The sequence below is a fragment of the Silurus meridionalis genome, chromosome 15 (assembly GCF_014805685.1).
Source record: "Silurus meridionalis isolate SWU-2019-XX chromosome 15, ASM1480568v1, whole genome shotgun sequence".
Lineage (NCBI taxonomy): Eukaryota > Metazoa > Chordata > Actinopteri > Siluriformes > Siluridae > Silurus > Silurus meridionalis.
The window spans coordinates 18,029,783-18,156,606 of NC_060898.1; the positions used below are offsets into that span (position 1 = coordinate 18,029,783).

General features: G+C 37.3%; 7 protein-coding genes and 2 non-coding genes across 13 annotated transcripts; 1 reads left to right on the forward strand and 8 right to left on the reverse strand.

Moving 5' to 3' along the window:
• Positions 1-2,135: 2,135 nt before the first annotated feature.
• prob1 (proline-rich basic protein 1) lies at positions 2,136-7,643 on the forward strand. 2 transcript variants are annotated; one of them, XM_046867706.1, is made up of 3 exons: positions 2,136-2,251; positions 2,412-2,448; positions 2,734-7,643. In XM_046867706.1, the coding sequence occupies exon 3, from the start codon at positions 2,886-2,888 to the stop codon at positions 6,813-6,815; it is 3,930 nt and encodes a 1,309-aa protein (XP_046723662.1). In that variant the 5' UTR covers positions 2,136-2,251; positions 2,412-2,448; positions 2,734-2,885; the 3' UTR covers positions 6,816-7,643. The 2 variants fall into 2 exon arrangements, with proteins under 2 accessions (XP_046723662.1, XP_046723661.1); XM_046867705.1 differs by having other exon boundaries at positions 2,136-2,448.
• Positions 7,644-7,654: 11 nt separating this feature from the next.
• On the reverse strand, positions 7,655-20,000 carry slc23a1 (solute carrier family 23 member 1). Of its 2 annotated transcripts, none has more exons than XM_046867709.1 (14): positions 17,149-20,000; positions 16,152-16,283; positions 13,719-13,876; positions 13,549-13,637; positions 13,369-13,436; positions 12,487-12,668; positions 12,063-12,183; positions 11,640-11,796; positions 10,866-11,013; positions 10,640-10,745; positions 10,357-10,486; positions 9,467-9,610; positions 9,120-9,215; positions 7,655-8,309 (listed from the first exon to the last, which is right to left on the reverse strand). In XM_046867709.1, exons 1-14 carry the CDS (start codon positions 17,224-17,226, stop codon positions 8,044-8,046), a joined length of 1,875 nt encoding a protein of 624 aa, XP_046723665.1. In that variant the 5' UTR covers positions 17,227-20,000; the 3' UTR covers positions 7,655-8,043. The 2 variants fall into 2 exon arrangements, with proteins under 2 accessions (XP_046723665.1, XP_046723664.1); XM_046867708.1 differs by having other exon boundaries at positions 16,152-16,310.
• A 154-nt stretch (positions 20,001-20,154) lies between these two features.
• pfdn1 (prefoldin subunit 1) lies at positions 20,155-33,370 on the reverse strand. The gene is given in 5 exon segments (XM_046867710.1): positions 20,155-20,486; positions 32,473-32,557; positions 32,674-32,730; positions 32,732-32,838; positions 33,323-33,370. Coding segments are annotated over 5 exon segments (366 nt in total). The 5' UTR covers positions 33,356-33,370; the 3' UTR covers positions 20,155-20,402.
• A 2,392-nt stretch (positions 33,371-35,762) lies between these two features.
• On the reverse strand, positions 35,763-39,805 carry hbegfb (heparin-binding EGF-like growth factor b). 2 transcript variants are annotated; one of them, XM_046867971.1, is made up of 7 exons: positions 39,598-39,805; positions 39,320-39,428; positions 38,778-38,960; positions 37,618-37,777; positions 37,378-37,533; positions 37,216-37,293; positions 35,763-37,086 (listed from the first exon to the last, which is right to left on the reverse strand). In XM_046867971.1, exons 2-7 carry the CDS (start codon positions 39,354-39,356, stop codon positions 37,023-37,025), a joined length of 678 nt encoding a protein of 225 aa, XP_046723927.1. In that variant the 5' UTR covers positions 39,357-39,428; positions 39,598-39,805; the 3' UTR covers positions 35,763-37,022. The 2 variants fall into 2 exon arrangements, with proteins under 2 accessions (XP_046723927.1, XP_046723926.1); XM_046867970.1 differs by having other exon boundaries at positions 39,320-39,805.
• A 4,412-nt stretch (positions 39,806-44,217) lies between these two features.
• hnrnph1l (heterogeneous nuclear ribonucleoprotein H1, like) lies at positions 44,218-49,107 on the reverse strand. Its single transcript, XM_046868513.1, has 11 exons — positions 48,948-49,107; positions 48,558-48,655; positions 48,320-48,475; positions 47,264-47,407; positions 46,774-46,912; positions 45,743-45,924; positions 45,495-45,607; positions 45,274-45,409; positions 45,110-45,190; positions 44,900-44,998; positions 44,218-44,803 (listed from the first exon to the last, which is right to left on the reverse strand). Exons 2-11 carry the CDS (start codon positions 48,640-48,642, stop codon positions 44,715-44,717), a joined length of 1,224 nt encoding a protein of 407 aa, XP_046724469.1. The 5' UTR covers positions 48,643-48,655; positions 48,948-49,107; the 3' UTR covers positions 44,218-44,714.
• A 3,267-nt stretch (positions 49,108-52,374) lies between these two features.
• On the reverse strand, positions 52,375-52,447 carry trnaa-agc. The gene has a single exon. It is a non-coding gene; the product is annotated as a tRNA-Ala (tRNA).
• A 943-nt stretch (positions 52,448-53,390) lies between these two features.
• On the reverse strand, positions 53,391-53,463 carry trnaa-agc. Its single transcript has one exon. It is a non-coding gene; the product is annotated as a tRNA-Ala (tRNA).
• A 1,633-nt stretch (positions 53,464-55,096) lies between these two features.
• On the reverse strand, positions 55,097-66,563 carry dnajc18 (DnaJ (Hsp40) homolog, subfamily C, member 18). The gene is given in 15 exon segments (XM_046868079.1): positions 55,097-56,827; positions 57,709-57,875; positions 58,160-58,269; positions 58,428-58,540; positions 58,808-59,020; positions 59,251-59,289; positions 59,292-59,395; positions 59,497-59,695; positions 62,003-63,096; positions 64,002-64,072; positions 64,164-64,197; positions 64,322-64,417; positions 64,522-64,581; positions 65,444-65,482; positions 66,294-66,563. Coding segments are annotated over 9 exon segments (1,212 nt in total). The 5' UTR covers positions 62,145-63,096; positions 64,002-64,072; positions 64,164-64,197; positions 64,322-64,417; positions 64,522-64,581; positions 65,444-65,482; positions 66,294-66,563; the 3' UTR covers positions 55,097-56,702.
• A 2,207-nt stretch (positions 66,564-68,770) lies between these two features.
• ppp3ca (protein phosphatase 3, catalytic subunit, alpha isozyme) lies at positions 68,771-118,418 on the reverse strand. Of its 2 annotated transcripts, XM_046868664.1 has the most exons (14): positions 118,098-118,417; positions 102,517-102,717; positions 89,849-89,973; positions 88,928-89,039; positions 85,150-85,295; positions 84,914-85,053; positions 75,995-76,072; positions 75,763-75,857; positions 74,754-74,879; positions 73,058-73,135; positions 72,752-72,836; positions 72,526-72,623; positions 72,041-72,091; positions 68,772-70,189 (listed from the first exon to the last, which is right to left on the reverse strand). In XM_046868664.1, the coding sequence occupies exons 1-14, from the start codon at positions 118,144-118,146 to the stop codon at positions 70,011-70,013; spliced, it is 1,563 nt and encodes a 520-aa protein (XP_046724620.1). In that variant the 5' UTR covers positions 118,147-118,417; the 3' UTR covers positions 68,772-70,010. The 2 variants fall into 2 exon arrangements, with proteins under 2 accessions (XP_046724621.1, XP_046724620.1); XM_046868665.1 differs by lacking the exon at positions 72,041-72,091 and having other exon boundaries at positions 68,771-70,189; positions 118,098-118,418.
• Between the last annotated feature and the right edge of the window lie 8,406 nt (positions 118,419-126,824).

Below are 126,824 nucleotides of genomic sequence, written 5' to 3' on the forward strand. Positions count from 1 at the left end.
CTAAGAGAATAGAAAATGTCTATATATATATACAATATTCTTGCAATGAAATGTAATTTATTAAAATGAAATAAAAATTGTTCTATGTTGGAATGACTCGTGTCATTCTGCATTTGCACACAGCACCTTATATTGTTACTGTTTTTGGTTTCGTTATTGTCATATGTCATGTTGTACTTCCCTTTTGCACATTTTAATATATTTGTACTTTTTTTAACTACCACTTTATCTAACATATTTATCTTTTTTATTTTATCCAATTTTATATTTATAGTTCCTTTTATTTAATGCACAATTTTCTGAACAGCCAATCAGGTTTACATTTAACTGCATGTCGTATTCTGTATATTTAACTGTTTGTGACAAATAAAAATCTTGAATGACTGAATTATATATTATATATATTATCTTCACACGCTACAATCCGTCACACTCCCTGAGATCTCAAAACTCCGGACTTCTAGTAGTTCCTAGAAAAGCAAAGTCCACTAAAGGCGGTAGAGCATTCTCACATTTAGCTCCTAAACTCTGGAATAGCCTTCCTGACAGTGTTCGGGGTTCAGACACACTCTCCCAGTTTAAGTGCAGATTAAAAACTTATCTTTTTAGCAAAGCCTACACATAACAAACATCACATATCATAACCTTGTGCTCCAGAACATCTGATCACATGCACATTATCAACTTGTGCTGTTAATATGATGAACAGCAGCTACGCTAATTCCCCTCCACTGCTTCTCTTTCTCTCCCCATCCCGAGGCATCCTGAAGTTGCTCCAGCCCGTCATGTCCCACCTTATGAAGATTGCGGACCTTTAAAGAAGAAGATGCTGACCCCACAAACATCCCGAACCATCTAGAGACGCACCAGTGCCAAGTGGAGTTTTGACACTGGACCTCTTTGAGTGTGTAAAGGCTCTGGCATGGAGAAGCTGGTGTTGAATCTATAATGATCGCATGCTATTTCATGACTTGCTCAGTAGCTCCTAGTTTTATAACCACAAATGACTGTAAAAAAACGTAGAAAGATGATTACTCATAATCTTACATTCCAGTGCTCATGTTAGTTCTCACTTTCCAGTGTTGTGTATTGTTTAAATACTATAATCACACTCTTGATATCACCCAAATGAGGATGGGTTCCCCTTTTGAGTCTGGTTCCTCTCAAGGTTTCTTCCTCATAACATCTAAGGGAGTTTTTCCTTGCCACAGTCGCCACGGCTGCTCATCAGGGACAAATGCACACCATTCACCTTAACTGTTAAATTCTGTGAAGCTGCTTTGAGACAATGTCTGTTGTGAAAATCGCTATAGAAATAAACTTGACTTGACTTATTAAACACTTCATTTTGTTCCTAATTGTAACCCCAAAATATACTTTTTTAACACTGACAAAATATTTCACCACAAACATTTTTCTATTTTTCGAAAGTATTTAGTGTCACAATTCAGAGGCTAGCATGAAGCCTGCGCTATGTCATTACCCTTCAGGTCATGTAATATAGCGTTCAGTCACGTTAGCACCACAGTGTTACTATTTCCCACTAATCTGCTTAAAGGGTGTTAGCTGCATCTGAGATATCCAGATCTGCATGGCTGCACTAATACCACAAGCTCAAGTTCAAACAGCCTATAATACTATGCTGGTAAAACATTTGCAAAAGACCAACTGGTTTGCATACTTTGCCTCTCATAGCATGCATGGTCTCAATTCCTTCAGTGGAGGTCCCAAAAAAAAAATTGGCACAGCACGCAAAAAAAATTAAAAAATACAAAATCGCAAGGTACACAAGCACATTCACTTTTTAATGACCTTAATGCTTTCTACAGCAAGAGTAACACTAGACATTTTTAACACATGTTGTCTAAAATAATTAAATATTGAATATTTTGTAGGTTTTTAGAAACCATACAAAGTTTTTGCTCTAAAATCATTGCCAAATTAGATTGCCTGAATATCCCCCATTTAGCTACTCTGTTTGAAGCTGCTATTTCGAAGGTTGTATTTTCTTTCCAAGCCTTTTCCAAAAGTCCCTAGCTCTATCTCTTTGATGATAATGTTATGAGGCTGAGGGAGTTATATATATCCTGCCCTGTGACTGGACTGGCTATGCAAACTGGATTCCAGAGGCAAGCTCTCCACATAGCCAGAACAGCACCTGCTGTAAAAGCTAACTGCCACGCGGTTACCTCAAATCCTATGGGGCCAGGATCCTGTAAACTGGGCCAATTTTCAGCAGCTAAAAATGAAGGTCTGACTCATTTCCTCCACAGAACTTACTTCAACACAGGTTTTAAGATTGGCCTAGTTTCTTATTTTAGCTTGGTGTGTAAATAAGTATAAAATATACTAAAGATAAATGCTACTTTTTTTTTTTTTTTTTGCTTTAAACTATGCGTTGAAAATGACAGGAGTCTCTGCACAAGCTGGCTTGAAGATTTGCAACAGGTGAGTATTTGGGAGTTTATGAGAGTTTTAAATGGTCTTGGGAGTAAGAGAGCTTCTTTTACATAACCAGCAATTGTCCCAATGAAATATTAGTATTTTACCTAACAAGTAGAATGTAAACACTGGTAGAGCACTCTGTGCTTTAAGGTAAATAGTGTAAAAAAAAAAAAACCATGCACTTTTTGCAATATGTAAACTGAAATATTGAATAATTTGCATGTTTTTCTTTTACAGTAATTGTGATGTTGAATAGTAATTTGCACTCCTTTTTTTTCTCGAATGCAGGAATCAGTAAAAGTGTCTTAGAGTTTCAGTGAAGAGCTTGTTTTCTGATCCCAACACTTCAGAGCACTGGTCATCCAACTAGAAGTTTAACAACATATACATTGCAAAGAAAGATTTTTCTTTTTGCACATACTTTTCAGACCTATGCAGCTATGTCAGATGGCAAATTTCGAAGAGACACTTTGAAATATGAAACTAACTCAACAATTTATTTGAAAGAAAAAGAGTTTGAGTTTCAAACAACAACAACAGATGAGGAGGATAGTAACCCAGCACTGGTTGATGATGCTTTGGATGACTCCTCAAGTTCATATTGCACTGCCATTTGTTCACTCAGTGAGTATAGTGAGGCTCTGGAAGATGAAACAACGTGTGCTGATCAACCATGTGAGAATGCATCATCTGAGTCCACACAATCTCTATTTGTGTCAGGACAAACTGTGACAAACTCTTCACCTGAGATCACTAGGCTTCTGCGAGACCACAAAACAAAACAGAATGATGATGGTAAATCAACTTCAGAGGATAAATTAAGTAATGAACTGCAATATGACCAAAATGAATATTCTGAAAAAAATCCTGTTTGGATCGAATCAAAACAATTTTCAGCAAGCCCCAAAATCACTATTTTAAACATGAATCTAATAAATATAAATTCTGTAAATGCTGACCAAGACAGTACTCTCGCTAATACACCTTACCCCACACCAGGGGATTATTTCAAAAGAAAGAAGAGAGCTACTCAAACTGATACCAAACCTGTTGAGAATGTTGACGCCCTGGAGCACAAAATTAACCCAAATACAATTTTGACGAGAAGTAAAGCAAATAGGCACAACCAGGAAAAACATCTAGATCACAGCGATATTAAGCCAGAAGAACACTCCACGCCACTTCAACAAAGCTCCAAAAATGCTCAGTATAAACTCAGCACTGACTTTAAACTGGGCACTGACGATTCTATCATCAGTAAAATAAAATGGGAGGGGAAGGAGCAGGGTATAGGGGTTGGAAAAGAGCAGGCAAAGCTGTCAGTCAGTACTGGAAATTTAAAACCGCCTGCAAGCTGCACCTCAACACTCACAGCCAAAAAGCCGAAGTCAGGAATCCTGCCACATTGTTATTCTAAACGTCTCCTCACAACCGGGAACCAACACCAATCGCAGAGCCCTCCTGTTTCCCAGAGGTTGCAAAAGCAGAACGGACAAGGCGTCGGGCTGTCCACATCACTTACACCAACACCCTGCAGCAGCTCCAGGCAGCACTGCAGCTCTGCAGACAACACCCAAGAAAAATTCAGCATGGCTACTAAGGTAGCTGGGGCAACCATGGAAGTAAGAGGCCTCGCTGCACTGGAATATACAGAATCCTCGTGTGCTGAAACTAACTACCTGGATGTTTTCAACTCCTCTTGTTGGTCTTCAACTCAGCTGTCTTCTGATAAGGACTTTTATGATTGGTCCAAGGATCTTTTGTCCTTCAAGATGCCAAAATCTTTAACGAACAACAATAACATTTCAGCATGTTCAGATGCTAGTAGTTTTGAATGTATCGATGTGGCTTTAGAAGACCATGAAGACGTGGACAGAAATGCAAAGACAGTACCAAAGAGACAGATCCAGCTGAAAAGACGAGACAACACAGAGTCTCATGCTAGTGAAAAAGACATTATTCCATCTACACCTAATCGTCCTCGGGACATTCTCCAGCGTCAGCATAGTACTCCTGCTGCCCTTCATCAGGACTCGCATGGATCTGAAACTAAGTCTGGGCAAACTGCTCAAAAGCAAAAGCTCAAGAAATCAGTATCATTGGATGAATCATCAAGTAAAACTAAACTGGCTTCCTGCATTATTAAAAATGTCCTATCAAAGAGGATGCAACATGAACAGATCCTTCACAGTGAGGATGTTACTGAACAAACCTTCTGTCCTATTAAAGCAGATGGCACAGTCAATAATATTGATAACCTGTCATCTTGTGCTAAGGAAGAGTGCACTGAAAGTAATAATGTGAACTTGGCTACAGTTACTCTTTTAAATTCTCATATTGCATCTCAGAGTCCAACATTGAAGACTGACTTCCAGACAGTAAGGTCTGTCAAAGAACATATCAGTGTCAACTCCAAAATACTTCCTAAAATGATAACCAAACACAGTTTCAACCCTCTGCTTAGAGGCCTAGGAAGGACACATTTTCACGGAGGTGGTACTGAAATAGCTGCCTATTCTGAAACGGAAAAAGAGAAGCTGAGCCTCAGTAAGAAGGCAACCCGGGGCGTTGGACAGAAGCTATCCTGTGACTCAGCAAAGGGTAAAGCATGGAACTTGAGTACAGTCACAAGTGGAGCTGTTGGCAAACAAGCTGCAGTGGAAACAACACCTGAGGAATGTGAAAGTCTGCAGGCAGCCCAGAAACAACATTATGCCAAGGATCAGCCCATTGAGAAGCAAGAGAAACCAGGTGAGAGAGAAGAAAGTGCACAAAGTTCAACAGTGTCTACCTGGTTAACTTGTAGTCTGGATGAAAATGCAGTGGATAATGTCCTGTCCAAATCTGCTCAGTGCAATGTGGAAAAAGATCAGGAGAGTGACAAGGGAGAACTCAGGCCCCCTGGGCAGTCAGCAAATATGGGTATTCAGAGCCAAGGAAAATTTAGAGCAATAGCCCCTGTGCATGTGGTGAGGGATATGCGGAGCTTAGTGAAAAACAAATACAGTCTGTCATTCAGGGGGCCCTGTGAAGAAATACAAGGGCTAGATGATACAAGCACTAGTTTTGCAACAGCAGCACCCCATCCAGTTATCAGCAGACAAAAAGTGAAGGAAAAAAATCATGATAAAACTCTACATGCACCAAAGGCAACACTACCTCATGCACCGAACACTGTCATAGATTTGAAATCTCTTGATACCGCTTCCAGAGAATGTGTAACAAAGTCTGCCTCTGTCCTGAAATCAAATAACAAAATTTCCCATGCTAGATTTACAAAGGTCAGCCCAATTAGTGCAACCAAAACGAGCAGTGGATTGTCAAAATCTCCAGAGGTACAAGATAGCCTAACAGCTGCCAGCCAAACTAATGTCAAATTTAAAAATGCACACATGAAACAAACAACTTGCGCAAGCACGCCAACACAAGTTCATAAGGGGAGCTTAACTAAAACATCTAACAATGAGCAGAATGTAGATATCAAAAACACAGAATGTGAGAACCATAAAACCTTTGCTGTGCATCCAGTGCAGCCACTGACAACTGCACCACAGTATTGTCTAGCTACAGAAAGGTCTGACAAGCAGGGTAGTTTGGAGCTCTACAATCAAGTATGTTTTGCAGAGCAAGAGGCTCAACAGACGACTCCAGGTCTACCTGACAACTCACAAAGTTCAGCTGGGCCTTCCTCTGCCTGTGTCTTAACTGTTGCACCAGCACCAGTGTTCCCATCCTATTTCTACAAACCTAATTTACTAGCATATCACACAATCCCTCCAAACATGGGGACAGTTAGTTATGTTCAAGGCCCTGTCTTGCTGCAAACGCCACCTCACAACCAGCCTACTACAGCGAGTGCTCCTGTCCCCTTGATAAAATCGTTATCTGTGAAAGAAAGACCGCTATCTCAGCCATGCACAGCAGATGGCTACCCAGTAGCGCAAGAGTCATCTAAGCAGATGGAGAATGAAGATACTAGCCAGAAAATGCCTTCTCCAGATACCCAGTCATGCACAGCTTTCATCACAACCATGGCTGATGAGGGCAAATATGGGGGTGCTAGTTTGCTGTGTCCGGAAATGGGTGGAAGTCAGCATGTGTCAAATTCTCGACACATGCTGCTTGACCCTGAAACTGGCCAGTGTTTCTATGTAGACATGCCACAACTGCCACAACGGAAAATGCTCTTTGACCCAGAGACCTGCCAATATGTTGAGGTCGTAGTCCCACAGCAAACTTTGTCCGGTGCTGTAATGACAGCCCCCTGTGCCATACCTTTTCCCTCCCTTCACTTCCCAGCCATGTACACTCCACATTGCCTATCTTATGTCCAGACACACCATCGGGTGCTGCCTCCACCAGAACCTTGAGAGCTGACACAAAGACCTGAAGCAGTTGATCTATAGAGTCCTAGTTCTAGACACAGAATTAATGAAATTTGCATAATGTTTAATAATGTTGAATTAGCATATCTGATCACAAGTGATATATCTACCTCTGGAATTGCCCAATTAAAATATAAAGGCATAGTAAATACTAAATCAAAATTTTTGATGAAAACCCAATTTTTTTGCCTTAAAACCTAAATTAGTTTTGTAATATTCCTGCAAAAGGATTAATACCATGTCCTCATTTGCTGGAATTGTACACTAATGCACTTGTGAGAACATCTGGTCCTTCGAGTAAAATGAGAGTCACTCACCAATTTAACACTGAATTTTATAGATGCAGGAGCTTCCATCAAGAACTTTTCCAGTTATGTTTGAATTTATAACACGTCCAACATGGACATGTTGGGGTGTAATCAGTGGGGCTTAGATTAACTATTGTACATGACTGAATACACACACTGAAAGACACATTTGTTGTGAACCACTTGAATCACTTTTTAAAACCTGCACATTGTGCTAGAACTAAAATAATGCTAGAAATCCTTTATATTGTTTGTACACTTTATATTAGAAATGTTTCCTTGAAAATTTTGTATATGAAATTTATGTTTGGTTATTTTCTATGGAACCTTGCAGATGGGTATATTCCTTTTAAGAGGCCAATAGTCTTTCTAATGGCCACTCAGGAAAAAAAAAGGAAAAACCTGACCAGACTTTTGCTATCAATGCTTTGAGTGAGAAAATGTAGATATGTTGATAGTTCCATTACATCAATATAATCAATTAAAGCAATGACAAGAATATATCCACATGAAGGCACTTTGCATTAAGGAATGGACTAAATGGAATAAAATATACTTTATATTGTACTTTGTCAGTGATGTATGCCATTGTATTGGCACCTCAGCCATTTTACAGTTTTCCTGAATATTAAAACTCTGTATATACAATTTAAATAAAACAATCAAATAAGTAATAAATGCTTGCTAATTATTTGGTGTAGATATGTTTTTATTGTGTTATCTTGCATTGATTCCAGTGTGAGGAAAAGTCTTTCAATCTGCCTTATAAGCAATTTTCTATTCCTAATCATCAGTGTTCATAACATAGCAATAAATATATTAATTGCCAAAGAAAAAAAGTTTTCTAATATGAAAATCTGGCAGTGTATAAAAAGTATGATACAATGACACCAGAGAATAAGGATCTACACTTTGGTGCAGTTTGTGATCTCTGGAGTGCTCCTCACTGCACGTTCATCATTCTTATTGTTCATTTCCTCACACAAGCTTCTTTTCCGGCGACACAACTTGAAGCCCTGAAAAGTAGGGCAGATGGGCAGGTAGCGAAGACAACCGAGCCGCCTTACCGTTCCCATGCCCACTGGGAAATTATATGTGTCTGAACTGACACCACCAATTTCAGTAGAGCTCGCAGCTTTCCAGTTAGTGAGTCCACGCTCCTTTTTTGTGCCTGGATAAAAGTACAGATCATCAATAGGATAATGAGTCATGGTAGACAAAGTAAAAAAAAAAAAATGAACTTGAGTGAAGGTTTCTTTGGTAGCATGGAACTCGGGTAAAATTAATGATTAATTATTATCCATACTGAGTTATATTATGTTTCATTTCTAGTTTATGTAAAGACCAAAAGAATAGTTTTTAAAGTTAAGAAAAATCTTATTCCTGTGCTTATTTCGATATTAGGTTGTGTATTTCTGTATTCAGAAATGATCTGCACACTAGAGAGACACATGGTGTATTAGAAAATAAAAGACTTATCTATATAATTATCATGCTCCAACATTTTACACATATCTTTTATAAAGGGCAAGCATTTGCACCAGGGTATTTTATCTGGCAGACTTTTTTATTTTCAAACTATCACTGTATGGTACATGCATTTGGCTAGCTCAGCTTTAATTTGAAACTATAGCATATTCAGACAGACCATCCTACTTTCTCCTACTTCAGAGCTATAAGTAACAATTCACATGCTGCAAAGAAAAGAAATGGCATTTTGCATTGAAATGTAATAAAGCAAAACTATAAGTCTGCCAAAAATGTACAGTAAGGTATTACATTTATTTAATCATTGTTAATGACGGATCGATGTTGTGGATGTAACAGGCTATATACCTATTTCTGTCTAGAGTATATACACACACACACACACACACACACACACACACACACACACACACACACACACACATATATATATATATATATATATATATATATATATATATATATATATATATATATATATATATATATATACCTGGAATGGTGTTGTCGAGCAGAAATGCTAGGAATCCTCCGACAAACATCTCTGTGGTCAGGAGAACTGTAAGGATTTGATCCAACTCTGGGACACCTGAATAAATCACAGTTCATAACACTGTCGTCACTGAGTACAGCAAATCATGTTGATTTGTAATGGCTCTGTAACTGTAACTCCATGATCTTGGTGCAATACCTACCATTTATTATTCTGTAACTACTGTACATTAATCAGTAACTACATTGAAACTAACAAAAGTGTCTAGTTTAAAGTAGAACTGAGGCAAATCTTGGGAAATTTACAAGATTTAAACAGGATTTGAAGGTAGGAAACTATACAAAGACCTGTCTTGATGCTGCCTGGATGAGTGTCCAGGTAATTGGGAAGCATAAGGCCAGAGAACATGGAGAACCCTAGGACAAAAAGGTTTCTTGAAGAGTTCAGATCCACACTCTGAAGGTTTGACAAGCCCACAGCTGTGATCATACCTGTTCAAAAGCAAAATGAATACATGGTTGGGATAATCTACCTAAAACATGTAATTTACTAAACATTTTAAATAGCACTGAATATGTAAAAAAAGCTACTTCTATTACTATGGGCAACTATTCAAAAACCCATCGCCTGCCTTAGAAGTGAATGATGTTAATGACTGAAAAGCTGCAGCAACCTTCTGGAAAAGTACTGTAAAGTGGAATACAATCACTCATTACTAATGACTATAGTGTTGTTTTGTTCTTTTTATAAGATAATGAATGCAAGGGGAAAAAACTATTTAAATTTGATTTATTTTGTACAGTTATACAAGTGTAGTGTGTTAATGTAGGCTACATGGCATCAGCTAGTAGTTCTTCAGGAGATTTTTTAGACTCTTTAATATATCAATGCTGACCTAAAAACAATTACTTTATTATTACATATTGAGTAATTGTCCAGGACTCCTTGAAAGCGGACAAGGATATATTAATATATATCTTTATATATATGTTTTAATTTGTTTCTCCTTAGACCATGTAAGTTGCCTCTAAGCTACTGAACAATACTGTGACAAATTACCCAACAGTATTTGCTACTAACAGCCATTTTTTTTGTCAACAGAAAGAGAAATAACATAAATAATTCCAACAAGCCAACTAATTCAATTACAAATGTTTCGAGTCCCAAAGCTGTCTGGCCCCACACTGCCCCACTGTGGATACAATTTGCCACAGAACAAACCTCTGAAGTCTCTTACCAAACAAGGTGCAGAACAAGCCTCCAAGCACTGGATCTGGCAACGAGGCAAACAAGGCCGTGAACTTCCCAATGGTCCCTAATAGTAGCATTATAACTGCCCCATACTGAACCACTCTCCTACTGCCCACCTGTGCAGAAACACATGGCAAGTTTTTTATAAATATTCAGGATAATCAAAATAGTTCCACCTCTAATAACGTGTCAAATAATGGAAGTAATGCTTAGCAGTAGACAGTAGCAGTAGAGCATTGTATATGTAATTCTGTTTACAGTTTCCTTACCTTGGTAATGCCAAGCACACCAATATTAGGACTGGAGGAAGTGGACCCATTTCCTGTTCCTAATAAGCCTGCTATGATGCAGCACACACCCTCTATAAAGATTCCTCTAAAAGAAACAAGCAGGAAACTAATCCATTATCCATTTCATCACACAACAAACTTTATTTTATAAAAAAAAAAAAAGTGCATTATTTATATGTAGTGCTCTGCAGTATAGCTTTTCAACCTGTTGATGGCATGAACAGGAGGTGGCGGAGCTCCTGCAAGACGTGCACATGCATAGTAATCCCCAATAGACTCGACTATGCCGGCTAATGTGGCACTGAACATTCCCAAAACGCCAGCGACCGTCACTGTGGGTAAGCCCCACTGACCTGGGTGGCATAGCATCCAAAAGAGCATTAGCATCTGATATCAGGAGACTAAATTATATACAGCTTAATCATCACATATCAGCATGTCAATATGAATAAACTATGAATATCAGATTATTTTCATTTCATAGTTTCTGAGTCTTTCTATTTCAAAGGCAAGCCCCAAGACATTAGTACAGTTTGTCATTTCAGTTGGTGAAAGGCTTGTCATGGAGAGTTCTTAAAGGTACACTTTGTAATACTTATGATCTATAAACGTCTTTCTACATATCTAACCAATTCTTAGCCAATTGACATGCAGTAGTTATGGATACTATTCATTTCAGGCTTCTGTTAACATTTTTCTGGACCAAAAATTAGCTTCAAAGATTCTAAAGTCTGTCCATTTAAGATCAATCCACAAGACAATAGTACAGTTTGTCATTTTGGTTGGTGAAAGCCTTGTCAGTGGTTTCCTTACTTTTCTAATTCTCTTCCCAAAAATACAAACTGACATTTTAGATTTTGCTTATTGCTAACAAATAATGTGTGCCAAAGCTCTTTATTGCATTTTATTGTTCTAATATGTGAGAAGGTTCTCAGTGCCTGCTTTCTTCCCATTATTCTCAAAGTGATTTTATACTTACAGGGATAGGGCATGCGAAACCATGGTGCTTGGGACATGATCTCCCCCCTGGCATCAGTTCGAGCCTTGTAACCATACTTCTTTGGGTCACTGGGCAACATATCTGTCAACGTGAGGATATAACACACGAACCATACCAGCATGATAGCCATGATGATCTGCCAAAAAATGAAGCACGACAGAGATACTGATCATTTTTAATCAGTTGATGGACCAATAACTCACTACAATGTATCAGTAAACTTTGCCGTTGCAGCTATAACATGGAACATGATATGAGTGCCTTGAAATCAGTGCTGCGTTCCAGTGAGACAGGTTTATGGCCTCCTAGGTCAGCTTGATCGAGACCAGAGGAGCAGCCAACCGCAGTCATGAAGGTTACCATGCAATATGTCTATGTTTAACGGTAAATGTTGCCTCATACCGGAAACATCTTGAAGATCTGAAAACGGGAGGTGTGACAGCCTTTCTGTCTAGAATACAAGGGAAAGGGGACGGCCCAATTTCGGAGATACTGAGCAAAAAGTAGAATGAAAAAGATGCACCTGGAGAAACAGAACACAAACACACAAACACACACACACACACACACACGATAAGCAACTGATAAGCATCTATTAAATGATAACAGTAAGATGAGTGATCGTTAAAGCCATTAAGCATTAAACATGAAACTAAAAACAACAATAAAATGCTTGAGGGTAGATGTATCCAGGATTTGATTAAAATAACAACTCAAGCAATTCACATTTATTATTATCACCAATGCAAAACCAAAGTTTGCAAACAGACTAATGACTTTTCTTAAAAAAAAAAAAAAGTACTGGACATTTGAAAAGTGTCATTACAAAAGAGAGAGGCCCCAGTGGCTGCCTGCACGGTCTCCAGCAGTTTGGAACACGGACAGGCCGATCAGGGAGACGGTGGGGGTGACGGTCAGAGGCCCGATGGCATTGAGCAGGAGTCCAGGAATCCCCGCCAGCCCAATTATCACTTCCACTAGACTGGACACAATAATGGCCCCTTGAATCTGTAGACCAGAGTTATAAATGAGTTACAACTTGGATTGCATTGTTTAGGTCTAGTGCCTGACAAAAGTTTAGAAGTCGTTTATCATTTTTGAGACATGTGTATTTATAGGCAAAAGGCAAAAGCACAATAATTGGATGGTGAATGAGCAGAAGAAATTTCTGTGTACAGATTAATCTAAATTTGACATTTTGGCTCTAACAGAACAAATTGTGTAAAATTGTGTGCTGACTCAAACATGAAAGTGGAAGCCTAATGGTTTGGAGTTGTTTTGAACCATTAGAAGGTTGAAGACTTATTCTGGATGAAAGGAATACTGAACCAAAATGGCTACCTTCTATACCTAATTCCATACATCAACACCATGTACTTCCATCTGGATTGTAGCTAATTGGAAACAACTTTGGAGTACAAAACAGTTGTCTCAATAGCCGGACAACGAGCTTATTGTGTCACAGTGATGAAAAGATTGTTTTGATGGAAATCACAATGTTTTTTTAATAATTATAATATTAATCTTTTATAACAAAAATCTGCAAAATGTACAGTAAAGTATGAACAATGAACATTTGAAGGTCCTGCATAAAATATTATGTAAAATAATGATCTACATGTTTTTAGGTTATTACATATTACTAAGCAAACGGTAGGTTTCTGGTTCATTTCTTAATATCGGCCTTTAAGAACATAATAAATAATACCTCTCTAATCCGGGGCTGCCAGATATGTGAAGTATTTAGGGGTAGGGTTCCGTTTCCATAAATCTCCTCTGCAAAGTAATAGCATCATGCAGGTTAAAAAATTATAAGAATGTTAACAATGAATATACACAGCAATGGCTCTAAGCTATACATGGCAGTGGACAACTAATTGCATTATACCTTCAGGAGGACACTTCCACCTCTCTAGTCTTAGAATGGCCTGAGCAGGAATGAGGAATGCAAACGCACTGGCCTGAAACAGCGGCAACCTAGGCAAAGTGGACAACATATGGAGACATTTGTTCAGCTAAAAAAATATTATCTATAATAAGAGTGTCTTAGAGACTCACCTGACACCAAAAGTGGTTTGTATGAGCGTAGTAATGCCGACACAGGTAAAAATGGTCCCGACTAGCTGGCTAACAGTGTATTGGTCCCGGCCAACACACATGGCGTCAGCCAGGAGGAAAGGCACAGCGATGGTACCGCTGAAACATGTCAGGTAGTGCTGGAGTGAAACAGGGGGAGATAAGATATACAAGAACCTTCAGCACTTTGAATCCTTGGAATGCTAACGTTAAGTCGTTCTAAGATACTGAGTCATAAATCTTTGATTTTAAAAAGGTCAATCTCTTTACTGAAATTGTCTGGTCAATTAATTTATATTAACAAATTAGGAACTTTAACATTAAAACAACAACAAAAAAAGAAAAGAAAATCATGAGTTTCATGATTAAAATTAGATACAAGTTGATAGATATGTGTTTAAATGTTGCAAAAAGAACACAGCTGGATTTTATTCAATACACACCTATGCAGAATAAAGTCATCATAAATAAATAGCACGTATGAAAAACTTAGTAAATTCTGGTCTCCAGTTATGAGTATTAACTCTCTTCATCTTTGATTTTAATCCTGATTTTATTTTGCTTACTTGTCTGATACTTTTATCAAATGCTTACTTGTCTGATACTTTTATCAAAATGATAAGATTTTAACAGGTTTTAAAGTTTAAGGGTCTTGTTCAAGCAAGACTTTTAACAGTGACAACTGGACATTCCTAGCATCTAAAATGCCAATTTTCCAGTCAGTATCCTGACCACTGAATCACTACTCTCACTTTTTCCAAAAGTTAACAACTGCACATATATTAATGATGGTGATGGTTCATGTTGGTCATTGTAGATGTTAGTTCACTATTTAATCAAACATAAAATTGGGTCTTTGATTATGGTTTGTTTGTGTTAAATAAGGTCTTAAATATATTTAGATTTGAGATAATATTTTCATGTATCTTATATATATAAATTTTGAAATGACTATAACATGTTTATTACCAGTTGACAAAAAATGTCAGATAGAGCCTTATCAATTTCAAGGTCATCTATTCAAAGTAAGTCAAAATTCAAGACAGCAATGGAGAGCTTAGGAGATAATAGCACTACATGAAACCTATATACAGTGAGGAAAATAAGTATTTGAACACCCTGCTATTTTGCAAGTTCTCCCACTTAGAAATCATGGAGGGGTCTGAAAAACACCTAAGAAAGTCAATGGTAATATTTGGTACAGTAGCCTTTGTTTGCAACGAGTACCTCGTGACAAACGACATTACATAAACACTTTAAGATTTTAGCCCAAGTTTATTAAATAAGAAATACTGAACCAACATAGCCACTATTCCATACTTCAACACCCTGCAATTCTGCTAACTGGAACCAACTTCAGCATACAAGACAATAACCTGGAAATTTATATAATTACTACCTGACAAATGACATTACAAAAACACTTCAAAATGTTATCCCAAGTTAATTTATTTTGTAACCATCATAAAGATCCTCAGTCTGCTGATCAATTATTATGTAAAGTTGACAGATAACATTGTTGATATAGTACTGTATTATCAGACCTTCCTCGATAAAATATGTTATAACGCCATGGCAACTGACATTGTGTCAAGCACCGGATCCATACTTTACACACACTACACACTAATTTATGGTTATTGACATATATATACTCTGTCAAAACATTATATGTTTTATTACAACTACACCATATGGACAAAAGCATTGCGTCACCTGACCTGAGCCAATCTGTTGCAACACGTTGGAGGCAGACAATTGTATGTCTTTTGCTTTGAATGCAGAATTCAATGTTCCTTTCACTTCAACCAGGAGACTTAAACCAGTTCCAGCATGACAATGCCCCTATGCACAATGCCAGCTCCATGAAGATACGGGTTATATGGGTTTAAATGGAAGATTGACTTGCATTAGAGCTCTGACCTCAAACATATTAAACATGTTTCAAATGAAGTGGTTTGCTGATGGCACTCAAGGCCTCCTCACCTCACCTTAGATCAGTACCTGACTTTACTAACACCATTGTGGCTGAATGAGCACAAATCTCCACAAGCACACTCCAAATCTAGTGCACAATCTTCCAGAAAAGTGGAAGTTATTATAACAGGGATGACGTAATGTTGAATAGGATGTTCAAGAAATGCATAGAATCAACCAAGTAACTGCATTGGAATTGTGTTTAATTTGTAGATAAACTACACTTAACAACAATACGTGACCATTACCTGACTCTGATATAGCGGCTATACCAGTGGACATTTGACATGCCATTATAACCTTAATTAGCATAGAAAATGTCACTGATTCATCCTTTTTGACAGCTAGAACCTGTTGTTTAAGATCATTAAGATCAGTTGCCGTTGGCAAAATTTGTGTCCTTAAATATCGTGCAAACGGTGTATACACTTTCGGTACCTGTAATCCAAGGAAAATACACAAATACCAGGGTGGTACATCCTCGATTCTGTAGATCATGTCAAAGCCTGGTGTCTGAGTATTGATTCCGGACAGATGCTCAATGCCAGTGACTGGTTCAGCAGCCAACTCCTGCACATAGTCATTTTCAATGGGCAGCTGAAAAAGATGACAAGGTCAATCATGCACACAAAGCTTTTCATCAGTCAGACTTCACGCAATGATTGACAGTGTTAAGTTAGACTGTAACACTGAGAAATGTCACGTTCCAGTTTCGTGTCATGTTTATCTGGGATTTCTATGATTACAGCAACAATCTGATTTACAGAGAGACAAGCTGAATTGCAAGATGAAAAACAAGGCAGATTTATTAACTTTTTGTTTGTGGCAATTTGTGCCTATTAATTATTACTTGCAAATAAATTGATTAGTGAATTATAAATTAAATTAAATAGAAAAATACTTGTAAACACTGCTTAATTAACTGGCTTTCCCTTTAAAATAATAATTTGATTTGTTGGAAAGCTAAATGCATTAATTTGACGTATTCTGGCCTCATATTGGAAAAACAAACACACATTTTGAACTGATATTTTCACCCACTAATTTCTGAATATTTAAGGTTCTTGGGATTTGATCAAATGAAGATGACAAATAATATAATTTATTAATGATTGATATGAAAATAGTTTCAGCATTCTACTTGTTTTAAATGAAATGCTATGCAATAGATATAAAATCTAAAATTCACAAGAACAAAGAAACATTGTTGTACATGTGCTTTTTATTCTCATAAACAGTCCGAATGAAAACAAAAAACGATTTCAAAAGAACCAGCACATATAAGTGTACGTTTGTTCTATATCTATTTAATCTTTACCACAAAGCCTTCCAGTTAAACAGTAAATGTTTGGATCATTACATTGCCCAGCTTTACTGATTTTCTTCACAGAACAGCTACATCTGAAGAGACAACAGCAAGTCATCCGGCTTTTACCTCAGGCTCAACTGCTGAATTGGAATGCTTCCTCTGCCTGTGGAGGTTGGATGTTAGCGTGGGCTCTGCAGGGCCCATGTTACTGAGTCCTTTTTTTTTTTTAACACACCGTCCAACACTGAGCCGGCTTTATAAAGGAGAGAGGAGCAGGGACAGATTAAGCAGGTTAATGATCTGCCTTGGGCTGGACTTTACTCAGCCCGGCTCATCAGTGAGCATTCGAGAGCCACTTTCTGAGAAAGCTGAATGTGTGAAACAATGGAAGATGCTTCACACGCAAACAAACGAGTAAACAAAGGAAATACAAGGAAAAGAGATTTTAAAAACATGCGAGATTAAACTTCACATGGTTATGTGTGTATAATGATTGGCTTTGGGAAGAGTTTTCCCAAAGCTCTTTTTATAAGTACAATGAGCTCCACCCTTTAACTAAAGAATGATCTAACAACTAATACTACAACAGAAAAAAAGAGTAGAAATCAATCCAACAATAAAAACCTGAGAACAGTGAGAAAAATAATGCATGGGCTTTTCATTTAGATTTTATTTAATTCTAATAATTCCTAATCAGCTCAGGTCACCTATGTAAAATATACCTAAAACTATTGGTACCCCAGAAGAAATTCCAAAATGAATGAATACACTACTAGATTTTATACACTGACAAATAATTTCCTTAAATATCCAAAGACCATTTTGAGAATTTATTTGGAATTAAATAAAAATGTTTTTCCTTTGAAACCACTTTTACATTTTTTTTTTGTGTTCTTTTTCAATATTAGCAATTCTTAAATATAAAATGTGCACTAAGTGTTGACAGGTTGTTGTCCAACTTGCTCACATTTCTCAGGAATTATCCAAATGCTTTCAATTTCCTGTTCCTTGGGGCAAAATATGACGTGAAGCCTACGTCAAAAGAATTTTTGTAATCCATAAAAAGGCTTTCAACCTGAACAAGTTTCATTTTGGATTAAAAAATTTTTGTATTACAATCAAGATCATAATAAATATTCAAAAATCTGGTATAGTTATACAGGGCACATGAGCAAACTGTTAGCCTTCGGTCAATGTAATGAAGGCAATGTACTTATAGAATTGCAGTTTAAATATTTATTGGTGTTGGCAAATTTTAAAATAAACTATATAATACATACCTATACATACATCAATAACGAAGTTTAAAAGTGGTCCAACAAAAAAAGAGAATCTTATAAGCTAACTTTACAAAATGCAGGATTTCCTGAGCATGATTAGCAAAAACAGAAAAGGGATGCTGCATGAAACAATCCTACATTCCTTTGCTAAATATGTTGGCTGATTATAGGTTTGTTTTAAGACTGATTATAACTGAGAAAATAACAAATATCCCCCAAATACTAGTATATTTTAGCCTGAAATTTTGTTGACTTTTTCCAGGAGTTTCTGACATGATTGTAGATTAATCACAGAGCAATATAATGATTACAAATTGATATGCTAATTAACAGAGAATCGATGGTGGGGAAATGAATCCACTGTTTAGTGATGGTCATGTCATCTGAAGTAAAGGTCACATTGACATAAAAAGTCATGTCAGACATTCCAGAAAGGCTCGGCTAATAGAAGCAAAAGAGATCATTTATGGTTCACACAATATTTTGATTCAAGCTCAAAATAGCAAAATAGTTTATTTCCATAAAGTCTACAAGTTGAGTTTATGAACCCACTGGAAGATGCATTAGCATCCCATCTAGAGCGAATCCTTTAATGTTCCTGGGATAGATGTGGTTACTAAAAGTGCATTTTGCAGTAAAGCTGCTGCAAATCTGCTTCACTCTTTCACCCCTACAGGACCTGCAGACTTCCAGGACACTGAAGCGGGCAGATAGGATTGTGGATGACCCTGGATACAGACTTTTTGGGTCACTCGCCTCTTCCACGAGGCTACAGTCCATCAGAACTCACCATCATCTCTGATCTGCCTTTACAAACGCTAACTAACATAAACCTCACACTGTCATCTCATACGCAATACATTAACACAACCTACATGATCTACTACACTGCAACCCTGCACCTTGAACCTATTTGGAAACCTTAATTATTTGCACTGCCTCACTTTACAGGCCCATCAGAATTTTTATTAGTTGTCTTTATCTCTATTAGTTTAGGTTTTTTATATATATTTTTAGTTTTTTATGTTTGTACAGCAGCGCCACATAAATTCTTTGTACATGCAACCCGTGATACTTTGCAATAAAGACGAGTCAGATTCAGAAATTTCTGCCTTTGCTATACAACCACCAGAGGGCAACACACACTAACATTTTCCTCAAGATCCCTCCCTGGTGTAAGAGAACCACAATCGTGTATGACTAAGGGTAATTAAATTCAAAGGGAATTCAAACTATTTAGTAGACTGGATAAAACATGATTGCAATGCGAAAGAAATATGCTAAAGCCGGTTAAGTAAACTAGAATAACTCACAAGGAGGGATTGAGATGACACCGCTCTTACAAAACATTAGGCCGAAAGATTCAATAGAAGGCCCTAGTTTGGGTGTGTGTATACATGCCGTGCATTCATGTCTACATTGCTAATGCTGCTCCCCGACTGAGGATTTTAATCCGGAAAAAGTCTTTCAGTGGGATGAAAAGAGGTGCACAACCAGACACCGAGCATTCTGTCTGGGATAGGGATTGCAAAGAAGTCTTGGCATATCTCTGTCTCATAAGATACCGTATATAAATAAAGCTTACAGTTGGCAAGGAGGAAAAAAATAACTTTATAATTCCTCAATGGGTGAGGTCTTAAAATTAAAAAGTGAAAAAGGAGGCCAGATAAAAGGCAGTTGGAAGAGGTGCAACCAGAAATCATTAATACACAGAATTACAGACACACAGGAAACATTAGTCATTCTTTATATTCCTCAAATCTCGATGACCATCTTCCACGCTTGCAGTCTATAAAGCAGACAGTCAGTTATTTAAACAAACACCTTAACTACCACACCAACACCTGCTTGATTAAAGAAAAAAAAACTTTTTTATTACATGCCGATGAAAAAAAGTAAACATGACACATCACAAGAGCAATGGTTAACAACGGAGTGACCTACATGCCACGCCTGTCTACAGCCAATCTTACTGGCCTCTGTTGAATGAAATATGATTCATGCTTTCTGTTAGAAATAACTGTATTCTCTATGCAAAAACGTGTTTAAATTAATAACAGGTTGTGGAAAAGTAAGTGAAAACAGGGCTGGATGTGCGCTTTATTGGGCCCGCCTGGACATTAGCATTTCTCTGATGTTGTCCTCTGCCTCCTTCACACTGCGCTCCAGGTAGGTCTTCTTTTGCTGTAAAGAGAGGAGAAACAGATCAGCCAAAAATACTGTACGCTGACCAAAGATGGGTGCTCAGAATTTTCTAGATTTTCCCTTCACTGGAACTAAGAGACCCAAATGTGTTACAGCATTACAATGTCCTTGTGCACAAGGTGAGGTCCATGAAACATATGGCTTGCCATGGCTAAAATGGAAGAACTCTGGTCTCCACACACTACATTATCAGTGCCTGACCTCACATATGCTCTGGTGGCTTAATGAGAAAATCCCCACAGCTACACTGCAAAATCCAGTGCAAAGCCTTCACACAAGAGTGGAGGTTAGAACAGCAAAGGAGGACTAAATCTGGAAAGTAATGTTCAACAGGCACATATGGGTGTGCGATCGACTGGCATCTCATCCAAAGCAAATTCTCCGCCTCGTGCTCAGTGATATCGAAAGGTAACCCAAGGATGACCAGCGTAGAGTATTTGGTTTTATTTTATATAAATGTGCAATCCTGAATGGACATATGCTAGAAGGACTTAGTGTTGCTATTGCTATGGTCACTATATAAGAAGCCTAAGTGTTTTTTAATTGCTGTTTAAAAAACTGGGCATGAAAAGAAAAAAAAAGAAAAAAATCTGGAAAACTATTTTTTTTTTTGTCTTCTGAGAAGACGTCTTCTTTTGTCTTCCGGAGCAGAGAAAGATTGAAAGAGAGATGAAGAAATCTTAAATCTTCAGATATGTTTTCCAATTTAATTGCCATTGCTATACCGAATCCATCAGCAAGTCCTGATAATCAGCACATGCCTAAAAAGAACTATACCATTACATAAGGAGTATGAAATACAAAAAAAGCAGTAAAAAGTAGATAATATACCTTTGAACAGGGATTTCAAAAAACCATGGACCAACTAATCAATCAATAATCCAACCAACCAACCAACCAACCAATCAATAATCCAACCAACCAATCAATAATCCAACAGCACATAAATCCAATAAATCAATCAATCCTCAGTCCATTTATTAGTATTATCCATTAATCAACCAACTGCCTCTCACTTTATTCTATCAACCAATCAAGAGTTCATCAGTCCATTTTATTAACCAACTATCCATCTATTCCTTGAACAGTTCATCCATCCAGTCAAACAACCATCCATGCATTCAACCAACAGTTCATCTATCCATCTAATTACCCAACCACTAGTCCATCCAAGATGGCTAGAAAGGGGTGAGTCTTGTACTCTAGATGCACTGATCCTAAAAACACAGTATGCCAAACTGAAATGATGCAAATCTCTAGTCATATGTTACCATAATAAAATGTTTTTAGGAATATAAATCACGATACAGCAATTTTCCAGGCACTATTTGATGATACTGTTTGTGCCATATCCATTTGACCATAGTCATTATGACTACGCTATGTCTATTTAAATGTATCTCATAAGTAGTAGATGTATCTCTCATAGTAAATGTAGTACATATGTAGACTACATAGTAAATACTTTTAAGTACAAGGTACAAGGGTGTGTGTGTGTAGAGACACAGCTTGTAGGCAATGGTGTAAAAGGTTAGAAGAGATGCTCACATAACTTCTTGCATTTGTATGACGTCTCCATCAAGCCACCCTACAGCAACAATCGCGCTTCCCGAAATAGTTGCTGGAAAATCACTTTAAACACTGCCAAAAGAAAATTCATTGCTCTGTCCAGCCTCCTAGTGTATGCAACTATAAATGTACAAAAAGCACACAGGAAGTATGCACGCACTAGTATAATGCTGACTAGTTTTGTTTTGTTTTGTTTCATAAAGACAACTACAGACCAAACACTCACCGTAATTTCCGGACTATTAAGCGCACCCAAATATAAGCCGCATCCACTGAATTTTACAAAGATTTTTATTTTGAACATAAATAAGCCGCAGGTGCCTACACTAAAACTAATGAACTTTACACAGGCTTTAACAAAAGACAGTGCCTGTTACAAGGCTTGCATCTAAACAGTAGTTTGTTGTTCACTGTCTTTCTCCTTCCTTTCACAACAATTTCTGGTTTCAAGTTTAAAATTTCAAGTTTATCTTTTGGCATCGTCATGCGTTTAAAAATCCCCACCGATGAAGCTTTTCTCCCGATGCCGTGCAGCTCAGAACACAGGTGAAGTGTGTTTTTTCATGCCCGGTTGTTTTCAGCGTGACGAATTATTCGCATTTCCTGTTGACAGTCCGAGTGAGCAGCAGGTCAAACATCATCCATATTTATGATGTGGTGCGGCCCGATTCAGTGGGAGCGCGATTTAATATAAAAAGCTTCATTGGTTCACCTGAACCCGTTCGGCAATTTCATTGGTCTAATGTTATGGGGCACAGTTTTTTGGCTTGAAGTTAGTGAAACCGGGAAAAAACCCAGGAAAGATCCATAAATTAGCCGCTTCATTGTTTAAGCTGCGGGGTTCAAAGCGTGGGAAAAAAGTAGCGGCTTATAGTCCGGAAAATACAGTACTTACTCACCAATATTTGGCATTTACCACTGAAACCTAATGTGACACAAATGTGAAACATTTCCTCGATGAAGAAGTGACTCTTTCTAAACTTAAAATTCATCTACACTGGCCCATTCAGGAATAAAGGTTGGAGGGTGGGGCATGTCTCGAACACTGGAGTGAGTGGCTCAATTAAAGTAGTGTCGGGAAAACATGCTGTTATCTGAAACCTCCCAAATATATAAGAGTGTTGAGTCATTTCTACACACACACACACACACACACACACACACACACACACACACACACACACACACACACACACACACACACAAGTTACAACAGTGTACTTCTGGCTCACAGGTGTTTTGACCACATCTCAAGTCACCCAAACCAAGGCCATGTGAATAGCATTGTTGTGAAACGTACGTATTCGTACACACATTTGCCACTCGAGAATATCTTCTGTAGATGCTGGTCTTTGGGCTTTGAACCAACATTCCTAAAACAGGCCTTTTTGAGATCCCCTCTGGTGTCTTGTTTAGGTTTTGCACCGCTATCTTTACTGTGGCTCTGAGCATGTTCATATCATAATTCCTCGGTCAGGCCTGGAAACTATCTCCCTAAGGAAAAAGTCTTTATATAGTCATGTTTAATGTTGAACGCTTGTAATAAATTGCAGCTACGTGTGAGCTGAAGTAACCAGGGTCCACCTGCTGGATTACCCCATGCACTCTACAGCAACTAATAAACATGATAATCATGCAAAGCATAGCCGTAACTTACACTACAATTACCTCAACATTTTAATGAACAGGTTGTTTGGTATACATATTGGTAAAATGTGAATAAAAGCAAAACAATCTGCTTGGGTCATACTGAAGAGCTCTGTACATGTCAAGTCATTAATTCCTTGCCTTTACAAGGCCTGTTTCTGAACTGTTGGGTATGGCCCTGTTAGGATCGTTTGAAGTGGAAACAATATCAGCTTATCTTTGAAGCAGAAAAATGCTGTTAAATGCTCCTTGGAGGCTACATGGGTGCCTGGGCAGGTACTCAAAATCTTCATGAATGGGGTTTTAGTGACCAAGCAGCTGAACAGAGGCTTAGCATCAACAGGTCCATTGATCAGCTTGTGAACCAGGAGCAATAGATTACAAGTTCACCCTTTAAATGTTTAAACTTAAAACTACTCTCAAATAGCTGATGAATGAAACACTGACAGATGGCATTGGTGGAGCAAAGTTGCTGCCTCACAACTACAGATTGCCTGGTTAGACCCTGAGGTTAGGTTGCTGTCCGTGAACTGGGGTCCTCAGAGTTCTCCAGTTTTCATCAACTTCTGAAATCTCCTTGCAAGCAGACAGACAGACTGGGAGGTGTTTCATTCTGGGTATATTCCTGCCTTGTACCCAGTGTTCCTTGCATAGACACTGGGTCTACCACAATCTGAACCAATGAATGATAGAACAATGACTAGGGCCAGTGTGGCAAATGAGCAGTAAATGCTGTACGGGTTTTTTCAGTCTCTTAACTAACATCATCAAAGAATTTAGTTTGGAAAAACATTCAGGTTGGGGGCTTTGTGCAACAAGGCTCGATTGACACTTCTGACAAAATGGCATCAGATAAACTGTTAAGCCATTGTTCAGTGAAGGGAGGATTTAATTATAGCACCTTGCTGATCCTGTTCACCAACACAGCAGCATCTGTGAGCGACACACTAAAGGCAACAGAGGTATTGTATGAGAACATAACACAGAGCAGTTTAAACACATATTTCCTTGTTTTGAAAAGAGATGGTTGAGAGGAAACTTTACATGTCACCAGAATCAGTATCATCTATCCCATTTGTCACTGACATCTACCTCTATATTCAAAGAGAAATATGTCCTGAGAAACACCTGATAAGATTTACGATAACTGCTATCTGGCTCATACCACACATTCCATCTATCTACGTTTAGACTTAGAACATCTACGCATTTTTAAAAGGTCACAGTGGACAAAAATATCTTCAAAATGACAGTGAAGAACACAGCAGGACAAACAAAGAGAGTGGGCGGGGCCTGGACGATTCTAAGATCCTTAGGTTTCCTGGTCATTCTATAGACAGAACATGATATTGTGTGCATGTTTATTATTCAACTACACTGTTCATAAACGACTTTAGTTACCTGTGAGAAACCAATTTTACTCGCAATGCTACATTCAGCCTGACAGAGTTTCTGAAATGCAGTAAGGCCATTTATGATTAGTATGCTTTTTCCCAGGGCATGGACTTATGCAACATTGCATGTGAATACAGACAATGATTTTAAAGAAGTGAAAGCGTTAGCTCACTGTGTGGAAAACCACTCATCAAGGAGTCAACTGGACTGGACAGGACTGGACTGGATACATGTGCAAAATGCTTGTGACGTGCGATTGGCCAATTCACAGCTACACATCACCTAAATCTGCACCATCAGTGTGCCACACTACTGCACTCTTGTTGCAATCAGGAGTTGACATAATGAAAAAATATAAAAAAAAATTACAAAAAGTATTTGTTCCTAATAGCCAGTATGTAGAAGAAAAAGGACGAAAGCTTTTATGCCTCACATACACACTGCAGTAAAGTCGAAAGAAAATGGGATTTGGCCACAATACAGCACCCCTGAATGGTAAACCTTATTTGAGGGCCTAACAGTGGCAGCTTGGCAGTGCCATGCCATGTACATAAAATCACTGAGCCACCACTGCCCACTTCTGAACACTGACTTCCCATCATACAAAAAGGAAATCTGCACCAAGAGGACCATCCTGACTATTTTTACTCATACTTAAAGTTTTATTTCACAGCTATCCAGCCATCCACTATATCACAACACAAACAATAGTTTCCCTCCAGCAAGCAGCACAATTGCAGGGAAATCCTTTGCCCAGTGGTTAATTCCCACTTAGCCCAACATGAAACACTCTTACCAGTAGATAATGATACCTTGTAATGTGACCTTTACAGAACAATGCAGAAGGAGGTGCAAAGAGAAGGTTTCTGATGATCAGTGAGTCAAGCTGCAGAACCTTTCATTGTTCAAGCCTCAATGGGTTTCTTACAGCAGCCCTCAGTGCCCAGAGCAACTTCAGTCAGCACACACACGACCGGCCTGCTAGACTGAACACATCCTCCTCTAAATAGGGCTCTTTGTTGTTTGTTGTTGGATGTTCCTCTTTTGCAAGCAGAGGCGCTGAAGTGCTGACCTGCCGGGAATGCCGGCGCAGTCGCTCGGTGACTAAAGAGCAACAACAGAGCCGAATACAGCACTGTTTCTGCAAAGCACATTTCTACCAGGAACGTCTAACAACGGTATGCTTTCCATGTGCTACTAACATCCCCTTAACAGGGTCTTTTAACAGCTCTCTAAACTGACCTATTGAACTAGTATTAGGATAGACGATTTTATAGACTATAAAGCACATCTGGAAGCCACTTTGTATAACGGTGCCTTCAAATTCTACAGTTATACAGATGCCAGGGAATACACACAGCCAAAATGTGTATGTGCAGACGCACGGACGTGAGCAGCATGGCCTGCGTTTCCTACGTACATCTAATGGGCATCTAAGTGACATCCACTAGATGGCAACGTCAGAGCCAAAAAATCCCAGTCTGTCTCTTTTGGAATTGTCGATCTGTAACATTTTTCACACATGGCTACTTTACACATATTGATGTCTCAAATCCAAGACCCTTAGTTTCACTCTAATCTAGAATTTCTTTTGCAGGGTTTGAAGATTACCTGAGAGGATTTAAAAATGTAAATACTAATTGTAATAAGAAACCCGGTTCATTGTAGTACTTAAAAACAAGCTAAAACTGTAGAAAGTGTATATAATTTGAGACACAACATTAGTTTGTTTATTCAGTTTTAGACACATCGAAACTGGTGTCATGCAAAAGACCGAAGGATATATGCAGAAAACATTTTGTGTACACGTAGTTGAAAGCAAGTATTCATTTCAGCAAAACCAGCATCTAATACAAGGGTTTCCCATAGTAAGTAGTGCTGTGAATTGACAAGACTCTAGTAATACGATACCTTGCTTGATACCTCACTTCTATCAATATTTTCGTACACCCCTGAACGCTGAAAGTTTTTTACACTTTGATCAATTATTCAAATTAAATAATATTCAACCACATTTTAGTCCCATTTTTAGACCCATTATTATAGTTATATTGATATTATCGTTATTATTATATTAAGTTGAATTAGGGGTCATGTGGATGCAAGGAAATATTAAACTGTGACAGGATAAAAATAAGTTAGTCATACTCCAGAGTAACTTATTAGGATTAATAAAATAAATAAATAAATAAATAAAGGGGGGCATTAAAGGTCTGCACCAAAGCTGTGACAAAGTGTGTGCTGCACAGTAGCTAAATGCTATCAGTTATAACATTATGGTTAGTGTCACTTGGAACTTCGATGGTGTAAAGACACCTATCAGATGTCACAAGACAGCGAGTGAGCATCAAAGTGCCTTGTAGGGACATTTGTCCCCAAGCTCACACCCAGTTTTGACACCCAAGCCTTGCGACTAATCCTGCAGACTGTCTCCCCACAGGCCCCTTGAGTATTAATAACGGCCATCACCCATCTTTTCCTGTCAGTACAGCAAACAATGTACCGTCTGTGAAAAGACAGAGGAGTTGACAGGTCCATAAACTGATCTGTCATCAAACCCTGCCTCTCCTACACAGCAAGCCGAGTGCCCACCTGCATCCCGGGCCAATTATGAGTTCATGAAGGAATCATCAGCAGCCTTATTGTCATCACTCATACACTGCGGTCACGAGGATCTCAGAGGGGGGCAGCGCACTGCTGGGATGGTAATGACATCATGTTACCTCCTAAATCACTGCTCCCTCCAGGGTAGCGGGTGCAGCGGCCACCAGAGCCATGAGCTCATGCACACCCTTCGGTCTAAATACAGTACGGTCACGTCTTATCCCAAAAAATGGCAGCAATGCCATCTCAATGTACACACGATTTTAAAAAAGAAACCAGCATCTCATACGACGGCGTGCTCTTCGGAGACAAGTTGAGGAACCTGTTCGGTTTGCATCATGTTTTAGCACACAGCCCTGCAAGTCAGTCTCGTCTCATAACAAGCATACACCGTATTATGTATGCATTTTAATTCAGCTCTGGATTAAATATCAAACTCATTACGGCTTACTGTAGAGTGTGCACTGAGAGGAAAATACAGTGTCATGAGTGTAACAAGGCACTGTGTGTTGTCCTCCCTCTATGACTTTGCGTGTTGAGGGCTTCCCTCAACAACATTCCTGGCCCGGCGTCCTGCTCATAATCAGAGGCCCAGCCTGGGATTACACCCAAAACCACCACCTACAGTGTGGCCACACACAGGCCCAGACACGCACTGCTAAAGACGAGCCAACACTCACACTTACACAACAGTGATGTTGTGCATCTGGTACAGAACGTAATAATATAACTGCGTGTCAAGTCGAGTCATAAAGTACCCTATGGTAAACCAGATACCAATTTCCTTGAAGATAAGAAAATTGAGCACACTTGTGTTAATTTTACACGTTATTACAGTGCATTTTAATATACAAGTCACTATATTAACGGGGGCAGAATGAGCATTGGAAAATGAAAAAGAAAAAAAAAAAAAAGGTCAAAGTTGTGGAAATTAGAATCGAAATTTTTTTTTAAATAAGAACCGACATCCCTTGTGATAAATGTGTTTGTCCTTTTTAGATAAGCACTTTTCCAATCTGGTGAATCAAGATGACCAAAGGTAGATTGCCTTGTGATTTATAGAAGCATCAATAAATAGTGTGACTCAGCATCTGTATGATCCAACTAGGACATACAAGAATTATGCATGTATAAATAATTGATTCCAGGACTTTTCCTTCTTTTTAATTTTAACTATAGATGCGTTCTCAAACGACTTAATGTCTCACTGTTTACATTTGAACTGTAGGCATAGCTTGCGTTTACTAGCTGCCTAACAGAACGTGTAAAAATACATGTACTTATATAAAAAAACAGACAATTTCACTGAACTGTTTTGTTTTGATGATGGTGTTGAAGGACCCTGCTAACATGTTGCATCAAAATCTCACATACAGGTTCAGATCACTAGGCAAGCCATAATGTGTGATTTATCTCAGCGTCATCAAGCCATTCATTGAGAACATTCATGCTCTGTGGATGAGAGTGAGATCATCCTAGAGGAACCACTCCTATCAGGAAAACATTTTTCCATTCAAAATGTCACCAAACTTCTTCCCCCTTGAGAACCTCCATAAACAAACTGTAGGTAACATGAGGACAGTTTTAGTTTATGAAAACACCAGTTCAAATTTAGTTTTTTTTATCAAATCTATATATTGGCTTAACTATAATGAAAGGGCAGGTGATTAAAGTACTATGGAACATGCAATATTGGCTAATTAGAATGCTTATGAACACACATCATTTAGTCAGAGAATAACAAATATTTGCAGAAATTGACGTTTAGTTAGTAATATCAACTTAAGCCTATAATAACAATAAGCAGATGATGAAACTTTATTACCCATCCAACCCAAAGAGGTGAAGGGTAAACTGGATAATGACACTGCTACTCATTTCCTGCCCTGAAGTGTTATCACCCATGCCATCTGCACACTGTTTTAGCATGGACATAGGGAAAGAACACTGATAATTTGCCATCTGTAGTGAAATTCGTAGGTCAAAAAGGCACTGATACGAGTTGTGTAAATATTTGCCAGCTAAATTGATAACTTCAGTATTATAAGCACCATGCATGCTTTATTCTAACAATTAAAGAAACTATGTGCCTTACTTCTAACAAAAATTCTATACAAAATTCCTTTATTATTAAATACAAAAAATAAAAATAAAGTAGTTATAATAATAGACATATAGGTATTAATGTGGCTTATAACAGAAGCTTTCCCAGGATTTGGGCAGGAAGAGGAAGTACAAACATAATATCCTCCACCTGTACAGCAAGAAATGAGAAAAATGAAAATTTCACCCATTTCGAAATCCAGACAGCGGATCTATGAGAACAAACTATTTGGTAATGTTGTCTTGTCAAACACAACTTCTTTAAATTCACACTCTTAATGCATGTTGCATGAGGTGGCCAAAAATTAGTATCACACATGGCATGACTTATTTGTTAAACAGAAGAAATATTTCACAAAACATATAAAAACTTCCATGCATTTACGTACTTGTGGCTGGGTAATGGGCTTGAAATGTGAAGCAATAGCCCTCATATTGCACAATACATGGCACAAATACTATTATTCATGATCAAGTTGCAACAGTTAAATTACTTTTCCCAAATTGTGTCACTGGTTTAATCCCCTCATCTCCCCTGAACAAAATGCATACGCATGTTGACTTAACGTGTCTGAACTTGCCAATGGGGTAGCCAGATGCCAGGATGTGGGTATTAACAGAGCGAACCGACATCAACCAGGAAAATCATTTTTCCTTCCAACATCTATCATTTAAGTTTTAACTGGACCCATAATGTGCTTCAGTTTGAGGGATTCTCTGTGAGCTTCTTCAATGTATAGAACCTTGTAATTAGCCTTAAAGAGCAGACAATACCTTTTTAATGTGGTTGATTACATAATGGAAGACTACACAGGATACAGTCAATGTCATTAGTCATTAGCTGACAGATCTAACAGCAAGAAAACACCAAGAAAGCCTTACAACACAATAGACATGGGCATAACAGAGTAAGCCCTGCAGGCTTGCTGTCTGGTATGATGTCATTGCATTCATAGTTATTTTGTACATTTACAGTGAAGTCTTGGCCTCATCTCTTTTTAAGAATGCGTATCTAAGAAATACTCCAATTAAGAAATACAGTAATTCCCCGTTTATCGCGGTGGACAGGTTCCAAAACCGCCTGCGATAAACAGACGCCACCCCAAAATGCTGTTTTATGTTTACAGTACTGTACTGTATTAACATTTGACTTCATTTCATAATTACTAATTATTTTTTTATTAATACATTTAATTACTTCAACATAAAACTCCATAAAAACAATTCCCTATAAGTTTTTCCGTCTATCGTGCTATCCGCGAGAGACAGCTAATCAAATGAGTTATGTGAAAAATGTAATTCTGCGGTAAAGCGGGGATTACTGTAAAACAGATCAGGAATTGCTGTTACAGGGAAACCATCAACTACAACTGACACAACGCACAGGAAGTTCATTATTTTCCTATAAAAGCATGTCTAATTAATTCCTCTCTCATGTACCACACACATTTTCCAGGAAAACTAACTAGACATTAATGGGCAGGGTTTTTTTATTTATTTACTTGTGTATAGATACATTGAATGCTAGTTCTTAAATACATTTTTTCCATTAGCACTTATGTTACAGGGGCTTTTACTTATCAGATATGCAATGCTGTATAAAGACTTGCTTTACATATTCCAGGTTTGGAAACTACAGTCAGAGTGCAAGGCCAGTGCCCCTTGAACAAAGACAGTGAAGGGCCTTGTTCAAGAGCCCAACAGTGGTAGCTTGGTGTCGCTAGAGCCTGAACAGTTCCAGTCAACACCCCAGAGCCTTAACTGCTGAGATACCACTTCTCAGATCACAGGTGTACAACTGTGTATAGTCAAACATTACTTCTAATCTGATGTATTCGAAATTCATCATGGCTCTAAAATGTATTTAATTAGGTTAAAGTTTTTGAGCAAAGTTTAAAATTATCATAATTTTTTATTTATGATTCATTGATGATTTTTTATATCATAATTATATTTTTGTAATATTTTATTGATCCCACAGAAAAATTATTTCCTCGCTTATCCCAGTGATGTAGGAAGCTGGCACCAAAACGCAGGGTCAGCCAAATTACAGCACCCCTGGATCATAAAGGGTTAAGGGCCTTCCTCAAGGGCCCCAAGAGTGGCAGCTTGGCAATACTGGGGCTTGAACCTCCGACCTTCCAATCAGTAACCCAGAGCCTTAACCACTGAGCTACCTTTATAAATGTTTTAAATAAAGCAATAATTTTGAATGCATTTAAATTTGCAAAGCAAAGAAGGGTTTTTTTTTTTTGCAAGATGATCATGTCATCTGTGATCTTCCATTTCATTCGTTTCCTGTTTTCCTGAGTTCTTTAGAAGTTCTGCAGAGCGTCATGCAAAGCAGAAGTTCAGTAAAAATGGAATCATTAGCATCTGATGCTATAAATTACAGGATTTCATTGAGAGCGACCAGGAAATTGCTGCAATGGGGATTTGGAATATGCATTTCCTTAAAATGTATTCAACTCCATTTGCAATGCAGACAAACACACACTTTTTTGCAGTGGAGTGATTAATGTCTGTAATCACAATGACAAAATATGATCGATGAGATGGTGTTATTGTATCTTATCAGGCCCTAAGGTGTATACTACGTGTTATAACCCCTGTAAACAACATGAATGTGCGCTCGAATAAACGTTACCTCCAGCTCTTTGATCTTGTCATCTGCTGTTTTCTGCTTCTCAGTCAGCTGATTATTAATCTCATCTTTTGACTGCAAGATAAACCTGTAAAGCAATAAGAGTGAGGTGAAATCTATGCCTTTCAATGCCTTGACTCAGACTTTTCAATGGTGAAAGCAGATCAGATGTGGGCGCATCTGTGCGGTGTGTGAGATACATACATGCGTCCTACTCCTTCATACATGCGAGTGGTCTCGGGGAGTAAAGTGATCTCCGTGGGTCAGATTGGCGTGCTTTTTCATGCGACTCAGCTGCTCGATCTGTAGGTCTGCCAGCTTCACCTTCTGCTGGGTATCGACCATTTTGGCTTGCAGCTCTGCGAAAGCCTGGCAGATGGAAAACCAGGAACACAAGACATTTCAATGCAGAATAAAAATGAAATATCATAACTTATTGCCAGAACAAAAGGTTTTGGTACACTTTATTCATATCTACTTGACTTACAGAAGTCAATATTGACATATAAATTGATATTTTAGCTGAACAACAAATTTTATATGGCTAAAATATGTCTGGTGAAACCTGACTAGCTGAAAGATTAAAGATAGCTAACTACTTATGAAAGCAATCCTAATTAAATGATCACTAATGAGGTGTATTACAGTTATCATTATGATTATTATTGTTATATGCGTTGCTAGCAGCCTGCATTTAGCTCACACCACGTTCTAATACAAAAGTAACTCAGATATATAAGCTTCTAGGCCTAGATCTTAGCACAAATACACTATTATAATTTAAGGAATTTGCGAAAGACAAACAATATTTCAGTACATGACACAAGAGCCTTCGTTCCTTTTTGGGATTTACCTTCTTCAATTCTTGGTCTACGGGGGCCGCCATGTTGCCGGAGAGAGGCGGAGAGAGGCGCATGCGCAGTGGAAATTTTGCTCAGCGTTCCCTTATTGGGAGGAGAAGCTTTTACTGGAATAACCAAAATACTTATAAAATGTCGTGCTGATTTACAGACAGTTATTATAAGAAGAGCCAGTGAAAATGATTTACACTCGACACATGAAATGTAACCTTAACTGAACCGTTCCAGCATGCTGTGTGCTGGTATGTAAGTGGTCCTCAAAATGGGGGACAGTGGATGTCAGTGCTATAATCAAATACAATAAAATATAAAAATAAAGATTTTATACATATTAATACGATATTGTATTTTTATAGGTTTATATACAAACCTTTTATAATGTAATAAAAAAAACATGGAAAACACTATATATCGAATTATATCAATCAGCTTGTCCTTTGTCAATAGAAAGGTCAAAATAAGCTTCATGACCAAAATATTAGAGTATACATTGAAATAATAAACCTAATATGTGAATATTTCATAAAATAAAGCTTTATTGTTTTTAACAGCTCAAGGTGTCAGTTCAAGAAAAAGAAGAAAGAAATAAAGAGAGAACCCCTGTCTTTATCATGTATTATATATATAAATATATGATATACTATAGTCTATATCAGGGGTATCGAGCTACATACATTTCCTTGATTATACTGTCTGTAAAAACACTAACATGATTTAATGGTGACATAAATTTACCAAAATACATTAGTGACTAAATCCTAATTATAAATAAGTAAGCAATAAGTATTTTTTTTTTTGCTGGTGCTAAATATTACGACCTTTGACTAGCGCCTGGGATTGGATAGATGAGACAGCTGTTTTAAACCTAAAGTGGATAATAAAAATATTCCTCAATATATTTCATTTCTGTGAGTGCCTTTTTAGTTATTTATGTCAGATTCTATAAAAACAAATCATGATTAAATAAGCTGAAACTCATCTTATTTAAGCTAGACTTTGGAGTGGCCAAGGTTGCCCAGACCAAACTTTTCCTGGAACCTCAGACCCTCAAAAAAAAGCAATGATTGGTCAAACCTTGTGTTCTTCATCTGTTAGTAGCTTCTTTGTTTGTTATCTACCATTTTAGGCAATATAACATTATTCCGCAGTGAACGACACAAGTATAACACAAGTGCATTTAATTAAATGTAGCCTATTGTTATGTTTGGTGCAAACTCGGTCACTTGGACAAGCTTGGCACACACTTGTAGCTCAAACTAATGTTGCTCAGGTGTGTGTGTGCATGTCTTTTATGGTATCTAATACTACATACCCTTCTATAGGCCATCCACAAACAGGGATAGCAGCACAATGCCATTTGTCCACGGACATGGATGAACAGGTTGACTCATTCTAATCTGACAACTTTATTGCCAAATCTTACAATAGATTCCCATTGTAAAAGTTTTGTTTATTCCCCTTGATTTGCTATCCGAATCTGCAACGGTTCATGTTTGAAAAACCTTGCTAACAAAGTATGTCTAGTTGTTCCATATGTTGATTAGTTGTTTCTTCAAATGCCTGGAGGCATCCAGACAAAGGTCCACAATTGACAATCCCTGGTCTGTATATATTGGTTTCCTTATACTTAGCCTTACTGAAAATAAATATAACAACATTTTAAATAATACAATAATGATAATAGCCTTTATAAGTTGTTGCTCATTTTAGTGTCTGTCATGGTAAATAATTGTATTTTATGTTTTGATTAGTAGTTTAGTGATTTAACAGATGATGAGTACTGTATTATTGATTCATTCAATGATTTTGTAAGGAAATACAAATTTGTATCTGATGCATTTTTTTATTAGAAAATAAGTTTTTTTTAATTAAAATTAGTTCCATTAAGCTATTAGTAGTTATATTTCCATTTGATGTGATCCAGCATGTACAGATTAACTGTAAAGAAACTAAAAAAAAAACTATCCTGATATAATTTAATACTTAAGAATAAACTACAACTATTTACAACTAACTAAAATATGGTACCATGGTTAATTAAAACCACACAAATGAGAAGTGATGATACATTTTCAGTGTTACATTACTACCATAATTAAGGGAATCACTGGGTATTGTCTAATTAAGTGATTTTTATATCACTTTTTTTTTTAATGCCAGAACCAACTTGTTCACAGCTTAGCCTGATGAGGTGATAATGCAACAATTTTGTGAAAGGGTGTGTCTCAAATAGCAAATGTAGCTGTCAACTTTGTGTATGTCAGTGTCTATTTATATGCAGGGTGACTATCTACTTTAGTGTCTACAAATTACAGATCTAAAATCTGAAAATATAAAAAAACAAAAACAAACAAAAAAACAAGCAAAAAAAACCCGCTGTCATACAGCATATTCTGCTTACCTAAAGCTGCCAACAATGTAGAACACAGTGTAGAAAATATAACTACTTTTATTGCCAACTAAGCAATGCATACATTCTCAAATATTAACTGACTGTATTAGTTATTTCCCACTTTTTGAAATAGTAACTGAGCTGGCAATTATATAGTGTCAAGGGATTTATTATGTACCACCAAGTAAATCAATACTGCTTAAATAAACCAACAATTCTTACATATATTACAAGACAAAAATCTGGAATCAGCACTAATTTTTTTTTTAGCATAAAGATGATCATTTTATATTTTACAGTAGTATGCAATTAATAGAGATTTCAATGGTTTGACTCTTACTGGTGTGCATTGTATTAAGTCAATTGTAAGTAGAACACTATTGAAACTTTACAAATCATTTTTGCTTCCACATTTTTGCCTAGTAAAATACAAACCAAGGTATTCTCTTCAAATGGGCTCCATTTTTCACAGTATAGTCATCAAATTGGTTTCAGTAATAATTTGGCATAAACAGGGATATTCTTTCATTGTTTGTTTGTTATACGATAATAAATATCGAAAAACATAAAAAAAAACCTTAAGCCTGCAGTTAGTGAACAGTGATTATTTTCTAGTTTTCTTGCACTCTGTACTCCATGTTGAAATGATAAACTGATTATAAAAATAAAAGTGCATAATTGTAGCTTTAATGCTTAATGCACCAACTTGTACACAATCGTCTGCTGTCAATGAATTGTAAATTAGTAGATCCAAATTAAGGTGATCTTATATAGGACTTGGTGCTATACATTTCTTTTCTTTATCAATTTTCTTTTACTCAAAATTTTTTTTTTCTTTTTTCAGTGATCACCTGAAATCTTCCTCGACGATGCTATCCCAGTCCTGGTAATAAAAACTTGAATAATGAACAATAATGTTCTTTAAACTAGCACTCATGGATTCATTTCATGCTCAACATGCTGGAGTACAGGAACAAAACCACCAACAATGCATCATTGCTCACAGATTGCACCATACAACTGATAAACTTGCAGTGCATTTGGTAAATATACATCATTATTACATGACAAAATAAATAATTAATATATAAATAAATACACTATCAGGACTGACCTTATAGAGCTCAAGTATCGTTTAAAAATAAATAAATAGTACGTTAAAAATCGTAAATGTAAATATGTTCTTTTACATTTTGGAGCTACACAGAAGTGTTTCTTACAATCTTCAAATCAATGTTTATCATTTCCTTTAAGTCATCCTTTGGAGACATATGATGTTCAGGACAATGGCTCTTTCCTCTTCACCGTTGACAGGAGGTCTCCAGGTGGTAGCCATCAAGTCCACTGAACCACTGGTTTGATTCTCTAGTAGAAAATATATCAAATAATCATTAATATCTAAAGGATGAAGATTTCTGAGATAGCAAAAAAATATATATATAAAAAGTATTGTATGTTCATAGTGTTTTCAAAATATAAAAACATTTGACTTACTTTGCTTTTTCTTCACTACTGTGCAGTGGCTGTAGTCTGATCTTCTCATCTGCACTACTGTCATCTTTTTTTTGACACCTGTAAAGGCACATTTACCATTGCTTTAGACTACAGTGACGTGTAACTGTAGAATAGTTGCATGTGCTTAGCAAAAGTACTAACCTTAATGCCAGTAAAATGCCAATTATGGTAACACATGTTAAGGATAGAACTGCTGCCATTACGGCCAAAGCTGTGGTGTGACTGTTGCCTTCATCTTCTTTGCCAACAGGCAGGATGAACAGGTGGCACCTATCGCCTGAGTATCCTGACTCACATCTGCAAATATATACCACATCAGGCACTGAGTCAAAATCTTGCAAAATCCAACTTGTTTAGTTCATTGTATTATGTAAAACTTACATGCAAGTTGTTTGGTTTAGTTCCGCCAAGTAGTGGCAAACTCCATGAACGCAATAATTGAGGTATTTGCTCCTACGGCAGGGGTTTTTCCTATCACTGCCCTTCCTTTGACCTTTCAATGTCGACCGTGAGGGAACTTTAGGCTTTGTGGAAAAAGCAACTGTGAAGAAAAAAAAAAGAAATTCCAGGTCAAAAAATGACAGACAAATGTAGTGCTAAGGCAACACATTAACAATTAAATATAGTAATATATAATATATAGTAATAAATAATAAATGCTACATCCATTCACCAGGAGTCACTAGTTTAACCTGGTCAAGGTTGGGGCAGATCCAGAGGACTGGGTGTGGGGAAGAAATGCACTCTGAATGGGATGTCACCATGCACGCATACATTAACATAGGAGGTACAATACATTTTTGGAAGATGGAAAGAAACGTACACAAACGCAGAGGGAACTAACAGTAACCCAAGCACAAGGTCGAACCCTGGACCACCACAGAGGTGGGAGGCAGCAATGCTACCCGCTGCACCATTGGGCTGCCCCACAAATATACACTGTATTAGTTAATCCAGTGCTGGGGACACATCAAATTACCGACATATGGCTTTTCACCAGGGCGAAAATGGGGGTGTTAGATACTTGGCAGTCATTTAAAGAATTTCCATTAAGCGTATTTGATGATGTCTACTTAAAGTAGGCTCCGTCATGTCATCTTCATATCTTACATATCGCCTTTCTCTCTGATTTAGCTGAACACGAATACAGTGTGGAATCGTGCTTGGATTATTGATCCACTTATTAAAAACAGCAACCAGGCTACCCGTAACCACTCATCTAACTATATCAAGGTAATTAAGTAAAATACATGAAGACAATTGAATGAGGTCTTATCAGCTGCATGTACAAACAGTACATTGAGCTTCTTTGGAAAATGTTAGGCAGACAGTTAGACAGATGGATAGACATAGACAGTCAGATATGCAGACAGGAAAACAGATAGATAGATAGATAGATAGATAGATAGATAGATAGATAGATAGATAGATAGATAGATAGATAGGCAGACAGGAAAACAGACAGACAGACAGACAGACAGACAGACAGACAGACAGACAGACAGACAGACAGACAGATGTAAGAATGAATTCGATGCTACCATTGGGATAGTTGTCCTCATATTCCGCAGAGATGTTGCCTTCATTACTGTCCAGATGTTCATCCATTTTGGTGTCATTGTCTGGAGTGTGCACTTCAGCTGGTGTGTGTAGTCGTTTCCCTACTGTCACTGCACGGTTCACACTCTCATCCTGGGACGAGCAGCCACTCAGCTGGAGGAAAACTGCAAATAAAGGTGACGGTTATCAGGTGTGGAATCTCAAGCAGTTTTGACATTAGTCATGTGGGAACATTTTTCCTGATTTCCAAAAGAAAACTTTTCTTTTAAACAAAACTACAGCTTTAATAGCTAGATTTAGGTCTAGAAAACCTTTTCACCTGCATTAATAATACACTGCATTGCATATTAATTTAATAATTATATAAATGCAATCAATAAGAGTACTAAAGCTTCCATCACTCGTGTTTAGTCATTAAAACGTCTTAAAGACAGAACACCTTGGTGAACTTCAGCATTTATTAAGACTTCATGTCAATGCCAGGTTCCAACCATAAACATATGAAAAGCTAAAAAACACCCACCAACACAATGCAGGAAAATAAGTCGAAAGGTGTTCATATTCCAAATAATTGTTGTATCCACTTAGGGTCCAGGTGTCCACAGAGCTTAAGGTCCGTTTAGCTGATTGACCTGAGTGGAGCAGAAAGTGTGTGTGTGAGAGAGAAAGAGAGAGAGAGAGAGAGAGAGAGAGAGAGAGAGAATGTGTGTGAACAGAAGAACAGAATTAGTTTTGCACCGCCCCGGCTGTTTTATAGCCGCACTGTGCGCTCTTCACTTCCTCTATGAATCACGGACACACCTGAGAAATCAATAGAGAGAAATATATTATATAATAATAATAACGACGCCGGTGTTTATGAATGCTCTAAAAACGTGCAAATGCTTATAGGAATTCCTACATAACCATTAGGAAGCAAACTAACAAAGATGCAAAACCACTGAAACTATTTTAAAACAAAGCTTGTCTTATGGCACATTTGCCAATTCAGCACCATTTAAAGGTATAATGCTGAACACGGTATAGTGTGTGTGTGTGTGTGTGTGTGTGTGTGTGTGTGTGTGTGTGTGTGTGTGTGTGTTGGGGGTGGGGGGGCGGGTGTAGGAGGAGGCTGTATCTCCGAGCGCCATCTGGTGTTTAAAGAGTGTATGTATCTATGTATATATTTATGTATGTACAGTATGTACAGTATGTATGTATGTATGTATCTATCTATCTATCTATCTATCTATCTATCTATCTATCTATCTATCTGTCTGTTTTATTTGTCTCTAGTAAAGCAAAATCCCCTCAGATTATACACGATGTCAATAAACATAGGCTGCATTTTCTAAAATTGTCATGGCCAAAGTTTTGTGGACATCCAGTTACATTTTCACTCGCCCTTTGCTCATAAAAATAACTTCTGGGATGGATTTCCAATACATTTAGGATATTTCCACAGATTTGTGCATATTTGTCTACAAGAGTATACTAAAGTCAGGTATGGCTTTTTGGTTTATGTAGGCCATCTCCAAATGTATCATGTAATGTTATAATATTGAATGAAAACAGCTGACTTAAATATCACTCTGCAATTAATTTTCAATAGTAATTTAAGATGTAATTAAAAGAAAACTGACCACGAAAACAAATTATTTGCAGTAGTGGCATAATAAAATTAAAGTACATAATAGGTTGTTAAAGTACATAAAAATAACATAATAAATAAACATATACATATGTACAGCTATATAAATACACTCTGCATACACACTTGTAGACCTAAGTAATAGTCTTGATGTTCAAGTCTAATTTATTGCTTTGGATATTAATATAATCAAAACACTCAATGCACATACTTTCTATTTTTACATAATATAACAATCGCTGTGAAGTATTTTATTCATCCATTATCTATTTTTTCTATGCCCAATTATTGTATGTTTGGACTCTCCCAAATGAACAAACCTTGTCATGTAATTATGCATTATTAATATGTTATATACAATACACCTATAAATATATATAGACAATGGACCATCAAATGTATATATGCTTGTTAGTCTTCGTGTTGCTTTGTGTTGTGTTAAAAGGCATTACACAAGACATCAGAGCATGGCTGTGAGGATTTGTCTGTTCAGCCACAAGATCATTAATGAGCAATGGTGATGTTGAAGAAAGGGTTCTGTACAGGCTATTAAACATCCTTCATACCAACCTGATGTCTCAACATACCTGAATTCATACTACATTAAGAGCCATCATAATGAACAAGTTGCTTTTGGAAAATATTGTCAAAATTAATTATTATTGTTATCTTGCTGATCTAGCTAGAAGTTGTGTTGTTTTGAATATGCATACTTAAATATTTTATAATAATAATATAGACTTGGGTTAGTTAAGAATTAGGTGTGCTGGAAAAAAGAACACAACATATATATATATATATATATAATATATAAAGTCATTAAAAACCTATAAAAAACTGTAACTGTTGGAGAATCACTGTGCTTTTAAAGGTAAACCACAATTACTACATTTTAGTCATAAGAAAAATAGTTTTTTGCTTTGTCTTTTTTTGAATAAAAGCATTAAGCCACTAGAGGGCGCACAGTAAAACGACTACGTGTAATGAGCGCCCTGTTGTGGCCCATTGCTTTAATGTTGTCTGACGTCGAAAATCCAACTGAAGGGAGATTTGGACAGGTTTACACAATCTTTACAGAAAATGCACAAGGTTATAAATGTCAATAACCAAATCAGTGATGCATTTTTATGTAACATAACCTTGACTTTATATTGAATGTCAGTGGAAGAGTCTACTAACTTGGTGATTGATAGTTTACTTATAGCTACACAAACCCAGCCATTACGGTTGCACACGCCAGTGCACTCTTAGTGCCGGTCCCAAGCCCGGATAAATGGTGAGGGTTGCATTAGGAAGGGCATCCAGCGTAAAACATGTGCCAAATCAAATATGCGGATCACAAATCTGAAATTCATACCGGATCGGTCGAGGCCTGGGTTACCAACGACCGCCACAGGTATTGTTTACCAACAGGGTACTGGTGGAAATTGGGCTACTGTTGGCCGAAGGAGGAGAAGGAGAGGAGGAAGACGTCTACAGAGACAGCAGGGACAGGAGAAGTGTAAGAGAGGGGAGGTTCTGCTTTGTACATTAAATGTTGGTACTATGACTGGTAAAGGGAGAGAGGTAGCTGATATGATGGAGAGGAGAAATGTAGATATGTTGTGTGTTCAGGAGACCAAGAGGAAAGGGAGAAAGCCAGGAACATTGGAGGTTGGTTTGAAGTGTTCTATTATGGTGTGGATGGAAAGAGAAATGGTGTAGGGGTGATTCTAAAGGAAGAGTACAATAAGAGTGTAGTGGAGGTTAAGATGATAGGGTGATGAACGTAAAGCTGGAAGGGGTGATGATAAATGTCATTAGTGCTTATGCTCCACAAGTGGGTTGTAAAATTGTGGAGGAAATATTCTGGAGTGATTTAGATGGAATGTTAGAAGGGTTACCTAGGAAAGAACGATTGGAGAATGGAGCAGACCTTAATGGGCATGTAGGTGAAGGGAACAGAGGCGATAAGGAGGTGATGGGTAGGTATGGTTTTAAGGAGAGGAATGTGGAAGGGTAGAGGGTGGTAGATTTTGCTAAAAGGATAGAAATGGCAGTGGTAAACACATTTTAAAAAGAAGGAGAATCATAGGGTGATGTATAAGAGTGGAGGAAGGTGCACACAGGTGGACTATGTTCTATGTAGGAGATGCAACCTAAAGGAGATTGTAAGGTGATAGCAGGGGACAGTGTAGCTAGACAGCATTGGATGGTGGTCTGTAGGATGGTTTGGAGGTCAAAAGGAAGAGGAGGAGAGTGAGGACTGAAAGAAGAATAAGATGGTGGAAACTGAAGAAGGAAGACTGTAGTGCGAGATCCAGGGAAGAGGTCAGACAAGGGCTCAGTGGTGGTGAAGAGGTGCTGGATGATTGGGCAACTACTGCAGAAGTGATAAGGGAGACAGCTAGAAAGGTACTTGGTGTGACATCTGGAACTAGAAAGAAAGACAAAGAGACGTGGTGGTGGAATGAAGAAGTGCACGAGAGCATAAGAGGTGGGCAAAATGGAATTGGGATCAACAGAGATGAGAAAAGTAGGCAGGAGTACAAGGAGATGCGGCAGCAGGTAAAGAGGGATGGGGCGAAAGCCAAGGAAAACGCATATGAGGAGCTGTATGAGAAGTGGGACACTAAGAAAGGAGAAAAGGATTTGTGCAAGTGAGAGCAATATGGAGATGGAATGTATTGAATAGTGAGGGGAGTTTGTTGAGAAGATAGAGGGAGTATTTTGAGCAAATGATGAACAAAGAAAATGAGAGCGAGAGAAGGTTGGATGGTGTGGAGATGGTGAAGCAGGAAGTGGATAGAATTAGTAAGGAGTAAGTGAGAGCAGTGATTAATAGGATGAAGAGTGGAAAGTCGGTTGGACAAGATGACATACCGTAGAAGCACGGAGAAGTTTGGGAGAGATGACAGTGGAGTTTTAAACAAGATTATATATTATGGGAAAGAGTAGTGGAAGCCACAGTAAACATACCCATTCACCCATGTGAGCAACAGTATGGGTTCATGCCAAGATCACTACAGATGCATTATTTGCTTTGAGAATGTTGATGGAGTATAGAGAAGGTCAGAAGGCGTTGCATTCTGTATTTGTGGATTTAGAGAAAGCGTACGACAGAGTGCCGAGAGAGGAGTTGTGATGTTGTATAAGAAAGTCAAGTGTATCAGAGAAGTATGTGAGGGTGGTGCAGGACATGTATGAGGACAGTGTGACAGCAGTAGTGTGCAGTAGGAACAACAGCCTGGTTCAAGGTGGAGGATGGAGACGGATGATCCGCTGTGGCGACCTCTAATGGGAGGAGCCGAAAGAAGACTTAACTTACTTTGTGTAACTATGGTACTAAGCAGTCTACCGACCTACCTACCGAACAATCTACCTACACACAGGGTGATCAACAAAAGCTGGCTACTTTGCCATTTTTTTTTTTGAAGCAAAAACAAAACAAAAAGTATGGTAAGAGAAGGGTTATTTTTTACGTTTTACCACATACATGGCATAATTAACAAAATTGATAGCCATTTTTTTATCACAAACTAAACCATAAGCCCCAACAATTAGCTAGTTAATTAGTGTTGTTTTTTGTGTGATTAAACAAGAAATTTTGATTATCATGTTCTTGAGTCCGATTTGAGAACTCAACATTGGGGTATAAATAGAATTAAAATCACCAATTAATAATTTAATTAACAGTTGTTGCCAAATCAGAGTTCCACAAGCAGATGATGCTTAAAGCTATTTTGCTGTAAATTCGAACAGACACTATCTCTCGAGTTTCACTAGCTGCAGTAAAACATACGCAGACACGGTTATAACCACAAACAAGTTTATTTGATAAATCAGTGACAGACTCTGGGAAAGAAAGGCATGCCTACGACCATTCAAAATTAATAGATCTAGATTTATATCAAATTTGGCCAAAAGAGGTTTTTCCAGTTTGCTATAAAAAAAAGAAAAGAAAAATCACACCCTTCACATTATAAAAACCTTTCATCAAAACAGAGATTTTGAAGGCTTTTGACAGCCTCTGTACTAGACATGAATGAGAATATTTACAAGCATAAACTTGGCTCAAGATTTAGAGCACAGTCAGGATAAAGGCATGAACCTTGCTTTAACAGTGTTTAGGCAGATTCATAATACAAGGACTGAGACACTGACCGCAGTGCGAACACTCAAAAGAGAGAAACAGGAAATGGTCCGATCGATTCCTCGCTCCTCTTAAAGAAAATCTGTAGTCATTCTGGCACGTTTCTATTCCCCAAAATGTTTATTTTTGCCCTTGGTGGCTGTGAAATGAAAGCTCTCACATGCCCCAGCCTCCGCTCATGCTCATGCCACCATTCATGCCCATGGAGCCACGGCTGCCACCGTAATAACTGCTGTTCTGGTTACCTGTCAGGAGAGAAAAAAAAGCAAAGTGAGTGATGTGATATTAACACTACAATTGGCATTTTTAAGAAACGTCTTGTGTTTAAAGCTGACACATACCATAATCATTGTATCCCCCCATACTTGACTGGTTATTATAGCCTCCTCCATAGCCACCTCCCATATTCTGACCACCATGACCATAAGAAGACTGATTACCTAAAATAAGTTGAAGAAAAAAAAAAAAATCTTGTATTAATAAACACCTATACTAGCTTTAACACCATGCTTGATCCTGGTTAAACATTGAGCTTCATTTACACAATGTACCTATTCCTCCCATGTGGCCGCCATATCCTCCATTACTGCCCCTTTCTGTCGAGTTTAAGAAAAGCTCAACATAACGATGCTCTGAAAACAGCAAAAAGAAAACCGGTAAGCAAAACTAAAAATCCATTTCTGTCCAAATCCAGTTCTTTGTCACCGGTACATACGCATATTGGCCTTATCCTTAGACATGGCGGCCACAGCGTCCTCGTGTGTGGCGAATTCCACGTCGGCTTCTCCGGTCACGCGGCCATCAGGACCCACCTCGATGTGTACGCGCACGGGGTTCAAGGGCGAGAAAAACTGCGAGGGACAAAACAAAATGATATTTAAACACCTTTTTTAAGAATAAAAATACATAATCCATCAGCAGTGCATAGATTCTTACGGTGTAGATGTCATTTTCTGTGGACCGGTACGGCAGCCCTCTCATGTGCACGCAGTGGCCAGTGGTGCTTGAGAAGTTAGAACCGCTATCTCTGTAGTGTCCTTCTGACATTCCTAAAGGAAAGAAAACATTTCACATATTCATTAGTATAAACTGGGTAAAAGAAAAGAAAAAGACTAAACAAATAACATTATTCACTTGAAGGAAAGTAAGTTATGGCAAATTCTTCAAATCCAAAAATATCGCACCTCCTCCATATCCTCCACGTCGTGACCTGTCGAAGGAACCTCCTCTGCTCATGCTGTTATAGCCACGGCCGCCCCCACTGGGCCTGTCGTACGGGCCAGGTCTCTGCATGCTCATGCCTTTGCGAGGAGGCTCGTAATGAGTGCGCACTTCAGCACGGCTGCTCTTGAAGATCTCAATGTACCTACGTGTCCACAGAAAGATGTCAGTGCCACGTTTCTCGTTTCAGTTCCTCGATCTGTCAGAACTGCTGGTTGAAGTGAGAGGACAATAAGCCTCTGAATACCACCTTTCGCACAAAACATGTCCATATTTCAAGGATTACACTTCTGCAGCCCTTCTATTTCTTTCAGCTGAGACAGATAAAAACTCCAAAAGTCCAGAGATTTAGACATTAGTAACATGTGCAATGCACAGAATAGAGTTCTTACAAATATATGGTCGTTTGGAAAAACCCTTTGGACATCCCTGAATTTATTAGCAGAATTCTGCTGAACAGCCCACAAAAAAAAAAAAAAATTTGCCATTAAATGAAAAACATGTTTTTACAAAACAAATTAATTTTATGTTTACATTTTTGCCTTGCTGGCTGCAAAAACAGGGTTTGTCTAAAACAAGCAACTGGAATAAAGGGCTTTGAGTGCGTTATGTTTTTAAATCATTATTTACAATAGCCACAAGTACACAATTTTACATAGACAAAATAAACAGGTTTCAACTATCCACTAATTGGAACAGTTGTATATACAAACCAACAGGAGAAAAAAATATATATATATACACAACCCATGAATGTGATGAAATTCCTCTTCTGGAGTGCATATCCATGACACTTGTGTGGGTTAATTATGTATAGTGGTAACACATTGCTGGCCAGTTTTCCAGGCACAGGTCAAGTCAAGGCTCTTGACTTACCTTCTCAAAGGGGACTTTAGTCATAGGCTTGGCTTAATCTGTGTCTGGCAAACAGGCGTCATGACTGAAGTCAGTGAATTCCACAAGAAAAGCAGCTGAACCCGCCAACCATCCCCACCTGTGCCCTATTCTTTCCTTGTGTTTCTTTAGAGCCTTTTCAGCTATTTCCTGTGAAGCAAACTGCACGAAGGCCTCCCCCGTACTCCTCCACATGTAGTCCACCGGCAATGTTATCCCATTTGGCACGATTTCCAACCCTTCAACCCAAGGACAGATAACCCCAGCGGGGGACACATTAAATCACATGCCCATTCATACGGTTCTTACTTTATGATTCTGACAAAATAATTTTAATAATCATAATATTAAGAAACCATACACACTGACATCTCAATGCATTGAAAGTAACTAGATTGTTCTACCAGTTTGATTAGACAACCTAACGTCTGAATTGTGTTGATTGAAATGAATGATTTTGTCCAGATTAATAGATGCCATCCAGAAAAAAAATACAACTTAAGAATCAACATGCAAATGGCCAGAAAATGCATTTATATGTCAGTGAATTCAAACACTGCTCTCTGCTATTAAGAATGGCAACAACATACCTGAGAAGAATTGTACAATCTCCTCCTTGCTGCAGCCAAAAGGCAGGCCACGCAGTCGCACCAGTCCGTCTCCTTCCATCTCTGGACCGTTTGGACCAGTGTGCTTAAGAACCCAGTCCATCTCCACGTTATTGGATTTAAATACTATAGGAAGATAGTTTGCGTTTCCATTATGCAACAAGACACAAGAACAAACAGGTGACATGCTCCCAGTAAAGCGATACACTGGACTGGTGTCTGTGATCGAAGCTGCACTTAATAAATATATATATATATATATATATATATATATATATATATATATATATATATATATATATATATATATATATATATATATATATATATATATATATATATATATATATATATAAAAAAGTAAAATATTTTTTAATTCATTTTATTTATTTTTTTACTGAGTGGGACGACTTCACAGACAATCTGTAGATTGTTAATCTATATAAACAAACAACCCACCAACTACATTGTAGTTTACTGCTCATTTGACAGACACCAAGGTTCTCTCATGACATCTGTATTGCAACAGAATTATGAGTGAAATTTTGGAATGTAAATCACATGATTTAAATGTTTATTGGTGGATTTTACTGACTACTTTAATTTCTGGCATAAGCTTCTTAATGTATTACCTATACAGCAAAATTACTGTAGAAAACACAGATTATATACAGATGTTTCTACACAAAAAGCATACTAAAGAAATGTACATTTACCACTCTCCCTTCCTCTGCATTCTCTTGCTCTCTGTATACTCATATATATATATATATATATATATATATATATATATATATATATATATATATATATATATATATATATATATATAGCTCTCTCTCTCTCTCTATATATATATATATATATATATATATATATATATATATATATATATATATATATATATATATGAGAGAAAGAGAAAGAAAGAGAGAGAGAGAGAGAGAGAGAGAAAGAGAGAGATAGATAGATAGATAGATAGATAGATAGATAGATAGATAGATAGATAGATAGATAGATGATCAATTTTGCAAATACCTTCTACATATCTGTGTCCCATTGTTTCTCTGTCTTTTTTGAGAGCAATCTTCAGGTCGTCCTCTGACTCCAGCTCCACAAACGCCTCTCCACTTGGTCTGCCTTCTCGGGTGTAGGTGAAGTGGATGCTCGTCCCATTATTTGCGACTTTGCAATCTACAAAACAAAATGAACACTTTAAAAAACACAACATATGATCATTTTAGAGGGGGGAAAATTATCATTTACAATGTATTACCTGAAAAGAATCTGCCCACTTCATCCACGGAACAGGACCAGGGCAGCCCGCGAACTCTCACCACAAATCCCTCATCTTCAGCCATGATGATTACAACTCTGTAAAACACAATTCGCATTTTATATCATTTCTTATATGTTCTACTTCTACATACAATGAGGCATGGCTGCGTAAAACAAGTCAGAAACGCTACTACAGGAAACAGAACAAAGGCCAAAAAAAGCAAATGGCGCTCGGCAGTAAACAAAAGCCAGGCCTTCAAACCGAAAGAATACACCGCTGATGTCTTCAAATAATTACTCTAAAATAATATATATTTATTTTAATAACTAATTCTTTCCGACACAAGTACGGGTAAATATAATGTTAATATACACATTAGAAATCTACCTTCCCGTTCGAAGTAACTCGGCGTGCTCGACTTCCACTCAGGCACCACTTCCGGTTCGAGCGGATGTTCTTCTTCTACGCTTCTTCTATGACTCGAGCAGTAGGGTTAAAAAACGAGTCGACTCATTTGTTGATTGTTTATTTTCGAAACATAACTATGCTATGGGTATAAAAAGAAAACTAGGTTACAAATTATAAAACTGCTCAGATATCAAACAGATGACAGTGACATAGTATTAAGGGCTTTTGTGTTGCTGTAGGTAAAAGGTGTGTCCTGATAGGATTTAAGTCCCAAACGACACAGAAAAATAGGGCTGAACTGAACCGATTCACTTCAAAGAGCCGGAATCCGCTTGACTCTCGGGATGTACAGCGCCCTCTGGTGCACTGGCTGTGCATAGGCGGCAGTCCAATACTCCCTCCTAGAATTTGATCTCACTGTCCGAATGTGTCCTGTCTCTAGTTTAGGTATAACACTCAAGATTACATTGCGATTTTGTTATTGCAAAAATTATTGTCCATTTTTTTAAAGACACATACTTATTACATAAAGCGCAATGAGTCGCCTTGAATAGCATTAGGGTTTTTTAATGTCTCATATCAGATTCATAGTCTGATGTGACTAGATCAGAGATGCTCAAACAAGCGCCTGGGGTTCAAAGTTGACTCGTGAAAACCTTTTGATTTTGCCCACCATGCCATATTTCAGAAGAGAAAAAAGGGGGAAATGCCAGATCTTAAAAATAATAATTTATTTTTGTTTTACTTTTAAATCTGCTAAATCTTTGGGAGGACCTCCCTCTGTAAGCGGTCTGATAAACTTGAACAAGTGTCAGCTGAGAAGCAAAATCACAGACTCTTACTATCTTTTGAGTGTCAATAAATCAGCTGCAACCGAATATGGAAAAACATTTGGGGAAGAAAAGTAGCAGTTTCATATATCTTATTAGAGGTCACTGTTATTACAAGCATATTAATGTATTGTATTAAGGTTCGAACAGCTGTATTAGGCATTGAACTATATTGTACTGTAAATCGGATTGTTTTTATGTTTATACTGTACCATAAATATTGAAATAGAAAACTTTCTATTTAATTTCTTCTTCTTCTGTCGGCTTCTCCCATTAGGGGTCGCTGTGGTCTCTATTTATATTATATTATATTTCTATTTATTTAATCTTTTTTTCTGTTTATGGACCATGGCGACTATAGTCTTATATGTGTATCTTATATTTAAGATACATATATTACATAAGACATAATAACATATTTAAAAAATTGATCAGGTGCCCCTGGGACCCTAAACACACAGCTAAGACAACACAGGATTGGCATAGGGACAACTCAGAATCAGGTTCATTGGCCAAGTGTGGGGGATCAATTAACTATGTGTAAGTCTAAGTCTCAGACATAAATAACACTATACATTTAGTTTAGACTATACGAGACTAAACAGACTATATGATACAATACAGACAATATGAGACAATATAGACAATACAAGTTTAAATAGAACTCAATATACAGAGTATATGGCAGATCAGTAATGTACATAAAATGTGAACCCACTGAAAAAAAGAGATCAGAATAGCCAAAAGAAGCTACTCTGAAAAGCAGGTTTTCAGCTAACGATCCTGCATCAGTGTGAAAGGGCCTGCAAGATATCACAAACTACCAGAGACCACCCCTCCCCACTGAAGCAAACACAGACCTAGCTGACGACCTAACATTTTTACTGCAGGTTTGAGAACAATATCTTCACACCTCCCATCTAACATAGCCCACTGTTCCCCCTATCACACCTCTGGGAACCCCTCTAACAACTCCTCCCAGTACTCAAGTTGTGCTCACGATTTGTGAAAAGGATGTGTATCGGCTCTTTCTGAGACAGAAGACAAGGAAAGCTCCCGGCCCAGACGGTGTCCCCCCCCTCCCGTCTTAAAGCATGTGCTGATCAACTGGCTCCTATCTTTACCTATATCTTCAACAGATCAGTGGAGCTGTGTGAGGTCCCCTCCTGCTCCCCACAATCATCCTGAAATTTGCCGATGACACCGCGCTCAACGAACTCATCCAAGATGGGGACAAAACTGCATATAAGCAGGTGAAGCAGCTGGTGCTATGGGCAGTCAGAACAACCTAGAGCTAAACACACTACCATTTCCCAAGACCTGAAATAGGAGTCTAACATAAACTCCATTCTCAAAAAGGCCCAGCTGAGGATGAACTTTCTACACCAATCAACTGCTGATGCAGTTCTACACTGCAGTCATTTAAACTGTCCTGTGCTTATCAATCACCATCTGGTTTGGAGCAGCAACAAAACAGGACAGGAACAGACTGTTGCAAACAGTTAAAAAAGCAGAAAAAATCATTGGTGATCCCCTGCCCACTCTCCACCATACAAGAACCAGAAACCGGGCAGGAAAACTCACTACTGACCCTTCGCACCCTGGACACAAAATCTTTCAGCTCCTCCCTTCTGACAGGCGCTACAGACGTTTGTTCACCAAAACTGCCAGACACAGGAACAGTTTCTTCCCCCAAGCAATCAGCCTCATTAACAACTCACCATAAATATATTCCCTGCTTTATATCATATCTATAAGTACTGCAATATCAGAACTGTCAGTCGTCACATTAGTGAAGTTCTAAAGTAAACTCTTTATTATATCTGACGCACAATACTGTTATTTGCACTACCATGCACTCTCACACTTTATTTACATCACTGATCTGTCATATAATCTGTATTCCTATTTAATACTCATACTGTCTTTATTTTCTCACATTGTCTGTTTTGTCTTGTATAGTCTGTTTTGTCTTGTCTTGTATGTTTTGTCTTGTATGGTCCAAGCTGAATGTATAGTTTTATTTATGTCTGTACTTTGAAAGTCACTAACAGCAGGAACCAAATTCCTTGTGTGTGTCAACACACTTGGCCAATAAACCTGATTCTGATTCTGATAAAGAGGTTACTCTGTGAATGTCCTAAAGTGGCCCAGCCAGAGCCCTGACTTGAACTCTATAAGGAATGACAGAAGATCATCCAATCCAGGGATGCAAAGCCTTGATATTGTAATTGATAGCAAAAGTAATGAGTAAAGGGTTTGGATACTTATGTACATGCTATATTTCTTTTAATATTATTATTATTATATTTTTTTTTTGCATGTGTAGTGAAATAGATTCATTTTTAATTGTAGAGCTGGTTAACATTCTCACTTTAATACACAAGTCTGAGAGCCATGTTAAGGGCCACACCGTGCACTGGCCTTATGTTTAGACAAAAATAAGTTTAATTATACAAGTGTTCGAGTGCAAATGAACGTTTGCACGAATCAGTGTGATTTTGTAGTTGAAGGAAAAATTACTTTGTACACTACCAAACTGAAAATCTTGTTCATTCTGGAGTAAAAGGAACATTTGGAGGATGCGGGCATCGATCCCGCTACCTCTCGCATGCTAAGCGAGCGCTCTACCATTTGAGCTAATCCCCCTATCTTAGAGAATAACTGCGCCCAACACGGTATTAAATATTCATAATAAATATATAAATAACACAATTGTATAATGTAAAAGGCAAAATATATTTCATGGAATATTTGTTCAAAATAATAGTGGGTTTAGGTCATTTGTGTACTTTTTGTTGAAACATATTCGTCTTCTTCTTTCGATTTCTCCCATTAGGGGTCGCCACAGCGGATCATCCGTCTCCGTACCCCACTGTCCTCTACATCTGCCTCTTTCAAACCAACTGCCCGCATGTCTTCCCTCATCACATCCATAAACCTCCTCTTTGGACTTCCTCTTTTCCTCCTTCCTGGCGGCTCCATCCTCAGCATTTTCCTACCGATATACTCCATGTCCCTCCTCTGTACATGTCCAAACCATCTCAATCGCGCCTCCCTCACCTTGTCTCTGAAACGTCCCACACGGGCTGTCCCTCTAATAAAATCCTTTCTAATCCTGTCCATCCTCATCACTCCCAACGAAAACCTCAACATCTTGCCACCTCCAGCTCCTGTCTTTTAGTTAAGGCCACTGTCTCTAAACCATACAACATAGCAGGTCTCAATACAATCCTATAAACTTTCCCTTTACTCTTGCAGATATCCTTCTATCACAAAATAGTCCTGTCACTCTTCTCCACCCAATCCATCCTGCCTGCACTCATTTCTTCAGTTCTCTAACACACTCTCCATTACTTTGCACTGTTGATCCCAGGTACCAAAACTACTCCCTCTCATACACACTAAGTACCTTTCTAGCTGTCTCCCTTATCACTTCTGCAGTAGTTGCCCAATCATCCAGCACCTCTTCACCATCACAGAGAGCTCCTGTCGCTCCTCTTCCTTTGTCTATTGGCACCTATGTACGCTAATAAGTATTTGTACACTACCAAACTGAAAATCTTGTTCATTCTGGAGGAAAAGGAACATTTGGAGGATGCGGGCATCGATCCCGCTACCTCTCGCATGCTAAGCGAGCGCTCTACCATTTGAGCTAATCCCCCAATGGTAGCCGGCGTACATCATTTACTAGCCATTAGCTCGTTCAAAGTCAGCACCGTTAGCTAGTTAAAGTTAGCGTAATAGCCATTTATTTGGACAAAATTATTAGGATTCCTTTTCCAGTCATATGTGGTTTTTGCCCCAATTGTTTCCACAAATTTGGAGGTACACAATTGTATAAGATGTCTTTCAATGCAACAGAATTTACTTTTCTCCTACCTTGAACTCGGAGACCCAAACCTTTCCAGCATGACAATGCCCATGTGCAAAAGATGTAAAGATATGGTTTACATGGTGTGGAGTGGAATATCTTGAGTGGCCTGCTATAACACCTTTGCGGCTGAATGAGTGCACATCACCAAATCTAGAGGAACGTCTTTCCAGAAGAGTGGAAGTTATTATAACAGCAAATTGGGAATTAATGTTGAATGGGATGTTAAAAAAGTACCTACAAATCTTACTGTCTGGTGTCCACAAACTTTTGTACATATAGTGTCCCGAAGTTAACAAAGCAGTAAATACGTTATTGACACTTAACACAAAACCTGTTATGGAGCTCTGATCTCAACCCTACTAAACACCGTTTGAATGAAATGAAACGCTGACTGCACCCCAGGCCTCCTCACCTCACCTACATTAGTACCTGACTTTACTAACACTTGTGAATGAATGAGCACGAATCTCCACAAGCACACTCCAAAATCTAGTGAAACATCTTTTCAGAAGGTTATTATTACAGCAAATAGTAACGAAATGTCAAAAGCAAATCTTATGGCCAGGCATCCATAAACCTTTGCACATAAAGTATAACTTTGACAGTATCATGTTTATAATCACATATGTTTTCTGACAGAGTAAGGACATTGCGATCATTACTTTTCCTTATTATTTCCAATAATCAATCCTGCTCATTTTTCAAAGCTTATGTCATGGTCACTGGCACCTAATTGGAATCCCCTATCTCTACCCACTGTAGACGTATGTTTGCTTCTGTTGTAGAATGAATGATTTTCTTTTGCCTTGGTGTTTGGACCCAAGATCCATTAAGGCTTGTGGCAAATACAGATCCTTAGAGAAGATCCATGTTTCTGGATTCTCAAAGTAGTCAATCTTAGAGATTAGACATGTACTCTGTCATGAAAATGTTCCTGATCAGTTTAATGGTGGGGAATCACTGCTATTAAACAGTGTGTGAGTCACACCTGTGATATCATAAGATAAACCTGATCCCAGGACCTGGAGGTGTAAGCTGGTGTGAAACCACAGGGTAGTCATGCCAGGTGGTGTTTCAAATCTCACCTTCTGTTCAGAGATTTTTTTTTCAGCTTGAAGACACGAACAGATGGCCTTGTATTCTCTATTGAAAAAGAGTTCTCTTGCATGATGGGAGAGTTCTTGATTAATGAGTCATCCCAAATGTGAATTCATTAAGTGGTTTATACAATATTTCAGCAGGAATTCCCCACTATTCAGAAGAACTGGTGAAAATTCCTGATGATCAGAAGCAAGTTTAGGAAAAACATTCTCTCAGTGTATCAGCAAAGGTTACCAGACATTACCCAAGCCAGTAAAATGAAGAAGTTCAGAATTGGTCAAGATAGGAAGAGAAAAAACTCCACAATGACACTGCAAGGGTTGTTAGAAGAATTATATTGTAATTTTATTGTATGATTCGGGAGAAGGTGAAAATGATTAGTGTTTTATAAAACCAGAACAAAATCTCTCTCGGCACTCACTCACGTTACCTTCATTCCAAATAAATCTCACTTTACTTTAAGATATGAAATGTATTGTACTGCTAAGCATTCAGCAACAGGTTTCCACATTCAGAATTTCAGGACTAGTGTTGACTCAACATGAGGTACCACATATTAACATGTCTACAATTCAAAAGGTAACAGCTTGCAGGTAATTTAGATGAAAATATTTAGGTCTAAATTAAACCTGCTTTACTAATACTAGAGGTCGACCGATTAATTGGTTTTGCAGATTAATCAGCACTGTAAGTTGATTGCTGGAGCTAATTGCAGAAATCCACACCAATAGTTTTTCTTGCTTGTGTACGTTGCTGGAACGCAGAGAAGGTCTGCTTTAGAGATGAATCTCTGACGCCGTGTCTTGTTTGCTTTTACACGTGTGACATGATACAAAGATCGCACGGTACACAATGAACGCTATATTATATATTTGCTAATATTGTATAATTGATTATTAATTATATGCTTATATTTATTAATCGATATACTCATTTTATTTAGCACATTTTTATGATTCAGTAGTTTGTTTGTTTTTTGTAATATAATTCAACACTATTGCTATTATCCAAAAATCCAGTATCCATTTTAAAAACTATAGGTTGATTAATCGGTTATCGGCAAGTTTCTACCTAGCTATTGTATCAGCAAAATCCACTATCGGTCGACCTTTAGTTGATACTGTGTGTAACACAAAGCAAAATAAAACGCCCAATGGACTGCATGCAACAAAAAAGAAAAAAGTTGTCACTATAGATATTAAAAATTATTAATGCTGTTTACAAGGATTTTGGAGCAAAAAAAAAAAATTTTCTAAACACAAAATAACATTAAATACTAATGCCCTGTGACTCCAAGCATTAAGTATTAAATAACACATCAGTTACAAAAGTAAATCCATTTAAGTAATTTAACCTTTATGAGAACATCTCGATTTACCTGGAAAAGCTTTTGAAAGCAGTAGTTTGGGTTTTTTAATGAATCGTCTTTTAGATCTGCATGAAAAAAATGTCCTCGTTTTCATTAACAGAAATGTCTTTAGCCTGATTAACACCAAATAAATGTTAACAATACAAATGAGAAGAAAAATAAATAACGCAATTAAATAAATACATTTTTGTTAACTACATACTACACTACTAAAACTCAAGCATATTAAATAAAATCAGTGTTGTACTGAAGAATCTGTGTAAGTTTCAGTGCATCTGGAGCCTAAATTCCTTAATGTAAGGAGATACAAAGACACAAAAAACATTTCCTCTGTGATGAGGCTACGTTTCATTGTCGCGAAAAGCTGACCGAATTGATCACTTCCAGCCGCACCAGTGCAATTCGGCGTGCTGGCACCTTTATCTGTTTAGCAGGGCTAAAAAAGCACCGCATTTCCAATAAACTCTCCCTAAATAAAGTGATTAATCACTGCACAGATTAAAATCGTATATATGTCAGGGTAAGACATTTTGTTTAATAGAGCATATCCTTTTTTTTCAGTTGCCCCTCTGGCGGCTTGCAATGCGGTGAAGCTTCTCGCAGTTGTCCAACTTCATGGTTTCAGCTTTCTGCTTCAGCCGTTCATCACGATAAAGCTGACCCAGGTTGGCCAGGTCTGACTCTGAGAGGTAAAGAAATTCTGCACTGTTAGTATAGGACATGGCTGGCTAACAGGTTGTCACACATAAACTACATGTTATTAATGAAGTATTACTGTCTTAGAAAAACAATGCCATTGGTTTAATGATGCTATTCTACATTCTGACTGGTCAAAAGCCATTTAACTTTCTATATAAGCTATATCATTTTTCAGTAAGTAGGAAAGAGAGGGTGAGAGAGGGATTGAAAGGCAGGCTGGGGAGAAAACTATCTCAGAGTTTACATAAGTAAGAACAGTTAATAAATTAAGCATTGTCATTAATGTTAAATGGAATACACACTGTAGACTGTGCTGTTTTATACAAAAATAATGCCCTTTTGTGGCTTACATATCACTTTCATATAACAGCACAGTTCGTTGTGTGTTATTCTTTACTGAGAGCACTGTGTACTAATCCAGTCTCTCAGATATTCCACATTTCTGCTCTCTCCCAGGTTCCAACACATCTGTACCAGTTGCATAACAGGTTGCCCCTGGGCTAATATGCAAATCATTTGGGCCATGTGCTTCGATCTAATACACAAAAGCAATGTGTGCTAACAAAAACTGTAATCATAGAATAACCTCATACATTCAACATCAGTATTAACAGTAAATACAGGCCTATGTGAAGCAATGTGAAAAAAATATGCAATGGCTGTGTATTGTATTTAACTATGAAAGAAGTAAAATGTATTTATATTAGCACATGCATACCCTATTACTCAGTGCATGGTTTATGAGTGTCTGACTGTCTCATATAAAAGGTCAAGTTAGATCACTTTTTTCCAAACTGAAGGAATGCATTTTTCAGAGCGAACTCGGGAATTTGGTTATGACAACATACAGATGAGCATACTCACTCTGTTGCTTCTCTTTCCAGCAGCTGTTCTGTAGATGGTTTATGTAGTCACTCTCTATAGTCTTCTCCAGTTCATCCAGAGCCCCCCCATGATAATCAAAGCTTTTATCTACATAATACTGTATGCCCATGTGCTGCGTCTCCCTGGACACCACCAAACCCATGGACCTGTAGGACAACAGGACGTTATCAGTGTGGTCACTACTCAAACCAGATCATCCCTCCATGGTTTGGAATGATATTCACTAATAGTATGATAACTGTATAACCTAAACCTCTTAGTTTTCCATACTTCATGGTGTCTGCTTTACATGCAATCTCATGTTACAATTCATAATCAATGGGTCTCACTATACCAGCCTGACATTTGTGTTAATATCTATATGAAATATGCATGCGATAATCCCATCATCACTGCTCAGGATGAGGCTGGAGGAAAGGATCAGACTCACGGTTTGTAGAAAAGGCTGTAAGGGGGGTTAGTGGCCATCAGTTGGGTTATTACAGAGATCAGGATGAGCACCAGTACAGGTAGAAGCTGCAGGAAGGCTGTGAATGTATTCTAAAATAAAAAAGTACAAAGTATAAAAAATAATTCCCTAGATAAAACTGCCAAACTCTAAATAAGTCTAATTTTTGGGTTTAGAAATACAGTAATAAGCAAAGTACAGGGGTGAGGTTGTTAAGTAGATGAGTGATGGATATGGAATAGTAATAGACCTGGCTGCGGTTCTCCTGTACTTCCTCCTCCCGTCTCTCAAATGCACGCCGTCTGCGTTGCTGGTAGAAATGTGAATAAGAAGCTCCTCTGTTTGTGTAAACATGAATGTTTCCTGTGGTAATGCAATATAGTTTCAATGTCATATCAACAAATCTCTTGCATCAGCATGTACGAAAAGTCGATACTGCTTTGCTGTAAATCTTGTAAAAGATGTTTTAATATGACATTATACTGGCACTGCAGATTAAATGCAGCCCTGGCCATAACCCATTTAATAGGTCTCACAAATATCTGTCTGTTTATACATCCTAAAGAAGTCATCATATAGCTTGTAGTGCAGTATATAAATATGGGTGCCAATTAAGATATTTGGACTAACCTGTAGGAAACCTGCCACCAAAGAAGATGTTGAAGATTTCTTCTGGTGAGATGTCGGGCTCAAAGTCCCTGTGGAAGGTTCGATGGTGTGTGTGAGTGTAACCAGGCTGGGCTGTGGAGTGACTAGGTGTCTCTGTGGTACCCTGTTCTCCATATTGATCATACTGCTGCCTCTTCTCTGGGTTACTCAGCACTGCGTAGGCATTACCAATAGCTGCCGAAAAGAACGGGACACAGCTAACAGTGGAGAACTATACTATAGCGCAGTAAAGAAAATTAAATGCAGCATAGAGCACTCGAGAGGAATGCAATCTCTTGTCATGCATTATGCATAAATAAAGTAGTTCTTGGTGGTACAATGTAGACCACTGTGTTGCACAGACTCGTACGGGTGACTTGAGCCTTACACTTTAACACATGACATTGCGTAATGCAGATCCATACCTTTAAAAGCATCCGTAGCTCCAGGTGCACAATTCTTGTCGGGTGAAAACGTAATGCAAGCTTACGGTAAGCCTTTTTCAAATCCTCATCACTGGCATTCTTCGGTACACCCAGAATCTCATAAAAATCCCTGCATCTCTGTATCCTGCCGGTATACAATGAAAGAGTCAGGGTCACTAATGAAAACACAAAATTACTATAGAATATAAGGTTTGTGTGTGCATGAATCTCAGTGTGTGAATGAACCTGAGAACCCCCTGCCTCTGCTCTTCAGTATAGCTCTTCTTGTCATCACTGGGTGCCTCACCAGTAACTCCTGTACTGTTACGCTGGTGCTGTCGCCGGATAGGGATGTCGGAGTTCCTCCATCCGGGTGGCGGTGTGTTTGTACGCTCTGTTTCAGGGGCAGCTGCACTACCATTCTTCACAATAGCATCGATCAGGACTAATTGTTAACAGAGAGGGGAAAAGTATGATGGCTTGCCACATGAAGTGCATGGGATGTTTTACCTGCAAGTATCAATATTAACACAAATAGCTAAAAAGGTCAAACGATAATTGCTGGATCAGCAACTCAAATCAGATCTCTGTGACCATTAGAGAAACTTGATATTGCTGACAAAATGTAATTTGCACATGTTCATGCTTAATCTCTGGTTCTCTAAAAATCCATACCATATGCATATAAAGTGTTTGCAATGTAATCTTATAGAAAAGCTTCTCTCATATATATTTTTTAATTTTAAATTTAAGTAACATGATAATTGTTTTGGGTTAAGTGGATGAAAGTACAGCAAAACAACACCTAATACCTAGCATTACCTGGCATCAGGGCGGATATCGACCATGCTGGTATAAGATTGTTCTTACCAAAAGCATTGTTGTGTTCAAACAACCTTCTCTTTGAACTTGGGCATAATTTGGCAACAAGAACTTGTAGGAAGTTGACTCACCAAGTCAATGGCAGTATCTAGCATGTGACTAGCATATCATATCATATAATACAATAAAAAATACAGTGACTCCAGAAAGTATGCACAGTGCTCAGTTTGGCCAGGCGGCCTGCTCTAGGAAGAGTCCTGGTGGTTCCAAACTTCTTCCATTTACAGATGACGGAGGGCACTGTGCTCATTGGGACCTTCAGAAATTATATTGTACCCTTCCTCCTAATCTGTGCCTTGATACAATCGGAGGTCCACTGACAATTCCTTGGACTTCAAAGCTTGGTTTTTGCTCTGACATGCACCGATAACTGGGACCTCATATAGACAGGTGTCTGCCTTTACAAATCATGTCTAATCAACTGAATTTACCACAGGTGGACTCCAATTAAGTTATAGAAACGTCTCAGGAACAATCAGTGGAAACAGGATGCACCTGAGCTCAATTTTGTCACGGCCTAAGCTGTGAATACTTATGTACGTGATTTCTTTCGTTTTTTATTTTGTAATAAATTTGCAAAGATTTCAAACAAACTTCTTTCATGTTTTCAATATGTGGTATTGTTTGTAGAATTTTGAGGAAAATTCATTATTTTCCTCAAAATTGTAAAAAATGAAAAAGAAAGAAAATGTGGAAAAAGTGAACCACTGTGAATATTTTCTGGATGCACTGTAGAACATTTTAGTTTAACTGGAATAGACTCATGAAGGCACACATTGTTTGTGATCACTACTAAGCCCCGAGTTTATTTCTCCTGGAAAAGAGTTGCCAGTGTATCTCTCTAGCTAAGTTTAAGTTCCGTTTCATTATCTAAACAGGTTAGGGTTTATTAGGACAACAATAAATGCTCTTGTCCCAATTGTCTGAACGCTGTTGTCTCCTTCTCTGACATCACCATAAACAGGGACATATACCTGTAAATCTGTTCTGTGTTTATTAACCATAATAATTTGTTGCAACTAAATCTATAGTCTCTTATGTTGTTCAACTGATGGCACTGACATGATCATGTACTTTCATTCTGTTTTTTACTTATAAATGGCTGGAGCACCTTAAGTAAAGTTACTTAAGTACCCACATGATACGGGAATTTATATACAATCTACATACAATCATCATGCAAATCGAAACAGTATCTTACTATTTTGCAACATTTTTACCTCATCTTACCTGCTTGCACTGTATGTTGTATGTGTAATGCTGTAGCATTACAATCTATCTATATAAATAGGCATGTTATTGAACTACAAATGGTGCCAGTTTATTTCCCCTTAAAGATTCAACATACAATATCCTGAGCAGGATAACTAACCCAACACTTATTAATCCAGTGTTTGGCAATGGAAAGCAAGACCACAAGACCCAAACGGACCACTGATTTCTACAGTTACTTGAGTCCCCCCTGTATGTTCAAGCATCACGTACATTGAAATAGCAAATTTTTATTTTGCAAGTTCTTCCCCACTTATGGTCCCTGCTTGTATGTCAAATGTATTGGATGTCTTTGAACTGGATGCTGCAACATTACGGATTTCCTTTGGGATTAATGAAATACTCTCTCTCTCCATCTATGTATCTAATCATTTTCTAGGAAAGGTACCAGTGTATTTCCCTTGGAGAGTCAATATACAACGACTCTTGGCTGAAAAACTAACCAAACACTAAAGAATCCAGTGTTTGGCAATAGGAAGCGAGACTGCCAGAGCCAAAACAGACAACTGAGCCGAGAGTTGATCATGAGACCTGCAGTAATATCCAGACACTGCACTTTCTATTTCAGTGTCAGCCTGGAAATCCTAAGGTTACTCACCTCGGGCTCGGGTGCTGGGGTAGATATTCTGTGCCTCATATAAGATCTGCAGGGCTTTCTCCTTCTGTCCTGATCTTAAACATAGCTTTGCTTTCTCGATCAGTCTGTCCGATTCTTCTTTATCAGACAGAAACCCAGGCATCTCTACACCCGCTTCAGATTACGGTCCTGCCTACTTCTGTCTAAGACGGACACCCGAATGACAGCTGCAATGACAGGCTGCCCAAGTACACTTATTACAACACCGAAACGGGAGAAACGTTAGTTCCCATATGGCGACACTAAAACTAAACGCCAAATAATCAAACAAGCGGATTTACATTAGAAATAACGGTCGCATGAAGATGCCGAGTAGCTAACAAGCTAATAACATTAAGAGCACCCGGTTAGTTTCGGACACACTTCAGCATTACAACCGGTCAGTGCCGTCAGTGTCAACACAGTTTACTTCTACAGTGAATAAACTGTCATCAGAAACACCATTTATGAAACTCAAGAACACATTTTCCCCCCCAAAAAATATATCCGGATTACAAGCAGGACAACCAAGTATCTAAACGGGGTAGCTAGCAACCGCCATGGCTAACCGGAACCGGAAGTAGGGTAAGCACCAATAGAAAACCGCCAACGTTCCCCCTTATATGGTCTTTCACACCGCACAGTATGTTCCAATGTCATTTATTTCTGTGGGTCAACAATTTCAAAACATTTTTTTTTTTTTATGTTTGCTTCAATACTGAAAAGAAATCATATATCTCAAATGTAACAGACAATTGCTTTATATCTTACTTTTTCATTAGCTCTGAGTCTAAAGTTTTTCAGAGTTGTCCATTGAGTGCTTTTCTTTAACATGCATCACCCATCATTCTTTGTGATCATTTAATTTTGCATAATTATTTGTGAGGCAAACTGTACAGACATGTAGAACCGTGTCATTCAAACAACACCGATCTGTTACTGCTGAAAAGGAGAACGGAAAATCAGTTCCGATTAGAGAATCGAGTCCATTCCCTTCCCTGTTTTCAGTCTGAGCTACTGGTCTTCGTCTTCCAATGCTGCACTGTAAATGGAGGAGAATCGTACTGAATCTGTGTCTGTAAAAACAAAGGAAGACAGAAAATATATATTTATATATGGGGAAACAACTGTAACTTTTCCTTTAATGCGGCCAATCAAACGGTAGCTGTACAAAACACAACAACCTACAGTATAAATACTTGTGTAGGCCCTTAGTTGACAAGGGAGAAATATAATCTCAATTACTTTTTTATCATAGCATGATTGTTAGTGCCAGATAGCCTGGATTTGAAAACCGCAAATCATTCTCTAAAGTGTACACAGAATGGTGTAAATAAAAAAATAAATAAAAAAACCCAACCAGCAGCAATTCTTTTGCTGAAAATGCCTTTTTAAAAAGAGGAATACGAGTAGAATACGGTAACTCAAATAAGCACTTTTTACAACCATAGTGGGAAATAATTCATAATTCACACTCATAATTCACAACACACAAGTCAGATGTGGAAGACCACACTGGATCAGCCAAATGTGGGCATCTAAGCAATCACACTTGTTTATGCTTGTTACATGCAAAAATGCTGTTAAACATCCAATTGCTGATTTAGTCCCACCTTTGCTTTTATAATAACCTCCAGTCTTTTTATTACGAAGAGGTTTCCACTTGTGTTCCAGTATATGCAAATGTGATCTGTGAGACTGAGTTTAAGGCTCTGTGCAAGACACTGAATGTCCTCCTCAGCAACCTTGGCAAACCATGCATGACATCAATGTATGTATAAACATACGCATTGTGTGCTCAGGGGCACTGTCATGCTGGAACAGGTTTGTGGCCCTTAGTCTCTAGGAAAATCTTAATAATACAGAATCCAAAGACATCCTATACAAGTGTGTGGCAACAAAGTTGGCTATGATAGTCAAATATCCACAAACACAAAAAAGTGCATGATGGCAATAAACCATATTTCATGTAAACCTTTACCAGTGTCTGTGTTTATTGTCCTCATAGAGACTAGCATGATGCTTCCCCTCTCTGTTTTGTTGCTCAAATTTCTGTAAGAACATTACAAACAAAATCATAATTGGCTTACACATGCAACAGATGATTATATACATTCATAAAATTGGAATTTTTGGTACATACCCTTCTGATACCACAGAGCCATAGTTTTTTATACCTGCAAGGTAGATAAATACCTTGTTATTTCCTACTGCAATAAAGCTGTGGGAGAACACACACACACACTCACACACACACACACACACACACACACACACACACACACACACATCACATCTCACCTTCTTCCTTTGAATTATGGCAGCGTCCTCTGAAGTTCACTGCTGTTACCAAGACCACCATAACAATGATCAACATCAGAATGAAGCTCATCACACCTGCCAAAAAACAAACAAACAATAAAGACAAAGAAACAAATAAAAATTTAATTTGGCAGATATCCTTGAATAATCATGATACCATGAGTACACATGCAGCCTACCAAAGGCTAATGTCGTGAGCCCAGTCCCCGGTGTTGTCTGTGTGGGTTTAGCACCATCACCTGCACATAGAAAAATACATTACAGATTGGACTGCATGCAGTACAATGAGATTTAAGATAATTGACAATAAGACTGATATTTTAACAACTGTGTAGTAGCTTAAACATTCCAATTATTCTGTGCATTATGATGTAAGCCTCTGCTGATTGTAGTGGATTCTTGTCTAAATCACTTTGGTTTAGTTTTAGATTAAAATGTTTCTTTTTTATATACAACATATATAAAAAATTACATACATTTATACACTTGGACTAAAATTTGTCCTAAATCCTGGTTTTTCAGACTCATTGACTAAATCTTTTTATGAGATTGTTTTGAGATTTTTAATTTTGTGGGTTTTTTTTAGTTCCTTAATGTAGCAAATCTCTGTTCCTTTATCCTGGGACACAATTAAGGACAATTCAAGCTTAGGAACTCTGTAGGAAACAGTCAATACAGTCCTTCCCAATGAGTCATTTTATACATAATTTCCCAACAATGTTTAATCAAGTACGGTACAAGTACAGACTTTGTAAACTCAATGCATTATTCTTATTATCTCTCTGTATATTACTATTCCAGCTCATCCGACTAATAAAGTTTTGATAATTTTCCTAAAGGTCAATTTACCAATGTTAAATTCCATATTTACGTCCAGACTTGACAGAATGGGTGTCATTTAGGGTAATAGAAGAACTGATATAATCTTGTGGAACTGAAATGCATTTAAATAAAGTCAAACATTTAAAAGAAAAGTACATAGCAAAAACTGATATTCTCCACAAAGATTTGAAGCATTAAGAAGTAAGTCAGTTGATCAGTTGAATCTAAAGTTATAAAAAAATTAAAGTAAAAAAAAAAAGGACATTTGTACTACAATACCTGTTTGTGATGTTGCATTAGCAGATTCAGCCATTGTCACTGTGGAGAAAATACAAATCATTATTTGTCCATTTCTTCTCCCATGACAATAACTTTGATGGTGCAGACATCTGATTCCAAAATGTTCTTCTATTTCAATTTATTTGGAGAGCTGTAAAAACTGTAAAATCTAAGGGAATTACACTTAGTTCCATGCCAGACAGACTGCTTTCACCACTGCAAAAGAAGAAAAATACCCAACGTTTTCCATAGTCTTTTTACTCGCGATTTTTGAGGTGCTAAAGCAAAAAATATAAAAAAAATGTTCTGGACTTTTTTGCTGATTGCCAGAATTTTGATGATATTTTGTAGATTTCTTTGGGATGCCATAACTATTTTTAGCTGTTTGGCCAATATGGGCAACACATTCCTCTTCTTCTTAATATAATTACTTTGTATTGTTATAAACAGTGTACTAAAATGATATCTTCAAAAACTGCATTTATCTCATAGAAAGAACTGTGCTGTTAATCATATATTCATGGCAGCATATATTCGGTATCATTTGAGTCACTTATCAGTTTGTTGATTAAGTATGAGGATTTTGTAACTGCCTTGTGCCAACATCTAATCAGCAAATTCTCACAAAGATAATAAATGCAGTTCCAATCAATTGCTTTAAGAATTTTTATTCAAAAAATCTGTTAAGAAATTCCCAACCACCCACATGTATATATTAATGTAATCTTAATTAAACATCTGTACATTTGTTGCATATTATTGCACATTATTCTGCATGGTAGTTTATTGCACACAGATTAGTTAAAGTATGCAATGTAAAGTTCTGTCTTTTGTTATGTTTTCAACTTACCTGAAATAATCGATAAAGTCATACAAAAGACAAAGAAAGGATATAAGAGTAAAGCCATGGGTTAATCCACAGAGTTTAAGGTGTGTTCCTATAAAAAAAATGCTGACTATTGGAGGTCAACAGGCATTAATATTTATTAAACTGTACAGAGCAGTCAAGCTTTATAGTGTTCACGTGTAAACTAATCCACAGCAGTGTGCAGCTCCTGAGAAACTGTTTCCTGTGCTGTTGGAAGGAAAACAAGACCATGTAAAGTGTAGTTGTATCCTGGTGATTGACTGTGTGTCTAAGTGTACTTGTGCCCACTCTTGGTTTCAGAGTGAGATTGCTATGGCCCTAACAGTGACCTACGGTTTCCTGGGAAAGAATAGGAGGAAGCAGATGTCGTGTTCTCATGGAAAAGCAACTTTTTGACCTTGTGCTTGCGCTTTAGCCTGGCAAAGAAGGAGAGGTTTCTCAAAAAAATAAAACGATCACAAACGTCAATAACATCTTAAAACTAATTTATATTTAAAAGGCTAGAATACTAGACTTATGTGAGTGAATTCTTAAAACAACTCCATAACATATGATTTAACAGGACCAACTAACTCAATACCAATTTTTATTAGGAAACAGAACTGAAAATTTGAGAAAGATGTGACGATCCTCTTGGTTAATGTAACTGATCTTTGTTATATGTCTGCCACTTTATTTTCTCTCATTTAGTCAAATTAAGCAAATTTTTCTATAACAGTATTAATTTTATGCTTTCTGGATGCTGATAATTGTATTCCAAATACACCAACTTATCTAGTTATGGAAATATATACAGTAAATAGACATGTAAATTATAATCATAGAAATGACTCATCTATAGACACGGCAAAGTTCATTTAATAGATTGCATTCAAGTGGGTTCATTACAACAGGTGTTGTGTTGTCATCATTGTCTTCAGGCTGTTTACTGTTCACAGTTTGTATCACTATGTCTGGTAAAAACTGACATGAGTGAATTGAGATGGTATTATTATTATTATTATTATTATTATTATTATTATTATTATTATTATTATTATTGTTATCATGACTCCTGCCCCCACTTGTAAACAAGACATTCATAAAGAATAGGGCAGCATGAATCCTGCCCAAATGCATGCCTATTATGCAGCAGTCACCAAAGACTTTCAACGTGCAAACATTTCTTTGTAGACCTGCTCAAATACAGGCAGCAACTGACACCGTAAACCAGGCAACTTTTTTAAAATGCTGATTTTATGTTCTTTCGAAGCTGTGCTGTCTGCTACAACATCGATATAATCAGTGCTTCCCTCATATTGTATTTTCTGAAAAGGTCATGCTATGACATATTAGTCTCATATCAGTTATATGTCTTCATGTGATACGAATTCGCAGGTCAGAGTTCACCACACGTCAACTTGCAGTGGCATGCCTCTTCAAACTCGGCTTGTGTCTGGGCTACAGGTGTCCACTATTTACAATGGGACTGAATGAAAAGTGTTGTGTGAGTGTATTTAACACTCATTGCCCCTCTATTACCCTATCCTATCATTGCTCCCAGCATTTGATCCCACCTTTTATTGTCGAGAAAGACTATATCAATGTTGTTAAAAAAACGGCTTATATCAGTCTAATAACAACATTTTATTAGCTACTCAAAAAAGGCCATAGAGTCTTAGAGGACATGGCACCATTGGAAGGAAATGTCTACATAAATATTTAACTTAAGCTTGATTTCCTCTATTTGTTATGCATAATAACATTTGGACCAAATGATTTATTTCATCCATGCTTAGGCAAAACACATTACAGGTATAGAATGGTGACTGACACAGTAGTTCATGCATATTTTATTCAAGAGTAAAAAAAGTGATTTGTCCCATAGGGCATGCTTACAATGTGTGTTATCATTTAGGAAGTCAGATGCCAAAACTTAGTTCAAGAGAAAATTGCAAGAAAAAATAGTCACAAGTTAATATCCATTAAACTCCTTCTTTAAAATAAACCACGTCTGGACCAAACAAGGATCAGAAAACAGTGGAGAAAAGAACCGTAAGCTTAATTGTAAGAATAAGAAGTATAAGATATCATCAAGAATTATAATGAGAATATAGTTTTCCTTCAAAGTGAGACACAGGATTTTCAGCGTGTCCAATTTGTTTACATGTGAATAAACCATGCGATCATGCTTTGGCAGCCTGAATGTTGCGTTTCACTGAGTAATATGTTCATTCACACTATTGAACACATTCTTTACACCAACTGAAAATAAAAAACACAAAGGCTTAACATCTCAAAAAAGAGCATCGATGCCTGTACAGCAAAAACAATACAAAAAAAATCAACCAACATAAGAGCCTAAAAATAATGAAAAAGAAAATAAGTGAGACAGAAGAAAAGATTACAAAATAAATCATATATATATATATATATATATATATATATATATATATATATATATATATATATATATATATATATAAAACAAAGTTGAATTTTACAAATATAATCTGAAAAGGGAAATCATTTAAATCTACTATATTGAAACACATCACAATTATAATTTCACATATCAATAAGGAACTTAATTGCATGCAGTGATGCGTTCCATACCACAGATGCTGTTAAAAATTGTCCTCGATATTGTCCATCATTTATTATTAATAATATATTTATATATGTATATATTTATACTTTTATATATATATATATATATATATATATATATATATATATATATATATATATATATATAGGTTCATTTGACTTGCGAAACATACTATGTGCATTCTCTCTCGAGTTACAGGCAGGTGAGAAACAATCAGGTAGGTGGTGCCAAAGGTCAAACTTTAACTGCATAACCCCCCCTCCCCCCTCCCCTCACCGTCAAGTGTTCATTCCACAGCGGGGGTTAATGAGTCCACAGCCAACATATGCAAGCTCCCTACACCTTACATCCACGCAGCTTTATGGCATCTTACCAAAACAAAATAAATAAACAAATAAATAAATAAATAAACAAACAAACAAAAAAACTCAGGTAAGAGTGCATTGCAAGTAATAAAATGTACAGAATTTTTCTTGTCAAATGTCCTTTCTTAGAAACGTTTCATTTTTGTGTCATCTCAAATTTCATATTCATTAATACTAGTAGCAAAACATGTCAAACAGTGCGATCGCTTCTTTTACGAGATGGGCTCATGAAGAAAACTCATCAATCAAAAATATTCAAATGTGTGCGTGGCATTGGTACTGGCTGGTCACCCCCCACCGATGAGCTGCGATGGATCAGGTTAAAGTTCTAAATCCCTAGTCCCCGCCCACTTGGTGATTGGGTGGAGTCAGAAAGGAATTGATAAAGACACTTTCAGCCCTTGACTGACATAACTGTCCCCCTCCCTCCCAAGCAAACCCTACCCCTACCCTGTTCGTCACACCCAAATAGCGGCAGAACTCGCCCGAAACAGCGAGAAACCCGCATTCTGTAAACTGGCAGCGAAAAAGAGCAACCGCCTTCCACCCACATCCATGACAGATTTGAAAATGGATCATTTGCTTCCCTAATTTGACATAGCAGTAGTGGATGCATATGTATATGTTGTTTTGGGTTTGGTTGGAATCAGCAGGCTTTAAATTTTCAGGTTTTGGCAACATCCTGCCACACAGCAGAACAGTGGCACGGGTTTGGGATTGCGGTCACTGCAGGTGGCCGCTACATCACTGGATGTTGCTGTTGTCATCAGTACCATTGGCCTCAGACATGTTCATTTTGCCCATGGAGTGACCGACGTGGTTAACGCCGTCTTTACGGGGAGGCATGCGCTCGTTGATTCGGTCTAGACCTTTAGCCTCCTCGAAGCTACTGATCTTGTGCTGTGGAGAGAAGCCGCGGATGGCTGTGGAAAGGCACAGACCACAATGAACACCAGAACACCACACATTTAATGAAATCCATCCTATCACAGCTGTATTCTGTAAAAAATATAAAATGTAAGGAGTAAAACACAAATGGGTGTGCTGTTATTAGAAAATAAGCAACATTGTTCATTATTACAGCAAGTCCCAAAATGTTTTATACCTTTTATACCACAGCAATTTGAGAACAATGACGTTTTTTTCCCTCTGACTTTTAAAAAGAAACTGGAGATTCCTTTACTTCCAAAATCTTAATCAAACATTTTCTCAGAAATCATTTTACCATACTAGTGATTACTCACAATCCCTGTATATGTTTTTACTATAGAAATGATGAAACATTAGATCTAGAACATTAATATAAACCCTGTCTATAAACTTCTGTCAGTGGGGCTGTAACAGAAAATGAATCAACACCTACTGACTAATCAGTAATAAAATAATTAGTGCTGTGGTATAAAATAACAGTAATGTTATTGTCTCTTATGTCAGTGATAATAAAAGGTTGTATTTTTTAATGGAGAACCAAACTACACCCAAGTTTCAAAATACTGGTCCTTCTTTTCCATTTCCTATAAACCCAATAGAATCCAGAACCCTATAACATAAAGCAATGCTTTGAGGTTCTTACTACTTTCTGATAATAATGTATGATATTATACTCTCTGAGTACAGCTTCTCTTGTTTTTTTCAGCTGTTTGCAGGCTATAACTAAGTTGTAAGAAAAAAAAAACATATACAGCTTTCAAGATTCAGGATATTAAAACCATTTCCTCTCTATCGTCTGTATTCCATAACCAAGCCTTTTCCCGTTTTCTGCTAGTACCAAAAAAACAGGACTGGAGAGGAAATAGTGTTCAGTTCTCTTTCCATGAGTGAGCCACTGAGATGTGCCTGCTTTAGAGGTTGTGGAAGAGGCTAACCCACTCTGGTTGGCTGTGAGTTCCTGAGAGTTCCGGTTATCACATGCTATGCTTACAGCGGCCTCATGAGAGGAAGAGAAAAATGCAGCACTTAACATACTGAATCAAGTAATCATGCATCTGTGTTTGACACATTTTCATATCACCATGCATTAGTAAAGTAGATGTCCCTATTCTCTATACTGTTAGTACTGAGAAAGGGCATTGCAAATATCTGGTCAAGTCAATCAAAGGGCTGTCCCACTTCAGTCCTTGTTATATTAAAGCACAATATTAAAAAGGTCTGAAAAATACTTGTGCTTTTTCCACTGCTGCTGCACCAAAAGCACAAGGTACTCATGCTACAATATATAACTCCTGACATAAAAAACTCTAAAATGACATAAAAAAGGATGCGACTTTCTGGATGCTATCAAGATTTAAGGAGCAGTTTGTAATTTTAAAAGTCTTCTTCTGCCTATGTATGTACATTGATAACCCTTTATACCCCCCAAACAGATCACACCCCCTCTGTGGTAACCTTGGCTCTCAAGAAAAAAAATGGCGAAGCAGAACATCACTGCTGTTAATGGGGGTGTGGTCATTTTCCGGGCCTAAAAAAAAAATCTGTAATGGCAAAGATGAGCCTGTAATGATAAAAGCTAAGAATTTAATTAAATTGCAGCGTTTAAAAAAAAAAAAGTATCTTCAAAACAGATTATTATTATCTGCCAACAAATAATTTTTACCTAAAAAATGACAAACTGCACCATGAGAATCTTTGCCAGGTACTGCTTTGCCCTTTCTTAGACCTCAATGCATTTTTCCTCTCAATAAATACACTACTCTGCTTTGGTCCTAGTGTAAATGTGAGTGGATCATTGCTGTGCAGCAGCTGATGCTAAGCCCAGATACATGTCCTGTATTTACCTTCTCCGTCAGGTGCTTCTGTCTCGATGGCTTCGATGGCTTCAATGGTGGCTGGGGGGAGAGGAGGGGATGCGGTTACATTCGAACAAGCCATGCATATGGCAGTAAGGCACAGGCAGCAGGAGTGCACCAGAAGAGACGACCCTGCGAAATGCATGCACGCCAACCAGACTATGGAGCACAAAGCCAGTCAACCCCTCAGGCACACACTACACATACACACACGTTCCCCGGACACCTGGTCATCCTTCTTAACCTGGCACAGACTCACAGACACTGACCTCACCCCGGTTTACCCACTGCGGGGAAACCGACCCACTGCGCTCCAGGCTTTGGGGTCACTCATAGTATACAGTGGATTGAAGAGCACCCCAAAGCCCGGAGTCTGTCAGAGGATACAGAGAGACTGATGGAAAGACAGGTGGAAGAGACAGGGACAGGTTTAGAAAAGTATCCAAAGACCCCATGTAGGCTTGTATGCTCACCGCTTTGCAGAGTTTGTTTGCCCCCAGACAGCACGCCGCTGGGCAGCATGCCAGTCGGGGTCAGCCCCTTCAGCGTCAGAACGTTCTCACTCTCCTCTCTGTATACAGTTATATACATATACACAAATTCACATAAGTCTCTAGACTCTTATTCAACATTTCTTTAGTTGATTGACTTAGATTAGCATACTAAAAATGACTCTATCACTGGAAGTCCTTCATGTACCTGAGCACAGAGAACATCTTGGCCATCTTGCCGATGGCACGGATCTTGTTCCTAATCACCTCTTTTCGTGCAGCTGCTGCATTGGCTGGGGGTAGACAAAAGATTTCACACTATATTGCCACTGGAAAAGTCATTTAAATGCAACGTTTTCTGGAAGTGAAGAACACTATGCGATCTTCTTAAGAACACAGTGAGCTCATGGCTTGCATAGAGAATTTTAACAACAGCACTTTAAAAGACAAAGCATGCACAAGTGAACAGAAGGAAATAAAAAGGACAGTGGGTAGAATGAAGGCAAAATCTTACCATCAAAGATCTCATCTCCGTCGTTCATTAGCTCATCGTCGGAGCAGATGCTCAACACATTCACCAGCATCTCTGTGACTGCAGGTAAGATTATAGTGGATAATAGTTAGAGGGTACCATATACAGTATCATGTTCTACTTTAGAATGTCACAGTTTATGTTGGAATCCATGTTCCCCACAATGAACCGCAGCTCCCGAGTACCAGCAGCACTCATGCAGCCCCAGACCATAATGCTACCACCACCATGATTGACTGCTTGATCTTATTCTCATCAGACCACAGGACATGGTTTCAGTAATTCATGCTCTTGGACAGGTTGTCTTCAGCAAACTGTTTGCAGGCTTTCCTGGGAGCCAGCTTCAGTAGAGGCTTCTTCTGGGATAATGACTATGCAAACAGACTTGTTGTGGTGTGTGGCGTATAGTCTGAGCACTGACAAGTTTGGTGAGTTTGGACCTTCCGCTTCTGCAACCTCTAAAGCAATGCTTGCAGCACTCATGCGTCAGCCTCTGCACCTAATGCACAGCAAGAGGACTCCACTTCTTTGATTGACCCTCACGAGGCCTGTCCCGAATGGAACCCGTCTTGGAAAACCTCTGTATGACCCTGGCCACTAGACTGTACTGTAACTCAGTTCAGGGTGTTACCGATCCTCTTATAGCCTGGGCCATCTTTGTGTACAGCAACAATTCAAATTCTCAAATCCTCAGTGAGTTTTTGCCATAGGGTGCCATGTTGAACATCCAGTGGTCAGTTTGAAAGAATTGTACTCAAAGCACCAAATTTTAACTGCTCTACTACGAGATACACAAATTTGTATGGTCCTGTCAAGAAGACAAAAACATGAACATGATGAATAGGACATGTGGCTTTGCATGGTTACACGGTTACAAGGGTGTACTCCCTTCTGTTGCCAGTTATTTTGACAATAATTGGCTGTATGTTGAGGTATTTTCAGAGGACAGTAAATCTATACTGTTATACGAGCTGCACATTGACTATTAAAATACATCCAAGTTTAATTTCTATAATATTATCTTTTGAGAAGAAATACTAAAATGGTTGCTGAAATGTGAGTGGTGTATTTACTTTCATGAGATACTATGTGTCAATTCAATTCATGTTTATTTCTATAGCGTTTTCACAATGGGCATGGTCTCAAAGCAGATTTAACAGAAGGTAAGAATTATATAACAAATTCACTTAAACTGGAATTTACGAGTATTTATCTCCGATGAGCAAATCTGGGGCGATGATGCAATTGAAAAACTCTTTTAGATGGCATGAAGAGAAACCTTGAGAGGAACCAGACTCAAAAAGGGACCCATCCAGAGTTGGGTGACACCAAGAGTATGATAATAAATCATTTAAATAGCAAAGAGTGAGAAATATCATGAGCACCAGAGTGTGTGATTATGAGTAATGCCCTTTCTACAGTCTTATAAAGTCAGTTGGAGTAGTGGAACCAGGAGTTCCTGAGCATCTCATTAATTAGCTCAACAACTGAGATCATTATAGATTCAACACCAATTCCTCTATGCCAAAGCCTTTAAATGTTCAATGATGAAAAACAGCATATGTAGAAAGTTTTTGGAGTATCGATTAAGAAGTTGTTTATCCGCAAAGTCCATATATATCATAAGCTTTTCCTATTTGAATGCTAATGCTGTATATGGCTGAGAGAGTAGAGTTACCTTTCTCTCCAACGAAGGGCAGAGACCAGGTGAAGACATCCATGAAGTTTGGCAGCCAGTAGGGGTGGGGGGAGCAGTTAAATTGTCGAATGTTCATCACATTGTTCTCGTACTTCAGGACAGCCGCTGACATCGTAACACAAAAATACACATATTTACTGGTTGATAGATGTAGATGAGGGCAGATAGCAACATACAGTAGCAGTAGCAGTGCCAACATAAAGTATATTGTGGTTGACTTGAAGGAAGATATGAGACTTGAGGAAGACCAAAAAGGAAAATGATGATGTAAATCTCATCATGAATGAAAAATGTTTAGCACAGTGGATAGAATTTGCCACCATTTTCAACCCTAAACTGATTACTCATTGAGTGGGATTTTATATGTTCATTAAACTTTATTTCTTGATCTACCTGTGCATGAATTTATGCAGTAAAAAGCCAGATCATGATGCCAGATGATGGATTAACTGACCAGATAACTGCATGAGTGAGTGCACATCTGTACACAACTGTAAATAAATAAACCTATTAAATGATAGCTAAAGAATATATAAAATTTGTGCCAAACATCACAGAAAAAGTAGAGAAAAAAATGTTATGTGAATTGTCTGCATCAGCATGTTGAGTACAGTGCTTATTACAGAACATGTTTACATCTCGATTTCTGCATGACTATTTATATGCTTGTGTTGTATTCTACGAAATATCCACTAGATGGCCCCTTCTGAATTCTGAGCTGCTGACCCTGTTCCATCAGGAGAAATAAAGCCACATGGATGGAGTCAGTGAAGCTGACAGCCTCTTCCACCCACACATCTCCTCCATCCTATTCTGTTTATTATAGATAACACTCCGTGCACGCGCATAACAACACACCGACTGCAGTCACGTTTGTCAATATTCGCCAGACTACTTGTTTTGACTCCGTGTTGTCAGTACATCATGGAGTGAAGAATATAAGAAGTGGGAAGTAGCACATTGAGACACGAATACTAGTTCCACTCACCTTTGTTGTTGTAAACATCAAGGTAGTTTGGTGCAGAAAAGATGGTGATTAGTGACGGAAAGCCAGTGGTCTGACTCTTCCTGTACATCCGGTATCTGTAACAAACCAGGATAAAACATATACAGATAATGAGACAATAAAGGGAGGGGACAAGTCATCAGATGGATATCATTACAGACTGAAAAGGTAAGTGTATGTGTGGATGTGAGACAGACTGTGACTGCATACATACCCTGCATCTTGTGCTTCATGTGCTCGGATGACTGATAGCAAATTATTATTTTGTAGGAACTCGCACACTGCTGGATAACTGTATGGCAGAAAGAGAGAGAGAGGAAGAGAGATAGAATAAGAACGTGTGTAGTTTAGGTTGCAGTCAGCAGGGGCACTGTAACATGTAGACATGTTTCCAGTAGGGGTCTGAAAACACTGGACAAAACCCAGAGGTAGAAATGTCAGCACTGTCAGCATGATCTGAGAATTCTGGCTCTGATAATTCCTTCACTTCAGCTATATTACTCCAGAATATAATTAAAATTATATATTTTTTAAAAAAAGGTTGCACAGTTACTTGTAACTTCTACTCATAATTAATCTTTTTATTCTGACTTCCAAAATGACTAAATTGGATACCAGTCCAGTCTTGAGATATTTTCTGCTTTGACTTGGACTTGCGGGGCTTTGTACATGGACTAGCATTGATCTAGCTAAATATGGTCTTGGTATCAACCAAGAGTTTGTAAAAAAGGTTTTAGATCTGATAACCCATCAATATGCTGATATTAATTGACTTAAAGTATATGTAAATGTCTGGTATATGTGAAACTGAAGATTTCCAGTCTTAGAGCATGATTTCCAGTTTCAATCTTAAGAGTCATTTGGACTTATTCCCTTTAAAACTTCAGATTCCTGGTCATGACTTGGCTATGGCTCATCTAGGACTTGACAGTGACATTCAATCAAGTTCCTAAAAATGTAAAAAAAGAATTGCAGCCTAATTTAACTCAATTTGCATTTGACGTTGTATTTGTATCTGTTTATAAAAAAGCTTTTGTCATGATATAATGTGGGCTGCATAGTTGCCCTGTATTATAAGATATTTTAAAATGTTGCCAGATCTCTCAGTCTTTCTTGATAATAATAATCTCACATGAATTCTGTATACTTGAACCTTAGAACCGTAGCTGTAATCATTTCAAAAGAGTTGTACAATATACAACTGTGGGAGATTTTAATTCTTCCACAAAACGAATGTTTTGCAGCACACGATTAAGGTAGACAGGCAACGAAAGAAAACCCAATGCATAGATCAGAATGCGTGTAAAACACTTCATATTTTGTTACTTTTATGTTGTTTAGGAGATATGGAGCGTTTCTTAGCGATTAAAGTCCTGACAACTCTTCTGCTCCTCAACTGAAGAACAAACCTGAGCTAACAAACACAACTGAACACTTTTGCTAGCAAGCACCACATATTGCCATTAAGGATTAAGGTTGTGGAATGTAAGGGCATTGTGAGCATGGGACCAAAATTCCCAACCAAATTATACAGAATATTTCCTTCAGATGTGTTAAAACCAAATTGTACAAAATGTGTGTCAATGCAACAATATGATACTCAGATTAGCATTTCTTAGCATTGAAAAAAAAAAAGATTTCTGTAGTTTTCATGATAAAAGTAAATATTAAAAATGAGCTTTAGAAATGGGAGCTAATAGAAAACTTTGTCTTCACAAATCATGTACACCATGCTAGGGATCTTCTTTAAACACAGTGAAATTTGGTTAAACACAGTACATCCAGGGGCATATGACACAAGCACAGAGGCGACACACAAATAATTACATATATGCTGACAGTTATATTACAGCTTAATGCTTGAAACAGTCTTCAGCCACATACACACACCCACCCACACACAGACAAACACACACACACTCACAAACCTACACACACATAGATATACATACTCTTTCAGTACACCCGGTAAAATGCCCACACACTGCCGTTATAATAAATATGTGTGCTAGGTGTTGTGGGGATTGCTTTTGCATTAAAACAGCGAGTTTTTACAGCTCCGCATAATAAACCGTGGGGAAGAGTGCACATAATTCCGCCCTGTCAAGAGTTAATGGAGCGCGCAGTATGATCTAATGGAGAGGAGCTCATCCTGCGGCTCGTGTATAGCCTACAGCTAGCTTTCCTTCTCCGTGTGCAAGTGAGAGACACAGCGGCATGGTGAGAAGCAGGTTCTACACCAGGAAGCAAGTGTGAAACAGTCCTTTTTCTCTCACTCCCCCTCCGAGCTACAGCATCTGCTAATGAGTGGCAACCCCATCGCGACACTACTGCTATCCTCTACAAATCAGTGCTTCCTCTGTCTCTGTCTCTTTCTCACTCTCTTGCTCCAATTTGGGCAGGAGGAGTGGGTCGTCATGGCAACACCACACTGCAAAGCCCCTGAGGATTGTGGGATAGATCGCAGAGCTGTGTTGATGCTGCTTCTGGCCGCAGTCTGGGTCTCGCTCTCTTTCCCTCACACCCTCCCTCCCTCCCTCTGCTCTTTCTTTTCTTCTTTAGTGAGCTCTTACTTTCTTGCACACACATACACACACGAGCACACACACACACACACACACACACATTATACAATACTGCTGACTAAAGCATTATTCAGGAGATTTGGCATCAAGGCACACACTCGTCTTCCTGCAGTTTCAGTTCGAAAATGTCTTGACATATACTCACATAACTGCGGTGCAAAATACCACAAGAATCTTCAATATGATGATAAAATATAAAATAAAACCATACAGCTAAGATAAGGTGCCACTCTGTATGTCTACTGTGACACAACACATTCCAAATGTCTACGTAGTACATAATAAGGTGCTAAATTGTACCACATAAAGGCTGTAAATACACAGATTTATAACCTAGATAGCCAAAATAGGACGTGCTAGTGAAGCCACCATTGCAGAAATGTACATTCTCAGGAATCCCCTATACAAACAAGCAAATAACAAACAAATAGCATCCACCCTTGTGCTTAAGATCATCTTCCCATGGGGCTCTGTGCTTAGCCTCTACTCTACTCTCTGTTTAACCACGATTGTGTACCTGTTTATAGCTCGAGCATTATAATCATGCTTGCAGATGATGCCGTTGTGGTGGGCTTAATCAGCAGTAATGATAAAATGGCCTAAAGAGAGGAAGTCAAGCACCTGGCATTATGGTGATATATTATTGTGATGTCAAATTATTGCTAAGGAATTGGTCATATGAGCTAGAAAGGGATTAGGTTTGAAAAGCGGGCTGTGCATTTCATGCCTAGGCCTTTAGTGGTGTCCTACCTGAACAAATTTACCTCTATTACCACCATCGTTATGATGCCAACGCTATGGAAACTATAAATATTATACAAAACAGAGTGCTACATAACAGAGTGCTACATAACAAATGGGTATCTCATGCACGAGAATGAATGCCATTACTAAAGCAAGAAGCCCAATGAACACAATTTAACAAGTTCCCTTTCACTGCAGCCATAGTTGTGCTGCCTGCATACATCATCCCTAGCAGAAGCATCGATATTAACCTCATAAAATGACCCCGGGTTTTCCTTTTTGTTCCTTTTTTTTTATGCATTATGGTTTTCCTGGGGATTTGAAAACAAGGCAAATTGTGTGTGTTTTTGTGCAAATTTTACAGGAAAGTAAACATGAATATGAATGAATAGTATGAATGGTTCATGAGAAAGCTTAACAACTGTTTTGAAATGTTTTTGCTGACCATTCCTCACATTGTTTAGCTTTTCTTGAATTATCCATCTTGTAATTATACTTGTAAGCATATCTGTGACCAAATTAATTTCTTATCCTCTGTCAGTTATCAGCTAAAGCAAATGGGGAAAATAAGTTAGCATACTCAACTAGCTTGATTACATAGGTTACATTAACATTTACATTTGCGGCATTTAGCAGATGCCCTTGTCCAGAGCGACGTACAAAAGTGCTTTGAGTCTCTAGCAATGAATAAATCTACACTGGTACGCTAGATTACAATATAACACACTGTGAATATAAATATAACTCTTGAATTCTACAAAGCAAACTTGGAAAGTTAACTAATAGTTAGTCAACTTACATAGTTAACTAATAATCCCCAATGGTACACATGTTACTTGTTACTAGTAACGAGTAAAATGAGTAAAATTGTTAAACATAGTGTCTGGACATTTACATTTTCAGTTGCAGGAAAGCACTATGTTCTATGCCATTTTTTTAGCATTTTTAGCAATAGTGTTCGTACATAGATACATTCACAAATACTGACACATAGATAAACTGATAAACTTAAACATCATTTGATATAATATGATTTAGATACATATTTGAAATTTCTGAAATATTACATTTACTATAATCTATTTTGATAACACTTCCAGTATTTATATTGTGTCCCCACTAATTGATCAATATCTATTTCCTGTGTAAATGTTGAATTTGAATCAATGTAATAATGGAGCTTAGATTTTCTTAGGGGGTGATTCTGCAAAAGTAAATATAACCACACATTCTGTATATTTAAATGTAATGTAATGTAAATCTAAATGATTTACAATATTTTTAAAGATGAAATGACAGTTTACTTATAAATATATTATTATATATATATATATATATATATATATATATATATATATATATATATATATATATATATATATATATATATATATATATATATATATAATGTTTTCATCATGACACCTGTTAGTGGGTGGGATATATTAGGGAGCAAGTGAACATTTTGTCCTTAAAGTTAATGTGTTACAAGCAGGAAAAATGGGACGTGTTATGATTTGAGTGAGTTTGACGAGGGCCAGATGGTGATAGCTAGACGACTGGGTCAGGGGACCTCAAAAACTGCAGCTCTTGTGGGCTGCTCCCAGTCTGCAGTGGTCAGTATCTATCAAAAGTGGTCCATGGAAGGTAAACAGTGTTATTGAATTATAAATGACAACTTTAATTTCACCATTTGGTATAATGCAACATTTAATTTTGGCCCATGGCCCTCAATCAAGTTAGATTTTTGGTCCTTCATAGAAAAATGTCTGGGTACCATATTTGAAAGCACCCCACACATATTTTAATTACTGTAGCACAAGGGTAATTGACTGATCCTATAATTATTATTATGGCATTCATTGCAAGCTTAGCAAGTATAATGTCAACCTGAATCGCAATATGATTTTTGGTATCTGATGTTTGCAAAATGTTTTTGAATTTACATTTTCTCAAATGTTGATCTGGTTTGGGTTACTAGGTCGAAATGTCAAGAACAAAAAAACTAATAACTCCAGTTAATAAATATGGCAGTATACATTTGCCTAATGCATATTATATTGGAATTGCTAGATTATGTAATACAATTAATTTAGGTTTATTGGATGGATAATTTGTGATCAGGAGGGAAATGTTATCACTAGAAATGGGCCCTGCACCTCAATAAACATAAATGCAGTTGTAGACTCATGCTGACTCTTCATAACATGGCAAATAAGGAAGGAGCAAAAACTGCTACTGTGACTCTTACATAATAGTCAAGATTAAATTAAATAAACAGAGCATTGTTTATAAAAGCTATAGAGGATGTTTTGGGCAAGCACGAGGAGCATTACTACTGCGGTGTGAAGAATGAACATAACTTATGCACATGGACACACATTAATGCGACCACCCCCACACACATAGACACATACACAGATGCTGCAGACTGGTCACTCCCTGGAGCAGGAAAGAATAGGTAATGAATGCAATGACTGTATTAAGAGAGAGAATATTAGTCCAAATGGCTTCAAGACAGACCTAATGATGAATCAAGCACTGCTATTGATTGGCCCAAATCTGCTGCAGTTTTCTCCTGGCTTAGTGCCGCACTGATTATTTCACTGTGTCTCACCCACATTCAAAATTCTAAATACAAGAGACAGAGCTGTGGTTCAAAACAGAAATTTGTGTGGTATGTACTTTCATTCTGTGTGTACATGTTTTCCTTTACCATGATTAGTCATTCTTCAACTGGGTTCTAATGATCATCTAGCACTGAGAGAAGACAGAGAGAGAAAATGCTACTACCCTCAAGTAGTGCAATGTGGGAGGCCAGACATCTATCGTGGCAGAGTAAGAAGCACAGCTCGGAGGCTTAAACACACACACACACACACACACACACACACACACACACACACACACACACACACACACACACACACACATATTCAAGGGGTTGTAGTGTGTAAAACTGCAGACTGGGTGTGTGTAAAGTGTGCTATGTAGGTCTACACACGTTTAATGAGCCTGCATTGGACAGGTCACATGAATTCTTTTTAAAACAGACAAATGTATTAAACATGAATGTGGGCAGGCACACTCACACCCACACCCACATGGATGTGCATATGAAGATATTAGGACTGTCACAATTCTTTAAAACAACAACAAAAAAATGCATTCAAATTCCAATAACGTAAAATATATAGATAGTCTATGAGTGTTATTTTTTTATAAACAAGCTTCTATAGATAGATAGCTAGATAGCTAGATAGCTAGATAGATAGAATAAAAATCGTGACATTGTCTTCTGCTTTATGCAACATATTTCTACTCTCTCAAAGATTTCTTTAAGATTCAGGCACAGAAAATTTCTGAATCTCATGAGTGAATATAAAATGTATAATTTTTTTATTATATCCAATTTTGGATTCAACACACATTTTTGTTAATTGTTGCATTTAATATAAAAATGCACATATAAAATGTCATGTGAAAAATAAGAATGCATAAGGAAAATACACTTATTTAGTCCATTTTCTGGAAACAAAAAGATTTCACTAGACTTTCTCCAGGTGTCTAAAAATATAGCATTGAATCATGAACATTTTCTCCCTTGCCATTGAATATACAAGTAAATAACAGCATTTTTTCTGCATTTAAAATTTAAATGAATATGCCAGGAAAATTTTATTTTTTGCTTATTTTACAATCGTTGACTTATTAACAAATGACATGCCATATGGTTTAACTGCCTACTGTTGCATTTAATATTGAGACATATTAGTTCCTGTTAAATGTCACACAGTTGAATGAAGAAACAAATGATGGGAGTCATAGTTAGTAGCACAAAACAGTAAGAAAAGTCATAATCCAAGGACCCCAGAAAAAAAAAACAATTAAAGGCTTGGTAACTCTAAGTGTTACTTCAAAAACTAGCTGGGAAAACGAGGCTCTGTGACTACTGTGACTGCTCATAGATGTGTGGATCACTTGTTTGTACCCACAATGCACTGTGACATACACCTGCTAACGCATTATTTCCCATACTACGACGTGACACTGTGCAAAAGAAAATTTCCTTTCCTTCCAAGGAAAAGATGTTTCACCCAAAAACCAAAATTAGCAAATGAACGTGACAATAGATTTTATAGTGTTTAGCTGTGAAGTCTGCTGGAGAACACTGACAAGAAACCCTGTGACAATGTTCTAAAGATAATGTATGTTTATATGCTTGATTATTTTTATGTGAAATATGTGAATTTATGACAAATGTGACTTTAAAATGTAAATTATAAACATAACAAGAACAAACATGAAACAAACTATTGTTTTATGATACCTCACAGGTGTAACCTTTATGATCCAAATTGTCTGAATGGTTTTAATCTCTGACACAGGACGCTTATCTATTTGTATTTCCTTTTTACTAACTAGTAAACTCAACTGCCATGCACTATGTAGATATTAGTGAATGAGTGATTTCAGATGCAGCCACTGTTGTTGGAAAATGTAGGTACTGGCAACCATAATTTTAAGCTCCAGAGTGCACCCTAGTACACAATTTAGAATTTTGAGTTCATTTTGTTGTGTGTTACTCAATTTACCACTTTATTTAAGCCCTTGGTTTTCTACTTGTTCTTTGGAAAGGCATTGACTATGTTACCATCTCTACTACCAAATGTATATCTGCATTTGCATCTGCCTCCCGTTCTCATGAATTCACTTTGCAACATGACCGTAGTTTATTCTAGGAGATAGACTTCTCATTAGAATAACTAAAATACATTAAAACATGTTAAATAAACATCTCTCCTAAAAAAAACTTCACCATATCAATGAGCGTAAATCTTTTTTATATTCCATAATCTGGAAAGTGTATGTTACTATAGAAACAATACCATTTTTTAATCACAGCATTAACATAAACTTGTGATTTGAAGTTTATATAGAAAATTAATCAACACCTTCTCACCAATCAGAATACAACAGCATTGTGGTATAAATAGAAATAATTTGCTTGATTCCCATGATGATAATCTCACAGATCTTGGACTAAATGTACATACACACACATCAAGCTTTCATTTTACAAAAATGATTGTCTCTTTCCTCCAGAATACATACAAGCATACAGACAAACACTCAAACCCCCTCACAGACACATACATGCCCTCCATTGTTCCATCAGATTTTCAGTGGAGAGTGTGAAATATTCACAGGCTGGTGGTGGTACGTGTGGGATGAGCAGAGAGAGAGAGAGAGAGAGAGAGAGAGAGAGAGAGAGAGAGAGATCAGCCATGCAGTCTGTCCAGGTTCTGCAAGCTGACTGCATTCTCATCACTATCTCTATCTCTCTCTCTCTCTCTCTCTCTCTCTCTATCTATCTATCTATCTATCTATCTATCTATCTATCTATCTATCTATCTATCTATCTGTCTCTTTTTCTTTATCTCTCATTATATTTGAATAAGCTTTATTGTCATGACTGTTGCAATTTACAGTTTTGCCAAAGCATTACAGGAATGAGAAGAACTGTTAGAAATTAGATTGAAATAGAAATGTGTTAATAAAGAAAAATAGTGGCTTAAAGTAGTCTCTATCTCTTTTTCTCACACACACACATGCACACCCCTTTTTATCCTCACACATGCACACAAAAATGTATCCATATCGACACATGGATAATCACAAAAGCAGAAAGTTTTAATGCCAGAGCCAAAACCATAACCACACTTTTATGAGCCAGAATGAGAAATGTGTCGTTTAGCTGTCGTGTTTCAATTCTACCTCGTGTAAATCGTGTACAATTCTACCTGTAGAAGTAAGAGCAGCCTCTGACTGTGTTATGGCTGAAGTACTCCTGGCTCTTCTCGTTGCCAAAGTCCTCCAGGGGGTCTGACCACAGGAGATCGCACATTGGTCCGAAAGCTGGGGGCTCCTTAAACCGATCCAACTAGGTCACACAGAAATGTATAGTAAAGAATATACACTGAATGTACATAAAACACTGCCCATAGATAAAAAACTGGAACTGAAAGAATGCTTTCACCTTCTTAATGTCATCTAAAGTGTGTATTTCTGGGGACAGTCCACCATGGACACACAAGAACTGCTGGTTCATGAGGGCAGCCAGGGGAAGGCAGTCAAATGCATCCATACAGGAGTCATACACCTGCTCTGAATACTTGATTTTACCTGAGCGAAAACATTGAAGCAGAATGATCAGTGTGAGATATTTTGCAAACATATCCAATAGTCCATTTTTAACATATCTAATATACACTCACATACTACTTAAATTGGAACACCTTCTCATTCAGGCAATGATCCAAACAGTCAGTCATACGTTAGCAGTGCAATGGACGCAACTGCTTGTCAAACACTTCGGTTAATATTTACATCAGAAATCAGAATGTGGAAACGTGACTTTAGTGCTTCGACTATGGCATGCTAGTTAGTGCCAGAAAGGCTGGTTTAGGTATCTTAGAAACTGCTGATCTCCAAGGACGTTTGTACACAACGGTCTCTAAAAATTGACATAATGGTGCAAAAAAAAACATATATTACCTTATGTGGTGAGCATCTAGGAATGTAACCATTACCAAAACATCCATCTATGTCTCTACACCATCATTAATGAGGTCAGAAATAATAGCTGAAGCTCTGGATGTGTATCTGCTTCGATTTGCCAGTTGCATGTGTTTAGAGTTTCAGGACACATTGCAATGCTAGAAAAAGATTGTGATGAATGAGCCAGATTTTTTGTTTGTTTGTTTGTTTTTTTTATAGTGGCTGCTGAGTGCTCTTGGGATGTTTGGAGAGTTTGTATGTTTGCTATTCAGAAACACCCAAAAGTAAAATTAGAATTTAGTTTTTTTTTGTTCATTGTGATGTGTTCTGATTTAGCTGAAAGAAAGAAAGAAAGAAAGAAAGAAAGAAAGAAAGAAAGAAAGAAAGAAAGAAAGAAAGAAAGAAAAAAAGAAAGAAAGAAAGTAAGAAAGAAAGAAAAAAAAGAGAAAGAAAGAAAGAAAGAAAGAAAGAAAGAAAGAAAGAAAGAAAGAAAGAAAGCTATTTTTTTTGTCTTGTACTAACTTTAGCTAGTTTACTGTAGCATATATGGTGACATTGTTACCTCTCTGGTTAATGTAAAATATTCACCTATATGAAAATGATTGATATGTTATGTTATAACATTTATATTTGCAAGAGTGAAAAGGAAAGTTCATAAGACTGTGGTATGACCTGCTATGATGTATGGTTTAGAGACAGTGGCATTAATAAAAAGACAGGAGGCAGATCTGGCTGCGATTTTCATTTGGCAGACAGTATTAGAAATGAGGGACTGTCCAGGTAGGACATTTTGGAAAAAGGTGAGAGAGATGCAAATGAGATGGTTGGGTCATTGGCATAGGTGGGACTTGGGGCATATTGGTAGAAGAATTCTGAGAAGAGGAAGGCCAAGGAGGAGGTTTATTAATGTGGTGAGGGAAGACATGCAGGTGTTTTTGAAAGAGGTGGATGTAAAGGACAGAGTGATATGGAGACGAATGATCAGCTGTGGCGACCCCTAATGGAAGCAGCCGAAAGAAGAAGAAGAGTTATAACATATACCAGAGGATAAATACAGTTACATTTTCAGTTCTGATTGGTCAGAAATTGTTGATTGATCTTTTATAAAACAGAGCTTGAAAAGATTTAAAATATGAAGCTCATTCTGATATGTTTCCACAGAAAAAAACAACATTTAAACTGAGCTGTATGTTAGATATTGTTAGTCATAGTCTAAAACTAATACTAAGTGATATTAAGTATTTTAAGAAAATTATATTTTATATTTATATTTATATATTTTAAGAAAATTAGGTATTTTAAGATATTAAATGTTAAGAAAAAATATTTCTTAACTACTTAGGAAATCAACTTTCAGATAGTTTAATGATTGATTATTTTCAAATATTTGGTTTTAGCGGTTTGGTCTATCCTTCACTCATTCACTCTATTGGTTGTTTTGTAATATTTGTTTTCATTTTTGTGTACTGCTTTTATAAAGTATCTTGGCGAGACGGTATTCAATAAGAAAACATTTGTTCTTTATACTCTTAGTACTAAAAAACAGTTGAGTGCTCTGACAGTGATCTTTCGTTCTCCCCGTTTAGTTTCGGTGTTGAAATTTCCTAGCCCTCCTGGGTGTTTCTGTGCATTACAAACAAACAGAAGGAACACCACCACCAGTCTGGTAAAGGTCCTTCTCTGCATGGGACGATGTGTGTGTTCCCTTTTTTTCATTAAATCTTAATTCGCTGCCTCTCAGAGGCATTTGTATCCATGGTGACAGGTCAGCAGAGTAGGTACAGAAATAGGTTGCCACCAACTCGGCACTTGCCTCCCCTTACCCTGTGTCTGTATTCTGTCTGCCTCATGGGATAGGTCTACTTGTGAGCATTATCTCATCATGTGTTTTGCAGCCTTCCCCCACAGTCAGCGGCTCCTCCCTTAAGAACAAAGCTATTTTCACCTGATGCACTCAATCGAAAATTTCTCTTTACTTCTTACATCACAAACCTACTGTATTATGTCTCCTGTTCCATATAGCACACTTACATTTACTGTTTTAAGTCTCTTATTCTTCTCAAATCCACTTATTTTAGTTTATATCTTACTAAAAGACAGATGAAAAGATTTGACACAACCTAGTAAGTAATCCATTGACCAAAAGAAAGATAGATGTATGGATGGATGTATATTACACATATGTGCTTGTTGATCATCTCAGTTCAGATTGAATCCCTATTTGTGTTTATAATAACTCCCACTCATCTGGGAAGGCTTTTGCACTAGATTCATGAGGAGTGTGGCTGTACAAATTTGTACTCATTCAGCTACACAATCATTAGCAAGGCCAGTCTCTGATGTCAGGTAAAGAGGGATGGGGCACAGTCAGAGTTCTAGTTCATCCCATAGTGTTTCAGTGGAATTAAGGTCACAGGTTTTGAGCAGAACACTCGATATCTTATGCTCCAACTTTGGCAATCCATGTCTACATAGAGCTGGATTTGTGCACAGGACATTGTCATGGTGGAACAGGTCTGGGCCTTAGTTTCAGTAAAGGGAAAATTGTATACCACAGCAAACAAAAGCATTCCAGATGTGTGCTTCTAACTATGTGGCAACAGTTTTGTGGGGTGAACTTACAACCACATACTTTTGGCTACACACATTCATCAGATATCAGTCTATATTTTTATAGACGTGTTTAATTTGACTTTAAGGACGTTCAAAATATCATCATGGCTATAATAAATAATGGTTAATAAAAGCAATCTCCTCATAAACAAAATGCAATGTGGTGTCTTATTCCTAATAAAAAATCTCTTCTTTCTACAAACAATCTATAATAAATTAATCCATCCATCCATCCATCCATCCATCCATCCATCCTTCCATCCATCCATCCATCCATCCATCCATTTTCTTTACTGCTTATCCTACACAAAATAGTAGTAGCCTGGAGAATATCCCAGGAAAGTCATGGCACAATCATTTTTCACAACGTACATTCTTACAGTAGACCCTGGAGGGGGTTCCCATCACACAGATGAACAGTGCTTTTGAATGTGATTGGTGACCTGAAAAAAGCCCACTTCACAAACTAAAACTAATAAGTGTTAAACCAAACTTGCTTTCTCCGGATTCAAAGAACAAATTGCTTGCTTAGAACATATAGAATGATGTGTTTTTGGTGAAGACTGAAGCTATCATACAGAGTGTTAAATAACACTGTACAAGTAAGAGAACAAGTGGCAGAGAAGCATAAATCTCATACTCACATTCTTGTTTGAAGGTGAAATATTCTGTCAAATGTCTACATTCATGATTTCCTCTTAGTAAAAATAGCGTCTTTGGGTAGAGGATTTTCAGCGACCAAAGGTACAAAACACACTGTGGACAGAAACAGAGGTGTAGAGTAAGTATGATGCATTTGCCACAAATTACACTATTAGATGCTATTAGACACATTGTCATCTTTAAAAATGCAACACATTCCAGCCGCTAACACCCTAAACGTTCCACTCCTATTACGACAAATAATGAATCAAATCAAATGATTAAACCACACTTAAATCTAACTAGGGTGTGCATTGCATGTGTGTTTGTGGAGAGGAATATCTGACATCAATGACCTTTTGGTCTCCCCAGGAGGGAGAATTTAAGAATAGTAAGATATAAATAAATTCATGTGCCGAAACAATCTCAGCAGGGTATAAACGGTGAGAACTTGTTGCGCTTTTATATAAAACACATGTAACATCTTTTTGGTAAGAAATACTGTACAGTACTTCTCTAACACTCACTAATGCGTGTTCAAGTTTTTCATGACTACTGTCCCAGACAATACATCAAGCTGAAGTAGAAGACAAATCCTTTTAGATTATGTCTTAAATGCCTTCTATTCATAAGCTAATTTCATATACATCTGTTAATACATCCTTATAAAAAATATACTATACCCTGAAAAATCTATTTTTAGCTTACACTTGTCAAGCTAAAAGTATGCTAATCTAAAGGGTTTCCATTTCATTAATGTGCAATACACTTTTGTGAATCATTCATTCATTCTCAGTAACCTGGTACAGGGAACACTGGGTAGGAAGTGGGAATCACAGGTTGTCATATTTACATTCATTCACAATGAGGGGCAATTTAGAAAAGCACCCTGTTGCTGGTGTTTGATGTGTGTTTCCTCTTACCTCGATACTGAAATAACCCCGGTCCACGTAGTCTCCTAGGAAGAGGTATCGCGTTGTAGCGGGTGAGCCCCCTACCTCAAATAGCTTCATCAGGTCAAAGAACTGCCCGTGGATGTCGCCACACACTGGGCACAGAAAGAGACAGGCAGAGAAAGACAGCAACAGAGAGAAAAAAATAAGAGAGTGAGTGAGATAGGGAATAAGAGCCTATCAATCTCTTCCATTAGCCCTACAGAAATGTCTTTTGCACTCTGTTACATTGTGTAAAGGAACTGCAGTCACTGCCGCTTCAGTCGGCTTATTGGCTGCATAAATGTTTAAAAAAAAGAGACAGGTGTACAAACAGATTTTTGTGAATGTAAAACAACATGCTGTGGGTATGTGGGGAAATGGGATGGGATGCATCTCAGTGTGTAGGAGATCGTTTGGCCAGAACATCTCTGTTGTCTTTCAGTTTGATGATTCTTTCCCTGAGGAGGAGAAAATGCAAGAGGGAGAGCATGAGAAAGAGAGAGAGTGGAAGAGAGAGAGAGAGAGAGAGAGAGAGAGAGAGAGAGAGAGAGATGCAAACTCCAGTTGCTATGGTGACATGAATTTGATGAGAATAAATAATGAAATAAATGAGGAGTTTTCATTTCTCTTGCCTTTCCTCTGCGTTGGCATGGAGATGCTGCCTAAGCGTTTACCCATGAGACCCATCAGCCAGTTGAAATCTGAGTGTGGGCGTGGCTTTAGGACATATTTGAGGAAATATTTATAGACAGTATTGACAGCATGTACAAACCTATTATACAGGTATTTAGTCATGTTGAACAACATCAATACTTGTTTCAGAATCTTGGCCTCTCTCTTTACAGCTTGTTCTATGCAATTAATATTTCACTTAGAATGTTAATTAGCTATTACAAGTCAATTTGTGTCATCACATTAACAAATTGAAGCTAATATGAATATATCTAATTGGATGGATTCTTACAAATATGACTGTATCTGACTGACTCTAGAAGACTGAAAACATACGTATGTACATATCTGTATTTGGTACCAGGAACCTTGTGTGAAGTGACCTACTGTAATCACATCAGTCTGCTTTAGATATTTGACAAAGCTGTAGTACCCAAAACTGCATATCACTTCCTCTGTTTCACTGCTCTCCTTCGTCTCTTTCTCTCACACTCACACACAGTCTCTCTCTTGCGCTTTCTTTCCCTCCCACCTGCCATCTTTGTCTCTGCTGATTTGCTCCGTTGTGGCCTTCGCCCACTCAGGGTTCGGAGCAACACCACTAATGCTTCAAAAAACGCTTCAGAAAACCACAAACAATGCCAGACAACCCTTTCAGGCTCGCAAAATATTAGTGACCTAAAACACTGACACAGCTATTTGTATTTTAAGCTCAAAAATTTTTGCCAGGTGATCTTCTGAAAACAGCGTGACGTCACCACAATCTCTGATCTCAGGCAATGCATCAATCACTAAATCCAGTGAAAGCATCAATCCGACAAACAAAGCATTTGAACCTGAATGGTCTTCAGGGACCCAGCTGAAATGAACATAAGCTGTGTTAAATGGATGGCAGTCTTATCTGTGTTGAGGTAACTGGAGCCAGGGGCATTGAGAGCCTGTGTTGGGCCATTAGGATGAGCCATTAACACATTTTTCAGTGACAAGCCCTTTAGCAGCAATGTAGCAGTGTTAGACAGCTAAGTAGTTTTGTCCTGCCTTAGGGATACCTCAGACACAAACACAGAAATAGTGAGAGAAGCTATGACAGTTAGTCATGATATTAAGAGGCAGGGCTAAATATCTATAGGTGGCTCAACAATGAATTTATTTACATTGGGCTGTAAATTAAATCACAAGTATTTTGAGTATACAACATAGTACTGTCTTCATAATGTAAGACCTCTGAAAACCAAATATCATATATTAAAAAGTTTTAACACTATTGTTTATTACATATAAACAAATACAAGCATCATGGTCTGGGGTCATGCATTCCAACATGCACTGTGACATTCTGAGGCAGAACATGATGCTGCGAAAATTGCGGAATTTTTTTAAAATTAAGACATTTGCTTTACAAACAGACAGGAAAAAGATGGGGATGCAAACTTTTGCTTAAAAAGTATTTTTAGCCATTGCCAAGTCATATAGTTACACTGTCTCCCATTATAAAAATGTAATTAGAATTGTAATATAAGATCGTGTTGTGTAGATGAGTACAGATTTTTTTCTGGAGCAACAGATGTACTCTAAACAGAAACTAACACAAATAAATATTCACCTTTTTAATTAATATATTTGGTTGAAATTGAGTGAGTGGGAAGGTTATACTTTTGTATGGTCAAATGTGTGTAAGTTTATTATCATGAACATAAAGCTTTCATTCATGCAGCCTAAGTGACTGACTGGTTTAGGTCACTTGAAATCTACTTTTTTCCTATTTTTACATGAAGAGTGGTATCCTAAAACCCTTACTAATATAAACCACTTAAAATCTGAATACACCATAGATACAGACATGAGAAGTGACATTGTGTTATACCCCCAGTTTCAAGTATCAGACAATACACAAAGTTCTCATACATACTGAAAAAGAATCTATGCAGTACTGTCTGGTTTGTCTGCATCCATACGCACCCGCATACAGGAACTCGAGCTGATGAATGGAAGCAATATGACTGGATGCAGGCGGATAAGTGAACACACTCCATCATCTACCTGCACCCTTTTCCAATCCCCCTCTCGCTCTTTCAGTGCTTTTTACAAGCAAGCATCTCTATATCCACTGATCACTCATTTTTAGTCCATTTGTAAGTCTAACTCCCTCTAAATGTTTTTTTGCATGTTTGCACTGTTTTGACAGTACACACCTAAGATGAAAGCGAAAAGGAGTTTTTCATTATGTGTTCTGAAGAACTATTTCAGGAAGCTTTTACACGACATGAAGCCTTCAAGAATTCTACACTGGCTGTGCTCAAAAGAAATACTATTAGGCAACAGTATGTTGAACAAAAACGCCCATTTTTTCGATTCAGTTCATCTGTTCCGACAGTGTTTTTTTTTTTTCTTTTAAATTGGTACAGCAGAGAGGATTGAGCAGGCCTTGTGAAGTACGCTGTGCACTGTGAGGCTGATACACTACTCCTGCGAGCATCTCCATGCTTGCTGTTTTGTTTTTTTCCTTGCCATCCCCTGCAGAGCTGGGGGATTTTCTGAAGGCAACTTCAAACCCTTCCAGTCAGGCACGACTCTATTGCTTACTGTCAGCCATGTTTTTTAAGGCTTTGTAGATATGAAAAGGTTTATATAATCCCTGCCCCTTATCCCTTGAAGAAAAAAAACAAAACAGGCAGTAACATTGCACGATGAGTGCTGTATGATGTATGGTGAAATCAAATGAACATAAGCGAGCAGGAAATCAGGAAATGGCATCTGCTGCAACAGGGATGCAGTGGGTAGTGCATTGTGATACACCATACTGTCCACAGACACGTCAGTCTTTTATAAATAAGCATGTGGCACTGTACATGACTACACTATAAAACCCTTTCTGCGTATTGTGACTAAGGAAATTGTGCATTTCTTACTGGTGCAAATAAGACACTGGACTGTTATGATTTTGTAATATCACATGACTAAATTTATAGAAAACATTTACAGCATTTGCCAGATAGCTTTATCCAAAGCAACTTACAATTATATAATTTATACAAGTGAGCAGTTAAGGGTTAAGGGCCTTGTTTAAGGGCCCAGCAGTGGCAGCTTAGTGGAGTTGAGATTCGAACTCACAGCCTTTTGATCTGAAGTCCAACATTCTACTCGCAACAAAGAAGGAGTTCCATTGCAAACCTGCACCTTGGGAAATATTATTATTTTCTCTTCCTCAATTTTACATTATTATTAGATATTACATACTCTGCAAAAATGTATAGTTGATTTCTTTATCTTTATTACTTTATTATTATATTTTCCTAGTTGTTTTGTTTTATATCTATTTATAGAACCTCCACCCTTTGACAAATTCCTTGTATATTCAACCCATGATTTGTTAATAAAGATGATTTGGATTCAGATTCATTAATGTTAACTTTGTTTTAAATTTATATTTGTAGAACAGTATATGGGTGTGCTGGTTTACCCTCTAAAACATATACCCAAAAAATTGCTGTAATAATTGTAGGTGCAGTGAGTTGACAAGTTGACAATAGGTATGACAACTACTACTACCATTATGCTGTAAGTAGCAAAAAGATAAAAATGAACACTGTCTGAGGTCTGCACCTTGGTATTCTTATCCCCATCCAGTTGAAGAGAATTCAATTGTTTTAGTTTAAAGAAATATGCAAAATAATAAATATATTAAAGGAAAGTATGCAACATATATTGAAGCGTTTGTGTATTTATTTATTTTTTTAGTTTTTAGTGTCTACATTTGTATTAATTGTATAAAATATTTTACATTTGTATTTGCATAAAAGTATTTGCTACTGGCTACAGCTATTGGCTCTACATCATCAGCTGCATAATGCATAAAACTACATCACCTGCTGAATGTGCTTGTTAAGAGATACATTATATGACAAAAAATACATATGTAAACACCCAACCATCACATCAATATTAATTTGTAGGACCCCTCTTTTCAAAGCCATGGGTATTAGTATGGAGTTTCCCCCACCTTTGGGATTATATCAGCCCCCATTCTCTGTACAAGGGAACAGATAACCAGATATCCGAATAACACGTTTCTACTTGTCCAGAGTTCAATGGCAGTGTGCTTTACACCATACTTGCCATTATATTGCCCTATAGTTATTTTAGGATTGTGGGCAGTAGTTTGGCCATAGAAACCCATTTCATGAAGCTACAGAGGCACAGTTTTTACTGATATTGCATCAAAGTGGGAGTTTAGAACTCTGTTGTGAATGATACAAGAATTTTAAAAAGTAATTTTAATGTGACTTTGTGTGGTCTTCCTGTGACGTTTTGTTGCCAAGATGTTGCTCCTAGATGCTTCCAGGTTACATTGATTGCACTTAAAATTCACAGAGGGAGAACTAGCAGAGATTTTATGAACTGATTTGCAAAAACGTTTGCATTTCATGGCAGGGTCATATTAAAAGTGACTGAGCTTTTTAGTTAGACCCATTCATTTGCCAGTGTTTATGGAGACTACATGGCTATATGCATGGAATGGATATATGGAAATGTATGCAACTGTCAGTAATATGTTTTAAACTGTTCATTTTTTATTTTAAATTATTTTTTTAATAATCACTAGTCAAATCTGCTTGCTAGCTGCAGTAATATAAGAAGGTAGAATACAAGTTACAGTCAGTAATAAATAAACTATAAAACCATGAACATTACTCTAAATTATAAAACACACTCTTATGAAACACTCTTTCAAAGAAGAAAAAAGATCTTCAAGTGTTCTTTGTGTAGTTAATTGTTATTAGCTTCCTAAAAAGGTCTACATGGCGCCTTCTCTGACATTCTGTTGTAAGTTTCTGCAAAGACCCTTTTCAGGTTTCGTCAGAGCCTTAACAAAAGACTTCTGAGGCGTTTAGATCAATCCTTCTTTTTCTAAGACTGCACATAGAGACGTATAAATGTCTAGGCACTATTTTTTTGACTTTTTTTTTGGGTTTGTAAATCTGTAAAGAAAAAAAAAACATATGCAGCATATGCTGTTTTGCAGTAGAACTAAAAGAACCTAAGCTAATTGATATGATATAAGGTTAAAATGATTAAAAAATCCTTACTCCAACCAAACTTAAATGAGTGATTAAACGCAGGTCTCCTCAGCTGTGAGTTATAGACCTTAAGAGCTCAGCAAGAAATGCAGGGTTTATTTATTTATTTATTTTTTGTAGTTACCATGCCATGAATTTTTCATATCATTCCGCTCAAACATTTAAACCTATGTAATTTCTCACCGTTGCTCCAGTTAATGTCTTCCGAAGTAGAGGATGGTTTGCTTGCTCAGCAAGAACACAGATCTCTGGCAGGAGTTTCAGTGACCACTGATATAATTCCATCTATCAATGCTTATTTCTTTGCTCGTTCTGCTTCTGTCATTTATCTCCAGCGTAGCCAACCTTCGCTCCTGAACACTGCTGTTTGGATTCATTTGGTTTCAACTCATTCTTACATTTCACAGATCCACCGCCACCCACAAGCTCTCAGGAGTTTCATCTCTTCAGTGTCCTCTTCTCTTATGCTTTTTTTCCTCTCAAGTAATTTCTTTTTCTTAGAGGAGGATTTCAGGAGAGATGAGAATGTATGAAATTTAGTTTAAACTCACAGAGCTACAAAGGGAATTTAGGATGCATCCAGACAGAACTGGCTATATTCAGTTTATCAATTTAATATGTCAGTGTCCCAAACAGCAGGATTGACCCACTGTGTATCACCTACTGTAAATGTGGCCAGTATGATGATAAGCTACTAGAATTGCTATAGATTGTGTTTCAATATAACCTTTAGCATTTGATTTACTATATTGGCACTGTATTGCCCAACAATTGTACATACATCACAAAAGTTTAGTTTCAGCAGCGTTAGCAAAGACGAGGTAAAACTAACAAAGGTAATTACAATGCTAGAGTATTTATGGATGCAAAAACAAAAGTTTACTGTTGATTTTAATTTAAATAATACATAAAATATATTATTTTTACTTTAATTATTTTCTACTCTATAATTTTTAAGAAATCGGTATTGCTATGCACAATGAAAATAGTGTCCTAAAATATTATTCATTATATAAAGAAAAACAATAAATGCAACAACACACTTTAAATAACCTTTAACAAAATAGTTGTAAATACCTGGTCAGTATTAGTATTGATCGATGCATAAAACTCTGTATCAAGCTAAAAAATAAAAAACAATAAAATAGCATCATCCAGAAAGAAGAGAGTCAGCAACAACAACAAAAAAAACAATAAGGCAAAATGAAGATTTTCTCATGACAGCAGCATTATGCAGATGTAGCTTGGCTACAGCATTGTTGGACTTAATGAGAACCTGCCCAAGAAGATGCACTGAACAAATCAGCCTTAGTTTGAATTGATGATCCTGACCTCAGCTTGAACTCGAAAACGGCATGTGTGTATGCGCATGTGAATGCCTAAAAACCATGCAAATTTAAAGCATACGATCCTTATGAACAAAAGCACTACATCAGGTGCTGTAGAGCTGCGTGAAGGTATGCCAAGCATGAGAGATTACTTTTGTTTTCCATTTTGGTGGATCGCAAAAGGAAGCGATTCTTTTCACAGTGACATCTCCTCATGTACGTGTCGTCTCTTGCATATTTCATAAGCTCTTGACATCATTACAGTCACACTTGCACAATACATAACAAAAACTGTCCTAATTTTGCCTATGCTGAGGAACTAATTAAAGCTGTCCAGACAAGCAGACATGTTTACGCATATGAATGCAGTCACACGAGCGCAACTTCACATATGTATGAACATGTACATGATATGAGCATACACAAGCACACACACACACACACACACACACACACACACACAACACCCACGCAGATATAAATCACCCAGCAGCCGTGAGAGAGAGAGAAAGCTGGGCTGTGAGAAGATGACTCAGAGGTGTAGGTGTGCTCTGCTCGACAGATCTTCTTTCTCCTTCTCTTCTCCTTCTTTTTCTCTTTCTTTCCTCTCCTCAGTTTTGATATACTGATGGATTTAAGCAGCTGTGCCAGAAAAAAAGGCAGAGAAATCTAAAGGGATGGTCAAACTGTGCTACTGCACTCAATATGAGTGACTCAGACTGATTCTGCTTTAAAAAACCTACAGCAGCAGGTTTCCCGCTGGTTAAACATTCATATATTATTGTTAATGCACATAAAGGAAATGTACATGATGTGGCTCTCTCTCAGATGGGGCATTGCTCCCCAACACACTTGTTAGAAATGTCTTCAGTAAGTACCTCTCCATGAGGTTCTCTGTTTTTAAAAGCTCCCACAACCCCTTGGGTGGTCTGTTTAGCCATGACTATGAAACCTGTGTTCTCCTCTCCAGGTCATCTTTTGTACATCTCTGCCAGATTGCTATATGCTAATGACAGATTCATAAAACAGGTCGGCAGAGACTTGACCAACACCCTAACTTTGTTCTCCTACAATTAGGAGTAAGGTGACTATCAGCTAACTAATATGCATAAACCTTAATGGCCCACTCTTTGTGTCCACTGTTTACATTCCTTTCTTATCTTGTTTTCTTTTCTGTCCAGATTGTCAGACTGTCTCTGACCCTTCTAGCATTCCAAATGTGGCAAAATGATTCAGGATTTGTTGTTTCAAAGCAAACACTGCTGTCTGAGCCAATAATTTTGTATATGTGTTTTTGTTGGTGTGTATATTCTTTGTTCTCTAAATGAAATATATAGAGAGAAACTTTGCTGTGAAAAGTTTACTATCTGACTCTTGCCTTTGTGAGTCACTTCACAAACCTTCCCTAATGCATGGGGCAGGATGTGTGTGACAAAGTGATTGTGCCTCTACAATATCGTATAAAATACAAAACCAATCAGAGAAAGAAATCTAACAGATTAATAGTGTCAGAAGTGGGCTTTACATACGAGGTAAGAATTCCTACTTTATTTGTTCTACCTGCCTCTGTGTTGAAATTCTATTTATCCAATTGTGTCACATGAAAGCATAACAAGCCTTATGGTGTTTCTATAATGGTAATTAGAATTTATGTCTGATTATACCACACGCATTATGTATCTAATTCATAATGTTTCTATGAATGCATTTTAAAGTAACTGCTGAGTTATCCTTACTTCTGTGGAGAGACAAAAATTGAGAGATTCGTTTGGCTATTTTGTTGACCAAACGCATAATCAATATTTTATGAATTAAAAAACTCTCGCTGTGTTGCAATTTTCCTAAAGCTTTTGTTGTATTTGTTCATTGTGTTGCTTTGTGTACAAATGAGTAGAAGGGGCCAGTCAAAAATAAATATAGTCCCAAAGGTAACTAATAACTTATTTTATATATATTTTTTTTAAATAAAGTAATATTAACGATATAATAACTAAAGCTAGGTTGAAAACAGGTAAAAATTGTGCGGAGTTTGTAGTCACTGACCTTTGTAATATTTGTATGACACCCAAACCAAAAACACAGATGCCTCCTTTTAAGACTTTGATGGGCAGGCCATTTCCTACTCCATGCTAAAGGTAACCCTTAACATAAGATCTAGATGTGATTGACAACAATTACACACAATCTTTGATTGAAAAATGTAATAGTGTTCATAGTAATGTCTCAATTTCTCTCCCTCTCCTACAGAAAAGCCTACTCATCTATTTTTTCCAGGTGATGCTATGCTAGAAACGTTGGAGAACAGCCTTTGGTCCTCCTACTATGGTGGTTGATGTTGGACATGGACTGCTATACTGTCAGTCTTAGTGGATTCATGCAAGCTGGCTAAAGCACTGCCCTACTGCTGCAAGCAGCCTTTAGGGGGTCTCACCTTAATATATACACATATAGATTATTTTTGTATTAGCTGCTCATACATTTACTTTAATGAGCAGAAAAATTGTTCTGAGTGTCTTATTGTTATAATCCTCCTAGAATGTTTGTGTACAAGTGCCTTTGGGACTTGAAAGGTCACTGATATGATTAAAGCTAAATGGCCCACTCTTTCTAGCAAATGCATATCTTTGACCTCTATAGTGTTCCATATGTGGGAAAACATATAGGTTTCAGGATTTTTTTTTTTAAACCAAACACTGCTGTAATAATTTATGTGCAATCATTTATACAGTTATTTATAACTGCAAAGAATATATGGGAGACACATTACAAAAGAACAAACGTCTCAGACCAGAGGACTAATGAGATGAACTACACAACTCTGTTTTCTGTGTAATGCACTGCATAGTGTTTATGGGAGTCACATGATAAAAAAAAGAACGGCTAAGAATCGTTCATGAACAACCCATTACTAATATAAACATTGCAAACTCATACTCCTCTAATGTGAAAAGTGGAATATTTCCAATAAGATTAGGTTTCTGTTTAATGATTTGAGCTTCCAAGTTGCATGACACCATCTTCTAAATCAGCTGAGCCATGTCTGCCACCAGGTCATTAATTCACTGAAAAGGAACTTAAATTACATTCTGGCCTCCTTTTTGTTCAGTTGTTACCAAACATAGGTGTTTGCAACTAGCAAGATGTTTAGACTATGGGGTCAAGTTTGTCTCTAGGTAAGCAGTTTACTCGAAGGAGATGGTACAGAGGGAATACTCAACCCTGATGGGCATTATGAGAATGGAGTTACTGAGCAACAGCACCGAACAAGTTTGTTGGGATAACTAGCAAACAGCATGGTAATGATGAATAATAAGGGTAGCAATGCTAATATGAGGCTACTTAGTTCTATAAGCTATCCCTAAGGGAGGTAAGTGGATAGGTCTCATGTTGATAGCTCCATATGCTGTGCATGGTCATTGATATGAACAAGACAAAAAGTAAAAAAGAAAAGGTGGTTACAGACAGTAGTCATGTACTGCAAATACTTCATTGTTGGAAGGTCTCATCACAAGATTGTATCCAGGTGGTATCCCAGATTCAATACAATGCAAAATGATGCTTTCTTAGCTGGGGATACCAGATGTCAAAAAAACGAAATATGCAGTGGCATCGTAAATATTTTGAAGTATTATGAAAGTCTAACCCTAACCCTAACCCTAGCCCTAACCCTATTAAGAGTGCACTTTGGATAAACAAAAGGAACTACTGAAGTGATGTTGAATTTATATACTGATATATAGACAAAAAGCTGCAACCTCTTTATATAATATAGTTATATAGATAAGATGCTTCAAACAAGAATGACATCCTGTCAAACCTGAAAGTGCATTTAGGAGAAATAAGAAAAGATTATTTTTTGCCATTATTTGCACTGATAAGCAGTGTGAGTGTCTAAGTCCAACAGTGTTATATTCTTTCTATGCTATACCTATCCAGTTTATTAACCCCTTGATCTATTTGTTGCACTAAAAAATACACCCTGCAAGTGGATATTTTTATATACTTAAATTCAACTAATATTTCCTTTTATGAGATTACAATAAACCAAATGTAGGAATCTTCAAATAATTTCTACCAATTTCAAGCTTTAACTGAAGATAATTTGACTCATTTAGAAAGCATTTATTTTGTAGACAAAAGCTAAATGTTCTGCCAATAGAATAAGAAAACTACAAGCTGGAAATAGTAAGAATGCCCAGAAATAGTTTAATTGTTTTTATTTAGTTATAATATCATAATAAGACATACTAGACATCAATATGACTCATCAAAATACACTACATGGACAAAAGTTTGTGGACACCTGACCATAAGATTCTTATGTCCTTTTTGAACATCCAATTCCACACTTATTTCTCATTTGTTTTTATAATAAAAAACATGCACTCTTCTGGGAAGATTTTGGGGTGTGGTTGTGGAGATTTGTGTGCATTTAGCTACAAGTGAAGCGAAGGGAAAATTAAATTTTACTGTATCAAAGACATCTATACAATTGTGCACCTCCAAAATTGGGATAACAGTTTGGGAAAGAAACACATATGGCTGGAAAAATCAGGTGTCCCGATACTTTTGTCCATATTGTTTCTTTTTACTTGCTAAGATAATTTTTATAATTTAGCTTAGTCTAATAGGTGGTATTAAAACTGTTTGCTAGTTGGTTTACTGCAAGTAGCCCCTCACTGTTATTGTGATTCATTGAGTATTTTCTACTACACCCGTCTACTGTGCTTCAGACCTTATTAAACCTGCTCAGACACCGTTTGTTTCACCTTGCATTCATGGCAGCATAGCACCATTTTTGAATGTGCTAAACATATCAGCATTAATCTAGCAGGGACTTGAAACTTATGCTTTTGTTTTCATCTTTAGTTTCACTTGCAGGTAAGTAAAGGCTTTGTGAAAGCTGTACTTTATTGTTGTGCTTTAGGTCTCAGTTTGTACATCTCTTCCCTGCTCTTGTCATGTTTGGGACTCAGACTCGCTAACTGTGTCTAACTCGCTAGCTCTTTGTGGTAAAGATGGTTGTTGCAAAAGATGTGATTTTTAAAAATAATATAATGGTACACCTGTTTTTTTGTTTTAATCGAGTAGTTCTCTGTTGATATGCTTATAACACTTTTTTGTTTTTGGGCACTTATTTCCATGTTTCAATGCTTCTGCTGGTGAGTCAAACACAAAAACACCAAAAAATGTAGCAGCTCCCTTGCAATTAAGTGCTAATTTTCTCAGTACAGCTTGCTACTGCAGGCGCTTGAAGCATGGGAGTGATAGCCAGCTCACTTTCACCCCTTTTTCGACCGAGTAAAAAGCAATCAGGATAACTTCATTTTCCATTAAACCAACAAACCCGGCGAAAAGCAATAAAGGGAACTTTCAAACACAACTCTGCACCAGACAAAACAGAATTAAAGACTAAAATGGAAGAAATTCAGAACTATCAAAACAAAACCATGTATTATATGCATCACTAAACAGATCTCACATACACAATATTGTTCCAATTCTCAATATTGCTTCGCTTTACACTGTAGATGAAGTGAATGTGGTAGATGTTGAAGCACAATGTAAAGTGTCTCACCTGTCACAGGTGCCTCAATGTCCAGCATGGTCTTCTCCTGGCGTAGGATGGCAGCGCCCTCATTGATGATGCGCAAAGCCACGGCTTCCTCAACTCGGCCCTCTTTGGTTAGGTGGGCTTTGAGAAGGTCCACCCGAGGCTTGCCCTCACAGTCGAACACCTCTTTCATGGTGAGGCGGTGGCTCAGAGGGAAGGGCACGGCTGGGAAAAGAAAAGAAAGACAGGAGGTTATCTACCTGATCAAACTGTGATTGCCGATACTGTGGCTTGCACAAGTCTTTGCTCTCCTTTTCCACATTGTGTTGCAACCTAGATGTTAAATAGACTTAATTTATATTATATGTCATGAATGTACACCACTCTTACAAATTTAAATGTTTACCTAATTACTGACATTTCATGTTATGGTTGTGCAAATATTCTTTCTATTTTTTTTATATATAATTTGGGGGTTTATTTTTTTATAACCAAGCCCAGATTAATTTCTCTTTACCTAAAAAAATCTGTAACCAGAGATTATGTGACAGTGTAATTGCACACAGATAATCTCAATTCAACTACCTTTCGAAGGCAACTGAATACCATATAACTATTTCAGCAGTTTGAGAGGGCCAATGAGAGGGTAATTACTTATACAATCACGTTATTTGTACAATAATTATTTGTAAATTAATTAACTAACTAATAAATGAACTAAATTGATTTTAACAATTAAATATAGTACAATCTATTTTCTCTTTAATTGGAGACCACTCTGTGCAGCTGGGGATGGTTCCACATCAACAGCCTAATGATACATGAAATTACAGAGCAACACAAGAACTTAAAGGACAGATTTGGACTGTAATTAATATCAACAGTCTACTACAGTGGCTCAGGACCACATGTTGCATTGAATCACTGCACACCGTAACAATGATGGAACTGTAATGAATGGAGGATGAGGATGGGTTCCCTTTTGAATCTGGCTTCTCTCAAGGTTTCTTCCTCATGCCATCGTAGGGTTTTTTTCCTTGCCACAGTCGCCAATGGCTCACTTATTAGAGACAAACTTACAATTATTACAAACTTACATTTATAAGAAACAAACATATGAATTCTTTTATTACCACTTTATCTGTGTAAATCTGCTTTGGGACAATGTCTATTCTTAAAAGCGCTATACCAATAATAATTAATTGAATTTAATATTAGATTCATGGCATATAATCCAAATTTAGTTTATTTTGTTTTTAGACTAAAAATAACTAAAACAATGTGCTGTGCTGCCAGTTATTTCTCAGTAGAATGTGCTACAAATATAAGATAGTCATGTTATTCTAGCTAATTCAATTTCCTATAAAGAAATATAACAGGTGGTATTTATTTTTGGTCTCAGTCAGACCAAGTACCAGTTGGAACTTGCTGAGACAATGTGACCTGAAGAACAAGAATTAAACTCATACAATCCATCAAATGCTTTAATATTCCACCTGTGGTCTCCTGCATTCTCAAGGCATTTGGTATTTTGATAAAACCAAGACCAGAGGAAATAAAATTTTCTAGAAGAGGGTGAAGACTTATTTTTCTCCTAAAAAAGTAAAAGATCTACATATTAAAAGCTATGGGACTGAGAAAGGACCTGGCAGGAAAGTCACTGATGAGTCCAAATTATTACAGACTGAGGAATCTGGATAAGATTGTGATCCTTATTAGATTAAACATGAAAAAGAATGCAACACATTGTACACTATGCCAGAAACTCATTGATATGTATGGTCTAAAAATGATGATGGAAATCTTTGGAAGTTTCACGACATAAACCCTGGGAAATAAAAAGTGCAATTACAGGCAGGGCTGAAACAAAAGATGATAGAAACAGCAAAAGTTTGCCGGAAGCGTGCTTTATAACTAACACATCATCTATCAATGCCAAATAAAACCTAATATATTCAAGCATCCTTCACAACATAATGATACAGTACAGAGCTAAAGCGGACCATTTTTTTAATATACTCATGATCAAAAGGGCGCTCTGTGATGAACAGCTCATTGCCGAAAATAAATCCTTACAAACCTAGACTACTTTAATTATGCATGCTTCATTAGTACTATCAGTCGTTCCCTGACAATAAATTAACAAGGTTAAATAGACTTTTCACATTTAAACAATAGGAGTGCTTCAGCGAGTGAATGACACTCCACAACAATCGCTTACACTGCCACTGCATGAATTATTGATAAAGTGGTAGTGAAACTGTAGGCTGATCTGCAACAGAGTAACATTTTCAGAGCTCCTGATCAGACAAAGAGCACAACGTCGAACACGGTGCAAAAGAGTGAGTCATTATGAAATGTGTGCAGTGATGATGGAGCTCGAACAAAGCTTCGGAATGGTGAATTATTTACGCTTGTGGTGCTGGTGAGATGAGCTGCACTGTAATTACAGTGTGTGGTTACAGGATCGATGAACAAGAGACAAAGCATTGTCGAAACGCATGACACGGTCATATGACGGTGGTATTTGTATCTGTGAGAGGAAGTATGTAGTTTTCTCGAGCTGCCATAGAGAGTAAAAAGAAGACAACATTTCAATAAAATAAATATCCAAACCAAAGATGGTTATTACTGGTATCTCGGATATATCACTTCATGCCAAATTTAACCCACTACCACTTTTTAAACAGCCTATAATGTAAGTTATAAACTATGACGGGCATGGAGTTATAGGAAAATAATGAGTGATGAAATAGAGTGATGCAGGTAATGACCTGGATTTACCATACCCACCGAAAGTGATTATGATTTCCACACCCCTGGAAGTATTTAATTACTCCAATAACACACCACTTCCAACAATAATCATTTTTAACATGGATGGATTCTTCACTATAACCAAACACACTTTCAACCATGTTGAAGCATTTAATGTTTTGGAACATTAGCAGGCTCCCATTGGCAATTAATTTATAGCACGTTTAAACCTATGACCTCAGAAGAAGGAAATAAGTCTCCCATGCAGTCAAAATCTGTTACGAAGCATTTACACTGGAGACTCCTTCCATGAACATATCTTTAATTTTTTTTATTAAAGGTTTTATATATATTATAAAACCTATATATAAAAAAATTACATTTTGTATTTTAAATATTTTTATAAGATCATAACTCTTTGTTATATACAAGGACACACAACACAAAAAAAAAAAATTAAATAAAAAAAAATTAATTTTAAACAAAACAGAACGTACAAAATACCAGAAAAAAACTACAGATTCCCATCCCACCTTCCCCTCCAGCGACTTAAAACCTTTCACACTAGTAAAGGGATAATAATTTAAACACAACCAAATTACACTATCAAGATAATAGAGAAGGGGAGACCAAACCTTATCAAACTAATCCAGTTTATTTAACAAAATAAGATGAAATATTTCCAGATGTGATACATTTACCATTTCTACCATCCAAAATAAATAAGGACATTCTGGTCATTGATTTATCAGTCTTAATTTATTCCATTGCATTCTGGTGAAAGCATTTTTACATGCCCAAATCTTAAACACAACAAGATAAACACTGTTGGTCAATATACAGTACATTACCCTCTAAACAGTTTTATTTTTTTTTACATTCAGGATTTCAAATAATCTTAATTGTCATTTGATTTGAAGGTGTAACATTTTCATTGTGATACAAGGTTTAAATAAACAACTAAACAAAAAAAGAGATATTTGTTGCTTGCAACGTTTCTTATCCCCTGGGTCAATATTGGGTAGACCCACCTTTGACTGCAATTACCGCTGGCATATGTCTTGAATAGCTTTGCACATCTGGATCCTGAAATTTCTGCCCTTTCTTCTAGAGAAACTGCTCAAGCATCTATAAGATCCTATTGCAAATTTCAAGCCCCACTTCTTTTCAGTATTATGAGATTTTTTTTTTCTATTGGAACTCTCAATAAAAGTTCAAGGTGGGAAACACTTTTGCTGCATCTGCACTGCATCTTCAGCTAAAACCAAATTTTTATGGTAATACAGCCCACACATCCTAGATAAGACATATATACTGCAATAATGTAAGTGTGACACAAACATGAGATGCACAGTAAGTTGACAGGAGGGACTTTAAGGCTCTACATGATTAACACAGATTTAAATATTTTATGTTTTGACTTAAGCAGGAAAAAAATATCAAGCAACTAGGGGTGACATTACTGGCTTAGAACTAGTGTGGGATTTGCAATCTGTTTGTGTATGTATGTATGTGTGCATCTGTACAGAGCAGTGGTGTATGATATATAAATATAAATATTTTACAGTTGAGTCTTGCATCTATTTTTTACATATGCATGTCTCTGTTGAAGTATTAATTGATAATGTTTTAATAGAAATACACAGCAGTGTATATGTGGCACAGGAAAGTTGTACATAGTATGCTACTGTTAGCCTGGCAATTTACACAGCAGAAAATAGCCTCAATGTAGCAGCAAGTGATTGGTCAAAAGAGCAGCTCTTATAAAATAATTGATAACATTTTGATAACATTTTGACCATTGTTTGATAATCTAGAACCAATCGGAATGTCAAACTCTGAAATACCTTAATAGCTAGAAAATAATTTAAATGCAAAAGACTTAACAAATCTATTCCGTGGTAGAAGAAATGAAAGATGTGATTGCATGCATCATCAGACACACACACACACACACACACACACAAAAATAATGGAATCATCTGAGTACCAAAAAATTGTGTCTTTCCTTGTCAATCAGGACTCAACAAACCAATCATGCAATCAGGTATGTAGATGGCACTTTCATCTGAGTGGGTTATTCTGTAATGCAGTGAATAGAATCATCTGCTAGCATTCATACTACGCGGTTCTCATGTTATAGCGGTGATATATAAGGTAATGAGGAAAATGGGGTAAAGGAATAAAAGAGGGGGATTTTAAGAAAATCGGCAAGATGAAGAACCAGTGACACCTATTGAGCGTTTTGTGCCAACTGACTTGATACTGCAGGCACAGAGTGAGAGAGAAAGAGAAAGAGAGAGAGAGAGAGAGAGAGAGAGAGAGAGAGGGAGAGAGGAGAGCAGGGAGAGAGAAAGAAATAGAGAGAGATTAAAGGAGAGATCTGGGAAGAAGCAGCAGTTTAGCGCACTGTCTCCTTCAGCTCCAAAGGTGCTATATGTGCCTATCTGTCTCTGTCTTTTCCAGCCCTCCAAGTCCTACAGGCCAACACACACACACAAGCAGGCACACAGACAAATGCACATTAGCCTTAGCCTTAGTGTTTGACCTAATATGCTAGATACAGAATTACATATTACATACAGTACATCTAAGCAATATTATTATTCCTACTGCAGCTGACCAATTTATACATTACATTAAACTATCTAAATATCATGTGGAAGCACTGCATGAACATCATGCAGATACATCTCATTTCCTTTTTCAACCCTTTGTCAGTGATGTGTTCTGATTGTAACACTGCTGCCGGCTGAGTATTTATTTATTTATTTATTTATTTTATTTCGGCTGATGGACTGCTCCCCATCCCAGCAGTGACAATGTAACACGTCTCCACGTAAAATAGTCAAGCCAGTGCCATACACACTTCCATGTCAGTGTCAGTGCTGTACTGAGAATAGTTCTGCACCCCAAGAAATATATGGTTCTTAATGCTAAGACCGGAGGATCTGTTTTTTAGTAATGGACAGGTTGTGTATAAATATGTGACAAACTGTCATACAGTCACAAACTTGAAATCTGACCAACTGTATATGCAACCAATGAACTACATATGATGAACATATGATGAAAATTATGTCACTATGATTACATAAAATATGTGGCAATCCTTAGTGGCAATCCATAAACCAATGGACCAATCCATATCTATCTATCTATCTATCTATCTATCTATCTATCTATCTATCTATCTATCTATCTATCTATCTATCTATCTGTCTGTCTGTCTGTCTGTCTGTCTGTCTGTCTGTCTGTCTGTCTGTCTGTCTGTCTGTCTGTCTGTCTATTTCCTGGTTGAGACCATTTCTAGTATTTATATTTAAACACTATATATATATATATATATATATATATATATATATATATATATATATATATATATATATATATATATATATATAATTTATATATTTGATTCACCAATATTGAACTAATAAAGACATGAAGAAAATACAGATTATATTATAACTATTATACAGCTTTGTTGTTACTACTCTAATTAATGTTAATTGCTTTTGGAGTACTGTAAAGATAAGCAGTCATGCCAATTATCCAAACTAGGAACAGAAATGTTGAAGAAAGGGAACAAGCAGGTTGCACTGAAGAAACTGGTCATGCTTGAGAGCGCTCAAGCAGACTGAGGTGGTCGACAGCAGCTTTGTTCCTTACTTACACCCAAAGCCGAGCTGTTGAAACTGCGGTGTGTGTTGCTGAGCAACAGCCACCGGCTACTGGAGGGCGGCCAGCACTGACACACTAGACATTGTGATTGGGGAGTAAATCTCGACCATGCAGGTCTGCTCGCAATAATACATGAATGCAGCCCACAAACACTCCAACACACACATCATCTGACAGACAGAAAAAAAACAACCATCATTCACTCAAACAAACAAAACAAACAAACAAACAAACAAACACTAATTAGACAAGGCAGCCTAAAGTGTGATCTGTTTCCGAGCCCAAAATGTGCTTCTATATGTGTACTAAGTAAAAAACAGTGTACAAAGTTATGTATCTTTCCTCTTCAGCAACATCAATGCAACTTCGAATCATTCAGCATTCAGAACACACATTACATTTGTCTTTAAGTAAAACATAATATTTATTTTTATTCATCTCATATTTTGGTTTAACTTCATTTTTGGTTTATTAAATGCTAATCTGGTTATCTGGATCTGCTTCTATTTCATCTGTTCTATGTACACTTATTTAACCCTATCATTTCAAGATTTGTTAATGTATAGCTGGGGGTCCTCAATTTTACATTCATTAATTCTCAGTAAGCTCTTTATCTTTGTCTGGAACAATTGACCTATAAAGCAAATATACTCAGGATACCTAGCATTAGAGAACAGACCATTTCTGGGGCACCATGAACACAAAAGTTCATACCTACAACCAATTTAGCGTAGCCAATCCAGTTGCATGCATGCTTTGGAGGCAAGATTAAACCAGCAAAAGGTGAGACCTTGAGTTGTGAACATGATTCTTCATGCCATTACACACTTATGACTTATCAAAACATATATTTTTGCTGGCTGGTTAGATGCTTGGCAGTACGCTAAATGCTAACAAGCAGGTGCTACAGTCTTGTATCTGTGTTAAGCACTTATCAACATGTGGAAGTAAAACAGAAGTAATATTTGTATTTTTTTATCTTTTGACACAAGTTGCCCAAGCTGAGGATTAAAGGCAGGCCTATTTTAAATTAAACAACCACCATGAACATCAGGCAACTTGCATATGCTATGTTTTTCCACATCTGTCATGTCTCTTCGTTGACATGTTAGTACCCTCATGGGTCTATTGATGTCACAAATGTGTGATTGTTTTCCCAGTGGACAATTAAATACACTTAAGCTGCATGCTTTATATAGAATATAATGGATGCTAAATGTCATATTTTAGAGAAATCACTTACTCAATAGTACACATTAGCTCTAAAACGAAATGCCGGAAAAACTATTAAAACCTGGCCAAATGGGTCTAAAACCCACAGTATTTCTATAATGAGACACAAAGAGAACCTGATCTTAAGATTTTAGTGTTGCACACAGTGCAAACAGCATCACTGCCAGATGAGGGTTCAGTCATTTGGGAGATTACCTCATTAATCTCAGTTAACTTCGAAATTATATAATGTAAGGTCAGAGAAAACAATAAAGACAGAGCCAATTGGTTTTAATGGGCAAGGAGGTCTTCCCTCTCTATAAAAATATATATGTTAAACTTTGAGTTTAACATATAAACTGAAAGAAAACTACTCAGTTTTGCTTTCCATGTTATATTATTTATCAAAAACATATGAAATTATATAGATTTTTTTTTTTTGTGAAACTGACTGCGAAAGTACAAGTTACAGAAATGACAGAAATTGCTGATGCCCAGCATAACCCTTTTGTTTACCAATTATGCACACAATACACACACACACACACACACACACACACACACACACACACACACACACACAGCATCACAATTGATGTCTTGTTTTCTTTTAGTAAATGTATTCTTGTCTACACAATAGTTTTTTGCCTATGAAAAGACTATGCTATTACCTTTCAATTGAATATCACAGTATCCCAGCACTACACCAGACACTACTCTTGCATCATAGCATAGTTGCAGAATTAATATCTATACAGCAGAACAGCATGCAGTGTTTAGGCAATTAGAATCCAGTCTGTGTGCCAGTACATTTTGGTCCCATTTATTTGTTGTCCTGGGCAGCTTCCAAGCAAACTGTAGTGATTGCTAAACTGACTCGGTGCAACTACGAAGGGAATGACCAATAAATAAACACTTTTGTGCATATTTTTACAGCCCTAACCCTTTCTGATGCTTTAAATGCATGCAGTGTGACACCGAATAAGAATCATCTTCACTCTGAATCAGTGCAGGAGTATCACCTAAGATAGTTACAGTAACTAGCTGTATTCTGTGCCAAACTATGTCAGTGGTAGGACATTTCATCACCCAGTTTTTGTACATGTTGGACAAAACTGTCATGGAGAAAAACAGGCAGGTCTATAGTCTCCCTGAACTCAACACACCTCTCCTAATCAGACATAATTTAGGTTTTCCATACGTTAAACTATCTAAACTAAATGCTGCATCTGGGTGGCAGATAAAGCTCTGTGAACAGAGAAAAGTAGACACATTGATAGGAAATTATAAATAACTGAGCAAACCAGGTTGCATAACCACCTCCTCACTGTCTAACACATTAGCTGTGGCTGGATCAACTGTAGGTCTACACTGACTGATCCTCTACAGCTGGACTTAAGAGAAAACCTTAGCTCTGGCTAGTGCAGCTCATTTCTGCTGCTGTGTGATTGCATCAGGTAAAAATAAGATACACCGCAACACTTCTGGGAGCCAAAATCCACCAGGCTCATTTGAAGTGTCTGCTCTGACAAATATGGCTTGATCTGAGAGGAAAGTGAACCAAAAAAAGCAAGCATTAGACCAAACAAAGCTTTATGTGTCAGTAAAAAACGAATATTTCCATTCAGCATTAACTAGCAATGCTAATCTTTATTCATGGTTATTTTGACTCTGCACTCTCTTCTTAAAATGTTTCTGATTCACAGTTTTTTAATAGATGGGATGCCGATTACTCACACGAAACACAATATTTTACTAATTTGTAAGCCCCAGTATGTAAATGTAGCCCAGTTCCTTCTTTCACCTTCCTTCAGTTAATCATGTAACTCCAAAGACTTGTCAAATATGAAAATGTAGGAGCTGTTTTAAAAACTCTAAGCAAAAATCTAAGCAAGAGCCCTAAAAAGGCCCTATCTGATTAGCATATCTGTTACTTGTGTGTGTGTTTTTAATGAATACACATATGGTACCAACCTATCAAGAGGTCATTACAGAAACAAAGAAATAAAACCAGGAAAAAATGAAGAAGCAGAACAGAGGTAAGTATCAGAGATAGCAAAAATGAAATTAAAGATTTTTTTTTTTAAATCATGTTTAGAAAACAGTTGAAGAAACTGATGCTTAATTTATAGTTTAGCCCAATTTTTTTTTTGGAAAAACAGTTAATTATTTGTAGTTTCCTAAATAGTCTTTAATGAAGCAGACACCTCACACCTCAAACACAATATTACACCTTGTAATAGATAACCGGTGATCTTGGAAGCTATTAGAACTATTAATGGAATGGATATGGTATTGTTTGTACCAAAATATTTTTGTGAAGTGTTTCCTTAAAGAGATAAATTAAAATACAAGCTTTATTGTTATTTATACTCTCACTGGCGGCTTTATTAGGAACACATGTACACCTGCTCAATCATTTAGTTATCCTTTTGTTATCCTTGTGGGCCTTTTCCTCAATATTCCCAGTTTCAGGGACATGCTAATGTCTGCCCCTGGCTGTGAAGAGCTGATTTAGTCTTCTACAGTTTCAGTTCATCCTCCTTGAGAATTCTGAGAGGATTTTCAGCAAAACACGGCAGTAAAGATTTATTATTTGAGTTACTGTAGCCTACCTGAACCAGTCAGGCCATTTTCTCATGAGGCTATTTTCCATACAGAGAACACAAACTGAGCTCAATTTGCTACTGCTTCTGACTGGAAAATGTCATGTTGTGATTATTGTGATCAATATTGCAATATTGCGATTGTGATATAAAAAATGATATCATGAGTCCACTAGATTGGCTATCAAGGAAATTGAACACAGATTAGTGATAATGCTGAAATGTGTATTTGTAAAACTATAAAAATATATAATAACATTTGCATTAATGTAAACATTTTTTCTCCAAGGTACAGTTTTTCTCCAAGGAAAATTTTATTATCTAATACAATTGTATTAAATAATACAATAAATAAAAACATAGATTTTTTGAAAAAATACGATATTTGAAACATTTTATCGAAACAAACAGGGAATGCCCTGCTGAAGCTTAAAATATTGTATATGTTAAAATACTTGAATTCAAACAATTTTTAGATCATTTTTGTTAAATGTTTTTAACCATTTTAATGGAAGATTGCTAATGATTTGTAAGGTGTGGGAGTGGAGCATTGTGCTGGGAGGGCAGAGCCATGGGGGATGACGATAGAAATATATATATATATATATATATGTGGCATATGTGTTGTCTTATAGTTCAACTAAGCACAGTCCATGCATGAAAAGGCAATATGCTGGAGGCCAAAGAGCTGAGAAGATGGCAGGGGATCTGAAGGGCTGGTGCTGAAAAGGATGGGGATGAAGATTTGCTCCATGAGAGCTTAAGCTTCAAGATTAACCTCTGTTAGTTATTCTAAACACTTTTTTGATGCCATGTGCCTTGTCTTTTCTTTTTTCACTGTAGCCACATTATTATTTTTATGCCTTACACTTACATATTCAAAATGCTCAGTTCTCATATCTGTCTCTCCCCCATTTGATCCTTGCCTCTTACCATACAGCATTTATGTTCCGTTTCTCTCTGACTTTCTCCCAATGCATCTCATAGATCTTGGGGAAGTTTCATTACGTAAGAGAGCAGTGTGCAGTAAAACACTGCTGTGAATCAATGCTTAAATAATTCACCCGCACAGCTAAATAAAGCCAGCGAGCGTATATCCTGCATGCAGATCACCCCAGCTCCCCACTCGCCCCTCTCAGCCTCCCAGACGGCTATTACACCTTCCCATTCACCTCTTCACCCATTCACCTCTGTGGTGCCTGCTGGAAGCCGGTCCTGAACACGTGGACATGTCTCTGTTCTGCTACATGGCTATTGTGTGCAGCTAATTTAGTATCAGATTACTCATAGCGTGTTTTACACACAGGCAGCTCACTGTATAATAGGTGGTTTGTCAGAGCCTAGCACATTAGATAGGCCATTAGAGCGAGTACTGTGTGAATATAGCCATTCAGTTCCATTGAATCTCCAACATTTGATTAGGCAAAACACGTACATTTAGATATTATACAGTCATAAAAGACAGATGGACGAGATCATTTTGCTCAGCCTTGAAGCAAGTAGTTTTCGGAATGTTGTTTGCGAACAAAGCACGCTCTGAACTAATGATTACGACTAATCACAAGAAAAAGACCTCCTGTAGCTTTCTCCATAGGACAATTTTCTTGAAGGAAGTTATATGTGATTATATATTGCCCTTTTCTTGTGGATGTTGTATGTTGAGACTATGTGTTATGATATCATAACGCTGATTTTACTATTTCTATCAGTCACACAAACTGATTGAGTTGTTAGTTTACAAGAATGAAAATGTATTATTGTTTGGATGCTACTTGGTTTTAAATAATCTTGACTAGGAAAAAACTTGAAGTTAAATTTAAGTCAGTAAAATCTGCATAGATTATCTGAAAACATATTGGGCTTTCCAGGGAATTTTCTTTTACATCTGTCCTGAGAATAACCCTAATATTCACCCAGGTCCTGTCAGCACTAACGCAGTTAATGCCCTAGAATCAAACTCTGTAAAGTAGGCTGCTCAGAAACATTCCTTTGGGACCCCAATATGTGGCTAAATGGCATCTACAGAACACTAAAACCCTGTCACCAGACTAGGCCATTTATTACTTAGGCTGAACGAACAAAGCCAGTTGCTGACCTAAATGAAACCAGGTGCCAGTGTGAAATAATATTACTGTCACCTATGACACAGCTTTCCTGCCTTTACAGGAACTGAATGTCCACCTGAATGTGAAGACATTACATTATGTTCTGAACTCAAAGCAAGTTCAAGCTGGAGAATAAAGCAAAGTGAGTGATATATGTAACCCTATAAATATTAATTCATTTACCATCAGGAACTACTTCATGTTAAATGAGCAGGGCTATACCCTGGGAAAGTATTAGACACCATTACATTTACACACATATTCACTTAGGGCCAACCAATCACCAATGAATTTATCAGACTCCCTACCACATATACTTTTGGATAGTTGGAGGTAATATCTCTGAGAGTAATATGCAAGGAACTCTCTACTTTCTTACATATATAAAAAATAAAATGATTAAACTTTTATTAAAACAAGCTTTTAAATATATATATAACCAGGCATAACTTTATGGCCACCAATCAGGCATAAAATTATGCCATATTATCAAATCAACATATTATCAAATCAAAATTTGATTGAATATGACCACCTGACTAATATTGTGTTGGTCCTTCATCCATTTAAGCTACAGTATATTGTCTGATGGATCGGCCACACTGGCTAGCCTTCGCTCCCCATGTGCATCAATATGCCTTGGCTGCCAACGACCCTGTCGTTGGTTCACCACTGTTCACCTTCCTTGGGCCACTTTTGATAGATAGTGGCCACTGGAGACCAGGAACACCCCATAAGAGCTGCAGTTTTGGAGATGACCCAGTTGTCTAGCTATCATTGTAAAACTTGCTCACATCCTTACGCTTGCCCATTTTTCCTGCTTCTAACACATAAACTTTGAGAACAAAATGTTCACTTGCTTCCTAATATATCCCAACAACTAACATGTGCCATGATGAAAAAATATTATTCACTTCACTGGTCATAATGTTATACAGTACTGTCAAAATGTTATGCCTGGTCATATAAGCCACTGGGGTATTAATATTCAAGAAAGATCTACAAATTATAAACTTGCAGTATCTCATGCATGTATTTATGAAAAGCTCTACATATTATTAATGCATCCTGTGGTCCAGAAAACAATGCACAGGAGAGTGGTAATATAAAAGCTAATAAATAGTGTTTGACTGCACAAATCGAAGCCAGACATAAAGGACATAAAGCTTTTGTTTAAGATTATATTAATTGTACCTTATGCAGTAGTGCAAAATCTTTCAGATGTTTGCTGCCTTTTGCTTTTGTGATATAGACAATACTTTTAATTTGTCTTATTTTTAATTTGTCTTTTTATTTGTCCTATTGACTGAGGGTGAAACAATTGTCTATGCCAAAATCAATAACACACAAAGCATCATGGAGCTGTGTGGTGTCGGGGTGAGTTCAGGAGTGTGTTGGGACAAGCTCAGTCTATCGGTGAGGCTGATCTTCCACCAATCCAGCTGTAGGGCATGTGGGGAGGAAACGGTGAGTGGCCTGTCACAGTGACTGTTTGGACGTTCTCTTAAGCTAAGCTGAGTGAATATCCTAAGGTCTGTGTGTGGGTGCAGGCCACCATGACTCACTACTGTTAGTGACTGTATCTGTACAAATAAGGCTTATTAAGGTTACGTTGGCTTCCTAAATGGATTTCCTAAGGTTTCCTTTCTCTACACTCTCAAAACCCATAAGAGTGAAACAGAAATATAGATTTTTACTCTTAATAGTACATGAACGTGCACCCTCGGCTTCAAACTGGTGGCATGAAGTTTTTTCATCGTAGAGGTTTTAGAGACATGTTTATTTTCAAGAGGGTTGAAACAACAGTAACAGTACTGCATGAAATGCATACAGGCATGGAAACCAAAAAAATGATAACATGAAACCTATTTTCAATAATACAGTATATGTGATTCATCAAATCCATTAACAAGGAACAAATGCAGGTACAGTACAATAAGCAGGCTATGCTAAAGCAAAGTCAGAGCTCATGTGACCCAATCAGAAGACAGGCTTGCTAAGAGACCTTTCGATCATCATGATCATGTCTTAATCCTAAAGCAAAATATGAATATGACAGTATTACTGTCAGGACATAGATGAGTTGGTGGATACCTGCATACTTGAAACCTACTAAAGGTCCTTCTGCAGCTCATCGCCAATTTATTTTTGACAGTGCAGTGCTCAATTAGCCTAGGAATATTTGGCGCATATAACTATTAACAGATGAATCTCATCCAACCCACCCAGTATTGGCAAATGTGCCATGAGCTCAAATGTGCCATGATCTTAAATGCCACAGGAACATTGTTCTCCTTTGTCTTGTCATTCCGAGAAGAAAACAAACGAATAAGCCACTATATTTTAAACCATCAGGTTAATGTTATTAGCATGTACACACAGTGTATGTAAACACACACTCCGAAACACTTAAATCCTCATGGACAAAACGTGGCAGAAACAGCAAGGCTTACATATCAGTATACAGTCACTCTAGTCTAGTAGTCTATTGTATACATATATACATTACAGACCATTATCCTGACACACAGAGCATTCATAAATACACCATATAAACCCAAGGAAATATCAATTATGATAGCATTATGTATCCAGGATGCAAAAGCTATTATTTCTATATGAAGGCATCTTTTTTCTGGGGATCACGTGACCCTCAAACTGTAATCCCCCCTCCTATCGCTGTCGTTTTAAAAAATATGGACCATTATCTAACACATCACTCTAACAGTGGTACCAGTGGAAAGACATTAGATACTCCTTATTTCCGTGTACCCGAAGGTGTGTGTGTGTGTGTGTGTGTGTGTGTGTGTGTGCGTATGAGTGGAGCCAGCATGCGCCCTCTACCAGCGTGCCAAACGCAATCTTGCTGCATCACCGCCTCCACAGAAAGTGCCTGCCTCATCCATCCATCCATCCATCCATCCATCTATGCATCCATCCTTTGCTCCTCACGCTTACTCTGCAGCGAATTAGATTAGACACATCATGCATCTTGAATCCGCCCACCCACTAATAATAATCAGACTCCCTTTCGTCGCGCATGAACATAAGCCGATCAGAGAAAATGCCATTATCAGACATATGCATCATCCAAGCGAGCGTATGGCGCGGCCAATCCGATCCGATCCGACTACCCCAGTTTCTCATCCACCACAAACCCCCCCACACCACATCCCCCGTTTCTTGCGCATTTAGGCATCCGTCGGATTTTTAAACGCGCGAGCGCTGAAACGACACTTACATTTCACTACCCGATCGGTGGCGTTGAGGACCATGTCGACGTTGGACATCTTCCTGTGCGGCTGATGTCTCCCGGGCGAACGGTGTATTGTCCCTCCTCGCAGAGGAAGCGGCTTAGGCTCGGTGTGATGGCGCGGTGGCGAGATGCGGGTGCTGCAGTGGCATCACCTTGGACACTCGGTCCGGCTCTCAGCAACGCCGCTGGACAGAATTACGCCACTGTCCAGCCAAAGAGTAGAAATGGGTGGATGCTGATGCTGCTGAGGCTGAAGATGCTGCTGCTGCTGCTGCCGTGATGTGGGGGAGGATGGAGGGAGCGGATGGGGAGGGGGCGAGAGAGAGAGAGAGAGAGAGAGAGAGAGAGAGAGAGAGAGAAAGGATTCGGGAGAGCCATGAGCCATGGAGAGGGGCGAGGGGAACTCCCACGCACACATTTGAAGGGGCTGCCTGATGCTGCCATCAGGTGGATATGAAGAGGGGTTTCCCGAGAACACGACACGCCATGTTTGCTAATCAATATCCACTTGGAGCAAAGAGTCTTCAGCATCCCTCTACCAACCTGTTCATTTTCTATTAATAATAATAATAATAATAATAATAATAATAATAATAATAATAATAATAAAAGATCCAGGAAAGATTTGAAGCACCAGATTTATAATTCTTTGTTTTACTGTTCCTAATTGTTAATTGGCAGCTGTCAATCAAAGCTCATTGAGCATATTTAACCAAACCTGCAATAATGATAGGAAAAATAACACATTTTATGTAACCTTGTGCGCACCACTCCACCTTTTTATCCCAAAAAGAAAAATAGAAACAGGATCAGAGCAAGTAAAACATGCAGTTTCTTGTAGTTTATTTGTCTAATGCATGGAATGCTCTTTTGCCAGTCCTATTATTATTAATATTATTATTATTATTATTAATATTATTATTATTATTATTATTATTATTATTATTTCTATCATTGGTATTATTATTATTATGCTGATATTTGCGTTAATAAGGGGCTTTTGCTTTGAAAAGTCTCCAGTGGCGGCTTCTTCTAAGCATCGTTGCTGCCTTCACACAGTCAGCCACAGTATAAAAATCCAAAAAACATAATACCTGCACTGGGCCAATTCCAAGTAGAACCAGTAACTATCTAAAGAACTGGAGAATAGTTTTGTCCAAAATCAGCTTGTGTAATGCTCTGGTGTGGTTTTAAATGTGTACCACATCTGTGAAACCTTTACAAATCCTTCAATGATCCTTGATGTTCAGTGATTTATTTATTTATTTATTTATTTATTTATTATTATTATTATTATTATTATTATTATTATTATTATTATTAATCATTATTTTTAAGTATGACCTCTACAGTGCAAACCATCAACAATAACGTCAATGTATTATTATGAATAATAGTTTTATTGGACACACTGGAAACGGTTCATGGGACCTGAGTTTCTCATGCTCTCCTTATGTCCCATGTTTAATTATTATTATTATTCTTTATCATCATCATCAGCAGCAGCAGCAGCATCATCATCATCAGCATCATCAGCATCATCAGCAGCAGCAGCAGCAGCAGCATCATCATCATCATCAGCATCATCATGACTATAATGACGATAATGGCATGTTTCAGATTTTGTGCGAACCCACTCACAAATCATGATCAAATAAATAGCATTTTATATGACTTAGATTTTATAATATGAGCCTTATTTTGATCTGTCATTTACAGATGGGTGACAAATTAAAGGATGGTAAGCTAAAAGCTTTGATAAAAAATGGTGTAAATCTATAGCCTTTAGATTTATAATATACTTACCTGATTGAACATATAAGCCAGCACTCTCCACCATCAACACCAAAAGAGGAACTGAGGGACAGCTTCTGGAAAAACAGTGTATTTTCTATCTAAATGTCCAATCTGTATTTTACTCACCATGGATTATTTGTAACAGATCTGCTGTGATTCATATGTGTATTTTTTGGATTTAACAAAAAGAACGACTTAAGTATTTAGTTACTTTAATGACATTGGTTACTTTTTAGGCTACAAAATGTTAGACTTTTTTCTTGCAAGAATTACCTGTATTTTTGTCTGTGCTATTTGCAATACCTAGTTTTGCCACAAGAGGTCTCCCAATAACTATTAATCAGTTAAACAGTCATCCAGCTGAATATTCCATAATAATAGCACATCCCTTCTCTCTCTCTCTCTCTCTCTCTCTCTCTCTCTCTCTCTCTCTCTCTCATTAAATGTTTTGCTTTATTTTATATTATTTTCCACATTGTACATTAATACTGAAGACACTGAAATTACAACAGATATGGAAAACTTGGACTTGTGTAGTCAACATAAACTTATTAAATGATCCAGAAATAACCCAGAATATATTCAATCTATTTAATTTTTTTAATTATTCAAAGTACCTTTTGCTTTAATGACAGCTTTACACACACTTTGCCATTCTCTCAGTCTACATTATGAGGTAGTCAACTCAAAAGGTTTTCCCACAATCTAGAGGAGTTCCCAGAGGTGATAAGTACTTGTTGGCTGCTTTTTCTTCACTCTCCAGTCCAACTCATCTCAAACTATCTTAACTGGATTAGGTGACTGTGGAGGCCAGGTCATCTGATGCATCTTTCCTCTTCTTCTTGAACAAATAGCTCTCTTGAATAACCTAGAGCGGTGTTTGTGGTCATTGTTCTGTTGGAAAACAAATTATGGTCCCACTAAGTGCAAACCAGTTGGGATGTCATGTCACTGCAAAATGCTTTGCTGGTTAAGTGTGCCCTCAAGTTTGAGTAAATGATACCCCACACCATCACACCTCCTCCTCCATGCATCACAGTGGAAGCCATACATTCAGGATGCGTGTGTTCACCCTCGGTACATCTAACAAATTCAGATGTTTTTTGGCCCAAGCAAGTCTCTTCTGCTTGTTGTTCTTCTAAAATAATTGATTCTTTGCCCCAATTTTACCACAAAGACCTGACTAACCCAGACTTTTCTAAACATTGGATGTTAAAATACATCTGCCACTTGAACTCTGAGAAGAATTTATGTAAATCTGTGGTTTCTGAGGCTGTTAATTCTAATATACTGATGTAGCAGAGGTAGCTTTTGGTCTTGATTCCTTCCTTCCTTCCTTCCTTCCAATTTTGTGAATTCCACCTTGTGAATTTCATGTGAGAATACCATAAGTACCATCAAAGCGAAATGTACCTACTTTTGACAATCCAAAATAAAAAACATATTCTGTTTTATATTGTTTAACACTTTTTGTTTACTATATCATTCCATATGTGTATTTTATATTTTGGATGCCTTCAGTGTTAATGAAATAAAAAAAATAAAGTAAAACACTGAAGGAGAGGGTGTGTCCAAATTTTAGACTGTTTCTGTACATCTAGATAAATAGATGTTGAATCAGGTTGAAATCTCCAGACTGTGAAAGCCATAGAATCTGAATTTTTATTTGCATAGTTTTCATTGTCATAACAATCATGCTGGGCAAAACCACTCTAATCAAGTTTCAAGGTAGAAATGTTTAATAAGGGATGAAGGTGATCAGTCAGAGCCTATTTTTAACATGGGGACATGGTTATTAATTAAATGTCTCACCTGTCTGTAGCTGTCATGTCAAGTACATTTCGATTCTGATGGTTTCAGTTGGTGCCTTGGTTTCATTTTGTGACTTCTATTTACCATGACAAGAAAGCCTGATCATTATTAAAGTGATCGCACAGTTTACATCTTGTTTTACTGTAAAAGATGGAGCAAAGGACAAAATGAAATTATGTTATATATTTAAAGAATATGGCAACACTTCCACATTTCCTTAGTGCATGAAAATGAATTATGACATGTTGGAAGTAAACCAAAGTAGCAGTTATAATGAAAAGTTTTAGAATAACATGAACATAATCAGCTAAATCACAATATATCAATTCTTTGACAGTTTTCTTTTAAGATTTTAATCATCTCAACTCAGATGCTTCCTGTTTTTCAAACTGAAACACCATTCAGCTCCTGTGTGTCCATATCTAAGAATCTAGAAATGCCATTGCTTGTCACCAGTCAAAGGTTAACATGAGGCTTGTGTAGGCATGCATGAACAGATAAGCCTTTTCACTTCTTTCCCCTCAACTACATTCTCGAATGTTGTTTCCAAACTCGGTGTCAGAAATCTTTCCGATTTTCTCATCTTCCATTTGATCGAATATATGTGTTTACATTTTCTACTAGTAAATGCAACTAATTCTTTTTTTCATGACAGAATTAATGCAGAAGTATGAATGTAAAGGTGATGCCTATGAAGTGTCCTTTGCATATTTGGAGACGTGACACGGAGAACTGTGAAAAACAGTTTACACTGGAGTGCGTTATTGAAGCTGCTCCATCTGCATCGTTGCACTTTGCCTCCAATCCATCCACTGTTTGTCTGCCAATTAGTACATATCACATTTATAGGTGTGGGAAAAAGATGTTCTTTCAAGCTTTTGTGGTTTAGATAGTGCTATTTTAGAAAGTTTTTCCACCTGTGATCTCAATGAGATTTAATTTACTTCATTTTTTTTTTAAGTTTAATCAGTTCCCACCTACTAGGTTGTTCTCTTCCAAACAAAAAAAGTGAAGGAGAGCATGTGCTTCCTCTGAGACACATGAAGCCTGAGCTGTGCTTTCTCTTTCCACAATGCAGGGACTAATGATATCTCATTTCAGCCTTCCTGCATACTGTCACTGCAACACCTACTTGAGCGCACAACGAGATATAAACAGTCACACTTCATTACTTCTGAAGGCATCATCACTTCCAAAAAGACTCAATCTAACCTTAAACATCAAATAGATTGATGCGCATTGATGCGATTTTTTCCCCAGTGACTGACTTAGTTATATCACTGTGCATCAAGAATCATGCCTACACAGCATAGTCTATAAATATAAAAAGCAAGATCATATTTTATGTCCTAAATGGCGCTAACCTGTTTTGCATAAAACATCCGCTTTAGTCTGAATAGTACTTTCCAAATTGCACATTACTGCACAAATGAGGTGTGCTCTGAAGTGGTTCTCCTCAAATTTTTTCCAGATGGCAAGACTGGCGTCCTGCTTTAAAATCTACTCAATTGGTCTTTTTCAGCGAGCTGAACATCGTACCATATTACTGCTGTCTTAAAAGCTTAAGAAGGCCATCCAAAGGCTAATGTGCAGACAGATCAAATAATATAATATCCTTTATATACTGTGTGTTGCTTATGTGTATACTAATTTAGTCTTAACTTTAATTGAACAAATTTAGACTTTAAAGAACACTGTTCTGTATCTTAAATAAGTATTGGGATTACACTTGTACAATGGTACACACTCATCAGTGAACCTTGGGTGCTCATGAGACTTCACTGGTTCACTGGTTATCCTTCCACAGAATGCTTTTGTTAGGTACGAACCACTTTGTACATGGAACACCACACAAGACCTCCCATATGGGAGATGCTCTTAATCAAGTGTAAAGCCATCACAATTTCACATTTTTCCTGCTTTAAACACATTCAATTTCAAACCTGATTAGTCGCTTGCATCTTAATACCAAAATATTCCAAGATATTCCAAAATATTGACCTCACCAGTCACTGGTTTTAATGTTATGGTTAATCAAAATTTGCTTTGTATGGAACATTTTGACAAGGTAATGCTGGTGAAATTTATATATGACAAATATATGCACATTGGACACACTTATGTAATTTTGGGCTGTTTTCTAGTTTTTACTTTCTAGTCTCAAATCATTTCCAAAAACTTTAAGAACCATCTTTTGCCCCTCACTGATACTAAATGATGCATCAAATCAAAGTCAGCTCTAACAACTATTTTGTTTACATTTTATTTGTCTAATGAATACTAACGTTTCTTCTACTTTGTGACACGATACTGTCATTTTATTTGTTAATTGAAGATCCCTTTTTAAAAGATTGCATTACTAATTTGTATTTTTGCACCGTTAAAATTAGATACTCCAAGACACTTACTCATGTCATATTGGAATTGGTGACATTGTAATGGAGTAAGTTTTTCAGTAATGTCTCTATACTTTTACTCAATTATGATTTTTTAAGCACTTTTACACCTCTGCTTAACAAGCTGAGACATGACTCTTATGTTTTATTTCCCAAAATTCATACATTACATGTTGATGTCAATTCTAATAGGACTTTCCAATGAGATGCATATGTTTAGAGTTACTTTAATAAGTAGTTGCCAGAATTTTGCCAAAAGCCTATGTTTTTCATGGTTGTCATCATTGCATGTCCATGTATCCTTGCTCTGCTTTAAATTTTTTTTTTTTTGTTAAACCATTTAGTGTTTTGTTTTTAATTTATTGTGTTTAGGTTTGGAATGTATTATAAATTAATTTCATATATGCACTTGTATCTCTATGCACTCTGCATCTCCTTTCTTTAGAAGACAGAAGTAGACTTGTATTATTGTGTCTTGTAAGATTTTAATGTTGAAATCCATCTTTCATTTGGATATTCCTCTGTAATGCCGTAAACACACCACCAGATGGCGATCGATTATCGAGAGAGCAATTTCTCCTCACGATTTTTTCACTCAGTTATTTTGAACTCTCCTTACTGCTGTAAAGAAGATACTTCAAGTATTTGGAACATAGTTTGAAGACATACTTCTGGGCAATAGTTCTAGTTTATTCTTTTGCAAAATAAATTTAGAATAGCTTCGGTGCTGAATGTCCAGGGTTAGAGAAGTTCTATCAGTACCTCATGTGGGGACGTTTGTCATAGCCGCACCTGTTTCTGTGCTGATAGTTCAAATCAGTCAGGTTAAGACACTGCGTCCTTGTCTTCACTGTTGAGGAATGATGGCGCTCATAGCTTTCAAAGTTCAAATACGAGTCACTACCCCCCCCTCACCACCACACACACTCACACGCCACCTCTTCCTCTCTCTTCATTGCAGACTGCCATGTGCTCCTTGGAGCAGAGAGTGTGTGTGTGTGTGTGTGTGTGTGTGTGTGTGTGTGTGAGAGAGAGAGAGAGAGAGAGAGAGAGAGAGAAAGACCCAATATCTATGTGATAAACTGACACCAGAGGTACACAGGGCCTATTATTAACGAGGAGAGCCCATCCTGTCCTGCTGTAGTGCTGTACGTCACGAGGACGTTTGATGAGGACAGAAGCAAAACCATGTGTGCTGTGGAAAAGAGAAGGGGAAGGAGGGGAGGGGAGCATAGCGGTGTTTGTTTGGAAAGCTTACACAGCTCACAACATTCCTCAGTGTCTGAGAAGCCGTACATCTCCCACCACTCCCTTTCTTTCTGTGTCTCTCGCTTTTTCGGACAGTGTTTAGGAGCTCTCCTGTGGTGCTGGTCTTGTGTGCAGCTGGAGAAAGAGGCATGGAACACTAATCCCCCTCCCCTCCCCTGTCAGGAAAAGCGCTCTGCCTCGTCTCGCACACGGAGAAAACAACAAAGATCTGAGTGTGGCCGCAGCCTTGAGGCTCAGCGCACCCGCCCGAACCTCTTCTTTGTCACGGCTTGCTGCTCTCTCTCTCTCTCTCTCTCTCTCTCTCTCTCTCTGTCTCTCTTTCGGTTTCTCCCCCCTGAAGACAAAACGTTCCCTTCGCCACACTTGGTCTGATTTTCCATTTTTCCTTTCCGTCAGAAAATTACATGTCCACTCTTATATGCATATAGTTATAAACTTTATAAGTTGGTAATGATTTCTTGTAAGCATTTTTCTGCAATAACTCATAAAACTCTAATAATATGCTATTAATAAGTCCTTCGTAAACATATTATAACATAAGAGTCACTATACATTGTGACATGTGACATGTCTCCACAAGCTTTATCCCTAATAATGAATAAATGAATAAATAACTGAAAAAACCAATGTCATATTTGTTAACACATAAACATTGGAAATGCTTCAAATGTGATTGATTGCTTTCAAAAATAGCAACGGCACACGTAGCACCTAGCTTTCTCTTCTTCTTTTTCTTTTTCTTCTTAGTGGTGGTACTTGTACTACTACTAGTAGTATTTATTCATTTATTTGTACTTCTTTGTATTTTTCTTTTTTTTATATAAACTGAGAAACACATATTTCCCCATATTTCTGTTACAAAAAAAAAAAAAAAAAAATCTGTAATAATGAAAATAATAAAAGTGAAAAATATGATTCATATGATTTATTTTTCTTATAGTGTATATACATGTTTACACACACACACACACACACACATACACACACACACACACACACACACACACACATCTTGATTGTAATTATGCACATTTCATTATAAGTTTGTGCACTACAGCACATGCAGTAAATTAAATGTGCTCCAGATTTTACAGTACTGTAAAACATATTTTTATGTATTACTATCTTAAAACTCTGTGATATAAAATACACATAATTCATTACATTTGCTCAATGGACTGTACTCAGGGTGGCAGTCCATTACTGTAAACTTTACAGTGTTACAGTAATATTACAATGTATAATATTTTAATGACAATAAAAGTAGTTATTTCCAGAGCATTATTAGAGCTTTATTGGACATTATTAGAGTTAAAAAAAATATTTTCATTAATCCTATTTAAAAAATAATTTATGGACACTAATGGAGACTTAAACACAAGCACAGTTTTAATTATTTATCATATATCGTATATAATAATCTAAAGACATAATTCTG

Excerpts from the sequence above, each read along its gene's own strand:
- ppp3ca (XM_046868664.1), bottom strand. The coding sequence starts at position 118,146 with ATGTCCAACGTCGACATGGTCCTCAACGCCACCGATCGGGTAGTGAAA. Across the intron at positions 76,073-84,913 it reads GGCTGCTCTTACTTCTACAG|TTATCCAGCAGTGTGCGAGT; the intron begins GTAGAATTGTAC and ends TCTGCCATACAG. Across the intron at positions 72,624-72,751 it reads AAGATGTTCTCTGTGCTCAG|AGAGGAGAGTGAGAACGTTC; the intron begins GTACATGAAGGA and ends AACTGTATACAG.
- hbegfb (XM_046867971.1), bottom strand. The coding sequence starts at position 39,356 with ATGAACACCTTTCGACTTATTTTCCTGCATTGTGTTG. Across the intron at positions 38,961-39,319 it reads TATTTTCCTGCATTGTGTTG|TTTTCCTCCAGCTGAGTGGC; the intron begins GTGGGTGTTTTT and ends CTTTATTTGCAG. Across the intron at positions 37,087-37,215 it reads AGTAGTGAAGAAAAAGCAAA|AGAATCAAACCAGTGGTTCA; the intron begins GTAAGTCAAATG and ends ATTTTCTACTAG.
- slc23a1 (XM_046867708.1), bottom strand. The coding sequence starts at position 17,226 with ATGGGCCCTGCAGAGCCCACGCTAACATCCAACCTCCACAGGCAGAGG. Across the intron at positions 13,638-13,718 it reads CAAACCACTTTTGGTGTCAG|GTTGCCGCTGTTTCAGGCCA; the intron begins GTGAGTCTCTAA and ends CACTTTGCCTAG. Across the intron at positions 10,746-10,865 it reads CCTGTTCATGCCATCAACAG|AGGAATCTTTATAGAGGGTG; the intron begins GTTGAAAAGCTA and ends TGTTTCTTTTAG.
- hnrnph1l (XM_046868513.1), bottom strand. The coding sequence starts at position 48,642 with ATGGCTGAAGATGAGGGATTTGTGGTGAGAGTTCGCGGGCTGCCCTGG. Across the intron at positions 45,191-45,273 it reads TAAGGATAAGGCCAATATGC|AGCATCGTTATGTTGAGCTT; the intron begins GTATGTACCGGT and ends TGCTGTTTTCAG. Across the intron at positions 44,804-44,899 it reads GGGGGGATACAATGATTATG|GTAACCAGAACAGCAGTTAT; the intron begins GTATGTGTCAGC and ends CTCTCCTGACAG.
- prob1 (XM_046867705.1), top strand. The coding sequence starts at position 2,886 with ATGTCAGATGGCAAATTTCGAAGAGACACTTTGAAATATGAAACTAAC.